General features: G+C 41.7%; 2 protein-coding genes and 1 pseudogene across 3 annotated transcripts in view; 1 reads left to right on the top strand and 2 right to left on the bottom strand.

Annotated features, from left to right (window-relative positions):
• KIF3C (kinesin family member 3C) overlaps positions 1–7,490 on the bottom strand; it is a 30,750-nt gene extending 23,260 nt beyond the window's left edge. For both annotated transcript variants that reach the window (XM_002913789.4, XM_011235076.3), the window contains exon 1: positions 5,916–7,490. In XM_002913789.4, the coding sequence (XP_002913835.1) occupies positions 5,916–7,457 (1,542 nt within the window). In that variant the 5' untranslated portion in view covers positions 7,458–7,490. The remainder of the gene's footprint in view (positions 1–5,915) is intronic.
• A 10,604-nt stretch (positions 7,491–18,094) lies between these two features.
• LOC109491007 lies at positions 18,095–18,459 on the bottom strand (annotated as a pseudogene).
• A 35,030-nt stretch (positions 18,460–53,489) lies between these two features.
• On the top strand, positions 53,490–133,390 carry RAB10 (RAB10, member RAS oncogene family). Its single transcript, XM_002913788.4, has 6 exons — positions 53,490–54,152; positions 105,389–105,449; positions 120,077–120,215; positions 125,646–125,735; positions 126,261–126,362; positions 130,850–133,390. Exons 1-6 carry the CDS (start codon positions 54,026–54,028, stop codon positions 130,931–130,933), a joined length of 603 nt encoding a protein of 200 aa, XP_002913834.1. The 5' UTR covers positions 53,490–54,025; the 3' UTR covers positions 130,934–133,390.
• Positions 133,391–144,179: the final 10,789 nt, after the last annotated feature.

The raw sequence follows: 144,179 nt of genomic DNA, 5'->3' as shown, positions 1-144,179 counted from the left end.
GAGAAACCCAACACTGGACCAAAAGGCCGGCAGAGCCTCCATGTAAGTTGAAGCCCCAAACCTCTGATGGAAATCTATTAGTTTTAAATGCTTCCTGGCAGTCAAATCTTTGCATTACGAAATGCCCCCAGCTCGTATAGTTCTGTTAAATGATCACACTGCCAGTGATGGGTATTTAACTGTCCTCTACAGCACTTTCTCTCCTATTGGGGCTTCTCCCCAGAAACGCAGCTGTTCACCCCTTTACCCACTCTCTCCCCCCTCCTCCCTGCCTTTATGACTCCACTTCTCTTTCCCGTCTTCCCCATCCCTTTCTATTTCTTCCCTGTTTTTCTCCCCATTCTCTTCTCTCTTCGTCTCATTGTCTTTCTCTAATTGGCCCTGAGAGAGAGCTGAAAATTATTTTTTATTATTGATTGAACTCATATATTAGAATCTAAACCCTCTGATCTTAATTTTCAAAAAGATAAACTGAGCATTTTATATTTTGCTCTAAGAAATAGTATTTTGGGGGTGCTTGGGTGGCTCAGTCGGTTAAGCATCTGCCTTCAGCTCAGGTCATGATACCGGGGTCCTGGGATCGAGCCCCGCACCTGCTCCCTGCTCTTCCCTCTCCTCTGCCTTCCCCCACTCGTGTTTTCTCTCTTTCTCCCTCAAATAAATAAATACAATAGTTTTTTTAAAATAGTATTTTTAACAACTAAGGACTTTTAGGAGAAGAGGGCTTTAAACACCATCTAGTTCAATGGCTTTGCTGATACATGAATCCCTGACACTCCATTTCTCCTTGAGCACTACCAGGATTTAGAGCCTGCTACCTCTAGAAGCGGCCCATTTCTAGGTGTCAAGGAGTTCTTTATATTGAGGTTAGTCTGCTCCTATAATTCCTATCCCCGGCTACTAAGACAATGTAGGATATAAAAACAGTGCTGTCAGCAGAAAGGCAGTGAGGTGCATATTACGGTCAAAAGATAGGGCTAGACCAGCTGGCTGTGAGGTTCTCCTACTGGGTGGGCAAGATGGAGGAGATATATGGCGTCCAGTCTCTGGTAGGTCTTGAATGCCAGTCTAAAATGTGGTGTGTTTGACTTTTCAAGGTGAAGCCAAGTGAAACTGTCCAGTAGGCAGTAATAAACAGCTGTGCTTACGTGCCAGGAAGTGTGCAGAGTGCTTTAACATTATCTCATTTAATCCTCTCAACAACACCAATGTCGGTACTGTTATTATTTCATTTTATAGATGAGGTAACTGAGGGCTTTGAGCTAGTAAGTCACTCCCTGCTCTCACAACCCAGGCCTGGCTGTGTCTGATGTGCATGATCTGAATAGAGCACTCTACCAAGTAAGGTCAGCAGAGACACCAGGATGGGAGACTCTGATCTGGAAGTCATTTACGAGACAGAGAGAGTGTCAAGGACAAAGGGCATGGGTCTCATTTGAGCTCTCTTCTACAGACGGCCCCCCAATCTCCACTGCTAGTCTCGTGCTTGTGCTTAGACTCCGCCGGTGCATTTCCAGCTGCCCATTGGATTTTGTCACCTCCGATTCCACGGCACAAGCTTCTGCCAATTTTCACCACCTTCCTAGCAACCAGCTCCCAAACTGATATTCCAAGTCTTGAAGGGTCAAAGAAGAGCACATTTTGTGTTAAACCAACCTGGGCTCAACTAGATTTGCCACATACAAACTACGAGGCCTTGGGCAAGTTACTTAACCTCTACGGGCCTCAGTTTTCTCAGCTATAAAATGGGAGGAGTAACAACACCGTTCTTGGAAGGTGTTTGTGTGGATTAAATCTGATCATTTGTACATAATATGTAGCCTAGTGCTTGGCACATAGCAAGTGTTAAGGAAACAGCATCACTTTCGTGATTACTGCTGTTTCTGGGGTTGAAACTCCCTCCTGGCATACCTTTTTATGGTTAATCCCAGTGCTGAGAGGTGGGGGGAAAAAGAGGGAGCCACAGAATGGACGGTAAACATTCAGTGCCGTTTGTATTCTCTGCGATGAGCTCATCCCTTCGGCTGTGGGGGCTGCTTCTGCAGGGTCTCTTTTCTACGCCCACCACAGACGGAGCTGGGCTCCAGCCAAGACCCGCCTGCTCTTCTCCCTCCAGACCTGCTTACGCGGGGATCAACAAGCAATGCCTCTTCCACTCTTCTCTCTAGAACCTGCATTTTGTGTCATCTACAGCCCTGACCTCCCCCAGCCACTCTTCTTTCCTTCTAAGCACCTAGGATCAAAGTTCACCTGGTCCAATCTCTCAGAAAATTGAGTTCAAAATTAAAGCAGTCATTAAAAAAAAAAAATCTTGCACAATGAAATGTGAGTAAAGTGGACCTTCTCCCAACCAATCCACACGCTTTCACCTGTCCTCACTGAGGTCTGTGCACTGTGCACGAACATTTGAGCCACAGCCTTAGTTGTGGGTCCGTGACTTTCCCCGCACCCCCTTCCTCCTAGGCCGAGCATGCTATCAAGCCCTGGGGGATACTACGTAAGGAAGGGTTGCTAATGATGAGTGAGAAACCGGGCACTGATCACAATCACAAGCCCTCACACATTTGCACACCCTCACATCCCCTGGGGCCCACAGTGAATATGGAAGGAGAGATGAAAGGAGACTCCAAGGAGACAGGCATGGTGTTTGTACACAGTGAGGGGAGAACAAAGGAAATGGGGAGCCTGGAGGTGGCAGGCAGGGGAAGCAGGCGAGCCAGACTGTAAGATGAGTCAGAGAGTGAATGAGGGCAGTAGGTCGTATCAGCTACGGCTTAGTTGCCCCCAGAGGGTGGTGTGAACTGGAAGAAGGGAATGGGGGGGAGGCGATTTGGGGAGCCGATGCCGAAACTCAGAAGTGGGAACCCGAGGAGTGTATCGCAGATGGGGAGCAAAAGCTCAGTTCCTTTCCAGGAGGGACCCAAGCTCCGGTCTTCTGAGTTCTCCTAGATCTTTCTTGCCTGGCTCTGCTTCCAGAGCTGTAGGGTTATGGCAAGGCAGCTGGGATTGGACAGGGTTGGGGAGAAAACAGTCAAGCTAACAACAAAGATGTCATCCCCCAGATCACTGGACCCCTGCTGAATTGACAGAGGCCACCCCGTGGCTGCTAATGCCCTCCATTTATTTGGTACTTTCAACTTATTTCAAATGCTCTCCCACCAATGATCTCATTTCATCTTGGGCACAAACCTGTGAAATAGGCAGGCCTGGGATTATCTCTAATGTGCTCCTCCCCTCTTTATTGATCCCTCAAAAGCCCTCAAATTGTTTCCTCTATCCTAGAAAGATCCAACACCGAACCAGGCAGTGCCTTGGGGGTACGAAGAGGTTGGGGTCCTCTGTCTGGGCTCCACTCTGAGCTGCTGTTGCTGTTTGTCCTGGGCTGGGTGTGACAAGAAGTCACAGGATACGGACTCATTCTCCTCCTGGAATTTCCCAGCCACCCCGCCCCCTTCACTAATGTCTGAAAGCCTGGCACATAATGACCATTTCACCCAGTCCCCAGGGAGATATGTCAGACTTCCCCTCATTAGGAGAATAGAAACCTGAGGCCTAGAGAGGCAAAGGCCTTTGCCCTGAGTCACACAGTGAGCAAATATGGAGGGATGGTGATGACTTGGGGAAGAGCATAGGTCTGGGAGCATGAGGAGACCTGGGTCCCGGTCCTGGACTCACCACTTCTCAGCCGGGAGCATGGAGATAGTCACCCAAGCTCCCCAGTCTTGGTTTTCCTAACTGTCAAATGGGAACAGGAATACCCATCTCTTGGGGTTGCTTGAGATGAGGATGTCAAAGTATTACATAAAAATGAATTATTCTGATTATCAAGTAGCACAAGTAACCTCAGGACTCTGGCATAATGGAAAGAGGTTGGATCAAGCATAAAGAGTCTGGGATCTCTTAACTCACCTGTGTGGCCCTGGGCAAGTCCAGGCCTCAGTTTCCCAAGGCCTCTGCCAGCTCAAAGAAGGAGGGTTCTGTGGACCATGTCTCTGGTGCAAGAATTCTGGCGCTGGCTGCCCTGACCTCTTGACTGTCCTATTAACTATGCTCCCCACTGCCTTAGATCCAAGAATTTTACTGAGGGAGCCAGGCAGTTGCCAACAATGGGAGATCCCATTGTTCCCAAAGGGAAGGATCCACTGGATCCTTCAGACTAACCCCTCTACCCATTTCCTCAGGGCTGAAATGTGCTTTTGTACTGTCTTAGCCTCCACTACCTCCCAGCTTTAAGGGGAATGAGGGTGGAGAAGGGAAGTAAGGGGGAAGGGGGAACCCTTGGTAATGAAACTAATGACAGATTGCCCATGTAAGATCTCCCAGTGGAAAGCACCAGATTGCCTGGATTCCTTTCCTCCTAGGGAGGGCTGAGTCTAACTACTCGGCTAACATCTTGCTTCTCCCCAGATGGCCCCTGAGCCATTCTTGGAGGAAGCACCTCAGCAGAACCCTTGCTGAGCTCAGGGAGGTGAATTAAATATTAACGATGCCAGGCTGGAGCCCCTGGTGCAGCAGCACATTCCCATAACACAGACAATGGCATACAGCTCATGTGCCTGGCTTCCCAGCAGCTGCCGCTCTCCCTCCCCGGGCTGGGTTCCCTGCTCTTCAGCTCGCAATCTTGAGAGGGCATAAAAAATAGCAATGTTTTGTTCTCTCCGGCAAGCAACCAGCTCCTGGTTCCCTGTGTCTTTCCTCCAGCCCTCAGCGTTAAGGAATCCAGGCACCTGGAAATGCCTGGAACATTGAGTTGTGGCATCTGCAGCAATGAAATTTAACAGGTCTGTGGCTGTACCTGGCAGGGGCCTCTGTAGCTTAGCCCCACCGTGGTCCTGGAGGCCCCCATCAGGAGGGGAACAGCTCAGGAAAGCCCGGGTAGCTCTCAGGGCAATGGGAACTTACGATCTTGCTGGGATGAGGCCTGGGTGTGGGGGCCAGTTTGTGTTTCAGGTTGGAAGAGCTTCAGAGATCACCCAGGCAACCTCAATTTTACAAAAAGGGAAACTGAGGCTTCAGGAAAGGAGGAGGCAACTTACACAAGGTCACTCGATGAGCGATAGAATAGTGAGGCCTAGACTCCAGTTCTCCTGGGTAGAGCCCAGTGCTCTCTCCTACCCTCTCGTGGTCTCTGAATCTCCTTCCTGATGCTACCAAGCACTGGGCCCTGCACTGCATGGGTCCCACGGACTGCCTTCGTGGGCAGCAGGATCCATTCCTAGTCCTGCCCTGCCATCCAAGTACCCAAAGAGCACAAGGTCCATGTGTTGCAGCTCAGCTCTGCCACTTGGTAGAATGGAACCTTGGCCATGTCACCTCTGAGCCTTAATTCCTCACCTATAACATGGAGATTTAAGAACCAGGACCCTGGATGGCTAAGGATCAAATGAGATCATGTCTGTAGGGGCATGGGGTAGATTGGCAAGTGCTATCCAAATGTCAGACGTTATTAAAATGGTGTGAGGTGTGCAGGTGCTGCAGAGGGAGGAGGTTCCAGGGGAGATGGCCATGCATGAGAACCCACACCCAAATGAGGCCACGACCTGCGTGGTCATCCCGTGGACCTGACTGATAAGGAAGGCCACCAGCAGAGACTGACGGGCGGTCGGTCAGACCAGCCCAGGCTCGTTGGCTTGAAAGATCACCTGCCTGCTTTGCTTCGTGTGTGTGTGTGTGTGTGTGTGTGTGTGTGTGTGTGTGTGTGGTTTGTCTGTCCTCCCACATGCTCCTGGGAGGCTCTGCCCGGCAGCCCAGAATTGCAGGAATTTGCCTGGCTGCTCCAGGGCAGTATTTGGCAGGAGGGCAAGTGTGTTTTGCTGAGCGAGGGCACCTCCAGATCAGAGACCCTCTAAGAAAAGCCCGCCAGCCCAGATCCCCCTGGGCACCTCTGGAGTACCCCGGCTGTCTGGGGCCCTTACCTTGTACTTGGCTGCGAGCAGCTCTGTGGCCTGCTGCTCCCGCCTTAGGTCTTCTAGCATCTTCTCCTTTTCCTCCAGCAGCTTCTGCTTCTCCTCGCTCACCAGGTTGCGGTCATCCTGGATGGCTGCCTTCTCCTCCTCCAGGCGCTCCTTCTGCTCCTGCAGGTAGTTCTCCATGTTCTTATCCAAGGCTGACTCCAGGATGGGCTGGGGCGGGCGGTGGTTGTTGTTGTTGTCATCCTCCTCTTCAGCCACCCAGGCCTCTATCACTGGCCCCTCAGGGTACCCAGCGGGCGCTGACACAGCCTTCTTCCTGCGGCTGCTCTTCCTCCGGAGCCGCTTTCCCAGCATCCCCTTCTTCTCCAGCTGGGCCTTCAGGCGGGCAATCTCCTCCTGGAATTCCCGCAGCAGCGTGTCCTTGGGGTCCTCGTTCACCCGGGGCTTGTTCTTGATGTTCTTGGCCCTGTTGGCAAAGCGCAGGGTGGAGAGGCTCTCGTCGTAGCTGTGAGAAGCTGGCCCCAGAGTGGCCACCATGATGGTCTTGGCGTTCCCCCCCAGAGAGTCTTGGAGCAGCCGGGTCAGCTTGGAGTCCCGGTAGGGGATGTGGGTGCTCCTGTTACCCGCCAGAGCAGCGATCACATTGCCCAGGGCAGAGAGCGAGAGGTTGATTTTGGAGGCTTCCTTCGGCCTCTCTCCACCACCACCACCACCTCCACCTCCACCACCGCCACTTCCCGTGGACTGTGTGACCGTCCCTCCAGCTGTGTTAGGGCCTGTCTTGTTCTGCCTCTCACTGCCAGCCAGGTCCACCAGGTTGAGCTTGCCCACACGGATGTGGTCCTGGCCATCTGAGCCCCGCTCGCTGCACTCTACAGTGATGACGAAGATGGCATGGGAGCGGGAGCTGACCTCATTCATGTGTGTGCTGCCCACGGCCCGGGTCTGGTTCCCCAGGTTCATCACATGCTCAATCTCCTTGACATTCTTGGTGACGAAGGAGGAGAGGTCCTTGATGTAGACGCCGGTCTCCGGGTTCTCCTTCAGTTCTAGCCTCTTGCCAGGCTCCTTGGAGAGCAGGTCCCTGATCTCCTCCTGGTAGATCTCCAGGTAGGAGGCCCGGACCAGGTACTGCTGGTTCTGGGAGCGAGAGATGTGGGTGAAGATATGCTCAAAGGCATTGGGGATGACCCCGCGCAGCTCGGGCTCCACCCAGGTCCCCTGCATGGTGTAGGTCTTGCCGGTGCCCGTCTGGCCGTAGGCAAACACCGTGCCATTGAAACCCTGAAGCACTGAGTCTACCAGGGGCCTCACGGTTTCGTCATATAAGTCCGCCTGCTTGGAGCTGGCATCATACACGGCATCAAAGGTGAAGGATTTGGGCAGCTCCCCTGGGGCAGCGCGGGGGTTCCGCAGGGTCACCTGGCCCAGTTTCACGTCCATGGTCAGGATCTGCTCGTGACCAGCAGCCTCCTCCTTCCGGCTGAGGGGGCGGCACCGGGCCACCACCTTCAGGGCCTCGCTGGCCTTGGTTTTACTGGCCATCTTGCCGCTCTGTCCTTCCTGCCCCCGGGGCCCCTCCGCAGCCTGGGCGGTCCTGCTATCCTCCCTAGGTCCGGATCAGCGGGGCCAGCCCAGCCCCCAGGCACCGCTCTTCAATCCGCATGCAGCCTCCTAGGGTGGGGATGCTGGGAGGTGGCCCCGCCGCTGCTGCAATCTGGGCCTCCACCGCTCTCCGGTCCTCGCTGCACCGGCCGGGCAGGGGAGAATTAGGCAGAATCCCCGGGCAGCCGCGGGAGCCGCGCCGGCCGAATGGCAGTGCCCGGAGCCCGCCCCATGCTGGGGCAGAGGGAGCGCTGCCGTAAACAGCTACGGCAACAATGAGATAAAGGAAGAGGAAAATGGGATGGGGGTGGGCGGCGAAGCTGTCTTCTCCTCCTCCTCTTCTAGGGATCCATGGCGGGGGCTGCTGGTCCTGGGCGGCCGGGGGTCCCGGCCCTCCCGAGGGCAGAGGCTCACCTGGAGTCCTCCCCCCGCGCTGGGGGATCATTCATTGCAGCCAGCGCGGCTGCTGCTGCCCCTGCCTCCACCTTCCCCGCCGCTGCCACCGGAGAATGAGAGAGAAAAACAGAAGGGGATGGGGCGGAGCAGCGGCGGCGAGAGTGATGTTGCCGCCGCGCTGCGGCCCCAGCTAAGCCGCCCGGCTGGGGTGGGGCAAGGGGCGGGGCCGCGGGGCGGGAGGCGCGAGCCCTGCGCGGCCAGTGCGCGGGGGACAGGGGTGCATCTCCCGCTCGCACCCCCGCAGACCCCTCCGGAATGACAGGCTCGGGTGCCGACCCAGGTCCCGCGCCCACCAGGCGGGTGCGGCGCAGCCACCGCCCGCCGTCACCCCACTGGGCCCGAGCATGCTGGGAATTGTAGTCCCGCCTTTGTTAACCCGGTTCTGGCAGGTTGCTGATGCCTTCTCCAGTCCGTGAGGCCCCTCCCTCCCTGGCACGCAACCTACGGGGGACCGCTGAGGTTGCAGCCTACCTGGGACGGGGGGGGGGGGTATCCATCCCCCACACTTGTTCCCTCCAAAGGCACCATCCTTCATCTCTCCACTGCTCCTGCCTTTCAGCCTGCAGACGTGTACATGTCACTCCTTCGCTTCAGAGTGTTGCTAGGCACCTTGGCTCCTGAATGTTTCTTGACTCTGCCCTTCCCTTTCCCTAGCCTGGTTCACTTCTGGCCTGCCTCTTGTCTCCTGGAACCACCTTCCAGCTGATTCTCTCCTTGCATCTTCTCTGCACATGAACCCAGGTCCCCTTGCCGCCTCCTCCTCTAGCCTTCCATATTGTATACAAGCCCCTCCAACTTCTGACCCCAGGCCTGATTTCGCAGCCTCGCCTCCAGGTACTCTCCCACAGAGAATCTACGTTCCAGACATTCATTCCTTCAAACAGTTACCCGGTGCCTGCTGAGACCCAGGCCCCATTCTAGGAGCTGGACCTTCTGGTCCACAAGGAGCTCACATTCTAAGAACCGTGTTTTGTTATCTTAACTGGCTGTGCTGTGTTGCATCCTTGCGCCTTTGCCCAGAGGGCGCTGTCACCCTTCTATACTTGGTGGCATGCCATTGGCGCAGTCCAGGCACTTCTCCTGGATGCCTTCCCTGATCAATTTCTATTCCGTAGCAGAGGCAAAATTTGCATAAAACAAAGCTTGGGTTTGACTTGCACTTCTGAACTCCATCCAATGGTGTGACTTTGGGAAATCGCTTACCTTGCTCTAGCCTCAATTTCCTCATCTGTTTAAAACAATTAGAGGGCACATGGGTGGCTCAGTCAGTTAAGGCTCCAACTCTTGATTTTGGCTCAGGTCATGACCTCAGGGTCTTTGGATCAAGCCCCCCCCCACCTCGGGGCTCAGCAGGGAGTCTGCTTGTCCCTCTCCCTCTGCTCCTCCCCTCCCTAAGTAAAACAAACAAACAAATAAATAAATAAATAAATAAAATCTTTTTAAAAAATAAAACAGTTGGAGAGGGGGAGATGAATAATACTCTATGTAGTGAAACAATGAAACAATGAATAAACTACTCTGCCAATGAGAAGACTTTTATTTTAAGATTTTATTTTTGAGTAATCTCTATACCCAACATAGGATTCAAACTCACTAGTGAAGATCAAAAGCCACATACCCCACCCATGGAGCCAGCCAGGTGCCCCTGAGAAGACTTTTTTTTTTTTTTAAGATTTTATTTTGTTTATTTGACACAGAGAGAGATTGCAAGAGCACAAGTAGGCAGAGCGTCAGGCTGAGGGAGAGGGAGAAGCAAGCTCCCCGCAGAGTAGCGAGCCCAATGTGGGGCTCGATTCTGGGACCCCAGGATCATGGCCTGAGCCAAAGGCAGACACTTCACTGACTGAGCCCCCCACGCGTCCCTGAGAAGACTTACTTTTAAGCAAGTACTTAATACAGACTTGTGGCCTGCTTGGTTTGCCTGACAGCTCTCGCTTTCTTGAGTATCCTCGATAGATCAGGTCCGGGTTTGGTATTTTTCTTCTAGGATACAAATCAGGTATAATTCCTCAAGTCCGAGGACTGAGCCACTGTCCTTGCCATGTTCTACTCTGCAGAGGGCAGTTGCATCTGCGGACTGAGCCCGAGTTGTCCTTCCTCTCTGAGATCCAGATTGAGGAGGTAGTGTTATCTGAAACCTCAAGGCTGCTCTCCACAGAGACACCAGAAGAATCTTTGCACAAAACATTTCCAATCATGTTATTCTCTAGAGGACCTATTCGTTTAGTTCTCTACTTCCTCCCCATCTTCAAATCCCCAGGACCTGAATGGCAGTTTGACCGGAAGTTTGAGGTTGAGCTGCTGGCTTGCCTTCTTGTGAAGTGTCCTGGATTTCCTCAACCCTCTCTTTGATCAAGCTCTACAGCTTGTGATTAGCTTGGCTTTTGGATCAATGACTGTGTGGGGTTTTGGCTTTGCAGGCTAACCTCTCTTGGCTCTGGCAACCTGACTTCTAGATGGACCAACCATTTGGCTCTTGGATTATTTTCTTGTTGCACTTGGCTTTGGTTTTTGGACTACCCTTTCTCTGCTTTTTCTAACTCACCTGACACTATGGCACTGCTGGATGACAGGGATTCTGGCCCCATTGTCCCCACTTGATCCCACCACCTGGCAATGTACTTGCCCCGATCCTCTTACATGGGAGGGACACTGGAATCCTGTTGCCCACAAGATGTGTGATCCTGCGTAAAGTAAAACCTCTCTGAATAGCTTATTTTCTCAGTGGGAAAAGTGAAGATAAGACTTCTGCCATTACTCACAGGGTTTAAATGATTATTAAGTGAGATAATGTAAAATTCCGAGAATGTAGAAGGCATTCAAGAAATCGTAGTTTTCCTTCCTTTTGTCCTTCGTATTCAAGGTTGTTCACATCTTGTGTTTCCCTTTTCATCATCTTTGTCAGCCATTCTTCCTTCCCTCTCCCTGCTCTACACTTAAGTCTCTGGACACTTGGGTTTGCTTGAAGTCCTCCAAACACACCATAATTTGGGGGCCTCCATATGACTTTGCTCATGCTGCATCTCTGCAATGTTCTCCTAACATTGTTTCTGCCCACACAGTCTCACCTCCTATTTGTTTTGCAACTCAATATAGCTTCTCCTACCACTGCTTAATAGAGATTCCTCTTGCCAAGGGTATCAGTAACCCCATGGTGCCATTCTAGAAGGCTCCTTTCAATAGGAGCCTTTGACATAACTCACTTCTTCCTTCTTCAGCAAACTCTCACTCACTTCCTGTGGTTTTCATGACCCTACACGTTTCTGGGTTTCCTCCTCCAGCTCTCATGTGTTCTGGTTGCTCAGTTTCAGTCTCCCTAACAAATTGACGTCATTCAACTCCAACATTAAATGGTGTTCATTAAGGTCCTAAGCCCTCTTTTTTTTCAATGTCACCCTATAATGATCACTATAGCTCATGACTTCAATTAATGTCTAAGTGATTTCTAAATTCATATTCCAGCCCAGACTTCTCTGAGCTCCAAATCTATATATCCAGTTCTCTAATGGCATAGCCACTTGGATGGCTCCCATGTGTTTGAAATTCTACTTGTTCACACTGAACTCATCATCCTCCCTTCCAAACTTTGTCCTCCAAGAATGGTTCCTAGCTCTGTAAACAGCTCTTCCACCCTCCATATATCTCTCCAAACACCAAATCCTATCAACTCAACTTTCTTAATATTTGTCAGATCTATCAACTTCTTCTCCACTTCCACAGCCAATATCATGACCCAAGCCACCATCTTGTCTGGCCTGGCGTCCCTCGATGGCCTCCAGTCCAGTTTCCCTAGGTATGCTCTTGCCTCTACTCATCCATTCTTTACAAAGTAATCTTTTAAAAACACATGTCTGAACTTCACTGCTCTTAAGTTAAAGTCCAAATCATGAATGTAGCCCCCAAAGACCTATACAGTCTGGTACCTGCCATATCTCCTGTCACATCTCATGGCACTCTTCACCTTGCTCCCTGGGCTCTAGTTACAATGGCCTTCTTTAGCTCCCTTCCAACTTCCTGCCACAGGGCCTTTACACAGGACCTGTTTCTGCTACATAGAATGTTTATCCTCACCAACTTTACCTAGACACCAGTCTTCATGCTTTAGTTCTCAGTTTGAATGTCAATTCCTAAGGGTGTATCTCTTGACTTTCCCACCAGTTAATATCCCTTTGTAATATGTTATTGTTCCCTGTACTTTCTCTCATAGCATAATTGTAATTAAATAATTATTTGACCACTTTTGTTGTTCTGTGAAGATATAACATGACTGTTTTATTCATTTTCTTTTTTCTTTTTTTCCAAGTAAACTCTATGCCCAACGTGGGGTTCAAACTCATGACCCTGAGACCAAGAGCTGCCTGCTCCATCAATTGAGCCAGTCAGGTTCCTCTGTTTTGTTCATCTTGTATCCACAATGACTAGTCCAGTTCCTTGCACACAGCACGTGCTCAGGGAATATTTTATAAATAAATGAAATAAATGAAAGCCCTGTATGAATATCAGCTCCTCTGGGAAGCCTACTTTGACTCCCCTAATTCTATCTATTCTAATTAATCTTTCCTTTCCTCATAATTCTATAGCTCCTTGTGTAATTAGCCTTATAGTACTCATCAGTCTGCCTTGTACTATGGTTACCTGAGTCTCTCCCCTCCCCCCCATAACGTGTGTCCCCTGAAGACAGGAGCTATCCTCTTTGTGTCTCCTTTCCCCCTACATAGCATGATACTATATTAACGTTAGGTAATCAAAATCAGTTGTTAAGCAAGTGAATGAATGAATGTTCCAAGACCTTCAGGGCAAGGAAATGGGGAGGCAAGATAAAGAAGCAATGATAAAAAAAAAAAAATCCTTACATCTATAGAATGATTTACAGTTAATAAAGTGTTATCACATGTATTTCTCACTTAGTCCCCACGTCACCCCAGGAGAGGGGCAAATATTAATATCCCATTAAGAGGAGGACTCCAAGCTTCAGTCTAAGTGACTAGGGAAGGACAGCCCGCCATCAGGTGGCACAGTCAGTCTTCAGACTCCAAACATTCAACCCTGGTGGTCTGTCTCCTATGCCACAAGGCGAGCTTCATGTGGACGTGGCAGGATGCTTGCTTCTCAGTACTGGTTTGAATAACAGTTTCATAGGAGCCCAGACCCATTACTGGCTTGATGAGAGAAAGAAACTCCCTTCCCTTTGTTTTCTGCGACAATGACAGTTCTTTCCAAGGGATTCCCATAAAAGCATCTTCCTTCAGTGTGGTCCCAGGAACCAGCCAGGGTGAGATTATACCAAGAAGACCTGTTAGCTCTTTAGTAATCCGGGGGCCTGCAAATTTTCAGACGCAAATTATTCAGCATTTGGGGTTAACCTGCAAAACCAACTTCTGCCAGCAGAGGGAGACATGACTATGTGACAATCACCGGCTGAGCTCCTAGTCTGGACTATCCATCGCTGTGAGATTATCTAACTGGAGACCCCCAGCTCTGTCCAAGTCTAGATTACCAGCAGCTCTTTTTTTCCCAACAGTTTATTTTCTCTTTTCTCTGCTATATTTTCTGGTAAATGGGAGATGAGTCAACTCCTCATCCCCTCCACTCAAAATACAGAAAAATCTGAAAATTAAAAAAAATCTGAATATTAGAAAACACTGTCTTAGTAGCTACCCTTTATTGGGCACCTAATAGGTGGATTACAGACGTTTTATCTAACTTTCACATTCATCCGGGTGGTTCCTGGCAGTCCTGGGACTTGAGCTGAATGTCTTGAACTCCAAAGTAGGTGGTGCTGTTTCTATCACTCAGCCCAGAGGCTCTGATTTCAGTCCGTCCCCTACCTGGACCAGCTCTACCTTCTTTCCACACCAATATCAAATCCTGCCTCCCCAGTAAACACTTTCCTGCCTTCTCCAGGCCTGGGCAGGGCAGTGGGGGAGGGGGTGTCGCTTTCTTTCCTTCCCTCCTATGGCCATTGGGACTATGTCTAATTAGCATTGGCTTCTTAATCGTGTTATCCATCCATTGATGAAAATATTTTGTCTCCCCAACGGATTTCTTCTACTTCTCCATACTTGACCTTCTTATTAGGAAAATGCTTTAAGAACATGTTTTGTTTTGTTTTTTTAAGATTTTATTTTTTATTTTTATTATTTTATTTTATTTAAAGATTTTATTTATTTATTTAGAGAGGGAGAGAGGGTGAGTGTGCAAGTGGGAGGGGGCAGAAGGAGAGGGAGAGAGAGATTCTCAGGTAGACTCCGTGTTGAGTGCAGAGCCAGACGTGGCGCTGCGTCTCACAACCCTGAGATCATGACCTGAACCAAAATCAAGAGTCAGTCACTTAACTGAATGAACCACTCAGGCGCCCCTGAAGATTTTATTTTTAAGTAATCTCTATACCCAACGTCAGGCCTGAACTTACAACCCCAAGATCAAGAAGATCTGACTGAGTCAGCCAGGTGCCCCAAGAACATGTTTTGAAGAGTTTTCACCATACCATATATAAAATTGTATGTCCTAATTTTTTAAAAAATATGCACATTATCAGGGCACCTGGGTAGTACAGTCAGTTAAGCGTCCGACTCTTGGTTTTGGCTCAGGTCGTGATCTCAGGGTTATGAGATCAAGCCCTGCATCGGCGGGCTCCACACTCAGCGGGGAGTCTGCTTGAGTTTCTCTCTCTTCCTCGGTCCCTCCCCTCTTCACTCTTCTCTCTCTTACTAAAATAAATCTTGAAATATATATTTATATATATTATCAACTCTTTTTCTGCTTACTGTCCATGCAATCCATCAACAAATCCTACGTCGGTTCTACCTATAAAACCTACCATTCCTGACTCCCACACACTGTGGGCTGCCACCATGGCCACCCTGATCCATACCACCTTCATCTCTTACCTGGACACTGCAGCTGCATTTTGACAGGAATCCCTGCCTCCACCCCCTACTTCCCCTTCTCCGTAGAACAGCCAGACTCTTCCTTCTACGCTATAAATCAAATCATACCACTTCCTGCTCTCAATCTTCCAATGGCCTCTCTGCACTCTCAGAATAAAATCCAGAGTCTCTTGGCTGGACACGTGGGCCTTCGTGATGGTTCCCTGGGTCCTTCTCCCGTTTCCTGTGTTCAGACTCTCCCCTTGGTGTGCTTTGAATTTGTAACACTGGCCTCCTTGTTCTTCAGTCCTGCCGAGCACATTCCAGTCACGGGGTCTGTGCACCTGCTCTTCCTTCTGCCGCGGGGTTTTCCTCCCGTGGCTTCACGTGGCCTCTTTCCTCCACTTCATTCACTTGCGTTTTCAAATCCATTAGAATGAGAGCACCATGACAGAATTCCAGTCTCTAGTCCAGTGCCTAGAAGTGTGCCTGATTCATCAGAAGCCCTCGGGAAACATTTGTTGAATAAATAAATGATGGGCCCCTGGGGGGTTCGGTCAGTTGGGCCTCCAACTCTTGGTTTTGGTTCAGGTCGTGATCTCGGGGTCATGGGATCGAGCCCCTGCTCAGCCGGGAGTCTGCTTGAGGATTCTCTCCCTCTGCCCCTCCCCTCGCTCGCTCACATGCACTTCTCTCTCTCTCTCAAATAAATAAATATTTAAATAAAGTAAATAAGGAAATGTAGTTATTAATGGCCTTTACAATCATCAGTTTGAACGGCAGCTTATCTTAATGTAAACTGGGTTTTATTGTGAAATACTAAGTTGATCCATCTGAAATCGACATTTTGTAGGTTAAAAATGGTTGATATTGGCAATTTCACATAGTTTGGTCGAAAAAACACACTCAGAAAGTTGCGTTGCATGAATATACCACTTAAAGAATTATTATTATTATTATTATTTTTAAAGATTTTATTTATTTATTCAACAGAGACAGAGACAGCCAGCGAGAGAGGGAACACACAGGGGGAGTGGGAGAGGAAGAAGCAGGCTCACAGCGGAGGAGCCTGATGTGGGGCTCGATCCCACAACGCCAGGATCACGCCCTGAGCCGAAGGCAGACGCTTAACCGCTATGCCACCCAGGCGCCCCTTTTTTTTTTTTAAGATTTTTTTCAATTTATTTATTTGACAGAGAGAGAGACAGCCAGCGAGAGAGGGAACACACGCAGGGGGAGCGGGAGAGGAAGAAGCAGGCTCATAGTGGAGGAGCCTGATGTGGGGCTCGATCCCACAACGCCGGGACCACGCCCTGAGCCGAAGGCCGACGCGTAACCGCTGTGCCACCCAGGCGCCCCGGGTAAAGAATTATTATAAAACAATAATTTCTCCCCCCAAAAAAACAACCCCCCCCAAAAACCCCCAACATTCCTGTACCAGCCACCCAGGCTAAACACAGAACATTACCAGCATCCCAGAAGTCCCCTGCAGGACCCTCTGAGTCACATTTCTCTCCTTCCTGTCTAAGGTAGCCACTCCTGATTTTATGATACTCATTTGTTTGCTTTTCTTTGTTCTTTTAGCATCTAAAGACATAGTTTTGTTTTGCCCCTTTTCTTGAAGTAAACTCTACACCCAGTGTGGAACTTGAACTCATGACCCAGAGATTGAGAATCACATGCTCTACCAACTGAGCCAGCCAGGTGCCCCAGTTTTGCCCATTTTTGAGGTTTATATAATTCATACAGTGTGTATTCTTTTGTACCTGGCTTTTTTCTTGTTTCTTTTATTTGATAGATCCATTCGTGTTGTGTCTGCTGTGTATAGTATTATTACTGTATAGTATTTCATTGTATGACTATACCACCTATCACCTACTCTTTTTTTTTAAGATTTATTTATTTATTTTAGAGCAAGAGAACGAGAGAGCATGAGAGGGGCGAGAGCGTAGGGGGAGAGGGAGAGAGAATCCTCAAGCACACTCCCCACTGAGAAAGGAGCCTGATGAGTAGGGCCGATCCCAGGACCCCGAGATCATGATCTGAGCCGAAGTTGAGAGCCAGATCCCGAACCGACTGAGCCACCCAGCACCCCCAAATTATCATCTACTCTTGATGGACATTTGGGTTGTTTCCAGTGTGGGGTTATTACAGGTTATGCTGCTATGAGCATTCTTGTTTGAGTCTCCTGTACACATTGAACCCATTCCTGTTTCACGTATCCTTAGGAGTGGAATTGCTGGGTCATAGAGCATGCAAGTTTCAACTTCAGTTGATGATGTCAAACTGTTTGCCAAACTGGGTGTAACATGTTGCACTGACAGCAGTCTATGAGTGTCCCAAGTGCTGCCCATCAGAACCAACACTTAATATGGGCATTCTTAGTTTTAGATTATGACTTTAATCTGGATTTCCCTAATGGCAAATAAAATTAAACGTCTTTTCATATGCCTGCTGACATTTCATATCTTCTTTTGTGAATTGCCCCTTCATATCTCTTGCTCATTTTTTAAAGTAATCTCTATGCCCAACGTGGGGCTTGAACTCACAACCCCGAGATCAAGAGTCTCATGCTCTTCCGACTAGCCAGCCAGGTGCCCCTCTTGCCCATTTTTCTGCTGAGTTACCTGTCTCGTTATTGTCTTATAGGAGTTCTTTCATATTTTGGCTTTGAACCTTCTGTTTCTTATATGTGTTGCAAACATCTTCTCTGAGGCTTGACATTTCATTCTTTCCATGGTGCCTTTTTACATCCAGGGTTCCTCAAATTGAATGCAGACATACTTCTCCATCTTTTTCTTTGATTAGCACTTTTCTTGTTTTGTTTTAAAACTCTTCCTCTACCTGTGGTCCCAAAGATATATTCCTATATAATTTTTTAAACTGTTGTGTTTTTTTTTACGCTAAAAAGTTTGACAATTTTATACAGAAACTGTCAGGTTTGAGTGTTTAATATTTAGCAGCATAACTGACCAAGGTCCAAGATATGAAGTTACCATGTTCAAGAAACTGGGAGAATCACCCTATAAACTCACTAGACAGTATGTGACAAGAAGAATGCACACTTCAGGGGCGCCTGGGTGGCTCAGTCGTGAAGCGTCTGCCTTCGGCTCAGGGCATGATCCCGGGGTCCTGGGATCAAGCCGCACATCGGGCTCCTCTGCTGGGAGCCTGCTTTTTCCTCTCCCACTCCCCTGCTTGTGTTCCCTCTCTCGCTGGCTCTCTCTCTCTGTCAAATAAATAAATAAAATCTTAAAAAAAAAGAAGAAGAATGCACACTTTATCGGGGAAAACCTGTCTACACATAGTAGTTGCTTCAAAAAGCCATTCGGTCTTCTCTTGGCTTGTAAAAATGGTATTCCAGATTTCCGTGTAAATTAGCAACCTTCAACTCTTTGTTGTGGCAGGTATCTTCTCGTCACCTGCCAGGTCTTCCATCCCAGCCTGTGTCACGAGGTCTGCAATGTTTTTCTCCAGGTCATCAATGGGACAACTCATGTCCTCAATTCTTCCCATGATCTGGTCAGACATAGTCTGACATTTATCTTGCATCTGTTGCAGGAGTGTCTGCATGACCCAGGTGAGATCCTGCGGGTGCTGGGGTCAGCCTCCGCCATCTGCCCCGTTTCCAGCTTGGCAGTGAAGTCTCAACTGTCATCTAGACTCTAAAAGCGTTATTGTTTTAGATGGCGACTTAACTTTATAATTTATTTCAGATCATAATTTATTTCAGACCATTCTCCCTATTGCTGCACATTTAGCGTGACCTTTTTGTTTTTTTCAAATACTACTTTAAATGTTGTGGGAACAACCTCATGCAAGCCCCCTGGGACTCAGGAAAAGGAAGCAAGGGTGAGGTGGGGGTGGGAGGCATTGCCCGCTAACCTTCTAGCCTTGCTCTGCTCCTGAGTTCCAGATGGTTCTCCTGATGCCTGTCAGCCATGTTTGCTATCATCACCGAAGTGGGGGGTGCCTATAGGGGAAAGTCAGGAGACCTGGGTTGAGACGAAACTCCAGCCACCCTGGCATTTGACCTTGACAGGAAAAGCACTCGACTCTCTTTGACTCGTGTGGAGATCAAGGCACAGAATCCGGCATCTGCAGACTGCCCAGTCTGGTGCCCTTTCCCCTGGTCCCCCACCACCAATCGGCAGTCAGACCAAGGTCTTGGCTGTTGTGTCCTGGAATGTTGCAGGGGCGGTTTCCTGGTGTGATTCACACACTGCAGGAATGTTTCAGTCTGACACAGACACTGACTTGGGGGAGGGGGACGCGATGTCCTCAGCCAGAAAGCTTCCTCGCTGCCTCCCCATGTCCCCGGGGGATCTCTGAACTTCTGAGCTCATAGCATTTCTCATCCTGGAGGGTCATCGTGTCCCGCCCCCCCTTGAAAGGGCGCTCACACCATCCTCTTTGCTGTTTCTCCTGCTGTGAGTCAGGGAGCATGCGTGTGTTTCTCTGCCTCTCCCCAGCCCCGCAGCTTGACACGGAATACACCCTCTAGCTGTGAGAGGGAGCCATCAAATGGTGCTTGGAGGAAGGATTCCGTGGTGGTCCAAAATGCACACCTCTGGCCTGAGTGCTGGCTGACTGCTGTCACAGAGGAGTGACAAAGAAGCTGGGACAAACTCCCATGGGCCAGGGCAAGTAGATTTTCAAAACCCAAGCCTGTGTCTCCGGTAAAGGCTCAGGTGTTCTCTGTGATATTTCCACCCAAAGGCCATGCTAACTGCCAAGGGGAAGTCAATCCCCTTAGAAGATCCTGTCTGTACCCTCTGAAGGTTTAGAATCAAAAGAGAACAACAGCTGTTATGAGCTGGGAGCGGAGTGGCCCCAGGAGCTGCGAGCAGGCTCTGAGCTGGAGTCAGGAAACCTGAGCTCCAGCCTGGCTCGGTCACCCGGTGCCCCGTGACACTGGGCCTCCTGGTGACTTCACCCCTGTAAGCCGGTGCCCAGATAGGCCCAGCAAGGGGCAGCCCTGCCCAGGCCCTGCACCGTGACCGAGTCAGAACAAGGAGCACTATGTATACAAAAGTACTTGGAACAGCTGAAAGTGTTGTAATGACATGAGGATTATTAGACAGAAGAGTGCTGACATCGGAAAGGGGTAGGCCACTGACACTTCTCGAGGTACTTTACTCAGTAGTAGGAACAATCCTTTATTTGTTCAGTACTTGAGAATTCACAAAGGGTTTCTAGGCTCTTTATCTCACCTGAGCCCCACAATAACCAGTGAAGCGGGGCAGGGATTATTCGCCCTGGCCACTGAGAAGGTGAAGAAAGGGAGGCTTAGAGACCATGATTTTCCCATGGTCCTACAGTCACAGAACCAGGACTAAAACCCCCTTTCTGTTGCTCTCTATGCTTCTTAGGATGGGCCCTATTATGGTGCTCCCTGTTTCAGTTGCTGCAACCCCATGGGGCAATTTCCCATAAGATGTATGAACACATCCTAGCAGGCCCCAGAACCCCTATATGACTGGAAGGGGTGGGGAGGTCAGGGAGAGAGTAAAGAAGGCTGTGGTTATCTCATGAGCAATGGGAAGTTACTAAAAGCAGGGGAAATACTGTGATCAGAGCTGCGTTTTGTTAAAAAACGCTTTCCTTCTCCACCTGTTCCTTCCTTAACTGCTCCTTTTCTCCTTCTCCCCTCTTCTTTCTCCTTCTCCTCTTTATTCTTCATTTACTTTGTATAATTCCCCAGTAGGAGAAAGAAAGGAAAATTCTGGGAACTTCCATCACCAAAACCCTTGGGTATTCAACCAGCTGGACCCCTAACTGACTGGCTCCTTGCATTTATAGGACACAGGGTCCCGCCCAGAGACTCTCCTCTCCAGGAGGGGAGCTTCATGCTCCGGGAGCCAGGCCAGGATTCGGCGAAGGAATACAATGTAGCAGGCATGTACAGGCTCGAACCAGGTCCCTGGGTCCCTCCCTGGCCTTCTGGAAAGAGGCATGCCACCAGAACTGCCTGAAGTGGCCCAGAACCTGAGATTGCGGCAGGGTGCTCTTCTCCCAGGGGGTGCCTCCCACTCAGGGTTACGCGCTCCCCAGGCCACCAGCAAATGGCCAGGTGGCTAATGTGTACATCTGTGGTGGCCCCTCCAGGATGTCTGAACCCTCTTCCTCCCCAGCTGCCTTAAGTTACAGGCCTAACTTCCTCTCCATTTGTCTGTGTCCCACAGAGACCACATGCCCCGCACGCAGCTGGGTTCCCCGTCAGAGGCTTTGGGGAGGATCCACACCAAGAAGGCAAGTGCGGATCGCCGCGCATGCGTGGATGCGTGCATGTGCGTGCGTGAGGAGCGTGTGGCGTCTTGGGAGGAAGAGGTTCACGCTGTCTCCACGGAGAACCTCTGCGTCATTCATCTTGCTCAACATCACGGCCCCACCCCAGGCAAGTAGTTGGCACCTAACGAATATTCTCTGAGTAAATGAATAAACGAACAGTGAATGAACTGGAGGGTGTCTAGGGTCTGGCTATGGCAGCCAGAAAGTTGGAGACCTCGCGAGCCCATCGCTAAGGAGTCCCAGCAGGAAGCAGGCTGCAAGGGAGTGGGGGCAGCTTTTAAGGAGTCTGGAGGCTGCAGGGCAGTGGGAGGGGGTGGGGGTGGCGGGCGGATGGGAAAGCAAGAATCCTGGAGAGAATGTCACTGGCTACAGACCCTCTCGCACCCTCATCTTCAGGTCTTCGCGTGCCCCTCCTTCCCAGACTGAAGCCAGTCTCTCTTTTCTCCTGCTTTCTTCGAATGCAGACCTTAGAGCTTGCCCACACCAGGACTGTTTGTCACCCAGTTGGTCACCTCTACACACTTTTAATAGCCTTTCCAGCTGGCACATCTGTTTGGCTGCTTTGATAGTAACCTTGGTTGCCTGTGGGGCTCCCAGGGCGCTCCAGCTTCTGCCAGGTGTGCCCTCCCTCCCAGAAAACAGAAGAAAGTGGTCTGTAGGGGCAGAGAAGGGCAGAGGGAAGAGCCTCTTCTTTTTTTGACGGTCCAGTTCCCCAGTTGAGCTGGACCGAGGAGGCTTCCATTCCTTCCAACCGAATGATACTATGGACAGCTTGGAAATTCCCACCTGAGTGGATTCCAAATGAAACCACCCTCCCACACCACCCTTTAACATCTCCAGCCAAGTCTTTCCCTCTCAGCTGCCCTGTCTCTGCCATCATGACCAGTATTTGGAGTTCATTTTTCTCATGCTCTCATTCACCGAGGAAGCGGCTCTGACCTTTCCATCCTCCTCCATCCCTATCCACCCCCCTTCTACTCCATACCTTCCTTACCCCAAGCCTTCCCCTCAGAACCAGCTTCCTTCCTGAGTGTCTGATGCCAGAGTGTCTCCCTTCCACCCCATTCTATATCCCAGTCCCACCACATTATTTATTTTCTTTTTCATTTAAAAAAATTATTGGGAGGGGGCCTGGGTGGCTCAGTCAGTCTGCTGACTTCAGCTCAGGTCATCATCTCAGGGTCCTGGGATCAAGTCCTGCAGCAGGCTCCCTGCTCAGTGCAGAGTCTGCTTCTCCCTCTCCCTCTGCCCCTTCCCCGACTCACGTGTGTGTGTGCGCACTCTCTCTCTCTCAAATGAATGAGTAAATAAATCTTTTTAGAAAGTATGCAGTATACCATGTATTCAGAAAAACTTATAAAACATATGTGCCTAATTTAGCAGGAATGTATGTGGGCTATAACCATCCCCCATGTTAGGAAACAGAACACTCTTTGTGCCATTATCTTCTTTAAATATCTCTTTTAAATTGTTCCAGAGCCTTCTGAGGCCTCCTACTCTTTGTCCAATTTCCCTAACATGTCTTTTAGCCAGGCCCCATCAGGCTGGCCCCATAGGGCCTAATAATTGTCTCCAACACTAATTGACTCTAAGCATTACACTTTGTCTAGGAGCATAGGATCAGAAACACGAAATCTATAACCTAGTTCTAGTTCCCTGTCATTTATTGACTGTCTGATTTTAAATATACTGCTAAGCTTTCTGAATCAGGACCCTTTATTATTTTTTTTTAAGATTTTATTTACTTATTTGAGAGAGAGCACTTGTGAGTGGGAGGAGGGGCAGAAGGCGAGGAAGAGAATTCCAGGCAGACTCCACGCACTTTGGAGCCCCAAAGCGGGCTGGATCTCCCAATCCTGAGATCATAACCTGAGCAGAAACCAAGAATTGGATGCTTAACCAACTAGCTACCCAGGGGCCCCTCGATCAGAACTCTTTCAATAGTGAGTAACAGAAACTAAATTCGAACTGGCTTAAATCAAGAAGGAAATGTAATGGCTCACTTTTCTGAAAAACCTGAGGATATTTATTCTCTTCTTCATTTGTTCTAGCAAAGGTTCTGGATGTGTCTCATTGGTCTGCTTGGGTCACGTGCCCATCCCTGAACTACTGTGGAAAGTGGTGGGCCAGCTCTGGCTGGAGTCTGAGAGTGGAGAAAGTGCTTTCCCAAGGAAAAGCGGGGTCCCTGTTGCAGAAGATGAGAGACAGCAAACAAGATCAACAGGTACTCTCCAGTTCTCACTTCCCTTGTGATGGGAATCTCTGTTCTGCCAAATGCTCAAAGCTACTGGGAAAATCAAAAATACATCAGGGCTATGAAAATTGTATGAAAACTTAAAAATTCAAGAGAAATGGGAATGATTTTGAAGGTGATGATTTCTTTGCCTTTCCCCCACACTCTTCCCCTGTTGAGAATGTCCTTTGCTTGGTTATCCAAAGCCTGCCCTCCCTTCCGCTCCCCCCCACCCCTACCTCCAGGGACAAGGGAACTTCTTTGGCACCTAGAACCTCGTGGGTGCCTGTGGAACCCCTCAACCCACGTCGTTTAATATTTAACTAGATATGGTCTTCGTTGTCTTGCTTATTTGTTTTTTAGGAATATTACAATTTGACAGTTCACACAAGGATCATCAACACTTACGGATGAACAGGAGACAATTCTGGGTCCCAGGATAGCTCCTCCTCTCTGCCTGGGATGCTTAACTCTTACTGTTGCCTAGCTGGTGTCTGCTCCTGGAGTTCATGATAATTTTAATTTTGGCTTAGAAGAGAAACAAAAAATCCTATCAGTTGCACTGTTGTTTAGGAGTTTCACGGGCCTTGTTCTTCTCTCTCCAGTTACTTAGTAGCCTCCTTGAGGGGAGAAACTGTGTCTTTGTTTTCTACTTCACCTCCTAAGACCAAGCCATGCTGAACACATTTTAAGTGTACTGTATATCTCTGTTAGTTGATTTAAAAGTTGATCTTGGGGGGTGCCTGGGTGGCACAGTCAGTTAAGCATCTGCCTTTGGCTTAGGTCATGATCCCAGAGTCCTGGGATTGACCCACCCCCCAAGTCGTGCTCCCTGCTCAGGGGGGAGCCTGCTTCTCCCTCTCCCTCCTGCTCCTACTCTTACTCCTGCACACTCTCTCTCTTCCAAATAAATGAGTAAAATCTTTAAAAAAAAAAAAAGTTGATCCTGTGGGCACCTGCCTGGTTCATTCAGTGGAGCATGGAACTCTTGATCTCTCAGTTGTGAGTTCAAGCCCCATGCTGGGTGTAGAGATTTCTTTAAAATATATTTAAAAAAACCTTTAAAACATAAAATAAAAGAATTTTTAAAAAGTTGATCTTGCGAAGAAGGAGAAAAGTAGGCAAGAAAAAAGCTAGGTTGGAAAGGTTTCTACTTACCTCATAGTTAGCTTTGTCTCAGGGCCTGAAAATCTCCCACTGACTTCTGGTCTCATGATATTTACTCTGGCCTCAGAATCCTGGTGTCACTCCGGGCCCTTTTCCTGGGTTCCATGTCCTGGCTTTTGTCTCCTCCTTGGGGATGTGCCATCTTAACACTTATTTCTCCAGAGTTACTCCCTTTGTAACCAGAGCCAAGAGAGACTCTCCTTCTGACATTCCTTGGGACTCTTCCAGCAGTCCCAGTTTCTACTTTATGGAATACACGTTGTTCAAGTAACTGGAAGGAAGGCAGAGCTCGAACATGAACCTCACCTTCTGAAAGACACCCTGCTTTCTCTGGTCCACAGTAGATAGTCCCTTCCTTCCAGCCCAATGGGGGGCCTACTTCGATCATCTAATGCCCTGAACAAGTGTACAAGACACACATATGTACAAAGTGTAAGAAGGGCTTAGGGACAAAGAATGTCAACCCAAAGAATCTCTTTCTTTTAGAGGGATACCTTTCATTCTGGCAGGCCATAGGGAAGATATGTGGGCACCCTGGGATTTTCCTTTCACTTTCTTGTGCTCCCAGAATCCACCCCCAGTGACTCAGTAACATAAACCTAAAGGTCAGGTAGGTGGGGCACAACTTCCCATCCAGGTTTACCCAGTTTTACCAGGCAGAGGAGTGTGCTGAGGCTGTAGGCAAGAGAGGAAGCCCAAAATAGAGGAAGGACAGGGCGTTGGTTCCTCGACTTGTTGAGACCAGAGTTGTGTAGCAAGACAAACTGGAGTGTGCTCAGCATTTCTCCTTCCTGATTGGGTTTCATCTTAGCCCCAGTTCAGTGGCAGCCCTGTTGGTTCAGGGGGCTGAGGGATCCAAGAGGAAGAAGTCTATACAATCCTTCATCTAGTAGCGGTGGGGGTGGGGTGACTTTTAAAGTAAGCCTCTGGCAAAATCCAAGCCGGTTATGTTGCCCCAACTCTGGATATATCTTCTTCTGCTTTTCTACCCTACCCATTTTGCCCTCCAGTTGTAACAAATTTCTTATCATTCCTGACCATGAAAGGCATGGCTGCTGTGTACAGATTCATGGGTTGTGCACTGCGCAATTCTTGGAGGTGCCATTTCCATAGACAAAGGAAAGAATCATGCCAATTTTACCAGGCAGCCCTGAGCCAGGTCCTTTTATGACTTCCTTCCCATATGTTACTTCCACTGCCAAGAATGGCCCTGTTGGCCTTTCCTCTCACCATATATTCACCTGGTGAATCATCTAACATAGCTTTCAAATTCTGCTCAAATAATGTTGATGAACACAAAAGTAATAATGGAATGCTTTGGGAAATGCTCACAGACATTGGGAAGAAACACCGTATATACAGGAGTCTCAAACTGGCACACCATACATTCATTCCGCTTGGTAGTTTTATTGTGCCCATGGGGTGTTCTGAAAGGCAATGTAAGTAAAATCCATCAAGATGGTTAAAATGAAAAAGACATAATAACAAGTGTTGGTGAGGATATGGAGCAACTAGAACGCACATACAATGCTAGTAGGAGTGTAAATTTGGGATAACTATTTGGGGGTATCTACTAACATGGAAGACCCTAGCCTATGGCTTAGCAGTTCTGGTAGAAGTACATACATATGTACACACACACACACACACACACACAAACGTGCAAACATGATCATAGCAGCACTATTCATAATAGGTCCAAACTAGAAATAACTCAAATGCCCACCAATGGGAGAATAGAGGAATAATGTGGTACATTCGTAAAATAGAATATTGCACAGCAATTAAAATGCATTAATTATTGCTTCACATAACAACATGGATGAATCTGACAAACATAATATTGAGCAAAAGAAGCCAGACATAAGAGAATATACATGCTACATGGTTCCATTTATATAAAAGAAGCACTGTGGTGCTAGAAAGGAGAATGAAGTTTACTCTGGGAGGACAGGCGATGATTGGAAAAGAACATGAATTTATTAACACAGGATAGTCACATGGATGGGTTTATTTTGTGAATTTATTGAGCTGGACACTTAGGATTTGGACACTTTTAGGTGTGGATGCTACACTTCAATAAAAAAAGATTGCTTCAAAAAGTTAAAGTAATGTCTACTTTTGACAATGATGAAGTCACAGAATCTAGATGTATCCTCTGCCTTAGTCAATTATAAGATTGAACAAAATATGTGAAGCAATGGTTTGAAGACATTGGACAACAGGCACCTCAGGACAGTGATCCTTGTGTAAAGGGAAACAAATGGGATGAGTCCTACTGGTGTCTCAGCTTGCTGCCTAGAGAGAGCTTCCAGGCTACTGCACAGAGAGAGAGAGAGAGAGAGAGAGAGAGAGAGAGAGAACTCTTGGAGAATCGCAGAGCAGTCTCCTTGAATTTTTGCTTGGGTACCAATCAGTACATTTGTGTGTAGAAATGGCCGCCACTGGGCCATTTCCTCCTGTAGAGGATGAGGAGATAGGAGAGCCAGCACAGCTATGCAAGGCTGGGAAGAGCTGGTGTTCCCACTGGCCGGAGCAGGAAGACCTCCCAGCACCTCGGGCAGAGAGTCCTCAGAAAAAAAATGACCCCAGTTGTGAATGCCAGATTAGTCCCATTCTAGGAGTTGTTCTGGACCCACATAACAAAGCTGAAAAGCAAGCCTTACAAGGATCAAACTGTTTCCAAGCAGCTTAATTGCATCCTATACTAAAGTCACCAAATATTTAAGAGTTTTTAAAAAGTCTAGTACCCAACAATATAAATTTCAAAGTATCTGGTATCTCATATGATTTCACATATATGGAATCTAAAAAAAGCAAAAACAAATGAACAAACAAAAACCCCCCAAAACCAGAAACAGGTCCTTAAATAGAGAGAACAAACTGGTGGTTGCCACAGGGGAGTGGGGTGGGAGGATGGGCAAAATGGGAAAAGGGGAGTGGGAGATACAGGCTTTTAGGTATGGGATGAATAAGTCACAGGGATGAAAGCTACAGCACAGGGAATATAGTCAATGGGATTGTACTAGTGTTGCGTGGTGACAGATGGTAGCTACACTTGTAGTGGGCATAGCATAACCTATAGTCTTGACCAATCACTATGCTGTTTAAAAAAAGTAGTTCTGGGGTCCCTGGGTGGCTCAGTTGGTTAAGCAGCTGCCTTCGGCTTGGGTCATGATCCTAAGGTCCTGGGATCAAGTCCCATACCAGGCTCCTTGCTCAGCAGGGAGCCTGCTTCTTCTCTGCCTGCTGCTCCCCCTGCTTGTGCGTGCTCTCTCTCTCTGACAAATAAATATATACAATATTTAAAAAAAATTTTTTTTTAAAGTAGTTCTTGGATGTTAACTAAACTTTTTCTTTTTTAAAAGATTTTATTTATTTGAGAGAGAGAATGTGCACCAGCTGGGGGGTGGAGAAGGGCAGAGGGAGAGGGAGAAGCAGACTCCCTGCTGAGCAGAGAGCCCGACATGGGGCTCTATCCCAGGACCCTGGGATCATGACCTGAGCCAAAGCAGACGCTTAACCAACTGGGCAAACCAGGTGCCCCATTAACTAAACTTGTAATTATTTCAAAACATACAGATGTATCAAATGATTGTGTTGTACGTTTAAACTTATACAATATTGTATGTTAATTGTATCTCAATAAAACTAGAAAAAACCCCACAAATATTTGGTATCTAATAAAAAATTACCTGTCATTCAAAGAAGCAGAAAAAAAAATCAATCGATAGAAACAGATTCAGAAATGACACGGCTAATAGTAGACAAGGGCACTGAAACAGCTATAACAAATATATCCCATATGTTCCAGAAGGTACAGGAAAGCGTAAGCATCAGGAGGAGTGAATAGAAGATACAAAAGAAATATCAAAATCCTAGAGATGAGAAATATAGTGAATGGAATGAATAGCAGATAAGACATTAAATAAGAAAACATTCTTGACTGTGAAAACATAGCAGCAGAAAATCCAAAATACAACACTGATGGGATAAAAGACTGATTTTCAAAATAAGTGGAACACCGGGGTACCTGCATGGCTCAGTTGGTCAAGATTCTGACTCTTTTTTTTTTTTTTTTAGTATTTTTAAAATTTATTTGACGGAGAGAGAGACAGCCAGCGAGAGAGGGAACACAAGCAGGGGGAATGGGAGAGGAAGAAGCAGGCTCCCAGCGGAGGAGCCCGATGTGGGGTTTGACCCCAGGACTCCGGATCACACCCTGAGCCGAAGGCAGACGCCCAAGGACTGAGCCACCCAGGCGCCCCTAAGCTTCCAACTCTTTTTTTTTTTTTTAAAGATTTTATTTATTTATTTGACAGAGATAGAGACAGCCAGCGAGAGAGGGAACACAAGCAGGGGGAGTAGGAGAGGAAGAAGCAGGCTCATAGCGGAGGAGCCTGATGTGGGGCTTGATCCCGTAACGCCGGGATCACGCCCTGAGCCGAAGGCAGACGCTTAACCGCTGTGCCACCCAGGCACCCCTAAGCTTCCAACTCTTGATATCAGCTCAGGTCTTGATCTCAAGGTCATGAGTTCAAGCCTCATTGGGCTCCATGCTGGGTGTGGAGCCTATTTAAAAATAAGATAAGGGGCGCCTGGGTGGCACAGGGGGCGGCACAGCGGTTAAGCGTCTGCCTTCGGCTAAGGGCGTGATCCTGGCATTATGGGATTGAGCCCCACATCAGGCTCTTCCGCTATGAGCCTGCTTCTTCCTCTCCCACTCCCCCTGCTTGTGTTCCCTCTCTCTCTGGNTCGCTGGCTGTCTCTATCTCTGTCAAATAAATAAATAAAATCTTTAAAAAAAATAAGATAAGACAAGACAAGACAAAATAAAATAAAATAAAATAAGCAGAACATCAGTGAGTGGCGGCAGCATTCAGCAGCCTTACATGCACGTAACTGGAATCCCAGAAAAAGGCAATGAGGTGAGGAGAGGACAGAAAACATATTGGAAGAAATAATGGCTGAAAATTGCTTAAATTTGGCAAAAACTATAAACCCACAAATTAGAAAAACTCAACAAACCCCACACAGAGAAAACGTGAAGAAAAACCGCATCAAGGCTCAGCATAGTCACATGGCTAAAACACAATGATCAAAAGAAAATGTTAAAAGCAGCCTGAAGGACAAACACAGCTTGTGCAAAGGAGCAAAGATAAGGATGGTAGCAGCTGTCTTGTTGGCCACGTGCAAGCTAGAAGATAATGGAGACACATCCCTAAAGGCACTGAAAGAAAAAACTGCCAACTCAGAACAGAAATAGCTTTCAATAATAAAGGTGAAATAAACTTTTTCAGAAATACAAAAGCTGAGACTCTGCTTCTGAATGGGATAAAGATTTTACCATGTGACTCTTCCCTACAGAAAACAGTGATCGCTCCTGGGCTTAATACGAAAAGGAACTACCTGAAGATGCTGGAGAGTGAGCAGAATCTGATCCACTCTCTCTCTACCTCTGACCCACCTCGCTGACTTGTGCATGGGGCAGACACAATGCAGGCTCAGCCAAAGGCAAACCGAACTATGCACCAGAGGGGAGCAGGGCAGGGGGGTCAGGACAGCAAAGGAGAGACTATCTGCTACGAAGTGGTGGTGAGGGGCCACAGTTATAGGGCAGCATGAGGGAGTATGGGGATGCATGGAATTTTCCCTTCTTTGGTAATCTTAGGAACTGTGCCTGGTTGTGGTTGGTCAGTTAGGGTCCATGGCTATTTTAAGGTGGGTCACTTAATGAGCCTGTTTGCAGTCAGCTGGGTGGTCGCTGTGGGCCCTTTTGCTTTGCTCAAGTTTCCAGTGCTCAAGCCTGTTGCCTAAAAGCAGCCTCTACACATATTTCTTTTTTCTTTTCTTTTTTTTTTTTAAAGATTTTATTTATTTATTTGACAGAGATAGAGACAGCCAGCGAGAGAGGGAACACAAGCAGGGGGAGTGGGAGAGGAAGAAGCAGGCTCATAGTGGAGGAGCCTGATGTGGGGCTCGATCCCATAACGCCAGGATCACGCCCTGAGCCGAAGGCAGACGCTTAACCGCTGTGCCACCCAGGCACCCCTCTACACATATTTCTGACTGATGCTTGAACACTCATGCATGGAACAGACAGAGAATGAAGAGGCTGCACAAGAAGTGGGATTTGCCATTCCAGCCTAGCCAAGGAAATTTCCTGCTAACACAAGGAAATAATACTCATTGGTGAAAAATAGCTGTATTAGTCAGGGTTCTCCAGGGAAACAGAGCCAGATCTGTGTGTCTGTGTGTGGACATGGGGAGAGAGGGAGAAAGAAATTGATTTTAAGGAAGTAGCTCTGCTGGCAAATTCCTTTTTGCTTAGGGGAGGTCAGTCTTTGTTCTAGTAAGACCTTCAACTGATTACACAAGGCCCACCCACATTGTAGAGGAAAACCTACTTTACTCAAAGTCCGCCGATTTTAATGTTAATCTTTTTTTTTTTTTAAAGATTTTACTTATTTATTTGACAGGGGGAGAGCACGCACAAGCAGGAGAAGTGGCAGGCAGGGGGAGAGGGAGAAGCAGGCTCCCCACTGAACAGGTAGACCAATGCGGGGCTTGATCCCAGGACCCTGGGATCATGACCTGAGCTGAAGGCAGATGCCCAAATGACGAAGCCACCCAGGCACCCCTCAGTGTTAATCTTATCCAAAAAAAAAAAAACACCTCCACAGAAACATCCAGAATAAGGTTTGAGCAAATATCTAAGCATAGTGACCCAGCCAGACTGGCACATAAAAGTGACCATCACAATAACTCTCTTTAGCATCTCCACAAAATCACATTCTTTAACACTAATAAAAATAGCAATCCAAAATTACTTGCAAATATAAGACCAAGAAAATAAAACATATTCTCTCCTTTTTTTTTTTTTTAAAGATTTTATTTATTTGACAGAGAGAGAGAGACTCTACAAGCAGGGGGAGCAGCAGGGAGAGGGAGAGGGAGAAGCAGGCTCCTCCGCAGAGCAGGGAGCCCGACACAGGACTCGATCCCAGGACCGTGGGACCACGACCCAAGCCGAAGGCAGTTACTTAACCAACTGAGCCACCCAGGTGCTGCAATAAAACATATTCTCAAGAGAAAAATCAAAATTGAAGCAAAATTGATAGAATTAAAAGGAGAAACGTACAATCCTGTAATCATAGTTGGAAGTTTAAACTCTCCTTTTTGACAATTGATAAAATGAGTAAAGACATAGAAAGCTCAAATAGTTCTGTGTTTGGTAAAACCGTCTTTATTTGTAGATGACCTCTCTGTGTGTGGGGAAAAAAAAAAACCCTTAAAAATTTACCAAAAAGAACTGACTACAATAAATAAAACTTACCAGTTAGACAGGGCACACAGTCAATATTTAAAAATTGATGGTATTTCTATACACCAGCAACAAATAACCAGAAAATCAAAATTTAAAAATCAACTCCACTCATAATACCATTTAAAAAGCTGACTTAGGAATACATCTTGAAAAAGATCTGTACACTGAAAACAACAAAACATTGTAAAGGGAAATTAAAGAAGAACTGGATAAACGGAATGTAATGTTATAGTTTGGAAGACTGGATCTTGTTGGGCACCTGTTGGCTCAGTCAGTGGAAAATGTGACTCTTGATCTTGGGGTCATGTGAATTCGAGCTCACATTGGATGCAGAGATGATAGTTAAATAAACTGAAAAAAAAAAAAAGACGACTTGGTATTGTTAAGATAGCAATCCTCCCAGGTTTGTTCTTTAGATTTAATGTGGTCCCAATCAAAATCTATATGGAAAGGCAAAGGGCTTAGAAGAGCTAAAATATATTGAAAAAGACAAATAAAGCTGGAGGACTTACACTGCCTGATCAAGACTTGCTATATAAAATAATAGGAAAACAGAGAGGGAGACAAACCATCAGAGACTCTTAACTATAGGGAACAAACTGAGGGCTGCTGGCGGGGAGGTGGGTAGGGGGATGGGGTAACTGGGTGATGGCCATTAAAGAGGGCATGTGATGTAGTGAGCACTGGGTGTTATATGCAACTGATGATTCACTAAATTTTATCCCTGAAACTAATAATATAGTATATGTTAACTAAATTGAATTTAAAGAAAAAATTGAAAAAAAAAGATTTACTATAAAGCTTCAGTAGTTGAGAGAGTGTGGTATCTCCCTAAGGATAAACATATAGACCAGGGGTCATCAAATTTTTTTCTTTAAAAGGCCAGATAGAAAATATTTTAGGTTTGCAGTCCATAAGGTCTCTGTAACAACTACCCAACTGCCATTGTGGCATGAAAGCAGCCACACACAACACAGAAATGCATAGTGTGGCTGTGTTACAATAAAACTTTATTTAAAAAAAACAGGAGTTGGCAGGATACAGATCAAAGGAACAGCACAGAGTCCAGAAATAAACTCCTATTCATCAAATCAATTGATTTTTTTTACGAAAGTGCCACTGTGAAAGGATATTCTTTCAAACAGATGGTGCTGTAGAGACAGGATATCTGTATGGAAAAAAAATGAACCTTGACACATACCTCATACCAGGTATAAGGCTGAACTCAAAATGGATCATAGACCTAAAACTGTTAACCTTCTAGAAGAACGTATGGAAGGAACATTTTGTGACATTTGATTAGGCAAAGAACATGATAACAAAACCACAAATTATAAAATAAAAATTTGGTAACAAATGACAAGAGACCCTGGCCTCGCATGGCTTTTTTTCAGGACTGTCTCTTTTCCTTTGCATAATTTTTGAAAATTTTTTATTTTTTAATTTATTTTTATTATTTATTTAGTTGTTTATTTTGAAGGGGGTGGAGAGACAGAGAAAGAATCTTAAGCAGACTCCGAGCCTAGTGTGGAGCCTAACGTGGGGCTCAGTCTCACAATCCTGAGATCATGATCTGAGCCCAAACCAAGAGTCAGACACTTAACGGGTTGAACCACCCAGGCACCCATAATTTTTTTTAAAATTTTTAAGTAATCTCTGCACCTGACGTGGAGCTGGAACTTATCACCATGAGATCAAGAGTCGTATGCTCTATTGACTGAGCCAGCCAGGTACCCCAGGACCTTCTCTTTTCAATTTTGCGATGTTGGGCCTCAGAGAAGGAATTACATTTTTTTTTTTTAAGAATTTATTTATTTGTCAGAGAGAGAGCACAAGCAGGGGGAGTGGTAGGCAGAGACAGAAGCAGACTCCCCGCTGAACAAGGAGCCCAATGTGGTATTTAATCCCAGGACCCTGGGATCATGACCTGAGCCAAAGGCAGATGTTTAACTGACTGAGCCACCCACACATCCCAAAGGAATTACATTTTTACGCTTTAATATCCAAAGGTTCATCTTTCCATTACATCTTGTTCTTTCTTTTTTTTTTTAACAGACCAATACATGTTGAACAACTACCTTCTGCCCTGTACTGGCTAGGTGCCAGCAATATTTCAGTGAACAAAGCAAATATATATATTTCTTACCTTTATCTATTACGTCTGGTTCTTAGACGCAACCTAAAGACAATTGCCTTCACCATATGCTTTCTCCTCCCTGCTTCCAAAGTTTTGCACCTCCAAACTAAGCTCAAATACGGGCTGACTGGGTGGCTCAGTTAGTTGAGTGTCTCACTCTTGATTTTGGCTCAGGTCAGATGATCTCAGGGTCTTGCAGTTGTGAGACTGAGCCCTGTATCAGGCTCCACGCTCAGTAGGGAATCTGTTTAGTAGGGAGTCTGCTCGAGATTCCCTCTCTTTCCCTCTCCCTCTGTCCCTCCTCCCTGTGCGCACTCTCTCTAAAAATTAATAAATACATCTTTAAAAACAAAACAAAACAGAAAATGAGGCTCAGATAGTGACAAGACCCTTAAGTCCATGCCACCAAAGTGTTATCAATGGTGGTTCTATGGGTGGCTTTAAGTGCCCTTCATTTTCTGTATTTTCTAAAGTTTCAACATTTGTTATTTTTGTAAAGAAAATAGAACTTAATTAGGAAAAAACCCTCCAAAACCTCAATTTAAAGATCCTCTCCTCAAGGAAACTTTTCCTGATCACACCACTCTCCAGTATGACTCTGGGATTTTCTTCTGTCCACATAGTCACCCTGCATTTCCGTCCCTCCTAGCCCTTAGGAGAAGCAGGGGAACCATTAATGTGTATCACTTTCCTTGGACTGTGAACTAGAAGGCGGGGACCATGTCTTACTCATTTCTGAATCTCCAGCCCCAAGCAAAATGCCTAGTGTTCAGTAAGAGCTCAGAAAGTGTCTGTGGGATGAACAAATGGATGCAGTTATCAAGTCATGGGTAGGAAACGAGACGGTGGCCCAGGGGCCAGAGCTATGGCAATGAAGAACGCCATGGGTCTTAAGCTTAGTTACTGAAACAGCTTCTCAGGGTCCAGGCCAGACCAGAGGGGAAATTTCATGCTGAGTCTTCTGAGATTGGGCTAAAACTTCCTAAGCCATCCTGGGGAAGATGAGAGGGGGAGGGTTGCAGAACCTGGGGTACAGCTGAGCCTGTTGGAAGGAATTCAATAAACATAGGTGTGGAGTATCACAGTTTGAAATTACCTATTGATTTGTTTGTTTTGTTATGTGTCACTCCTCATTAGCGGGTGCACTCCGTGAGGATAGGTCCTTATCTTGTATCACAAGGGCACACGTAGATGGCACTCAATAAATATTTGTTGAATTAATGTTAAATGAATAAACTCACTCTCCACCAGGCCCACGAGACAGAGCCCAGATGCAGCATTATTCATTCATCCTGTAAAACATAATTGACAATAGGGCTGAAGAAACCCCAGTCAGCACATTCCTTACTCTGTGGGAAGGCGTGCTGCGGAAGCCAAAAGTGGATCTGAGAGTTGCTTGGTAAATACAGAGTTGGACTAAGGGGACTTGGAAGATCTTAGGAGACTGTGTCACTGAGCTGGGGCACCCTGATGAGTCATGCTTTCCTACATGAGGACAGATGTTCCTTGCCAAACAGGATCCTGCCTTGCCCAACGCTGCCATCTCTTTCCTGTCACTGTGGGAGAAACACTGACAGTCTGCCCCCGTTCCCCTTTCTCAGTGTGCCTTATCAGCCTTAATGCTCTGGGTTTTTAGACTTTCCCTCAAATTACTGTGCCCAGGATTACACAGTGTCCCTTCCTGGTTACATTTCCCGCTGTGGCTTCCCCATGAGATTTCAGCTACAATTCATATATCCTGCTACAGATGAACAATCCTGGATCTCCGACCAAGACCATCTTCTATCTGAGTTGCAAAGTCACGCGTTGTCACTCTATTTCTGTCTTTAGAAAATGAAGGAATAATACCTTTTCCATACGTCCCACAGGCTATGGAGCAAAAGAAACTGAAGATGATGAATACGAGTGGTTCAGAGTTTGTGCTTCAACCCTCATAATGAAAGCTCCACACTCAATTTGCCACTAAGGAGCTACAATGACATTAAGTAAGCCATTTTGTCTGATACTTAGCCCAGCATCTTGTTCTTAATAAGCAGGAAATCTTGATATGGCTTTATGACCATAGAATGACCTGAGACACCTCCCCACCTTCCCAAGGAGCATGCTTGAGGAAAGACAGTCAGTTGCTTTTTTAGGCAACTAGTGTGCTTTTACTTTGTGGAGCGTGGTATATAAACTTGAGACCAGGAGCGCCTGGCTGGCTCCGTCAGAAGCGTCAGAGGAGCATGTGACTCTTGATCGCAGGGTTGTGAGTTTGAGCCCTGTGTTGGGTGTAGAGCTTATTAAGAATAAATATATAAATAAACAAACTTAAAAAAAAGAGAAACTTGATACCATAGCTAAATGGTTTGGGGAAAAAAAGGGAATTCCAGAAGTTATGTAGTAGGAGGATGGAGAGAAAAGACCTGGCAAAGGAGAAAACTTTTTTTTTTTTTTAAGATTTTATTTATTTATTTGACACAGAGAGAGAGAGAGAGCACAAGCAGAGGAGTGGCAGGCAGAGGAAGAGGGAGAAGCAGGCTCCCTGCCAACCAGGGAACTTGATGACATAGGGCTTGATCCCGAGACCCTGGGATCATGAACCAAGCTGAAGACAGATGTTTAACCAACTGAGCCACCCGGGTGCCCCCAGAGAAAACTTCTGAAGGAAGAACAGGTCTAACTGGTCAAATGGAGGGATCTAATTAAGTTTTGCTTTGTGGTATGTGATGTAATCCTCTTCTCCATCTTCCCATGATGTCTTCAGTAAAATCTCATTAGTCCTAAATACGTTGGAATTGGAATGTATTAGGGGGATGCAAACAGAGTGCTCAGTCTGGCTTTGACGTGGACGATGTGTACAGGGAGTGAGGGCAAAAGCCAATCATCTTCCAGTTATATAATCAATTTAAAAATGAAGAGATGATATGTAGTCTTATGGGGTCTTGCAGCCCTAATATTTTATGATTTGATATATGGAATAGACTGTTGCCAGGAAATTCCTCTTTTGCTTGTTTCTGAACTATAATCTTTTCAGATTTATTAACTGACTTTTTAAACTTCTTTTTAAAAATTAAAAAAAATTAATTATAGTTGACATATAATGTATAGTTTCAGGTGTGCAACATACTGATTTGAGAATTATATACATTATGATGTGTTCACCATGATGATGTACTTAGCACCTGTCACCACAGTTATTATAATATTATTGACTATATTCCCTATCCTATACTTTTCATCCCCATGACTTATTTGTTTTATAACTGGAAGTGCGTCTCTCTCTGTCTCTTTGTCTTTCTTTCCTTTATTTTTATTTATTTATTTTTAAAATATAAGCTTTACACTCAATCCAGGGCTTGAACTCACAACACCAAGATCAAGAGTTGAATGCTCGCTGACTGAATGAGCCAGGTGCCCCAGGAAGTATGTACCTCTTAATCCCCTTCACCTATTTTGCCTATCTCCCCACCTTGCCTCCAGGAAATTCTGATGCAGTAGGTTAGGGTGGGGCTTGGGGATTCCCACTTAAAAAAATTTCCCCAGATGATTGTGATATACACCAAATTTTGGACATCATTGTACACATACTTATCATATTCTCTGGCCAAATGTTTAATTGCCCACAGAGAATCACCCTTCTCCCAGTCCCTACCATGCAACATTGCTGACAGAAGCAACTAGGGTATGTTCAGAGAATGTAAATTCACATTAATATTTTCTGTAACATGCTTACAAAAATAATGTTGTATCGGTGGGGGAAAATACAACAAATGATGCTGGGACAACAAGATATCCACATGCGAGAAAAAAAAAAAGAATTTGGACCCCTACCTCACACCATATATATATAAAAAAGAATTTGGGGCGCCTGGGTGGTTCAGTCGTTAAGCGTCTGCCTTTGGCTCGGGGCGTGATCCCGGCATTCTGGGATCGAGCCCTGAGTCGGGCTACTCTGCTCGGAGCCTGCTTCTTCCTCTCCCACTCCCCCTGCTTGTGTTCCCTCTCTCGCTGACTGTGTCTTTCTCCATCAAATAAATAAATAAAATTAAAACAACAACAACAACAACACAACATTTTAGGGGCACCTGAGTGGCTCAGTCGGTTGAGCAACCGACTTTTGATCTCAGCTCAGGTCTTGATCGCAGGGTTGTGAGTTCAAGCCCTGTGTTGGGCTCCATGCCAGGTGTGGAGCCTACTTAAAAAAAAATAAAAAAACTTTAAAACACAACATTTTAGATGATATATTCTATTGCTCAACTAACAACACTCATAGTGTATTAGTCAGGACTTCTTTTGCAAGCAACAAAAATCCAGCTTAAACCAGTTTATAAAAAGAATACAATGCATTGGCTCACATAGTCAAAAACTACAGGGGTTGGTTGGCTTTAGGGAAAGCTAAGTCTAGTGGCTCAAATGATGTCATCCAAGAACCCCTTTCTTTCCATCTCTCAGCTCTGATATTCTCTATGTTGGTTTCATTCGTAGGCAGACTCTCCCCAAGTGGTAGCAAGTGGCCACCAATGTCTACAAGATTACAGCCTTCCAAGTTAGCAAGTTTTGCCTTTCCAACTAAAATTCATGTGTGCAGCCATGGAGTGTGATTGGCCCAGCTTCATGTTAGGAAACAAACTATGGTGAGTTATTGTTGATGCTATACATTTCAAAATTGGGTTGTTTAAAATAAATGACCTTTGGGTGCTTGGGGAAAAAAGACGGGTACTTGGAACCAACATTAATTGACATGGACAAATGGGTCAAAACTCTTAATTTAAGAAAATAATGCTTGGAATTTTGCATTTTGATGATCAGAAACAGCTGGCCCGTGTGGGAATCCATGGGAAGGTTGGTGTAAATGTCCAGTATTAAGACATGAGAGCAGTGCTTGGTCTCAGGCCTGAAACCTTTGCTATCAGTCTAATTTGAACAGGAAAGGCAAGATGAAGGCAATTCCAAGGCTAGGCGAAGGAAACCAATGTGTGCTGTGTACCTACTGAGTGCTTTACATATGCGACTTTGTTTGACATTCACAACAAACCTGCAAGGTAGGTATTTTATTCCTATTTTACTGATGACAAAAACTGAGGCTCAGAGAGGTTAGTTATTATCCTAGGGTCATACATGCCTAAGTGGCAGGGCCAGGATTCAGAGCAGGCTGGCCTGGAGGCCTGAGGGACAGAGCTGACATCAGGGAGAAAGCTAACTCTGGTGACCTAGCAGGGGGGCCAGTGTCTACATTGTCCAGTCGCCCAGTGCCAGGCTTAATGAGCGTCAACACCTGGGGAGTATGTCATATGAGCACTTCCTTTGGCTTTATGTCTAGACCAAAAAAAGGAGTGATGAGAGGACCCACAGAAGTTTCTCCACAGAAACACAGACCAAAAATATGGTCTACATATTTCCCCAGACCCAGACTCTTCTGGGTTTGAGCCTAGGAGTGGAATCCTCCTCTATAGCAGAGGAGCAGCGTCTCTCTCTCTCTCTCTCTCTCTCTAAAATAATCATATATATATTTATATATTATAAATTGATATATTTATAAATTGTATTTCATTTATTTTAATTAATTAAATTATCTAATAAATCATATATGAATTATATATTTATAAATTATATACATGATTTTTATACATAAATATTATATATATATATATATATATTTCTGCTTTTCTCCTAAAGCAAATCCTAGAGTCACCCAGAGAAGGAAGACTTCCTTTGCAGATAGTAGGAGATGCTGGCACGCAGTTCATTTTTTCTGTCCAAGGACAGATTCCAGGGCCCTATCCACATCTCCAACATTTGGGAGGGGGTCTTTTGGCTCCCTTCAGAGTTCAGGTTTCAGGCATGAGTTTGCTGTCCTGGATGACAAGAGAGGTGCAAAGGTGGGAACCCCAGGTGAGAGTAAGGGAGCAAGAGGAACCCACTGAGGAGGATGCTGGGACAGGGCAGGGCTGGGCTGGCCCAACCGGTTCAGTCCAGCCAGGAAAGGGCAAGTCAGATCTGGCTCAGCAGTGGGGGCTGGGCCGGGGGAGTGGCGCTGACTCAGGGCCTGGCAAGTCAGGTGACAGTCCAAGGACAGCTGTTGCCTGGGTGTTTTTAGAAGACTTTGGCTGCCAAAGCCTCATGGGCTGCTTCTGCATCTCCTCAGAAACAGGCAGAGGAAATGAGGACATCTTCTTTAATAAGCTCTAGGCATGGAGGATTAATATCTGGCCATACTCTGTTGATCCTTGCCAAAATTCACCTGGAAAACAGGAGCAGAAATAAGCCAAGAGGCCTCTGAATTCCCTTTGAATCCTTTGAAAAATCACTAAGTTTTTCCTCTTAGATCTTTTTAGTTACCTTGTCAAGAATCCAGTGTGGAGGTTAAGGGAGCGGGTGTTGAAGTCTGGAGGGTCTGGAATCAAGACCCAACTTTATCATTTATTATTTTTATAACTTTGATCAAGTTCCTTAATTTCAAAGAAAACAACACATAATTTTAATTATGGAAAATTTCGAATATGGAGAAATTAGACATAATAGTGTGATGAATTTCCGTATATCTATTATCCAGCTTGAACAATTACCAACCTGTGGACAATCTTGTTCCATCACACCTTGCTTTATCTCCCCTCCCTCCAATTATTTTGAAGGAGATACTGGGCATCATCTTTCCCATCCCTCTAAACTTCTTCAAACTCTTTTTTTTTTTTTTTTTAATTTTAAAGTAATCTCTACACCCAACATGGGTCTTGAACTTAAGGCCCCGAGATCAAGAGTGGCATACTCACACAGACTGAGCCAGCCAGGCACCCCAATTTCTTCAAACTCTTGTTTCCTCATCTGAAAATGGGGATTATACTAGTCCCTACCTTGAGGTATTAACATGAGATCACGCATATAAAGAGACAGCACAGTGTAGGAACTTAGTAAATGAAAACTTGTATTATTAAATAAAATAATAACAATAGGAAAAGTCTAGCTATCCTCCCATCTCTCTGCCGGCCCTCCTCTTTCCTCCTAGAGGCCCCTCCTTGTAGTATCTAGGGACTCTCTCGCCTCTCAGCACTAAGTCCAATGCTGACATTGCAACAGGGTTAGGATGACTGACCAGCTCTCCCGGCCTCAGGAGGGGCTGGGAGCACAGGGTGCCTGAGTCCTAGGGAGGGGGCTAGAGGGAGGCCATTGAGTCATGGGAAAGAGAGATCAAAGGTACAGCAGCCGTATGAGAGACTGGCAGACACAGGCCAAATGTGAGCAGAGGTGTGGCAGGTCCTCGCAGCAAGATCAGCAGAAAATGAGACAGGGAAAGTGAACATGGCAGGAACGTCAGGCAAAATTGGAGTCACTGTAGGAGTTCTTTTTTTTTTTTTTTTTAAGATTTTATTTATTTATTTGACAGAAAGAGATAGCCAGCTAGAGAGGGAACACAAGCAGGGAGAGTGGGAGAGGAAGAAGCAGGCTCCCAGCAGAGGAGCCCGATGCGGGGCTTGATCCCAGAATGCCGGGATCATGCCCTGAGCCGAAGGCAGACGCTTAACGACTGAGCCACCCAGGCGCCCCCACAGTAGGAGTTCTACCGGAAATAAGTGTGGTAGTCTGGGATCTTGGTTGCAACACAAACCGACTTTGGTAAATAGAAGCAGAAACTAAGTTTATTGAAGGGTTATTGGGAAGTTCTCAGAATTACTAAAGCTGGAGAACCAGGCCAAGGAATCAGGGCACAAGCAGGTTGCACATGCAGGGGTTGCGTGAGGCCATCACTGCCCCGTGCACACCAAAGAGATGCAGCCTGCAGTGCCAGGGTGGACAGCACTGGGCCTGGGATGCCGTCCGGCTCTGGGGCTCACAGGGGCGCTGGGAACCAAGTACTGCTGCTGCACCCCACTGCCTGTTCAGGACATGCCCCACTGTGCCTGCTGCTCTGTGTCCTCAGCCCCTGTACCAAAGCTTTAGGCTGGGGCTTCGGGCTGGCAGAGCCCAGCTCATGTCCCCACAGCCTAGATGTGTGTTTGGGGGAGGGGGCATGGGTGCTGGGGAAGGGAAATACAGTGGGAGGAGGGCTCTGCATCCCGGCAGCTTGCGGTGGAGGTTTGCTTGTCAAAGGAAGGGAGTTCAATGTTGGGCAGCCAAACACCTGACAAATGTCTGTTCCACAAGGAAGTGAGTGTGAATATGGGTGAGGGCTGGGGGACTGGCAGTAATGGGAACAAGGCAAAGAAATCCACGTAGGATTTCTACATGCTGTCACGGATGCCATTGCTCACAGCAGGGCAAAAGGTAGTGGAATGCTGGTTGTACAAGCTATGTGGCAAAGGCCTGGTTTCCTCTCAGAGTAGTTTGGACAGTCGAGATAGCTGCCCTCAGATATTATCTTGGCAGTGTCTAACTCAATTGGTATGTAGCGTGGAGGCTTTGGATACCCCATGCTTCCATCCTCTCTTGGGCTCCAGGAAGGAGGTGGGACAGCCTGGAAATAACTGGGTGCTTAGTCCAAAGCCCTGGAAGCAGGACTGGGTGAGGGCTGACAGGTGACAGCTGAGAGCTGAGCTCCCAGCTTCATGAGTGGACAATTCCATGAAGTCTGAGATTCCGTAATCAATCAATGTGATCAAAGAAATCTGTCACAAATTTTAAAATTTGAATAACTGTTATGTTATTTGGTAATTAGGCATAAAAACAAGCAGCAAGAATCTATTCTTTTTTCAAACCAAACCAAATTATTTAGGTTTTTTTTTTCCCTCACTTTGCTATCACTCACATCTATGAGGCGTATTAGTATTGATTTCATCTATCTCCAAATACAATTTTTTAAAAAATATTTTATTTATTTATTTGAGGGAGAGAGCACAAGTGCGCGAGCGCAAGCAGGGGGAAGAGCAGAGGGCAAAGCAGGTTCCCTGCTGAGCAGGGAGCCCTATGAGGGGTTAGATCCCGGGACCCTGGGATCATGACCTGAGCCAAAGGCAGACGCTTAACTGACAGAGCCACTCAGGTGCCCCTATGTCCAGGTACAACTGAATCCCTTCCTCACTTTTATTTTGTTTCGATCTAGGGGCGCCTGGGTGGCTCCGTCAGTTGGACGTCTGCTTTTGATTCAGATCATGATCCCAGGGTCCTGGGATCAAGCCCTGAGCAGGGAGCCCGCTTCTCCCTCTCCCTCTGCCTGCTGCTCCCCCTGCTTGTGCTCTCTCTCTCTGTCAAACGAATGGATAAAATCTTTTTTTTTTAAAAGATTTTATTTATTTATTTGACAGAGAGAGAGACAGCCAGAGAGAGAGAGGGATCACAAGCAGGGGGAGTGGGAGTGGAAGAAGCAGACTCCCAGTGGAGGAGCCTGATGTGGGGCTTGATCCCATAACGCCAGGATCACGCCCTGAGCCAAAGGCAGACGCTTAACGACTGAGCCACCCAGGTGCGCCTGAATGGATAAAATCTTTAAAAAAAATTTAGATCTGGTTCTCTATTTCCCTCTCCCTCTGCTTCCCCCTTTCTAAAAATAAAGGAGTAAAAATAAAAATAAAAATTTAGATCTGAGTACTGAGTACTCGGAGTACTGACTTAACCACCTTCCTCACTTTACACACTGCCTACTGACATTTTTAATCTGTGCAAGGTCCTTCTCATTTCATTTTATTTCACATTTTTCCCTTCTTCCCCTCATTGCTCTCCCTTTCCACAGGTTCCCTCTGTAATGTGTTTGATGTACAGTATTAAATATGTGTGAAACCTCATGCAATATAGTTTTGTATGTTTTTAATTTACAGGAATGGCATTGTACTATAAATCATTTTGTTTCCTTTGTTTCAGTTGCTGAACATGCAGCTTGTTACTAGCTTAATATTGCTACACAGCATTTTATAGCATGTGGGGTAGGCCCTGGACAGACCTGCTATTGGCCCAAAAGCACAATGAAGAATTTTCTTACATGGTAGATGATAGGCCTTTGAATGCTGGCCCAGCTTCTCACCAGGCCTAATCCTATAAAAACTTGGTCCCGACTCTGAACTCATTAAACCCATCTTTCTCCCTCTAAATGGCCTGCACTGATCATCAGAATTTGGGCATGTGAATGCGAGGAACTTGGAAGGCTTTGTTCTTTGCTTTACTTGGTTGCTAGTATATTAGCAAACTAAAGTGATAACAATGTAGCCTTGGGTCTGAGGTGTCATGTTAACCAGTTTTCTTTTCTTTTTTTTAAAGATTTTATTTATTTATTTATTTATTTGAGAGAGAGCGGGCTAAGCAAGTGAGCAGGAAGAGGAGCAGAGGGAGAAGTACAAACAGATCCGTGCTGAGCATGGAGCCCAACGGGCAGTTCGATCCCACGACACTGAGATCAGGACCTGAGTTGAAATCAAGAGTCAGATGCTTAACTGACTGGGCCACATAGGCACCCCAGTATATTAGCCAAATAACAAAAAAAAATTTTTATGTATTTGAGAGAGAGAGCACAAGCCAGGGGAGGGGCAGAAGGCGAGGGAGGAGCAGACTCCCCACTGACTCGATCCCAGGACCCTGGGATCATGACCTGAGTTGATGGCAGATGCTTAACCAATTGGGTTACCCACGTGCCTAACATTAGCCGATTTTCAACCACAAGCCAACCCTTTGTGATCTGGATTAACTTAATATGCATCCTCCACATTTTATTTACTCATTCCACTAGTAACAGATGCTTAGATTGATTCCATCTAGCTGCCACAAACAAAGCCATGATGAACCTATATGAAGATTTCTCAGGGACACACCCAGGAATGGTATTATTAGGTCATAGGCATGTACATTGTTTATTATATATTGCCTTATTGTTTTCCAGAATGGCTGGACCAGACTGCACTCCCACCAGCTATGCATGAGAGTTCTTGTCCCTCCACATCCTTGCCAACACTTGGTATTATCCATCTTTTTAGTTTTTGTCATTCTGATGGGCAGAAAATACTATCTTGTTTGAATTCCTCTGATTACAAGTGAATTTGAACATTTCTTCATACATTCTTCTTATACTCCTGTGAATTACCATTTCTTTCCTTTGTTTATTTCAAATTTGCATATATAAGAGGTAATTTTATTTATTTATTTATTTATTTTTTTTTTAAAATTTTATTTATTTATTCATTTGACAGAGATAGAGACAGCCAGCGAGAGAGGGAACACAAGCAGGGGGAGTGGGAGAGGAAGAAGCAGGCTCATAGCGGAAGAGCCTGATGTGGGGCTAGATCTCAGAACGCTGGGATCACGCCCTGAGCCGAAGGCAGACGCTTAACCGCTGTGCCACCCAGGTGCCCCAAGAGGTAATTTTTATTATAATTTATTGAATAGCTTTAGTAACTTAAAGAATGGTTACAAGGTTCACCTGGAAGGGAGATTCTTCTCAATCAAGTACCAAATCACCTCAGTCTTAGGGAGTGTCCCATTTGGCCCTGATTTCTATAACCTGACAGTGGTAGCCTGATTTGGGCATTTCCATAGATTTAGATCCTCAACTCAAATAATGTTCAGTTCTGAGTGCCACATTCCCCCTGGAGGGACGTATGCAAACCAAAATGATAGTGCTGATAGTTATCAGAGGGTCATCTTACTGAAGAGAGTTAGCTTGGTGCAGCTTAAAGGAAAACACCAATGGCTATCTTCAGATAGTTGAAGAGCTGCATGTGAATGTGAGGAAAAGTTCATTCTGTGTTGCTCCAGAGCACGCAGAACTAAAACAAATGGGTGATGTCCCAGGGAAGCACACTTAGACACAGTATGTGGAACGCTTTTCTGTCAGAAACACTCAGCACTGGGAGGCCTGGGTAGCACAGTCGTTAAGCGTCTGCCTTCGGCTCAGGGCGTGATCCTGGCATTCCGGAATCGAGTCCCACATCAGGCTCCTCCGCTGGGAGCCTGCTTCTTCCTCTCCCACTCCCCTGCTGTGTTCCCTCTCTCGCTGGCTGTCTATCTCTGTCACATAAATAAATAAAAAATTTAAAAAAAAAAAAAAAGAAACACTCAGCACTGGAGTCCGTCCTCTTGGCATCAGCAAACGCACTGGACCCATTCAGACACTGGACTGGCCACTGGTTGCTTAGGGCATTGCTGCATGGAGCAGGAAATCAGTTTAGATGCCTTCCAAGATTTCCTCTAATGCAGATGTGATTCAATCTCATTTACATGAGAGCCCCTATTACATGCAGGACACTGGTCTGGGTATTATAGAAGATGCAACAGTGGTTCCTTACATGGTTTACATCTTTCAGGGGGAAGAGAATCAATGTTTAAGAGAATCCTTCCACTGACTGCTAGTCCCACTGCCAGGTTCTTGACATGGATTATTTTAATCTTCACAATAGCTGGTTTTAGCAGCTGATAACCCCAATTTCCAGGTGAAGAAACTGAAGTTCAGGACGATTAGTAATTGTCAAAGATGACCCAGCTAAGTGAGATGGAACAGGGATTTAAGATCAGATCACTGTGACTCCATCATACCATGCCATGAGTCTATGAATTTGTAAGTCACAAGTGTAGCTTCAGATTTCTTGGCTTGGAAAAGGGTTAAAGCATTCCTGTCCCCTGGCTCTGCCTCTTGAAATTGCCTTTTCTCTCTTCCGACTTTTGGTGCTTCTATCAGTTTTTTGACCATCTCATGCAGGTCAAGTTGTCATACCCTGTTCTTTCCCCTCCTGTCTCTCTCTCAACTTATCTAAAGCCTTCTTTGCCCTTCAGAGCTCTGATTTTTGCTGCTATAAAAATTCTAGCTCCTGTGATGGACAAAGTGTGCCTTATAGCCCTGTTTTGCACTGATGCACTCAAGGGGTTACTCTGCATGTCTTCATGTTAAAAGAGAACCACTACGTTTGTTTATTTCTTGCTGCTTTCATTTTCTAAGTGGTCTGAATTGAGCAGTTATTACTTTAATACCTAGTTGAATAGCCAGTTATTTGAAAATCATCGTTTGCCTTGGGTGATTTTTTAGTTTTTCTTTAAACCTTAAAAAAAGGTTAACTTACATATTTTACATTTTTATATGTAAATATACAACCCCTAAACTGGTTAGGGTTCCCACTGGATCCACAATCACTTTAGAAGAGGCATAAAGTTGCAAAGATGGATTTAGGGGAAGTTCCTTCCCTTCTAGGATGTCCCCATGGATTAACAGAACACATTTCATGTCTCAAAATATGTGATTTGTTAAGATTTATGTCCCTCTAGGTTTGCTTTTTTCAACAAGTCAATGATCCTCAAATGGAAAAAGTTTTCTCAGTTCTGGTAGTGGTAATAACATTGCTGAGGCTTAACTGAAGGCCAAACACTGAGCCTCATTTAATCCTCACACAACCTTATGGTAGTTTCTATCTAATTATTAGTTTACAGATGAGAAAACAGATTTAGAGATGGTAAGTAACTCACCCAAGGTCTCTTTTGAACAAAGGGACAAATACAGAACCTTAGATTCAGCCAACTCAAGGTCCATTTTTTAAATCACTGTGCTGGACCAATTGTTTCAACATAGATGGGTAGGTTCACCTCCTGGNTTTATTTATTTGACAGAGATAGAGACAGCTAGCGAGAGAGGGAACACAAGCAGGGGGAGTGGGAGAGGAAGAAGCAGGCTCATAGCAGAGGAGCCCGATGTGGGGCTCGAACCCATAACATAACGCTGGGATCACGCCCTGAGCCGAAGGCAGACGCCCAACCGCTGTGCCACCCAGGCGCCCCTCAAGGTCCATTTTTTAAATCACTGTGCTGGACCAATTGTTTCAACATAGATGGGTAGGTTCACCTCCTGGAGTTGATGGTGGGTTTTTTTGTTGTTTTTGTTTTGTTTTTGTTTTTGTTTTGCTGGGGTGGAGGGAAGGGGGAATCTGCTGTCTTCAGCCATAAGATTTTCTTTCTTCCTTTCTCCCTCCTTCTTCATTCCTCCCTCCCTTTCTTCCTTCCTCCCGCCCTCTCTTTCTCACTTTTCTTTCTTTCTTTCTTTCTTTCTTTTTTTCTTTCTTTCTTTCTTTCTTTCTTTCTTTCTTTCCTTCCTTCTTTTTCTCCTTTCCTTCCTTCTTTTTCTCCTTTCCTTCTTGTCCCATTATTCCTTTTGATGATATCATTAAAACTTTGCAGCTGAAGTCAGTTCTGATTCTTGCTTCTCCCAATTTTAATCCTTCATTTCTCCCTTTTCTGACCTATTTCTGTTCTTAGTTCAATTTCTTTTAGCACCATATTTCTTCCATGATGGCTTATTGCTTTGATTATTTCTAAGTATTCTAACTTAACTTGTAATTTTTCTTTCTTTTTACTTATGGTGCAATTCTTCACCCTTACCTTTTATGAGTAATAGTAATAACTTATATTTACATAGTGTTTTATGCTATACAAAGTGCATTTACTTGCATTCTCTTATTTAATTTTTAAACAATCTCATGAAATACCACACCCTTTTGACATACGGGGAAAATAGGCATGAGGTTAAATGAATCCATTGTCACAAAGCTAGTCAGTAGTTGAGTTGTCCCTGAGTCTACATTATCTGACTCCAAGTTTAGTGCTCATTCCCCTGTCCACATGACAGTTGCCCTATTAGCCTTCATAGTATTTCTTGTTTACTGACATAAATTCTGTAACGGAGTTAGAGGAGTTCTTCACGAATTTGCTAAAATTAATAAAATCTGCTACAAAGGTATTATCTTTGCATTTACTTCTTCTGAGTTTTCAATTTTTTCCCCAACACGGGAAATTTCTCCAAATTAGTATTGTTTTCTAGGGGGAAAAATGAACCTCTGAGTTTCATTTTCTTTTTCCTTCAATAAACATGTTTTGACTTTTTGGTCTATTTAAGACTCTGTGCAAAGTGATGCATATAATAGTCACTTCTCTCAAGGAGAGTTTAATTGGAGAAAATAAAATATGTACATAAATACCTCTATAAAATGTGGAAAATGTATCATAAGAAATGTTTAAATAAAGAGCAATGGGAAGGAGACGTGGTTATTCACCAAAATACTAATAGTGGTTATCTCTGGGGGTAGATTTTATTTTAAATATTTTTATTTTTAAGCTATCTCCGTACCCAACGTGGGACTTGAATTTATAATCTTGAGATCAAGGGTTGCATGCTCTACTGACTGAGCCAGCCAAGCACCCAGACTTTTTTCTTTTTAAGTAAGCTCTGTGCCCCACATGGGGCTCAAACTCACACCCCTGAGATCAAGAGTCACATGTTCTATGAACTGAGCCAGCCAGGAGCCCCAGAGATAAAATTTTTAATGATTAATATTTTTTGTTTTGCTTCTCTACAGTTCTAAGTTTCTAAAAATAAATATGTATTACTTGTGAAATAAGAAAGGGGAAACAATTGATTTTTAAAAGTACTATGGGAGGGATGCCTTGGTGGCAGAGTGGGTTAAGCATCTGTCTTCAGCTCAGGTCACGATTCCAGGGTCCTGGGATGGAGTCCAGCTCCTTGCTCAGTAGGGAGCCTGCTTCTCCCTCTGCCTGCTGCTCCCCCTGATTGTGTTCTCTCCCTCCTTCTCCCTCTCTCTGGCAAATAAATAAAATAGAAAAAAGAATAAAAGTGCTATGGGAGGGGTGTCTGGGTGGCTCAGTCGTTAAGCATCTGCCTTTGGCTCAGGGCGTGATCCCAGAGTCCTGGGATCAGGCCCCGCATCAGGCTCCTCTGCTGGGAGCCTGCTTCTCCCTCTCCCACTCCCCCTGCCTCTGTTCCCTCTCTCGCTGGCTGTCTCTCTCTCTGTCAAATAAATAAATAAAATCTTAAAAAAAAAGAGTGCTATGGGAGTTCAAAAGAGAAACAAATTCCTCCCAGTAAGAGGGTTGGGGAAGAGGCTATGGGGAGTTCATTTAAGCTGAATGCTGAAGGGATATGGGGGGGTGAGGAGAGGATGCATTTCACATGAGGAAGACCACATTAAACTAAGCATGACATCAAGAAGATGCAGAGGAACTGCAGAAAAGATGACTAGTTCAGCTTGTCTGGAGACTAGTCTGTGGAAGCTAGGATAGGAAATAAAGCTCACTGGCTAGGGCCTGCCCTTAAGTGTCGGCTCAGGAGTCCGGTATTTCAGAACTGAGGTATCCCTGGAGAAGATTAGAACAAACACATCCAATGGGCTGGGGAAGGCTCATGGGGCAATCATTCTCTAACATGTGGTAGGATTAAGTCAAGATATGTAGGCAGGGCAGAATATTGGCAGGTGATGGTGATAAGAACAGCTGCAGCCTCTGGGCAATCAGCACTCAGCATCAGGGATGTCTAACAAAGACCTTCCTCCTGGATGTCCCTGCAGAAGATTGGAAGCATGAACACAGGAAATAGGCAGTATCGAATGGGCAAAATCCCTGAGATTGGAGTGGTAGTTTTGACAGCAAGGCGATGACATAGCAGTGGGACTGCCATTCAAGGGAAGAACTCCGATTTTCAAGGAGAACAGAGAGAGCAAGGGGTTGGGGGGAGAAACGAGAGGAAGAAATCAGGTATAGAGAATGGAAAATATATGCAGGAAGAGGAGTAAAGATGATCCTGAGTCAATATCTTTTGAAGCAGGGATTATTTTTAAAGTTTATGTATTTATGTATTTAAGTAATCTCTACATTCAACATGGAGCTCAAACTCAGGACTCCAAGATCAAGAGTCGCACGTTCCTCAGACTGAGCCAGCCAGGTGCCCTGAGGCAGGGATTTCTTGTAGCTTTAGAGGCAGTTCCTGAAAGTTGAAGCTAAAGACTGAAAACATGACTTTGGTCAGCTGTGTGTTCCCTAGAAAAATACAGAAATAATACCTTAACTAATAATACGAATATATAAATATACCTACTTTCTTTCTTGGCCTTGCAAATATTTGGACTAGAGTCTTTACAGAGCGATGTTTTAAAAGGCATAAATCCTAAGCTCGTACTAAATTGGCATTTTCTTTCACTAAGTTTTAGCATTTATCAAATATTACTTTGCAACACTAGATTTACCTTTTAGGCCTACATAGACCCCCATTTTATTCTTTTTTTCCCCTAGAGTCAGAGATCTTTCATGCCTTGATCATTCCAGGCACTTTCAGTGGTGGATACAGCTTGATGCTTATGTCTTATTCTGGCAAAACTTTCAATTAGCTTTATAGAAGCCAAACATTAAGTACTGGCTGAGCCTCCCAATTCCCACCTCCATGCAGTGTGATGTCCTGTAGAGGTTTTCTTCCCTTTTCCTTGCATATAGTGCTGGCTCTGCTACTCACGGTGTGACCTCTGCCAAGTCTCTAACCTCTTTAAGCCTTAGACTTATCTGTAAATTACGTGCAGGAGTTGAATTATGATTTAAAGATATGAAAGCTTGGGACACCTGGGTGGCACAGCTGGTTGGGCATCTGACTCTTGGTTTTGGGTCAGGTTGTGATCTCAGGGTTGTGGGATCGAGCCCCTTGTCGCACTGCACCCTGGTCTCAGCAGAGTCTGCTTGGGATTCTGCCCCTGCCCCCCTGCATGCTCTCTTTCTCTCCCTCAAATAAATAAATAAATCTTCAAAAAAGGATATGAAAACTCTAAAATTCTATGATCCTGACCCAATAATAAATAAAATTTCTTAATAAGTGTAATTAACTCCTAAGGTTTTAGAATATGGAGCTCATGGAGGAAAGGCTCTCATTGATGTAACTGCTCGAAACAACTGGGATAAAGCATAGTTTTTAAAATTTATTTTCCATATTTAGCTGCCCTAATTCCCAAAATTTATGTAGTGGAATTAATTAGGCTTTCTACATTTGAAAACCATAACATTTGAAAATGCTTTACAATACTGGGACTTGAGTTAATCAAACTTTTTTTTTTTTTGCTTTTTTAAAAAACATTTTATTTATTTATTTGAGATTGAGTGAGCAAGAGAGAGCACGAACAGGGGCAGGGGCAGAGGGAGAAGCAGATGTGGGGCTCCATCCCAGGACTGAGCTGAACTGAAGGCAGATGCTTAATGACTGAGCCACCCAGGTGCCCCGTAATCAAATTTATTTTGAACGGGAAAATCATGCTAACACTGAAGATTCCCTGAGGTGCTCAATGTAATGCCTCAATTGAGGACAAACCTGTGTAGCACTGACCATAGCTCATTTTGATTTGCATAGCTAGCTTTTATTAAAATTGTTGGTATTAAGACACCCCCAACTGGAGAAAAAAATGATCCATAGAGGATAAGGTTTAAGTGACAAAAGCAATCACAGGAACAAACCGAAGGGCGAGGCGTATTAGAGAAGACAAGTATTTTTTCAGTACAGAAGCTTTAGGGGTGGCTGGGAAGAAAGAATGCAAGCCAAGCCTTTTAAAAATGGGAGACTGAAATATGATGACCCTAACTGCCTCAAAGACCTATTTCAATCACATTTTAATACACAAACATTTTGGGGATGGTGGCAGGGTGTAAAAATGTAGTTTTTACTTCTCTCTCAATCCGTTTCCAGATGTCTCAGGGTTTTCTCCGGTATTAGGTTGAACCAGCCTATCAGGTTCAACGATGCAGCCATGACATGCTAGGTGTGCTTTTGCCGCGGTGAAACACACAGAATGGCAGGGCAGGAGGATGATTATTTAAACTACAGAAAAGAAGAGGAAGAGGAAAATATAAAGACTGATGGGGAGAGACAGAAGGAAGGGTGTAAGGCATATGAAAAGAAGGTGCAAGGAAGAGGCAGCGTAGGGCTGGGGCTGGCTTCACTCTCCTTCAATTTTGGACACCGGTACTTCGATTTTGGCGGCAGGGAGGGGCCCTGCTTTTTCTATATGGCTCTCTGGGCTCTCCCGTATTCCAAAAGGACCGCAAGGCCTGCAGTGAGTTCTCGCCCGCAGAGCACAGCACCGAAGCTTCCACTCTGCGGCGAGGTTCTCCCTGCGCTCAGGTGTTCCTCAGTCCTCTCCTCGCCCTGAAAGGCGGATTACATCATCCCAACCTGGGCAGCCCGGCCAGTTTTTCCATGTTAAATTCCTGCTCTCTGGAACGTCAACTCTCGCTCCTTAAGTAAACCAGGATGGAACTCTAATGTTTCTCCTGTCGCTATTAGCCACGAGAGAGGGCACTCCAGGATGCGTCTCATTTTAGCAAAGAGCCTATTAATGACCCAGGGCGCCACTTTTTTTCGCGTTTACGAGCTACAGCTACACAGGAACACACGGCCATCCAAGCCTGTCACTGCGCCAAGACCTTCAGCTCGACACACGCGACAAACACGACCGAGAGCATCCTCAACGCAGCCGAGAAGGCGACCCCGGGACGACAGGAAGGGTGTCAAGGGGCTACTCCAGCATGCCGCGCCTGCGCAGTCACCAGGCAGCTCCTCCCCGCGGGGCGTGCTCGTAACGCTGCGCACCCTATCAGACGGCCGCAGGGAGCGCGCCCGCGGCCTCGCCCTCTCTCGCCCCTCCTCTCTCTTTTCTCCTCGGGGCCTTAGACTAGGGCCCGGAGACCCGGAGCGCCACTCTCCGCCCCCGCGTGCCCCTACCCCCTCCGGTGCGCGTGCGCAGAGACGAGCCGCAGGGCGAGGGCGCGAGGGAAGGGCGGGCGTACGTCCTTGCGTGCGTCTCAGGCAGCGCGCACGCCTGCGTGAGAGGGCACGGGGAAAAGGTGGCTCTGGCCGGGGCGGCTCGGCTTCCTGTGGCTATGTAGCTGAGCTCGTCGGCTCGGGGTTCTCCTTCGCTGCCACCGCCGCGGCCTGGAGCGGAGTTTCTGTTCGGGAGAGAGACTGTCCTCACGTCCGTCGCGCTCCCTCGACGGCAGAGCTTGCTCGCTCGCCCGTGGGAGCGTCCCGGCCGAGCAGCCCTGAGGGGGGAGGGGAGGCCATTTTGTCCCGATCGACTCCCCGGAACCGGGCGGAGCGGCTGGGAGAGGCTGCGGAGCCGCGGTCGCCGCCCTCGGAGGCACCGGACGCCGCCACCGTCGGGGCTTCCTCGACGAGGCCGTTCGTAGGTCGCCGGCGCCCTCTCGAGTCCTCGTTTTTCCCACGCTTCCCCGGTACTCCGGCCTGAGAACGCCCAAGTGAGGAGTTGGCCGTAGTGAGAGGGACCTATCCCTTGGGGCCGCCGGCGGCGAGAGCCTGAGCCGCTCCTCCCAATGGCGAAGAAGACGTACGACCTGCTTTTCAAGCTGCTCCTGATCGGAGACTCGGGAGTAGGGAAGACCTGCGTCCTTTTTCGTTTTTCGGATGATGCCTTCAATACCACCTTTATTTCCACCATAGGTAAGACCTGTGGGAAGATGGTGTACGGTCTGGGTAGCTGCAAACCGTTTCTTTTACTCCAGACATCTTGCTTCCCGTAATAAACGCCTTTGTTTCAGTGATTCCGATTCCAGGCGATAGACCCAAGTTACTGTTTGAATCGACATCGAGCTTGCTGGGGCGGGGTCTTCCCATGCTTTCCATCCGGTCTTTTGCTTTCAAGTCTCCTACTCTCTTCGTTGCCTCTATTGCAAAATATGCAGCATTAACCACGTCCCAGAACGCTGTTTCTTTAAGCGACTGGACTGGTTTTTTCCATATTTGTGTGGCGTTACTAGATGTACGATACTTGTAAGGGGTTTATTTTAGTGGTTGGGATTGAAGCCGTATAGTAGTCATTTGGTAAAGGCCTGAATTTATACTTCAGGGCAAAGAGAAGATTCCATATGGTCATAACTTAGAGTAAACTTGAGGGTTTGTGTGAGGAATAATTAAAGCAAATTAGAGGGGAAAAGTGAGTTCCCCCGCGTTGACTAATCCGTTGATGTGTCAAACAATCGGAGGCTCTTCGTGCTTGGGGTGGGACTCAATGGCATGTTTGCCTCACAGTGCTTTTCCAGACATCAACAGAAGCAGTAATCTAAAAGAGATGATCAGTTTCTGTCCTCAGACCCGAAAGAATGAAGTTCTCCCTTGTATTTGACTTTACGCTACAATTTACAGGAAAACATTTGGCCAGTCCTAGCTCTAGAACTTCTCATGTACTTTCACCTCATGTTTCAGAATTACTTAGTGTGGAAGTAAGAACTAAAGATTGACCTTTTTAGTCGGTTTCCCGTTTTGGAAAAGAAAAGGGACGGCTCTAGGAAAGTCCCTTTGGACTCTGGTTAGAAAATTTAGTGGAATTAACACGACTTGTGTTAAACGAATTGTATGTGAAAACCGTCCTCCCCCCCCCCATAAATATCTTAAAGGACACATGGTTGCTCCTGTCGTTTGGAGCCCAGCACTCAGCACTGGGGGGGAATACAGTGAAACCCAATTATAAGTGTAACTAGTTTTATGTTTTAGACGATTTTAAAAAGCAGCTGCAGTCTTTCCTGAACTCTGAGAATTGTCAAAATTAAGCTGATTTCAATTTATAGCGTTACTGGAATGGTTGATTTGGATTTCTTACGACAGAATTTTTGTCAGCTACTTAATTCATTCTTACAAATTATGCTGAAACTAAATTGATCATTTAAAATAGATTTTAATTTTACTCTTCCTTTTTTGGGGGTGGATAGGAGTCATCGCAATAATTATTTCATATGTACGATACTATTTTGACCTGTCATAAATTTCATGAAATTTAGAACTTGTTCTCTGCTTGTGGATTAGCCCCTCCTACCACTAAGTTTGCTCTTAATATTCCACTTTTAGCTGTAGCTGGGTGGGTCAGGTGGTTAGATAGTTCAGCAAATATTTATTGAGCACCTAGTGTTAGGCACGGTTTTAGGTACTATAAGTGGTGAACAGAATAGACCCCTTGAGCAGTCTCCTGAGGACCGAGTGTGGGAAGTGCTACAATAGGGATGAGCGTAGGGAGGAGGGGTGACTAGCCTAAATCATGGGCAGTCTTGAGTAGGCATGCATGGAGATGATGTCTGAAATGAAGCCTGAAGGACATTGGACCAGAGGGAAGGGATAGGATCTAGAAATTCTGGAAAAGGGAGCACAGTATAAACCTGTAGTAAGATCAAGGATTTAATTTGTGTGGGCAACTTTAACCTGCCATTCTTTAACCTGCCATTGAGAAGGGTGGGGTGGAGAGCAGGAAGCTATGCATTAAGCCCCATCTATTCCAGTTTTTTTTGTAATGGGTACATACCCACAACTAGAACTTAATCCTGTAAGATAATGACACAATCTTGTGTAGTCCTTTTTTACAAAAAAGTTTTATTTATTTTTTTAGTAATCTTTACACCCATCATGGGGCTCGAACTCAGAACCCTGATTATCAAGAGTTTCACGCCCTTCCAGCTGAGCCAGCCAGGCATCCCTTGTGTAGTCTTTTTATTAGGGAAAATGTATGGTGTTTTTGGTTTGAGCCTGGTGTGTTGGAATCCTACTTCCACAGGCTGTGGGCTTTGGCAAGTTACTTAACCTTGTGTGTTTCAGTTTTTTCTTTAAATAGGACCTACTACATAGGGTAGTTGTGAGGATTTTATGGGTCAGTGAGAGTAAAGCGTCTAGCATGATACCAGGCACACTGTAGGAGCAGAGTGCGTATTAGCTAGATATAGAATGAGTATCCCTTTGGCTTTTGAAGTGCAGCAGAACAAGTTATTTTAGGGATTGAATGCCCTGTGCACAGTGGTCATTCAAATCCTTGTTAGGGCTCTGCTAAACAATTTCACATTAGACTCTGAAACTTTCATATTTTGTTATAAAAATATTTGATGTTTGGCATTTTGATATAGAAGGTAGGTTGAAGAGCATGAACTGAGAAATGAATAAATAACGTAAGTGTAAAATTCTGAGCATAGCTCCGACATGTATTGCATGTACTACTCTGTGTGCAGGTTTAGAAGTCTGTTGTCTTAAACCAGTGCTGTTTAAAACAAACATAATGTGAGCCACATGGATGATATTTTTTGGTATTAAAAAAGGTAAAAAAATATTTTTTGCACTAAAAAAAAGTGAAAGAAGGGGGTGTCTGGGTGGATCAGTCAGTTGAGATCTGACTCTTGATTTTGGCTCAGGTCTTGATCTTGGGGTTGTGGGATTGAGCCCTGCTTTTAACTCTGTGCTTAGTGGGGAGTCAGCTTGAGATCCTCTCCCTCTGCCCTCCCTCCCCCGTGTGTGCACAAGCTCTCTCTTTCTAAATAAATAAATCTTGGGGTGCCTGGGTCGCTCAGTCGTTTACGTGTTTAACTCTTGGTTTGGCTCAGGTTGGTTGTGAGATTGGGCTGTGTTGGGCTCTGGGCTCAGCATAAAATCTGCTTGAGATTCTGTGTTTTCCTCTGCCCCTCCCCCTGTGCTCTCGTGTTTGTGCACGCTCTCAAAATAAATAAAAAATTTTTAAAAAAGATTTTATTTATTTATTTTTGTGAGAGGGGGAGAGGAAGAAGCAGACTCCCTGCCGGGCAGGGAGCCTGATCTGGGGCTCAATCCCAGGACTCTGGGATCATGACCTGACCCAAAGGCAGATGCTTAGACGACTGAGCCACCCAGGCACCCAAAATAAATAAAATCCTTAAGAAAAAATAAATCCCTTTTTTTTTTTTTAAAGATTTTATTTATTTGAGGGAAATAGAGCACAAGCAGGGGGAGGGGCAGAGGGAGAGGAAGATGCGGACTCCTCACTGAGCAGGAAGCCTGATGTGGGGCTCGATCCCAGGACCCTGTGATCATGACCTGAGCAGAATGTAGACACCCAACCAACTGAGCCACCCAGGCACCCCAGAGAAAAGAAATCCTAAAGAAAAAGTAAAAGAAGAATTTATTTTTTATTTTTTAAAAGGATTTACTTATTTTAGAGAGAGCGTGTGCACGTGGGGAGGGTGAGGGGCAGAGGAAGAGAGGGAATCTCAAGCAGACTCCCCGCTGAGCTCAGGGCTCAATCCCACAGCCCTGAGATAATGCCCTGAGCTGAAATCAGGAGTCAGACACTTAATCGAATGAGCCACCTAAGTGCCCCAAAGAAGAATTAAATGATAAATTTTAACTCATTTCTATCCCAAATGTTATCATTTTATTATGTAATTAAAATTAAGAAAATGTTGACATATTTTATATATATTTTTTGCAATGTGTATGTTATACTTAAAGCTAATTTCAATTTAGATTGGGTACATTTCAAGTGCTTGACAGTCGCATGTGGCTGGTGGCTACCATATTGGACGGTACATATCTGCCTAGTCTGAACTAGCTAGTTGGCTAACGTGCAGATGACTAGAAATGACTTTGGATGTATACTACTTTTACTTTTTTAAAAAAATTAAAATTTTATCAGTAGACTAGTGTTTTTTTTCCTTTGGCTTTTTAAAAAACCTGGAGCATTCTCTAATTATGAATGATAATGAAATTTGAGTTGTTACTTGATTGTTAAAACCTCCTGAGATTTGAATAGGTAGTTACCTTGCTAGGTGAGTATTCAGAAATAAATACAAGTAAGTATTCAGAAGGGCCAAACTGTCAATATTAGGCAGGCCCTCATTTCAGGCAGAATCATTTTAGTTGTTCCTTGGTCATTGATTCTTGGAAGAAAGAATTTTTATAGGCTTATTGTGCTTATAGTATACTCAAAGACTACTGTATTTAAATTTTTCTGTGTACTTTTAATTTCCATACATTTATATCAAATTATGTATGATTTTTATGGTCAGATTTATTGCAGACAGAGCTGCAAAAATAAATTACTGATTTGTTTCACACTCAACATTCTCAGAGAGAATCCAAGGGCACTAGATACACAAGGCAGGGGTGGGTTGGTTTGTTTTTGTTTTGGTTTTTTTTGCTGATAGATGCTAAGCACACCTAGAAGAGTCTCTTCATTTAATAGGTGCTTGATAAATCATGAATGAAGGAAGAGATGCAGACAGACAAGTAGTACAAAGTCAGGATCCTCTAATATAGAATAGGGGCCAGTTTTATTTTAATATTTTCCTTTCTATCTCCTTTCTGAGCATTATATATGTGAAGTAGATTGGGATCTTTGCTTAAGAATATTAGCTATTTGGCTAATAGAGTAATTTTAGGGTAAAACTGGCCTTGGAAATTCAAAGATTGAGAAATATTTGTTAAAAGAGGGTTATTGGTTTTGGACGAGCAAATTTTGGTGGTTGATTTGGTTATAACCCTCTTGGCAGTATGAGGTCAGGAAAACATTATGCTTTAGTGATATAGTAATTACATGGACTTGCCCCAAGGCAGAAATTTTTAGTGTACTGTCTTACTGAATGTGCTACTTTTTGGTGGTGGTAATCCCTCACTCCACGTCTAGAATTACTACCTTTTCCATAGGGAATTTATTTCGTTGGGAAAGGAGCGTCTGGGCTCCATGCAAGAAGTTAAATTGGTGAAGACTCTTGCCCCTGGGAAAGGTATATGAATGCACCCTTTTGTTGTCTTTCTGAGTGTTTTTGCTAAGCTTTGGAAGAGTAGGTTGATTCCACTAGCCTTCATTTAAGTATTGGTGGATTAAATTGAACTGAGCCCATTTATATGGGGAGGCTGCTTTTTAGAGAAATGAAAAAAAACTCTGACATATTAAACCTGTCTGAGCTTTGCTGTTATTCTCAGCAGCTACGGGAATTCCAGAATGCCTAATCATTCATTTGAACATGCATTTTTAGGATGATCAAAAACTATCCAGACATTTTTCCCAAGGAAGATATACAAATGGCCAGTAAGCACATGAAAAGATGTTTAACATCACTAATCATTAGGGAAATGCCAGTCAAAACCACTATGAGATGTTACCATTCGGATGACTGACTTATCACAAATGAACTTTGTTACACAATTACCTGTTCAAGTTCTTTCACCCAGAAGTGGAATTGCTGGGTCATGTGGTAATTCTATTTTTAAGTTTTTGAGAAACTACCATATTTTCCACAGTTTTACATTCCCACTATTACTGCACCAGTGTTCCAATTTCTCCACATTCTCACCAACACTTACTATTTAGTGGCATTATTCATAATAGCCAAATGGTGGAAACAACCCAAATGTCCATGTGAATGGACGCACAAGATGCAGTATTGTATACATAGAGTGGAATATCACTCAGCCTTAAAAATGAATGAAATTCTGGTATATGCTACAACATGGCTGGACCTTGAAAACACTGTGCTAAATGAAACAAGCCAGGGGCGCCTAGGTGGCTCAGTCCTTACGCGTCTGCCTTCGGCTCAGCTTGTGATCCTGGGGTCTTGGGATCGAGCCCTGCATCAGGCTCCTACACTGGGAGCCTGCTTCTTCCTCACCCACGCCCCCTGCTTGTGTTCCCTCTCTCGCTGTCTGTCAAATAAATAGATAAATAAAATCTTTAAAAAAAAAAAAATGAAACAAGCCAGACCAAAAAAAAAAAAAAAGGACAAATACTGTGTGAAATCATTTATATGAGGTACCTAGAATAGGCAAATTCATAGAGAAAGTAAAATAGTGGTTACTGGGGACTGGGTAATGGGGAGATATTGCTTAATTTGTACAGATTTTCAGTTAATGGGGGAATTATTGCTTAATGGTACTGAGTTTCAGTTTGGGGAGATGGATATTGGTGATGATTGTATAACAATTAGAAAATAATACCACTGAATTCTATGCTTAAGTATGGTTAAAATGCACAAAAAGGCAAATTTTCACTGTATGATTGCATTTATGAGGTATCTAAAGTCAGATTCATAGAAACAAAGTAGAATGGTGAAAGGTAGAATGATAGTCCCCCAGGGAGTGGGGGAAGGGGGAAATAGGGAGTTGTCTAATGGGTATAGAGTTCCAGTTTTGTAAGATGAAAAAGTACTGGAGATCTGTTGCATAACAGTGTGAATATATTTAATGCACTTAAAACTTGTTAACATGGTGTCATGTATATTTTTACCATAGTTTAATAAGGTAAATTTTATGTTATGTATATTTTACTAAGAATCCAAAAAACAGAGCTACCCAACACTTCACCCAATTCCCTGTTAAGAGCATTTGATCACACCCAGTGTTCTGGGATCGAGCCCCACATTAGGCTCCTCTGCTGGGAGCCTGCTTCTTCCTCTCCCATTCCCCCTGCTTGTGTTCCCTCTCTCGCTGGCTGTCCCTGTCTAAAATAAAATCTTTAAAAAAAAAAAAAAAGAGCATTTGATCACAGATAGCCCCTCATTGTTCCATGTGATAACTACTGTTAACCAGTGGTCATTGAGTCAAGAGGACCTTTTATGGTATTTTACCACACTTTAGTGTCATTGGTCTGTACTTTCAGATACTGAAGACAGGTTTGTCTTTTTGTTGTGTGTTATCTATGTAGAACTTCTTGGAATGTTAGAATCATGAAATATTAATGCAGGAAAGAACCCTGCAATTAATTTTAAGAGTCAGGAAACACACTGGTGAGGTGAAGGAAGTTCCAACAGATTGTATGACTAATTAGTGAAAGAGTTTTGTTTTGTTTTGTTTTTTTGAAAGGTTTTATTTATTTTAAGAGAGAGGGCACGCATGCGCAAAGGTTGGGGGGAGGAGCAGAGGGAGAGGGGCAAGTAGGCTGACTGCTGAGTGTGGGGCCCAAGGCTGGGCTCTGTCTCACCACCCCACCGCAAGATCTTGACCTGAGCCAAAACCAAGAGTCAGACACTTGACTGAGCCACACAAGTGCCCTGAAAGAGTTTTGACTAGAATCTATATCCAGTTCTGTCTATGGCCATGTTTCTCATTCAGAGAATTTCATTGTTTTGTTTGGGAAAAAAAAAATGGATAATTCTTCCTACTCATAAATTTCTATTTGAAAAGTGGAGTTGCTGTGGTTTTCTGCTTTGTTTTTGTATTTGTTTTGGCAGGAGTGAGTAAGAGTAACAAGTAGCACCAAATATCAAAAAGTTGGTTCAGGTTACTTGTACTTTGCAAACCCAGAGCATAACAGAGCAGAGCTAATGGAAAATGTTAGGGATAATTACTTTCATTTCCAGAATCATGGTGTATAAGATGTGGCAAAGGAAATACCAATACTCCTGTTTGGTTTGTAAAAGAGAAGGAATGATTGGAGAAATACTGGTAATCTCTGTCAGGTTTTAACAGTACCAATTTCCCCAGTCAGTGCTGTGGTAGGAGCTGTGATTAATAGAGAAGTGTAAGGGCTGCTTGAGTGTCGATTTACAAATTAGAAACTGTTATTTAGCATAAAATATAAATTGTGTGATTAAAGAGATCTGCATGGGAAAATTGCTTATGGAGATGGTTCAGTCATAAATGAACAGTTTAAAGCTACAGAGCATGTTAGTAGAACATTTTCTGAACCAGAAAGACTGATAAAAGTCTTGTAAATTTACTTCCTCCAAATAGATGAATATTGTGGGCTAATAAAATACTTTTTTTTTTTTAAGATACTATTTTTGGGTAATCCCTACATCCAAATGCTTGAATTTACAATCCCAAGATCAAGAGTTGCATGCTCTACCTATTGAGCCAGCCAGGTGCCCCTGGAATAAAGTTTTAAAATTTGGGTTATAAGATAAAGAATTTGAAAAGATGGTTAGAATAAAATTTTGGTGTAGAAAACTCACCTGAAGGGAAATTTGAAATTAGAAAAAAATTTCTTCGAAAACAGTATTTTGGATTATAAGCAAAAGTGATTTATCCTTCTTTCCAGAGATGAAAAATAATTTGTTTTTTGAGGAAAACAGCAACTGGTGTTAGAACATTGAGTTTCCAGTATGACCCAGAAACAGAGCATCCAACGTTGTAAATCATTAGAAAATAGAAAAATCAGTATTCCGGAGACCCAAAAAGTACAACGTATCAAAATCAGAACAGGACAGTGTGGATTTGTTTCTTTCATATCAATAGCAATGCTTATGCAGACTTTTTTAAATTGAAATTTTTAAGGCAGTTGTAGATTCACATGTAGTTACAATACAGAGGGATCCCTTCTACACTTTACCCAGTTTCTCCCTATGAAAACATTTTTCGAAACTTTAGTATAATATCACAACCAGAATATTGACATCTGGCATGGTACACCAGTCTTATTTCTATTTCTCAGTTTTGTTTTCATTTGTGTGTGTGTGTGTGTATTAAATTTGCTACAGTTTTATCACTTGTGTAGGTTAATGTCACCATCACTGTCAAGATACTGAACGGTTCCAAGGTGCAGGGATCCTTAGTGTTCTTTTAACTATTCTCCTGCCCCCATTTATTTCCTCCAGGAATTTGTTTTTCATTTGTAAAGTTTTGTCATTTCATAAATGTTATATAAGTGGAATCATATAGGATGTAACCTTTGGGATTGGCTTTTATTGACTTAGCATAATTCTCTGGAGATTCATCCAAGTTATGTATATCAGTAGTTCTTTTTTATCGCATAGTATTCTGTGGTATGCATTCACCACAGTTTAACCATTCACCTGTTGAGGAACGTCACAGCTGATTCCAATTTTCGACTGTTATAAATAAAGCTGCTATGAATATTTTGTATAGGTTTTTATATGATCATAAGGTTTCATTTCTCTGGGATAAATGCCCAATAGTATAATTAGTAGGTCATATGGTAATTGCATGTTTAGTTTTATAAGAAACTACCAAACTGTTTCAGAGTGGCTGTACTATTTAACATTCCCACCAGCAGTGTGTGAGTGATCTAGTTTCTCTGCATCCTTACCAGCATTTGGTGGTGTTACTATTTTGTATTTTGCTATTCTGGTATGTGTGTAGTGATACTCTCATTGTGGTTTTAATTTGGATTTCCCTGCTGGCCAGAGGTGTTGAAAAATCTTTTTATGTCCTTATTTACCATCTATGTATCTTCTGATGAAATGTCTGTTCACGTCAGTTGCCCATTTTCTTGGATTGTTTGTTCTTACTGTTGAGTTTTTTTTTTTCTTTTTAAGATTTTATATTTTATTTATTTGACAGAGACAGCCAGCGAGAGAGGAAACACAAGCAGGGGGAGCGGGAGAGGAAGAAGCAGGCTCCCAGTGGAGGAGCCTGATGTGGGGCTCCATCCCAGAATGCTGGGATCACGCCCTGAGCCGAAGGCAGATGCTTAACGACTGTGCCACCCAGGCGCCCCTACTGTTGAGTTTTGAGAGTTCTTATAATATTTTAGATACTAGTCCTTTGTTGGATGTATGCTTTGCAAATATTTTCTCCTAGTCTTTAGCTTATGTCTTCTTCATGTGGATACTTATAGAGCACACAATTTTAATTTTGATGAGGTCTAATTTTTCTTTTTATGGATCATGCTTTTGATGTCTTAAGAACTTTGTTTAGCCCTAGATCCTGAAGATTTTCTTCCATTTTTAAAGAAGAGTTTATTTATTTGAGAGAGACGGGGTGAGTGCGTGCCTGAGCAGGGGGAGAGGCAGAGGAAGAAGCAGGCAGGGGAGCACCAGGCAGGGGAGAGGGAGAAGCAGGCTTTCTGCTGAGAAGGGAGCCTGATGTGGGGCTTGATCCCAGGTCTCTGGGATCATGACCTGAGCAGAAGGTAGATGTTTAACGACTGAGCCACCCAGGTGCCCTGAAAGGTATTTAAAATTAATTTTTATCAGTGATATATAATATTTGAAATAAAATACTGCTAAAATATTTGTAGTAACTGAGGCACCTGAGTGGCATAGCGGTTAAGCATCTGCCTTGAGCTCAGGTCATGATCCCAGGGTCCTAGAGCCGCATCCCTCTCCCTCTGCCCTTCCCCCACCCCACTCATGCACAGGTGCCTGTGTGCAAGAGCTCTCTTACTCTTTCTCTCTCTCAAATAAATAAAATCTTAAAAAAAATAATAATAAAAGATATATAGCAACGAAGAAAGGAATCTTTTGTCCCATCCCTCTCCATCCCCGGGTCCTGCTCTTGAGAAGCATCCTCTGGCTCTTCTGTTACCTACCTTTATTTTCTTTTTTTCATATGTATTTATTATTATTATCTATTAAGTAAGCTCTATGCCCACTGTGGGGCTTGGACTCCACGACCCCAGGATCAAGAGTCTCATACTCTACTGACTGAGTGAGCCAGCCAGGTGCCCCCTACATACCTCTTTTCAAATTATATGTCTATATAGCCATCTCTTGAGTCATTAATTTAATATTAAATGATAATTTTAACGTTTTATAATCTCATCCCACTCTTTCTCCTTTTTGTTAAATTGGTTTCTTGTGGTTCCATTAATATGCCCATGTAAATATTCCTTGTCAAGCCAAATAGTTAAGACTCCCCTCTCCTCTGAAGTTAGAAGTTCTCTTTGATTAATTTGCTTTTACCCATTGTCTTCTTACATTCTCCAACAACTTGTCAGAATGATTATCTGTACACTCAAATCATCAGACAGATAATCTTTTTTTTTTTTTTCCCCTTCCTGGACACACTTCTAGATTTTTTTCTCCTTCCTGCTTCAATAATGGATTGGTTATTAACTAGGCCTGTTGTACAGCTATTGCCTTGGGAATTCCCTTAGTCACCTCTTCTGTGTGATACTGATTTTGTTTGTTTGTTTGTTTTTGTTTACGGCCTTGGATCATTTCATGGTTTAGTAGCTTCTTGAAAAAAGGGTGCACGGCAAAGGAAATTTTTTGAGACTTTCCATTTTTGACGATGTCTTAATTCTTTTTCACTCAATGAAGGTTTGACAGGGATTGGGATTCTAGGTTGAAAAATAATTCTTCTTGATTTTGAAAGCATTAGTGTGTGGTTTTGTAGTTTCTGATATTGCTAGTAAGTCAAGTACCGCTCTGATACTTTATACATTATTTGTGGCCTAGTTTGTCTCTGGAAGTTTTTAGGTTTAAAAAAAGTTTTGAATTCCTGGTAATAAATTTCACAATGATATATCTTAGTGGGTGGGATCTTTTCTTAATGAACCCATTTTTCTAAATATTTGGTGGGTCTTTCTGGGTTTTTCTTGCATTTTTACCCCTTATAATTTTCTTCCTCCTTTTCTGTTTTTAATTGGTTTTTGGACTTCCTGGATTGATTGTGTAGTTTTCCGTTTTCCAGCTTTGTTCATTTGTTTTACTTTCTGGAAGATATCCTCGATTTTATCTTCTAACTTTTCTATTGAAGGCTTTATTTCATCTGTCATATTTTTAAATTTCTAGTAGTTTTTTCTTGTTTATTTCTTGAAATTTGTCTTTTAAAATGTTCTCTTTTCGTGAATACAGTATTTTTTTCCTGGAAGATAGTTTGTTTGACATTTTCTTCTATTTCTTGGTTGTTTTTTTTCCTTCAAGTTTTCTGTGCCCTTCCCCCACATTTGTTTTATTCTGCATTTTATTTTATTTTTATGTAATTAAAAAAAATATTTATTTATTTGAGAAGGAGAGTACAGACAGGGGGAGTGGCAGAGGGAGAGAGAGAAGCAGGCTCCCCACTGAGCAGGGAGCCTGATGTGGGGCTCCATTCCAGGACCCCCAGGATCATGACCTGAGCCGAAGGCAGACACTTAACCAACTGAGCCACCCAGATGCCCCTATTTTTTTTTTTTATCTTTTATTTATTTTTTTGTTTGCAGCAAATAAGGAGATCACAAGGTTTATTCTATATTTAGAGGCCTTTCTCAAATGATTGGTAATTTCAGGATATATGTTCATAATTAAGATGTTTGCAAGCTCTGTAAGCATGGGTGGGGCTTTTTAAACTCCCTGTTTTTAGTCTCCTCTCCACACTACATTGAGCCTCTTGTTCTTGAATTCGAAGTGTATCTATTTTATATTTTCTAGAGAATAAACCTTTAGATTGCTGCCTTAGCCTTGAGGAGTGGTAAAATCTGGCTAGGTGAGATGGAGGCTAGGTCTTGGGGTGTCCTTACGTAAACCTTTAGTCAGGCCTTCCCTTTCTGCCTGGTGCCTGATGCCTCCTGCTTTAAAACCTTTCCAGGGTTCTGAGACATGAATTGGCTTGCTCCTCTTTGGTGTCTTCAGTGGACCCTGAGGTCCTAAGATTATTTTGTCTTCTTGTATTATGATTAGAATTATGATGTCTATTTGTTTATTTATTTATTTAAATATTTCCTGTTTTCCGTACTGTTTTAGTGTGATTTTGGAGAGAATGGGTCAGAAAGATCTTTCTGTACTACCTTAACTGGAATTTGAAGTAATTAAAAAATTATTTATATATATATTTATTTATTTAAGGGATCTCTAGCCACCAATGTGGGGCTCAGACTCGTGACTCTGAAATCAAGAGTTGCATGCTCTTCCAACTGAGCCAGCGAGGCACCCCTGGAATTTGAAGTAATTTTCGACTCAAAATGATATTGACTCCACTTTTTTTTTTTTTTTTAAAGATTTTATTTATTTATTTGACAGAGAGACAGCAAGCGAGAGAGGGAACACAAGCAGGGGGAGTGGGAGAGGAAGAAGCAGGCTTCCAGCCAAGGAGCTTGATGCGGGGCTCGAACCCAGAACGCCGGGATCACACCCTGAGCCAAAGGCAGATGCTTAACGACCGCGCTACCCAGCCGCCCCTTGACTCCACTTTTTAACTCAGAACATCCAGTAGAGTTAGGGATAAATGATATTTTGCTATTGTTTTTTAAATATCCAGCCCATTCTCAAAATATTGAAGTTTTTGTTACTTAGGGTATAATCAGATGAATGTGGTAGAGAATCAGACTAGTTTGTTCAGAAAGTGTTATTTAAAGGAAACAGTTTTGGTTTAGATATATAATTCTTGGCTGATTTACTTGGGGGGAAAAGGAGTCTTCTGCTTTTGATGTGTACTATTTTATAAAATACTGAACAACAGATGATTCAGCAAATTCATAATCTGTCAGAAGATTGCAGTGTGTCCCATATATTTTAGCACTTGGCATAGAATGATAAAGTATCTCACTCTTGATTTTGCTGGTTTGAGACTGCTTAGTGAGCATTTATTCTTACAAAGTGTGAGTTTAAGTTATTCTACCTCTTTATATATTCTTAGTCTTATAAAAAATGCCTTTGCCTTCCTTAAATCAGAAATTAACAGAAAGGGGCGCCTGGGTGGCGCAGCGGTTAAGCGTCTGCCTTCGGCTCAGGGCGTGATCCCGGCGTTATGGGATCGAACCCCACATCGGGCTCTTCTGCTATGAGCCTGCTTCTTCCTCTCCCACTCCCCTGCTTGTGTTCCCTCTCTTGCTGGCTGTCTCTCTCTCTGTCAAATAAGTAAATAAAATCTTTAAAAAAAAAAAAAAGAAATTAACAGATAAATATGAATTTTTAAAAATCCTCTAGTATCTTTTTGCATATATTTGTTTGTGGGGATATATTCTCAGCATAGTAAATGGGCAGGAGTGTTATGGAAGGTAAATATAATATCAAAATATTTGCTCAAACATTAGCTCTCTGCCTAAGTGAGTAAATTTTAAAAACGTTTTTCTTTTAAAAAATTGAAAACCTGCAGAAAAGTTAAGATACTTACTACAGTGAATCCCCTTATATGCTTCCTCTAGATTTGCCAATGGCACGTATTTTGCTACATTTCCTTTTATGTCTCTTAAGAGAGTTTATTTTGTGTATGATGTGGTGTTTGATTCAGAATAGTTTAAAGATACATATTTCAGGGGCGCCTGGGTAGCTCAGTCGTTAGGCGTCTGCCTTCGGCTCAGGGCGTGCTCCTGGCGTTCTGGGATCGAGTCCCACATTGGGCTCCTTCGCTTGGAGCCTGCTTCTTCCTCTCCCACTCCCCTGCTGTGTTCCCTTTCTCACTTGCTGTCTCTCTGTCAAATAAATAAATAAAATTAAAAAAAAAAGATACATATTTCAAGGGGAGCATAGTCATTATTTATTTAAAAAATGTTCTTTTAAAGATTTTATTTATTTGACAGAGAGGGAGCGAGAATACAAGCAGGGAGCATGCTGCAGGCGGAGGGAGAGAGAGAAGCAGGCTCCCCACCAAGCAAGGAGCCTGTTGCGGGGCTCGATCCCAGGACCCTGGGATCATGCCCTGAGCTAAAGATAGACGTTTAACCGACTGAGCCACGCAGGCGCCCCCATAGTTATTTTTTAAAAAATAAACTAGGAGGGGTGCCTGGGTGGCTCAGTCATTAAGTGTCTGCCTTCAGTTCAGGGTATGATCCCAGGGTTCTGGGATCGAGCACTGCAGCGGGCTCCCTGCTCGGTGGGAAGCCTGCTTCTCCCTCTCCCACTCCCCTTGCTTGTGTTCCCCCTCTCTCTGTGTCTCTCTGTCCAATAAATAAATAAAATCTTAAAAAAAATAAATTAGGAAATTAGGCTATAAGCCTTTACAGTTACTGTTTATTAAAAAAAATTGAGATTTTACAAAATGTGTAGGGCATCTTGTGTGAGTACCAGGGACGTAGTGGTGAGTATTAAAGACTTGGTGACTGCTCTTGCAGAGTGGCAGCTCTACAGGGGAGGGAGTGGTTGAAAAGTACCAAAATACTACTACTTTCTTAGCACCTAAAGTTAGAATCTGATTCGCAATACCTTTGCTGTTTTTTTTTTCTCTTCTAAGACATTTTGTGTTGTGAGAAATATAAGCTTTATGCCTTTTAAGATACGTTATTTTTCTATTTTATTTTCTTATGTAATTACAGTTGCTCTACCTTAAGAATGATGTAGAGTTTTTTTAAGGTGGAGAATTTTAACGGCCAACTTAGTAACGCTACATTTATCTAAGGATTCCAACACTGCAGTACTTGATGTTTTCTTAGTGTCTTACTGACTTTGATTTTTTTTTTTAAAAGATATTATTTATTTATTTGACAGAGAGAGACAGCCAGTGAGAGAGGGAACACAAGCAGGGGGACTGGGAGAGGAAGAAGCAGGCTCCCAGTGGAGGAGCCCGATGTGGGGCTTGATCCCAGAACCCTGGGATCACACCCTGAGCCGAAGGCAGATGCTTAACAACTGTGCCACCCAGGCGCCCCTGACTTTGATTTTTAACCCCATTTTATTAAACCCAAAGCAGTTAAGAAGCTGCAGACTTTTGTTGCCATGCGGATAACATGTCTAGCCAGAAAAAAATGAGACCAAGTAGACATTTAGGGAGGAAACCTGAAAACTAAAATGAAGATTAAAGATTGTATTACTGTACCATACAGTTACAGATTTGTGAACTGATGATTATCAGCTAGAAGAAGTTCTTTGTCTTTAGTAGTTTCTCTCAAGGTAGAAAGTTTGGTATATTTTGCACATAAAAAGTGACTTAAGTTTTGGTACCTTACATGTAATCAGAGTTTAACTTTTTGTGGACTATTTTTTCTACAAGATGCTGAATAAATGATTTATCATAAAATAGTAAAACATTTCTTATATTCAAAAAGATTTTAAAAATGGGATCATCTCTAGAAGAGTGAGGCCTGAGGGTGCATATAATCCAAAGAGAAAATTTATGAGCCTGGCTAAGGTAAGCTTAAGATTGATTTACTACTTCTCAAGTTCTAGGATTTGTTGTAAGGTTATCCTTTGACATGCGAGTGAAGCAGTGTGAGGGTAAATATATGGATTTTTTGCGTATTGAATGATACGGTAAGAGAAATAATTTCTCTGTTTTAAATGGACTCAAAGGGTCTGCACAGATGTCTGAATGAGTGTCAGAGCAATAAATAGCATCTTAGTCAAACTAGCTTATACCTAACCTTTAAGATGGATTTCCAGGAGGTCAGCCATGGTCTTATCTTAATATGCCTCCCTCAAAAGTAGTGGACTTGTTGATCATAAGTCAGAGAGGATTTGATAGTTTGTATTTCTCTGTGCAATAAAATATTCTAATAAAAACACTAAATAGTAATATCTTATATAACACAGGTAACTATAAATTAAGCAATATGTGGACTGTACTTTTGAGGTTGTTTGTTTCTATTGGTTAATTTATACTTTTAAAGGAATAAAAATAAATTCAATATTAACCTGGTAAACTCTAGCGTAACTAAGTTTTACACTATAATATGACTTCCCCTCACTTTTTCTTGATCTTCTGAAAATTTTTCCTTATTAAGATGTTTTTATATTTAGGTATTACAACTTACAGGACTTTTTTTCTTTTTTCTTTTTTAACACAAGACACTTTAAACTTTCTTTAGCTCCCAACAAATATTTTCTTGAGCTGATTTCAACTTTTTTTTTTTAGGTTATGCTATGTAACAGGCATTGTTTATTGGGTTGTTGGTGACAAGGCAATATCTTTATATGAATGCTCTTACCCTTTGCTCTAGGTTGTGAACTTCCTGTTTAATGATGATTTTCAACTCCAGTAGTGATCTAGTTAGGCACAGTTTGCTCTTTCAGCATTTTCTTTGGTCTCAGGGAACATCTCCATCCTTGACATTCTGTCTACCCTTGGAATACTTTTGCTCCATAAAAATGTTCCTGCTGAAGGGATTCTTCTAACATTTTTTCCTGATCTCTTAATGAATTTTAGTAAATTACTGAGTTTAAAACTGCTCAGTTGAGTGAGAATTTTTTAGGGAACTGTATTCTCAAATACACCTTGTTTTATCATCTGTTAAGTGAATTTGTTGATTGATGGGAATGAGTGGCTACAAGAAAAGAATTGGAAGTCTTAAATGTTAATTTTAAAGAACACATCATAGCTAACAATTTCAAGAGTAAATACATTTTTTGTTAATTTGTCTTTGACTCTTTTACTGTAAAACATGTCTTCCTGAAAGCAGTGGTGTTGTGTGCTTGCTTGGTGTGGCATGATTGTATATTATTTTGTAGATTTTGACATACACCATGGAATAATATTATAGCTTGACTCATCTTTCTGGCTATTTGTCAGTTAAATTTTCTCATATAATTGCCATGAATCTGCTTCAGTGGATGATTTGCTTTTAGGCAGTGTTTGGCCTTCCCTTACCATTGTAAAATTTTGGACAGTCTGTGGTGGGTTGATTTCCTTTAAAGATGATAAAAAATGATCATTTTTTTTTTTTTTTTTGAAATGTGCAGTGTCTGTGAAGCCAGTGTTTCCAAAGTGTGGCTCCCTTAACAGCAGCACCAGCATCACCAGGAAACTTGCTGGAAATGCAAATTCTCATGTTCCACCTCTTGATGTTTTAAATCAGAAACTCCTTGGGTAGGGCTCAGCCATCTATCTGTGTTTTGATAGAGCCCTCCAGATGATTTTGATACAAGCTAAAGTTTGATAACCAAGATTGTGCAGTTGACCCTTAAACAACGTGGGGGTTAGGGGCTCCAACCTCCCTGTGCTGTGGAAAATCTGTGTGTAACTTGTGACTCCCCCAAAACTCAACTGCTAATAGCCTCCTGTTGACTAGAAGCCTTACCAGTAATATAAACAGTTGATTAACATGTAATTTTATATGTTACATACTATATTCTTACAATAAGGAAAGCTAGAGGAAATAAAATGTTATTGAGAAAATCATAAGGAAGAGAAAATACATTTGCAGCACTGTATTTATAAAAAAAAAAAAATGCATGTAAGTAGACCAGTGCAGTTCAAACCTGTGTTGTTCAGGGGTCAACTGTACTATTATATAAATACATCTTAGAAATAGTTGTATTTTCCCCCTTCTCCTGTAATGTATCTTACGTTACAGGACATCATTTCTCATCATTGTTAGTTTCTTCATTTTTTAAACTGTTGCATGGTGTTCCATTAGCTGTATCACAGTTAGTCAACGCGTCTGTCCTGCATTTATTGTCATCTTGGGTCTGGGGTGTCAGGTGTTTAGAAACATGTGGTGCCAACTGTGAAGGGGCTTTGTATGATCTGGCAGTGAACTTTTTTTTTTTTTTAAGATTTTATTTATTTATTTGACAGAGAGGGACAGCGAGAGAGGGAACACAAGCAAGGGGAGTGGGAGAGGGAGAAACAGGCTTCCCGCCAAGCAGGGAGTCCCATGCGGGGCTCGATCCCAGGGTCCTGGGATCATGACCTGAGCCGAAGGCAGACACTTAACGGCCGAGCCACCCAGGCACCCCTGGCAGTGAACTTATACTTCACCCTGTGGATGGGGTAGTGAGTGGCAGGGTTAAAGCCGTGTCACGTATGTATGTATGTATGTATTTATTTTTTTAATTTTTAAGTAATCTCTAAACTCAGCATGGGTCTCAAATCCACAACCCTGAGATCAAGAGTTGCACACTCCACTGANTGAGTTGGCCAGCCAGATGCCCCTTTTCCACATTTTTTTTTTTTTTTTTAAGAGAGAGAGGACTCAGTAGGGAGAGGGCAGGGGGAAAGGGAGAGGGAGCGAGAATCTTAAGCAGGCTCCATACCCAGCGCAGAGCCTGATGTGACCCTGAGATCATGATCTGAGCCACAATTAAGAGTTGGATGCTTAACCAAGTGAGCCACCTGGGTGCCCTGTGCCTCTTTCTTTCTTTCTTTCTTTCTTTCTTTCTTTCTTTCTTTCTTTCTTTCTTTCTTTCTTTTTCTTTCTTTCTTTCTTTCTTTCTTTCTTTCTTTCTCTTTCTTTCTTTCTTTCTTTCTTTCTTTCTTTCTTTCTTTCTTTTCCTTTCTTTTCCTTTCTTTTCCTTTCCTTTTCTTTCTTCTTCTTTTTTTTTAAGATTTATTTATTTGACAGAGACAGCCAGCGAGAGAGGGAACACAAGCAGGGGGAGTGGGAGAAGAAGAAGCAGGCTCCTAGCAGAGGAGCCTGAATGTGGGGCTCGATCCCAGAACGCTGGGATCATGCCCTGAGCCGAAGGCAGACGCTTAACGACTGCACCACCCAGGCGCCCCAGTGTGCCACATATTTCCGATGCTGCCACTGGTTGGGTGAATTGGTGTCATTAACAGAAAATATGTGAGAAAGAGCAGGTCAGAGGCATGATAAGTTTTTGAGTTGGGTTATGTGCCTGTAGGGTATCTAGTAGATGGTAGGTATTTGTATAGCATGTCTGGGAGGTAAGGAGTAGCATCTAGTCTGGAGAAAGAAAAGCAGTTTAAGTCATGGTGAAGTAAGAAGAGAAGACCTCCAAAAACTGCAAGGAATACCAACATTCAGGTGTAGACAGGATAGGAATCCAGCAAGGAAATGAAAAAGTAGTGGCTAGCGTGGTAAGGGAGGAACAGTGTAATGAAAAGAACATGGATTAATTAAATTAATATCTTTGTTGTCGCTGTTTAATTTCAGGCAGGTTTTAAAATCTTTTGGAATTTTTTTTAGACAGAGGCTAATAATGCGGACCTTGTAAACCTGATTGGATTAAATGGAATGATAAGCCCGCTATAGGGCTGGACCATTTTGTGACTTAAAAAGACTTTATTGAAAAATATCTTTTAGGGGCACCTGGGTGGCTCAGTTGGTTGAACGTTTGACTCTTGGTTTTGGCTCAGATCCTGAGATCAAGCCCTGCCTTGGGCTCTGTGCTCAGTTTAGAGTTGGCTTGAGATTCTCTTCTTCTCCCTCTGCCCCTACCCCGGCTTGTATGTGCACGCACACGCTCTCTCTCTCTCTCTCTCTCTCTCTCTCTCTCTGTAAAATAAATAAATAAAATTTAAAAAGAAGAAAAGTATCTTTTACATGAGTGATTTCTTTGGATACATAATCCGAGGATGGTTATAAAGACTAGATATAGTCTATAGACAATTTGATTTGCTATTCTTATTTTTAGTTGAAAGAGCTGATATTTAGCCAAAATCTTTTTTAGCATTTATCTCTTCTGTTGATAATTTTAAGCAGCCATGTTTCTTCTCCACATCAAACATCATACCTCTTTAAGTGGAACCCATTGAAACCTCAAAATCTCTAACTACCAACAGCTTACAGTTCTAGGAGCTTTCAGAAAAGGGGTGGAGTTGGAGTTTTTTCTGAATGCGACATTTTCTTTGGTTTAAATATTTTTATTCTGTGGTAAATTACTGTAGTCAGTGCCTTTACCCCTGGGTCAGGAAGGTGATTTCCAGTAATAGGTGCATTTGTTTTTATTTGAGTTATATTCATTTAAAATTTACTTCTAAAAAGTAATGCCTATTAATTTAAAAATACAGTATTAAAATGATAACATAGAAAGGGTAAGTACTGTGGTACCTCTCTTCCTTACTGCCTATCCTTGGCTCTGCATCCTCAATGTCTTTTTGGTGGCAGTACTTTGCAATACATTTGTGTATTAGGAAGTGACAACCCCTTGCCTCCCAAGAAATCCCACGGATTGGCTTAAACAATAAGAAGTTTGAAGCTGTGCCATTTCGAGGGTCCGTTTGCTAAGTGGCTTGGCAGTCTCGACAAGAGCCCCAGTTATTTTCCATCCTGACACTCACTCAGTAGTGTTTCCCTAGGTAGCTTTCCTCATCGTGTGGAGATAAGCTGCAGCAATTTTAGGCTCCAGACATACTGAGGCATAATATCATCCTGAAGGAGGAGGACCGTTTCTTTCTTGTGTCTCTCTTTTCCCTTCCAACTTTTTATTTTGAAAACTTTCAGACCTACTGAAAATTTGGAGGAATAGTACCACTCTTCATATATATACCCTTAATGGGGGTTTTCTAGTAACATTTTGCTGCCTTTGTGCACTCACCCATTTTGTGTTCGTATTTCTTTTATTTGCTAGGCCATTTGAAAATTTGAAAGTAAGCTGCAGATATGACACTTCATCCCCAAATACTCCAGTATATATCAGCTCAAAATAAGAATGTTCTCTTGTATAACTTAGGTACCTACAATATTATAATTATAGTTGAGAAATTTAGTATTAGTCAATTATATTATATGTTTTGTAGTCCTTATTTAAACTTCCTCAACTGCTTTGACTTTTTTGGAGGATGGTTGGCAGTGGAGGTGTCCAAAGTCCAGTTCAGGATATTGCATTAAATTTAGTTGTCCTGTCTCTTTACTTTCCTTAATTGAGAACAAAACAGATCATGACATTGACATTTTTGAATGAGTATAAATATTTTTTAATAGAACGCCCCACATTTTGGATTTGCTTCTTCATGATTAGATTCAAATTAAACATTTCGGCAGATACACTAGGTAATCTTTTTCAACTCATCACATCAGAAAGTGTGCATAATGTCATTTTGTCTATTATTGGTGATAATAAATTTGAGCCCTTGTGTAAGATATAATCTGCAAATTGCTAAGATATTTTTCCCATTTGTAATTAATAAGTAATAGGTGTGGTGATGCTTTGAGACTGTTTGAGTATTGTATTCTCTAATAACATTTTACCCAGTGGTTTGATCCATGAATGAATCAGCGATTACATTTGGGGTTTCAAAAAAATATTTATTTTTCTCTTATTTCTTTTTATCTTCTTTTAAGAGCATAAAAACTCTGACCAGAGTCCTTTGGCCAGCTTACTTTCACTTTTCATTAGCCAGAATTGCAGTAACATGGACAAAATTAAATGAGCATTTTCCTGACTTAAAAAAAAAAAACACCAAACTCTATACACAGCCATAATAGGGTTCCTTGATCTATTCTTTGCAGTCTTTTCTTTCTTTAAACAAATTCCAAAAAAAACTTAATAACGATTTGTAGTTTAAATAAAGTTAAACAGTACTGTATGAGACTCACTATGAAAAACAGAGGTTTCCTCTACCATTGTTTCCACTATGAGTCCTGTTTCCCTATCACAGCCCTTCCAACTCTTTGCTAATTCTCCTGTATGTACCATCGTATTTCTAAATAATATTACATTGGTGTTTATCAATTTTAGACATTATCTGTTGATTTCCTTTTGTGGAATATGAGAGTTTCAGCCCAGAATATTGGCTCCAGAATCCATGCTGCTGATTTGTCTTCTAAGAGGTGAATATTCTGTTTTAGAGATGCGGCTGGGTCTCTTATTTGCCATATATGTCTCCATAATAATAATAATAACAATAACAATAATTCCTCCTCTTCTTTTTTTTGAGAGAGAGAGAGTGGCGGGGGAGCAGAGGGAGAGAGAATCTCAAGTGAACTCTGCTGCTGATCACAGAGCCTGATGCAGGGCTCAGTCTCATGACCCCAAGATCATGACCTGAGCTGAAACATCAGATACTCAACCCACTGTGCCACCAAGGCGTCCCTAACTGATACTATCTTTAAGTGAAATAGTTAATGGTAGGTGACAGAGGTGGAGGAAGATGGGGATTCTCATTCCCTCTTATTTGTGAGTTCGTTTATATGAGGTCTCTATCAGTCTATATTAACCCTATTGGAAAGGTTTCCCTTTAGTGATAATGAGAATACAGATTTGGGTGGAGTATAAGTGTATGGCAAAAATGTTCTTATTAAACTAAAAAGTACTTTTAAAAGTACTTTAGAACAAAAAATACACTTGGAATGACTGTGGAATACACATTGCTCTAACTGCATACAAAAAGGCTACAATTAGGGTTGGGAAAGTGAGCAAAATGGGTTAAGGGAAGTGGGCGATAACAGGCTTCCAGTTATGTAATGATAAGTCATGGGAATAAAAGATGTACAAGATAGGGAACACAGGCAATGGTATTGTAGTAGTATTGTTTGGTGACAGATGGTAGCTCTACTTGCGGTAAGCATAGCATAAGTTATAGAGTTGTTGAATCTATGTTGTATACCTGAAACTGATGTCACATTGTATATCAGCTATACTCAAATAAAAAAATAAATAGAAGGAGGGGAGCGGGAAGGCTACAATAGTCTACCATTTGAAAGATAGCTTTATATATATATATATATATATATAAATATATGTATATATTTTAGATTTTTTTTTTTAAGATTTTATTATTTGACAGAGAGAGAGACAGCCAGCGAGAGAGGGAACACAGGCAGGGGGAGTGGGAGAGGAAGAAGCGGGCTCTCAGCAGATGAGCCTGATGTGGGGCTCCATCCCAGGACCCTGGGATCGCACCCTGAACCGAAGGCAGACGCTTAACGACTGAGCCACCCAGACGCCCCTATATTTTAGATTTTTAAAATTCATTTGAGAGAGAGAGAATGAGCGGTGGGGAGAAGCAGGGTGGGGGAGAGAGAGAGAGAGAAGCAGGCTCCCTGCTGAGCAGGAAACCTGATGTGGGGCTCAATCCCAGGATCCGAAGACCCTGAGATCATGACCTGAGCTGAAAAGGCAGACGCTTAACTGACTGAGCTACCCAGGTGCCTCAATTTAGATGTTAAAATTAGAAACACACACAGTGACTGAAGTATACAATTTGTGATCAAGCTGTTGTGCTAATTTCTACAGACATACACATTAATGACAGCATGTGATTTCTCTCTGTTACATGTCATCATTCATATTTTGGAATTGTTTGAGCTTTTAAAGAACTACTTTGTAATCCACCTGAGTGTCCTACAGTGGCATTGAATAATTTTTTGTAAATGAATCTTAGAAATTTTGGTTGCATTTATATACATACATATATATGTGTGTGTATATATATAAGGTAGGCTCCATGTCCAATGTGGGGCTTGAGCTCACCACCCTGAGATCAAGAGTCACATGCTCCAGTGAGCCAGCCAGGCACCCCTTGGTTGAACTGCTAGAAAGTTCAGGTATTGAAGTTTTTGGCAAATTGCAGTTATTGAAAATAAAACCTTGCACCCAGGTAAATGGCAAATGAAAGTGTCGACAATTTTCAGTATAGCAATCTTTAAATACAACTTAGGGAACTACAGAAAACTCTATTAAAAAATATAGCCATACTGAAAAAGAAAACCACATTCTTCAGAGGAATACGAGGGACATGACATTAGGTGCACCTAATAAAGGTATATAAATATGACACAAAGAATATTTCTTTTTTTGGAATGATCTAATTTTTGGAAATTATCTTTATAGTGCCAAATGTATTAGAATATTGAGCCAGCAAACAAGGTTCTAATCATCAATTTGCTTTGTGAGTTTGAGCAAGTCATCTAACCTCTGAGCCTTCTTTTTTTTTTTATTTGTATATTGGGCATGTTAGAGAAATAGGTGTTTAACTTAATTGTGTTAATCACTTAACTGTAGTTAACATATGGGCTGAGTCTTGCTGAGTCATTGTCTTAGACTGTGTGGGCAAGGCTTAGTTAAAGACAACTTAGCCAACTTTATGACATCTCATATCTGTTTTGTAGAAGTCAGAGGAAAGAAGTAGTTGTTCTATGTATGTTTTATTTATTTTCTTTAGTAAAAGCTTTTTGCAGAGCAGTTACTGATTTGTTCATGCAGATTTCCTCATTTAAGAGTGAGAATATGGTACACAGTAGCTACGGGACAGGACTGATAAACTTTCTTGTATTTTAGTGGCAGTTTGAATTTAAGAATTTTAAAATTTATGTTATGCCTCTGTAGTTTCATATATTTTAATTTTAAAAAAAAGATTTATTTTTAGAGAGAGAGATCATGAGAGGGAGGGGCAGAGGGAGAGGTAGAGAGAATCTCGAGCATACTCCATGCTGAGCGTGGGGCCCCCCGTGGGGCTCCATTTCTCAACTCTGAGATCACAACCTGGGTGGGAACCAAGATTTGGATGCTCAACCAACTGCACCAACCAGGAGCCCCTATTTTAATTTTTAAAACATTTTTAATTCATTATTATTATTATTATTTTTTGAGAGAGAGAGAGAGGGGAAGTCTTAAGCAGGCTTCATGCCCAATGCAGAGCCCGACATGGGGCTTGATCTCACGACCCTGAGATCATGACGTGGACCAAAATCAAGACTGAGCCATCCAGAGGACCCTGTAATTTCATATATTCTTAAAAAATCCGAGTGGTCCCAAAAATAATGCTGGATTGCAGTGTTCCTCGGGATTTATAGATTTATGTTTTTCCACAGTTTAGACTTTTTTTTTTTTAAGATTTTATTTTTTAAGGTTTTTATAAACTCGTCTGTTTACCTGGGTGGCTCATTCAGTTAAGCACCTGCCTTTGGCTCAGGTCATGTTCCCGGGCTCTTGCTCAGTGGGGATCGTCCTTCTCAGTGGGGAGCCTCCTTCTCCCTCTTCCTCTGCTCTCTCGTGCTCTCTCTCTCAAATAAATAAAAGATTTTATTTACTTATTTGAGAGAGAGAGAGAGAGCGAGCATGAGCATGGCAGAGGGAGGGGGAGAAGCAGGCTCCCCACTGAGCAAGGAGCCCAATGTAGGGCTCCATCCCAGGACCCTGGGATCATGACTTGAGCTGAAGGCAGACATTTAACAGACGGAGCCCCCCAGATGCCCCATAATTTAAACTTTTTGAGGCATATCTTGAAGATACTAATGTCTTAGATAGCAGAGCATTTAAAAAAGTTCCAACTGTTCAGGAAGTCTTGATGGTAGCAGTTTTGGTTTGGGGGCAGTGTAGTTCTGTGTGTGTCAGTCTTAGATTTATCTTTACTCTGCACTATATTGAGCTGTCATGGATGTACAGCTATAAGTATTCTACTTGAGCTCCTTGGTTTTAGGGATCAGGCTCCTTGGACTTGAAGTTAAGCATCCTTGGCTTTCTCATGGGAGTTTGTTTTCTTGGCGTCTTGTTTCTCTTTTTCTGGGTTTGGCTTTCTGGCTTTTCCACAAAGAGTAGAGGGCTTACTTTTGGCTCTCCTGGGAAGTTCAGAAATTAGATCTTGTTCAGAGGGATAGGCTGGAGAGCTCAATAGGAAATTATGGGAAAGAGTAGACTATATCAAAAAGTTGTGATTGGAGCAAAACAGACTCAAACTCACCTACACCACTTGCCACAGACAGTGCAGCTCAGTCTGCCTGTGAGGTACCTGCGATCGTGTTCTTGATGAAGTCATAGTGATCTGGGGCATCGATGATGGTAATGTAGTATTTCCTGAGATATGTCAATGGTGATTTTTTTTTAACCTGTTTTAAAACAGGTATGAAATTTTTTACAATCACTTAATAAAGTGACTACATCTTTTTGAATCTCAAGCATTTTTTTCCCCCTTCTTGGAGTTGATTTTTGTTTTCATAATACTTAATATAGTTTAGGGAAAATTTTAGAGTACTACTTTCCTTCTTATGAGCCTTGCAAAGTACTGTGAAGAGGGCAAAGTAGGTAATTATTATCATTTCACAGATGAGGAAGCAGAATTTAATCACCTGCCCTTCATAATATGTCAAATATATCAGAGTCTGGTCTTGAACATGGTGATGGGAAGCTTTGGGATTAGAAACAGTTGGGTTTGTTTTTTGACTCCACCTGAATTTCCTCGTCTGTTTAAAAAACCTCTTTCTAGATTGTTGGAAGGAGCAAATGAAATACATGATGGAAGCATGTAAACATGGTATGACATATAAATTCTCAACAAATGTTAGTGTTACCTCTGGGGTTTTCAAAATTTGGATCTCCACAGACCCCACCTGGGGATCTTTTATGACCAGAAAGTCAAAACTACTTCATATTTATTCTAAGCTGTTTCCCGTTTTTCACCATGTTGATGCTTAAACTGATTGTACAGAAGCAGTGGTGTGTAAAATTGCTGGTCTTACCATTAACCAAGACAGTGGCATCAAGCTGGACTAATTAGTCATTGTTTTCTTCACCACCATGGACTCAAAAAAAAACAAAGCTTAATTTCCTTGAGGAAGCAGAAATAATTTTTATTTTTACTAAAACTTGACCTGCAGAACCCATTTTTTTTCTGTGTGACAAAATGGGAAGTAACTGAAATACTTCTGCCTTATTCTGAAGCAGTGATGGTTGTCTCAAGGAAAAGCATCAGTGAAATTGTTCAAATTGGCTACCTTTTTCATGGAACACCATTTATCCTTGAAAGAGTAACTGGCACACTATGGTTATTCTACCTTGAGTATTTGGCAGACACTTTCTCAAATGAAATGATAGTATTTGTTACCGATGATAAAATTCATGCTTTTAAATAAAAATTAGAATTTTGTGGAGTTTTTAAAAAAATATATAATTATACCTATAATTTTTTAGATGGAATCAGTGGACCATTGCAGCAATTTTATTTTATATTTTTAAAGATTTTCTTTATTTTATTTGACAGAGAGAGGGAACAAGCAGGGGGAGCAGCAGAGAGAGAAAGAAGCAGTCTCCCTGCTGAGCAAGGAGCCTGATGCAGGGCTCAATCCCAGGACTCTGGGATCATGATCTGAGCCAAAGACAGATGCTTAACCGACCGAGCCACCCAGGCACCCCTGAAAATTAGAATTTTGGAAAACTTGTGTCTGCCTTCATGAGTTTGACAGTTTTCCAGTACTTAGAGATTCTTTTGATGAGGTCCACGGTGATGTTAACAAACATGATTTTTTTTTTCATATTGTATACTGAGATGTATCAAACATTTGGAAGAACTGTGTAGCTTAGTGAACCCGTATTTTCCAAATGACCAGTACATGATGTTATAAAATCATGCATGTTTAAAAAGAGCCGCTCAAAATATAAAAGTAACTGATGGATTTAATGTAGTTGAATATGAAAAATTCATTGATACGGTTTCAGATTCCACATTGCAACTAATCTTTGAGAAAGTACTGGTTGAGTTTTGTGTAACATCAAAGAAGAATATTTAGAATTATCTGGATATGCTCTTGAAGTGCACGTTCCTTTTTCAACTATATATCTGTATGCACCTAGACTTCATATACATCATAGTCTTCATATGTTTCATCCTAACAGCATATTTTAACAGATTGAATGCAGAAGCAGATTGAAAATCCATTTGCTGCTTATTAAGCTGGACATTAAAGTTACAAAACTATAAAATCATACTACTCTTCTCACCAAATTTACTTTCATTTTTAGAAAATAGTTATTTTCATAAAAATTTTATTTATGGGTTTATTTTTTTTTTTAAAGATTTTATTTATTTGCCAGAGAGAGAGAGCAAGAGAGCACAAGCAGGGGGAGCAGCAGGCAGAGGGAGAAGCAGGCTCCATGCTGAGCAAGGAGCCACGGAGCCCGACACAAGACCTGATTCCAGGACCCTGGAATCATAACCCGAGCCAAAGGCAGACGCTTAACTGACTGAGCCACCCGGGGTCCCTGGGTTTATTATTATCTTAAAACACATTAATAGTTAAAAGTTTTCTTAGTCTTAATTTCTAGTATAGTGAATATAAATGGACATAACCTACATAAACTAAAGTCTTTTGGGCTCCTCAGTAATCTTAGGAGCATAAAGGAGTCCTCAGAACAAAAAGTTTGAGAACTGGTGGTGTACCTCTTTCATTGCTTCTACAGTCCTTCCTAATTCTGTTTATAATCTAGTACAGGAAACTGACATAAAATGAAAAGTGAAATGATAAAATAACGTATGAAACAATAGTACTGAGAAAAGTTCCTTAAAAAGAGTCAATTCAATACAGTAAACAAATTTTCCTGGCAAATAATGGAAAACAAAAATATTGGGAACTTGAGAAATGAAATTAAAACTTATGAAAGCAAGTTTGTTTTATCTTGCATTTGACAGAATCGGTTTATAATTTTAATTCTTGGTTACTATTTAGCACTGAAAGAAAGAGTTTAGTGTTGGAAGGGTTGGCATACCTTTTCTGACAAAATTGTGTAGGTAAGATCTTTAATCTTACTTTTGACTTTTATATTGTGAACATAAAAGTTATTAAAAATATATTAAAAGTCTTACCGGTTTCCTTAAGGGACTCTTTTAGTCCTTTTCATATAATTTTAATTTTAAGCCCATTTGTGCTGTCATCCTTAACTATTTCTGTTCATCTGTTAACTCTCTATTCCTCATTTGTCAGTGATTTAACAGTTCTAGTCTAACATTTTTCACTGCATTCACAGTCTCTTTGTAGTTAAGTTTACATTGTGTTATTGGACCATCTGGTAAGAGACAGTCTAACAATGTTCATGTGACAGGTGAGGGGTAGATGCTAGTGTCTGTTTATTAGTATTTTTCTTTTTTTAAGATTTTATTTATTTGGGAGAGAGAAAGCGACAGAGAATGAACAGGGCGAGGACAGAGGGAGGAGACTCCCCGTTGAGCAAGGAGCCTAACGGCAGACGCTTAACCAACTGAGCCACCCAGGCACCCCTTTATTAGTATTTTAATATTGTTACCACTTTTACTTCTTTTTGCAAACTTGTGACTTGGGAGTATAGATAAGGAAGACTTCTGTAGGGGGGCTATGGAATCACTAAGTAGAAGCATTTAGTGCAACAGGTTGTGTAGATTGCAGGTGGGGTGTTTCAGGAACCATAGAGGGCAAATGAGGGTTCTCCTTTTAGGTTATCTGGAATTAATACTTTCTGTATCGCTAAAGCAATTGTTAATTTCTGTTTAATTTAGAAATAGAATTAATATTAAATGTTTGTAAGTAGAATGCATTGTTTTTAGAGTCTAGCACCCCTCAAATTGAAAAACAATTCTTTATTTGTTCTAGGTTTGCAGTGAAAGATAATGGGGATAACAGTTAATGGGAGGTTTTGTTTTGTTTTAAGATTTTATTTTTAAGTAATCTCTATACCCAACGTGGGGCTCAAACTTACAACCCAGAGATCAGAAGTTGCATGCTGTACTTACTGAGCCAGCCAGGCACCCCTAATGGGAGGTTTCTAACCAATGTGAGTTAGAAAATATGTTTAAACTTCTTAGATTTGTGCCTTCCATCATCATTTTGTAGCACAAAGAGTAGAAGAAAGAGCACTTGGTGAAAGTTATGGATGGGGAGATTGAGCATTGAGTGAGTGAATGAATCACTGGAATTTTAGTTTTTATTTTATTTTTTTAAAGATTTTACTTTATTTGAGAGAGTGAGAGTGAGCATGAGCAGGGGGAGGAGCAGAGGGAGAGGGAGAAGCAGACTCCCTGCTGACCCTGAGATCATGACCTAAGCCAAAGTCAGACACTTAACAGAGTGAGCCACCTGGATACCCCGAATCATTGGATTTTTAAAGGAGTTCCGGAGGCTAGAAACGAATACTTTCTTTGTTCTGTTCTATAGTAATCTTTTGGTAGTGTAGGTAGTAGATGGCTTGTATTGGAGACAGAAAACTACCTTTGTCAACAATAATTTTTTTTTAAATAGGCAAATGATTTCATCTCTTGGCTTCAGCTTCTGTTTATAATAAAAGTCATATGATCTAACACTTAGGCTAACTATGTGCCAGGAATTGTACTAAGTGGTTTATATGGATTGTATTTGTAGTTATCAGCACAGTTGAAGAGATGGTTTGTAGAGTCCTATGTGTGGGGAAATAGTAATGTACCAGCAGTAAGGCCTTTGGCAGAAAATGAAGCAACATTACTTTGAGACATTTGGAAGTAAAATGACTTAAATGATGTGCAAAATATACTACTTGGGGCTTTAGAAGGGAACGGTAAAGGGAAAGGCTGTGGTAGCATTGGTAGTGTTACAATGGGTCCTGAGGACTCCCTGCCCCTTCCTTTACATCTTTTCCACCTTTTTCTTTCTCATCTGGTATCTGTGGATAAAACCTAAGCTTGGATTATAAAGGAGGGGAGAACTCTTGCTTGCTCTGATTTCTTGCACGGGCATTCTATAAATTACAGTTGGTTTTTTGTTTTGTTTTTTTTTTTTTTTTAAGCTTAGAAAAAGTAGCATTCATGGTTAAGAGCCATGGACTTTGGAGTCAAACTGATGGAGTTAAAGTGCCAGTCCTGCCACTTAGTAGCCATGTACCTTTGGATAAATTACTTCTGTGCCTTTGATTTTCTTATCCCCAAAACCCTGAGTTAATGTTTGTAAAATGCTTAGAACATGTCTGGTACATAGTACGCACTATATACATGTTTGTTAAGTAAAACAAAAACAGTAACAAAAGCCAAGGACCTTGGAGAGGGATAAGAAGTTGGGGGAAAAGGAAGTGGTGTTCTTTTCTCATTTGTTGAGAGTAGAGACTGAGCTTAATTTGGAGCTCTTGAGGAGACCAGCCTGGTTCTAAATTTAGAGCAACTAGATACAACAGTATAAGAGTACAGGCTTCCTGGAGAGTTGAAGAAAATGCCAAGATGAAGTAATTGAAGGTTGGAATACTGGTAAGAAATTAGAGAATATCATGCTCAAATTTTGGTAGTGTATCTCCTTTTTGGTAGTATCTCCTTTTTTCCCCTTAACAAGCCAGTGTCCCCTAAATTCTTTAGTGTCAAAAGAACTGTCCTTCATTTTCCAGTAGGGAAAATGGTCCTCATTTCCTCCATTAAGTCATTTATTGCCTGATCCCATTTGAAAATCCTTCCCACCTACCTCCTTCCGCTTCTCTGTGGAATGGAATGGTTTTGTGCTTTGGCTGGCTGGTGTCCTAAATGGATCAGTGCAGATTTAACTTGTTTAAGCAGATGTCTTGTCTCTCTCATAAACAAGCTTGGGAAGAGGCTGTTTAAAAGGTTTTTTTTTGTTTTGTTTTGTTTTGTTTTTTAAGATTTATTAGAATGTGCATACACATGTGTGCGAGTATGGGCGAGGAGAGGGAGAGAAACTTAAACAGACTTCCCACTGAGCACAGAGCCTGACACAGGGTTCCATCTCTTTACCCTGAGATCACGGTGTTAGCCGAAACCAAGAGTTGGACGCCTAACCTTTTGTGCCGCCCAGGCACTCCAGTTTTTTTTTTTTTCTTTCTTTTTTTTTTTTTTAAGACCAAAAAAGAAAAGAAAATATTAAAACCTGAGCTGAAAGTAAGAAGGGAAGAGAGGAGGTAGGTAGTCAAGTAAATTAGCAGGAATTTAAAGTGGTAATGTTTTGGGGCGCCTGGGTGGCTCAGTCGTTAAGTGTCTGCCTTTGGCTCAGGGCGTGATCCCAGAGTCCTGGGATCGAGCCCCACATCGGGCTCCTCCGCTGGGAGCCTGCTTCTTCATCTCCCACGCCCCCTGCTTGTGTTCCCTCTCTCGCTGGCTGGCTGTCTGTCAAATAAATAAATAAAATCTTAATAATAATAAAAATAAAGTGGTAATGTTTTATTTAATACAGAATAAACAAATGCCATTGCGAAATATTATTCTGATGTGAAAGTATAATGGCCAGATGACAAGTTGTCATAATACTATGTGGAGACGAGCGTTATTCATTAATAAATTTGAAACAATTAAGTCCTAGATTCTGAAGATTTGGTGGCCTTTGGAGGTCATATATGAACTCATAATGATCCAGAAAAACTTTTAGTATGTGAAAAGTTTTAAATACCCACAGAAAAGGATTGAAGGTAGAAATGTAAGCAAAGGGTTAGGAGAAGATAAGTGAGCAAGTTCTGGGAAAGTTGAGAATAGTTACTAACCTAACAGTTATGCTGCTGCCTGGGATACAGTTTAGGCTGGATCAAGGAGATTTGTCAGAAGAGGAAGATGAGGGCAGGCCAAAAAGGGGATAGACAGTTTGACTTACTAGTGGCAAAGCATTACCCTGAAATTAAGTAGTTAGGGTAGTATTCAGGACCACCTTAAGAATAGCTTAATTAAAACTTGGTTATGTAGCCTCCTTCTAGGCTTTCTGCACATGATCTTAATTTAATCCTTACAACATCTTGGAGATGGAAAATAATTCCTACTGTAGGTGGGGAGGCAACAAGAAGAGGTCTAGAAAGGTTAAAGTTTTCACCCAGTGCAACATAGCTAGTTTGTAGCAGAGTCAGAAGACTGTGTTTATCTGCATACTCTTAATCATTATGCTACATACAACCTTTTTTAATTCACTGCCAACAACATACTTGTATTTGCTTGTTGAGGTGTAGTTTATAACCTAATATATCATAAAAATATGATTGGTGTAGCTTTGTGTAGGGATCAAGATAGATATTTGAGGCAGGGTTACTCTTGATGCTGTGGTACCTGTTTAAGCAAACTAGATACTGCCATGTTCTGGAGAACACCTTCTGGAAGGTGCCTCCAAAGTTTTGGGTAGTGGGAGTGACGGCAAAAGCAGCAAAATAGTGTTTCAATCACAGAATTTACTTGCTCAGTTATTTGATATGAAAAAGTCTCCCCTTCCTTTTTTAGAAAAGTGTCAAGGAGCATATAAAGAGCTTAGGGATAAAGGAAATGAAGGAAATTCATTAGGGACTTGAGGAATTACCTACACATGCCAAATTTAAAACTACTTTTGGAGATATATGACTCCAATGAAATAAATCTTACAGCTTATGTGAAACAAAGCACAAAACTCATTAATTTCTGCTCCGCTAATTTTGAATTCAAAATTATTAAGAGACAGTAAGTGTGGTTGTGTTTTACTTTTTCAGAGCTTTTGGTTTTTCAGAAATTTTTTGAGGTACAAGTGTAAATTGGTTATTTTTCATTTTTGCCAAATTGGATAGGTGGTAAATGGCAAAATGCCAGATAATACATAAAATGCTACATGGGTATTTTACAAATACAGGTATTAGGAGTGCCTGACTGGCTCGGTCAGTGGAGCATGTGATTCTTGATCTGTGGGTTCAAGCCCCACATTGGGTGTAGAGATTACTTAAAAATAAAATCTTTTAAAAATATACGCGCATGTGTGCATATATGTATATATATTTATTAAAGGAAATTTTAAATTTTCAAATAAAATGTAATTTATTCTAGCAGAGTGAATAAAGATAATACATCTTTTGTGCATAGACAAACATGTTAAAATTTCTGTTTTTGTGGTGTTGCTTCTCTTTTATTTTATGCTCTATTAAATGGTATTGTGGAATTTATTAGATTTTCCAGTTGTCTTTTCTTAACTACATTACTTCTGAGAATCTTAATGAATTATGGGAGCATCTCTAAAATTAGTGCATAACAAGTAAGACTTTCTTCATTCTGACTTAACATCTGTAGATTTGGCAGTTCTTGGGCTTTATTATATACTACTTTGTAATGTCAGCTGCTTTTGTTGGGTGAAGTTATTTTTTGTTAGAATGACTTTTGTTATTTGTAATATAATTTTAATGTAATATACAGGTACTTTAGAATAGCTACTTTGTGTTTTAAAAGTCTATAAATAGGGGCGCCTGGGTGGCTCAGTCGTTAAGCGTCTGCCTTCGGCTCAGGGCGTGATCCCCACGTTCTGGGATCGAGCCCCACATCAGGCTTCTCCATTGGGAGCCTGCTTCTTCCTCTCCCAATCCTCCTGCTTGTGTTCCCTCTCTCACGGGCTGTCTCTCTCTCTGTCAAATAAATAAATAAAATCTTAAAAAAAAAAGTCTGTAAATAGAATACAAGAACAATATACAGAAATTGAATGTATTTCTATACATTAGTAATGAAACATCTAAAAATGAAATTAAGACATTCATTCTATTTATACTAGCATCAAAAAGAATCATTTAGGAACAAATTTAACAAAAGTACAAGACTTATACACTGAAAGCTCTGTTGAAAGAGACTAAATAAGATCTAAATAAATGGAAAGATACCCATTGTTCATGGATCAGAAGACAATATTAAGGTGGCAGTACAATCCAGATTGGTCTACAGATTCAGTGCAATTCCTGTCAAAATACTAGCAAGCTTGGGGTGCCTGGGTAGCTCAGTCATTCAGTGTCTGCCTTTGGCTCAGGTCATGATCCCAAGGTCCTGGGATTGAGCCCTACATCAGTCTCCCTGCTCAGCAGGAAGCCTTCTTCTCCCTCTTCCACTCCCCCTGCTTGTGTTCCCTCTCTCGCTGTCTCACTCTCTGTCAAATAAATAAATAAAATATTAAAAAATATTAAATAAAATATTTTAAAAAAATACATATATACGTATATACATATATACACACACATATATATGTATATATAATATATGTATTAGCAAGCTTGTTTGCATAAGTTGACAGGTGGCTCCTAAGATTCATATAGAAATGCAGAGGATCCAGAATAGCCAAAATAATCTTGAAAACAAAGCACAATGTTGGGAGACACACTACCTGATTTCAAAACTGACAGCAAAGCTACGGTAATGAAGACCATGTGATTCTAACATAAATCAGTGGAATAGAATTGAGAGTCCAGAAATAAACCCTTACATTCTGGTCAATTGAGTTTTGATAAGTAAATATCAAGCACTCTTAAATGCTGTCCTTTCTCTTTACCTTTTCTGTTTTTACTTTTTCAACTTCCTTCCATTACTTAAATCAACAGGTATTTATTGCTGAATATATAGGACTAGGGTAATTCTGAGGCGATGTTTATTCACATCCGTCTGGCCTGACAGAGCTGGCTTGTGCTACTATAGGACTAGTAACCTGAGAGAACGCCAGTTTTTAACAGTAGTTAATGAAGAATGAATATGTATATGAAGTGTATATATTTATAATTCAGTATCAGTGTTGCTGTTGGTGGCTAGATCAGCATAGTAAAAAAATAATTTGCTTTTTAATAATTATAATAATAATTATATAACAAAAGAAAGCTAATTAGTGCAAAATCCTGATTACTTAGCTTTGTTTCCTCAGTCTGTAATATCAAACTGCCAGTATATCATCATGAAGATATGTGAGAAATACTGTCTGTCACACATGAAGAAACAATAATAGCTGTATTATTTCTGAACTTTAATTATACTTTTTTTTTAAGTGTCTTCTTTGGTCAAAAAAAAAAATCTTCCTTGGTTCAGATACTTTAATTGTAGCCTTAGCAAGTTTTCAGTGAATAAAAATTGTCTCTAAAGCTTCGAAAGAATGATAGTGCACTAATACTGTAAACCACAACCCTCTGTAACAATAGAAGGCTATGAACTCCCTGAAGTTATACTCCAAATTTTGTATATGTACAGTTTGGTGTAAGGGTATGGGCAAAGGAGCCATGATTTTTATTAGGTTCTCAGATGATTTGAAACATATTCCAAAAATGATCAAGGATTACTTAGTCTTTAAAAGACAATATAGCTGTTGAGAACTTCCATTTCTGGACATTACAGAGTAACAGGTACCAGAATAGCCTTCTGGCTATAAACTGCTAGAAAACCGGACAATACATATGAAACAACTGTTTTTAAATATTTGGTGACAGCTGGAGGCAGAACTGCAATCCTTGAGAGAAGGAAAACAAAGAAATTGAACCCAGCTATCACCCTGGCTTTCTGTCTGAAACTAGATTCCAGTGCAGGATCTAAGCAGGGCAACGCAGTCTTGTTGGGCCAAGGAGATAGAAATCAGAGTAGAGAGAGACTGGGGAGGCTGGAATTTGCAGGATTGTTTATTGTAGAAGATGGAGTTATTGGGGCTCCTGACTGGCTAAGTCAGAAGAGCATGAGACTCTTGATCTCAGGGTCATGAGTTCAAGCCCCACTTTGGGCATGGAGCCTACTTAAAAATTTTTCTTGTAAAAATAAAAAATAAAGAAGATGGGGTTATATAGACGGTGAGATCCAGAAAGGAGTCCCTTTGAATCTTTGCCTGGTACTAAGATGTGTGGGATTCCATGGGCTGGGCGGAAAACAACTGTTAGGGCAAGAACTACCAGATAGCTGGTAGAAGGATTGAGACTTAAAATGGCTCGGGAGACATTCTAGTTCTGACCACCCTGAATAGAGAGATCTCACTGACCATCAGGCCATTTGGGGGAGACCCCAGAAATGGTACTCATTAGGAGTAGGGCTAAAGTAATTCTGAAGAAAAGGTTGCTTTTGATAACACCTTAAAACTGTGCTGAAGTGGGCGTCTGGGTGGCTCAGTCGGTTAAGCATCTTCCTTCGGCTCAGGTCACAATTGAGTCCTGCATCAGACTTCTTGCTCAGCTGTGAGTCTACTTCTCCCTCTGCCCCTTGCCCTGCACTTGTGTGTGCAAAACTGTGCTCAAAAACAGATCTCCGATGGATTAAGCTGATTCTCAACTAATTTAGCTGCCTGTCTGAACAAAACTCAACATTTAAAAAATCTATACAAGGGTATTTCGGTGGCTCAGTCCTTTAAGTTTCTGCCTTTGGCTCAGGTCATGATCCCAGGGTCCTGGGATTGAGTCGCACATGGGGCTCCCCACTCAGTGGGGGCCCGCTTCTCCTTCTGCCTTCCACTCCCACTGCTTGTGCTCGCTCGCACTCTGACAAATAAATAAAATCTTAAAAAAAAAATAAAAAATCTCTACATTAACAAAATATATAAGATGCTCAACGTCTAATCTGAAATTATTAGACATATGAAGAAATAAGAAAATGTAATCCTTAACCAGGAAAAAAATCAGTTGATGGAAACAGACCCAGAAATGACAGAGATGATAGATTTAGAAGACAGAGATATGTTGAAGCTAAAGGAAAACATGAACATGAAAGAAATGTAGGATGTAAAAAAGACCCTTTGGAACTTCTAGAACTGAAAAATACAGTATCTGAAATGAAAAATCCAGTCGATGGGGCTTAAAAGCAGATTAGATACACAGAAGAAAAGATCAGTGGTACGGGAAAAGAAACTGTCCAAAATGAAGCACAAGGGAAAAAAGGCTGGGGGATAAAAAAAAGAGAGCCTTAGTGATGTGTGGGACATTATCAGATAGTCTAATACATTTGCATTTGGAGTTCAGGGGAGGGGCTGCAGTTGCAGAAGTATTTGAAGAAATAATAGCTGAAAAATTTCCAGATATGATGAAAGCTATAATCCCTTAGATTTAATGAACCCAGATAGGATAAACAAACAGTCACACTGAGGCACATCCTAATCCAGTTGCTGAAAACCAGTTAGAAATCTTAAGGGAAGCTAGAGGAAAGAAAGACTGCGTTATATATACAGAGGGCAACAGCTGTTGACTTTTCAGGAAAAATAAGCCAGCAAATGAGCCTAACTTTATTACAATTGAATGACCACACTGAAGAGGAGGAAGAGGATAGTCAAAATAACTTTAGAAAACAGTATTTTGTGGGGCACCTGGGTGGCTTAGTTGGTTGTGTCCAACTCTCGATTTCGGCTTAGGTCATAATCTCAGGATCGTGAGGTCGAGCTCTTGGTTGGGCTCTGCGCTCAGTGTGGATCCTGCTTAAGATTTTCTTTCTCCCCCTCTTCCTCTGCCACTCCTCCCTCTCCCTCTGCCCCCTCCCCCGCTCTCTCTCTCTCAAAACCAAAAACCACAGTATTTTGACTAAAGATTATAAGGCTAAAGATAAAAAAGAACTATATGCAAGTATTCTGTTAGTAGATCTACCCTTTCTCATAAGGGTATGGGTTGGTAGGTCTGAAACTGCTTTATGTATAAACTACTTTATGTATATACTGGGATTGAATATATAAGTAAATATATTTTAGATAGTGACAGCCAGGTATCTAATTGTTAAATGAAGAGGTTACAAGTAAGGAAAGGAGAAAGACTAGAATGAACTTTCTGGTGTTGAATTGGAGGTTTCAGAGGTATCAATATTAACTCATGGTTTTATATATATATTATACTTACAGATAGATAGTTACAGAAATGTAGATGTATGTGTATGCATGGGTTAATTTTACATAAATGTATTTCCTCTTTCTATCCTTTGGGAGTACCTAGAAGCAGTGACATCCCAGTAGCAATGAGCATACCTTGTGCTCAGATCTTGGAGTCTACAATTCTTCAGTAAGAGGAACCAGGGCTCTTTGAACAAAGAGTTTCGGGATGGGGGCAATAGAGGATGATCCTGGGACATCTTAGTGCCAGAAAACAAAGAAGTGCTAGAAAAGGATGGGACATGTCAAAAGAACATAGGAGCCAACCTGAAAGAGCTTCTGATAACCAAAGCAGGAATCAAATAATTATAGCATTGCATTATAAGCAGAATAGAATATCTATGAGTCCATATTGGCAATAATAAATAATTGAATTCCAGGTACTAAGTGTAAAGCAACGATTGAAACATACAATTACCATTAGGCAAATTTTATAGTAACAGTTGTCACAGGAACAAATTGATGAAGGAAGGTAAAATCAGTGGGTGAAGGTATGATGAGATGCATGATATTTGCATAGTCTTAAAGTATTTTCTCCAAAAAACTTATTAGTTACGAAGGGAAAAATAGTGAATTTACAGTGGAGAGAAGCTGTAGATACCACCATAACCAAGTTATCAAGGTTAATACCACAGCAATAAGACATTTGCAATGTATACTCCCTGATAATGAGCTAAGAAAGGCAAAACATTATTTATCCTGTGGTATTCTTAACAAAAAATGTGAAGCTTTGCTCCAATTATGAGAAGGTCTCAGACCCAAATGGAGGGAAATTCTACAAAAAACCTGACTAGTATTCTTCAAAATTATCAAGGTCATGCAAGACAAGAACATACTGATAACTGTTACAGATTGCGGGAGCCTTGTCAACTAAATGCAGTGTGGGAATTAGATTGGATCCTGAAACAGACAAAGACATTAGTGAAAAAAACTGATAGATTAGGTCTATAGTTAATAGCATTGTACCAGTGTTACTTTCTTGTTTTTCATAAATGGTTATGTAAGTGTTAACATTAGGAGAAGCTGAATGAAAGGTATATATGGACTCTGTTTTTGCAACTTTTCTTTAAAATCACTTCATAATAAAAAATATTTCTTGGGGCGCCTGGGTGGCACAGCGGTTAAGCGTCTGCCTTCGGCTCACGGCGTGATCCCGGCGTTATGGGATCGAACCCCACATCGGGCTCTTCTGCTATGAGTCTGCTTCTTCCTCTCCCATTCCCCCTGCTTGTGTTCCCTCTCTCGCTGGCTGTCTCTATCTCTGTCAAATAAATAAATAAAATCTTAAAAAAAAATATTTCTTAAATCTACATTTCTACCAAAAGAGGTATGGGGAGGGGGGAGGCAGGGCAAGCCAGAATACAATGGAGTAACACTTTTAAAGTTCTGAAGGGAGGGGCACCTGGTTGGCTCAGTCAGTAGGGCATGCAACTATTGAGCTCAGGGTTGTAAGTTTGAGCCTCACATTGGGTGTAGAGATTATTTAAAAATAAAATTTTAAAAAACAAAAAGTTCAAAGGCAGAAAACTATCAAGTTAGAATTTAATCCTAACAAAAATACCTTTCAAAAATGAAGGTAAAAGAAGGATGTTTTCCAGACAAAAGCTGAGAGAATTTCTTGCTTAACAGTCTTGCACTATTAAAAATGTAAAGGTAGTTTTTCAGGCTGAAGAAAGTCATTCTAGATGGAACTCAGATATACACAGAGGAGTGAAGAGGATAAGAAATGGTGCATGTGGGGAAATGTAAAATACCTTTTTCTCAGATTTAAATTTATTTCAAAGATAATTGACAAGTAAAATTCAGAAGTACAAGTAGAAGTGAAAAAAATAATGGCCCGATAATGGGAGGCAGAAAGTGGGAGTTTACTGCTGTAAGGTTCTTATATTAATATGAGAAATGGTATAATGCTGTTTGAAGGTGAATTGTGCTAAGTTAAAAAAGTATATTATAAACTCTAGTGCAACCACTAAAAATATATTAAGAATATCTAATAAGCTACTAATTATTAAAAAAGCTCAAGTGGCTATTTTAATGTTAAAGTAGATTTCAGCGCAGGGGATATACTTCCAGGAATAAAGATGATTTTTTTGTAATGATAGAGGTGTCAGTTTATCATTTTTATATCCCTAATAACAGGGTTTCAAAATACTTGAAACCAAAATCATCAGAATTGGAAGGAGAAATAGAAATCTACAGTTATATAGTTGTATATTCAACATTTCTCTGTAGTGATTGATAGAGTAAATAGACCTATATTAGAGAAATAGAATCTTAAGTTTTTCTGAAAGAAACTTTAAGGCCCAGATGGCTTCACTGGTGAGTTTATCAAATGTTTAAGGAAGAAAATTCTATTTTAGTAGCTGGCGGAGGAGGACACACTTTTCAAATCATTTATTGGACCAGCCTTATCCTAGATACTAAAACCAAAGCTATCTCTAATGAACATTGACATGTCCTTCATGAACATGTACGTAAGAATCCTTATCTAAATAATTGCAAAGCAATTCTGGGAACTTATAAAAAGAATAATACATTGTGACCAAGTAGGCCTTATTTCCAGAATCCGATGTTGATTTCACATTCAAAATCAATTTTAATTAGCTGACTTAATGGGATAAAGAAGAAAAATCATGATCATCTTAATAGGTACAGGAAAAGCATTTGACAAAAAACGCAACCTTATTTGCATCATAATACCTCAGCATACTAGGACCAGAATGCCATTTCCTCAACCTAAATGATATACAGTTAACATGATACTTTAATGGTGAAGCTTTCAGTCTAAGCTTTCTCTTAAGGATCAGGTACAAAACAACATTTTATTAGAGGGCCTAGCTGGTAACAGTAAGGCAAGAGAAAGAAAGAAATCAGAGGTTGGAAAGGAAGATGATAAAAAAGTACCATTTTGTAGACTACCTGATTATGATTACGTTCCTAGAAAACCCTAAGTACCACTCCCGTCCCCCCAAAAAGAGCAGCTAGAATTAAGAAGTGACTGTAGTAAAGTTGCAGGATACAGGTTCATATACAAAAATAAGTTGTATTCTGTATTTAGCAACAAACAATTGGAAAATGAAACTTTTAAAAGTATTATTTATTAATAGCATCCTAAAAATGAAATAGGAATAAATTTAACAAAGTATTGTGTAAGACCTGGGCACTGAGAACTGCAAAGTACTGTTGAGAGAACTTAAAGAACTTTACCCTGTTCATGGGTTAGAAGGCTTATATCACTGTATTCAAACCCCTGTTTCTTTCTTTTTTTTTTTTTTTAAAGATTTTATTTATTTATTCGACAGAGATAGCGACAGCCAGCGAGAGAGGGAACACAAGCAGGGGGAGTGGGAGAGGAAGAAGCAGGCTCATAGTGGAAGAGCCTGATGTGGGGCTCGATCCCATAACGCCAGGATCACGCCCTAAGCCGAAGGCAGACGCTTAACCGCTGTGCCACCCAGGTGCCCCCAAACCCGTTTCTTGAACACACCAAGCATATTTTTACTTCAGATCCTTTGCTTTTAGTATTTCCTCTGCCTTAGATATTCACATGGCTTTGTTTCCAGACGTCCTTGAGGTCTTTGCTCAAAGGTCTTTCAGTAAAGCATTTCCTGATTCTCTTGTATGAAATAGCTCTCTCCCCATGCCTGTTTATAGCATTTGTGATTACTAACATTAAAAATTTTATTTTACTGTGGTGCCTGGTTGGTGCAGTCAGTTAAGCATCCGGCTCTTGGTTTCAGCTCAGGTTGTGATCTCTCAGGATTGTGAGATCGAGCCCTGAGTCACGCTCTGTGCTCAGTGAAGAGTCTGCTTTAGACTCCCCACCCCCCACCTTGTGAGTGTGCATGTGCTCTCTCTCTCTCTCAAATTAAATAAAATCTTTAAAAAGATTTAAAGATTTAATTTGAGAGAGAGAGAGAGCACAAATAGGGGGTGGGCAGGGGCCGAGGGAGAGGGGGAAGCAGACTCCCCACTAAGCAGGGATCCTGACCCAGGGATCCTGACCCGAGCCAAAGGCAGACACTTAACCAGCTGAGCCACCTAGGCGCCCCACAAATAAATAAATATTAAAACAGTTTTTAAAAATTTTATTCTCTACTCTCTCTGGAGTATAAATTCCCTGTCAGTAATTTTTTAATTCCAGGAACTTTATCTCATGCATTTCAAAAATCAAAATCAATGAAGTTACATAGCATGCAACAAAATAAAAAGTAGATAATTTAATTGGACTTCATCAAAATTAAAAGCTTTTGTAGCATCAGTGGAAATTAAAGTGAAAAGAGCCTACATGGTGTAGGAAATATTTGCAAATCATATATCGGATAAGGGTCTGGTACTCAAAATGTAAGAAGAATCCTGTAGCTCAACAACAAAAACTTGATTAAAAAATGGGCGAAGGACTTGAATACACATTTCTTCAAAGAAGATATGCAGATGGCTAGCAAACAGATGAATTGATGCTCAACATCGCTAGTCCTTTGGGAAATGCAAATCAAACCCACAGTGAGGTACTACTTCTACCCAGTCACTATGATGACTTAAAATTTAAAAGGGAAAATAATAAACATTGGCAAGGGTGTAGAAAATTGGACCTCGGCAAGTTGCTAGTGGGAATGTAAAATGGTGTCGCTGATGTGGAAAACAGTGGTTCCTCAAGCAGTTAAACATAAAATTACGTTTAATTTGATCATATGACCCAGCAGTTGTATTCATTGTATTCTCCAAAAAATTGAAAAACACGTGCTCACATAAAATACATGTATGTGTGTGTTCATAGCAGTGCTATTCACAAAAGCCGAAAGTTGGAAACATCCCAAATTTTCGTCAAGAAAGAAGTGGATGGGGCGCCTGGGTGGCTTAGTTGGTTGGGTGGCTGCCTTCAGCTCAGATCATGATCCCAGGCGTGGGATCAAGTCCCACTTGGGACTCCTTGTTCAACAGGGAGTCTGCTTCTCCCTCTGCCCCTCCTCCCAACTCCTGCTTGTGCTTGCTCTCGTAAATCTTAAAGAAATGGATAAACAAAGTATGGTGAATATACATATAAGGGAATTTTCATTCATAAAAGAATGAAGTACTGTTAAATGCTACAATGTGGATAGACCTTGAAAACATTATGCTAAGTGAAAGAAGCTAGAGACAGAAGGTCACATGTTGTGTGCTTCTGTTTGTATAAAATACCCAGAATAGGTAAATTGATAGAGACAGAATGCAGACATGTTTCCAGGGAGTCATGGGAGGGGATAATAGGAAAGCAACTGCTTCGTGGGTATGGAATTTCCTTTTGAGGTGATGAAAATATTTTGGAATTAGATAGAGGTGCTGGTAGCACAACATTGTGAATGTACTGAATTGTTCATTTTAAAATGGTGCATCTTTTATGAATTTTACCTCAGTAGAAAATAGGTAAATAAAAAATGGAGTTTGGGGGCACCTGGGTGGGTGGCTTGGTTGGCTGAGCATCCAAATCTTGATTTTAGCCCAGGTCATGATCTCTGTGTTGGTGAGATTGAGCCTCGCTTTGGGCTCTGCGCTGGATTTGGAGCCTGCTTAATTAAGATTCTCTCTCTCTCTCCTCCCCTCCCCCTGCATGTCCATGTGTTCTGTATCTCAAAAATAATAAAAATAAATTTAGAAAATGGAGTTATGGAACTTAATGTAGGTTAAGAGCTTGTATGGTCTGAAAAAACACATGGAACTGATTTCTGGTTCTGCCACCTGTTCTCTGACCTTGGATAAATTAAAGTTTCCTCTTCTGGAAAGGGGAACCCTGTTGCACTATTGGTGGGAATGCAAACTGGCACAGCCATTCTGGAGAACAGTATAGAGGTTTCTCAAAACATTAAAAATAAGGGCACCTGTGTGGCTCAGTTGTTAAGTGTCTGCCTTCGGCTCGGGGCGTGATCCCAGAGTCCTGGGATCGAGCCCCGTGTTGGGCTCCCTGCTCCACTGGCAGCCTGCTTCTTCCTCTCCCACTCCCCCTGCTTGTGTTCCCTCTCCGGCTGGCTATCTCTCCCTCTGTCAAATACATAAATAAAATCTTTAAAAAAACCAAAAACATTAAAAATAGAACTATACTTCGATCCAGCAATTGCACTACTAGGTATTTACCCAAAAGATACAAAAATACAGATTTGAAGGGTTACCTGCACCCCAGTGTTTATAGCAGCAATGACGTGGATAGAGCTAAAGTGTATTATGCTAAGTGAAATAAGTCAGAAAAGACAAATACCGTATGATCTCATTCGTGTGGAATTTAAGAAAGAAAACAGATGAACGTATGGGAAGGGGGTGAAGAAAAATAGGAGAGAGGGAAACAAACCGTAAGAGACTCTTAATGATACAGAACAAACTGAGGGTTGATGGAGGGAGGTAGGCGGGAGGTAGGCCAGCTGGGTGATGGGTATTAAAGAGGGCACTTCTGATAATCACTGGGTGTTGTACATAAGTGATGAATCACTGAATTCTACTCCTGAAACCAATATTGCACTGTATGTTAACTAACTAAAATTTGAATTAAAAAAAATAAAATTTCCTCTTCTATAAGTAGGCATATTAGTACTTTTGCAGAGGATATTTTTGGATATTAAATGAGATCGTATACGTGAAATGCTTAGAACACTAAGTAGTTACCCAGTAAATATTATTAGTGTTAACTGCTTTTTTTTCCTTCTGATACTGGTTCTTATTTAATTTTTCATTTGTAGAATGGAGATAAAAGTATGGGTTAAGATTGTTCTGAGGATTTAATGCATTAATCCACTTAAAGGGCTTATAACAATGCCAGGCACATTGTAAATTCTCAAAGCGTTTAGTAAGTTATTACTATTATATTGAAAGAATCTTTACAGGAAACTTTTGCATTCTACATTTTCACATCTGCATCTAGATAAAGAAACTAATGTCTGTATTGAAAAGTGGTCTTTTCAAAATTTGTGCTATTATGACAGAGCTAGAGTTAGGATTAGAATCATATTTCTTAAATTCCAGACAAAGCTACATTCAAAGGAATCTAGGTGTAGGATTCTTATTTCCTTTCCTGATGTGGTGAAAATACTTTATTTTCACTTGTTAAAAATCAGAGATATTGTTTACCTATGAGTTGTTAAACTTTGGGTGTCTGGAGTTTATTTCTGCCTGCGTTAAATGCTATGTATTGGTGTGTCATCAGAAGCTGAACGGGTATTTATAGTGGCTAGAAGTTGCAGTTACTTCTCTTGCCACTTGATGGTGCTTCTGCAATATCATAGAGGCAGATACTTTGGCTGGTATTATTTTTTACTTTCCTGAGCAGCTGAAAATTGGTAAAAGTTAGATTGCTGAAAATTGCTAAAAGTTAGATTGCAGTAAATTGAAATATTCGTGTGAGCTGAGTCCCAGGAATCCGTAAAAAATACAGATTTCCTTTAGAGTGTTTTTACATAAGCAAAACCTAAAAGAGAATCACTGGTTGGATCAAACTCTGATTGCTGTAGTCTGTGGTAATTTAGGAAATGATAGTGTTGGAGGAGAATCTGATTATTTCTCCAGGCAGAATCTTAAAGGGTGATAGATTTTCCTAGCTTCTCTTGGCAGTTGAGCTATTGATTTTGCTCTAATTCCTAAATTTTTTTTTTAAAAGATTTTATTTATTTACCTGACAGAGATAGAGACAGCCAGCGAGAGAGGGAACACAAGCAGGGGGAGTTGGAGAGGAAGAAGCAGGCTCATAGCATAGGAGCCTGATGGCGGGCTCAATCCCATAACGCCGGGATCACGCCCTGAGCCGAAGGCAGACGCTTAACCGCTGTGCCACCCAGGCGCCCCCTAATTCCTAAATTTTATCAAAAGCTTTTCTACTGTATCTTGGTATAAGTTTTTCCCATGCTTAGGTGTGTGCGTTTTGGGGAATGTAGAAAGTATATGCTGGAGGGGCAAAGGTATTTACTGGGAAAAAGTACACAGCTGCAAAAGTTGTGTTTGAAGGTGACTACAGGGGGAAGACTGGAGGGAATGAGACTGCAGGGGTGGCTTAGGGCCAGGCTAAAATATGATGATCAAGTTGAAGTGTTAAAGCAGTGGAGAGAACATATTTATAAACACACCTCCTTCTTTGTTAACCCAATTTTTATTTCTGTTAATGAAATAGACCAGAATTTTAGAAGTCACATAGTATTTCAAGGCCTGGGACAGCAGCAACAACAAATCTTTGCCCTGTGCCTACCTGTGTGTTTCCCTTTCCAAACACTTTCTGGCCTTTTTCTCTATTCTTCAACATCATATTCCTTAGTCATAGCTTTTAACTGAAAACAAAATGAACCCCAAAAACTTAACTTCAGGGTGCCTGGGTGGCTCAGTCGATTAAGCGTCCGCCTTCGGTTCAGGTCATGATCCCAGGGTCCCGGGATCAAGTCCTGCATTAGGCTCCCGGGAGGCTCCCTGCTCAGCGGGGTGTCTGCTGCTCCCCCCTGCTTGTACTCTGCCAAATAAATAAATAAATGAATAAAATCTTAAAAAAAACTTCAGAAATTCTCTCTGCTGTTATGGGAAATGAGAATCGATTGCTCTGATAACACCGGACACTCCTGGTGCCTTTTTCTTCATCTCAAATAGTCATAACAATGTTTTTATTAGCTATTAAACCAAGTAGTGTACTCTAATCACATTTCCTTTCTTGGATGACTTTCTGTTTTTATTGTAATTTACAGTTCCTTCATTGTTACATTCACTTAGATTTCAAGACACTATCCATACTTAATCCCAAACTCTGCAACAGAATTGCCTCTGAATTTTTCTTTTCTTTTTTTTTTTTTTTAAGATTTTGTTTATTTATTCATGAGAGAGAGAGAGGCAAAGGCAGAGGCAGAGGGAGAAGTAGGCTCCCCACAGAGCAAGGAGCCTGATGTGGGACTTGATCCTGGGACCCTGGGATCACGACCTGAGCCGAAGGCAGATGCTTAACCAACTGAGGCACCCAAGCACCCCTGTATTTCTGTTTTTCATACAAATTACATTAATACCATTTCTTCCCCTCCCTCTCTGAGTAGGCATACTTCTTGGAACTTTCCTCTCATTTTTTTTCTGTCCTTTTCTGTCCTCATTCGCTTCTGAACTGGTTGCTCTCTAGGCCAGTTTGAGCTGCCATTTACCTCACTGTTGGCTGGATTTCTTCTTATTTTTGGCAACGCAATCTCCTGGTAGTTGTCTTAGAAAAGATGCATGGGAACTAACTATTTTGAGATCTTTCATGTGTGGAAATGCATTTATTTTACTTTCATTTGATTTGGGGCTGGATATGGGTTGAAAATTCTTTTGTGGGGTGCCTGGGTGACTCAGTCCTGGGATTGAGCCCCCACATCGGGCTCTCTGCTCAGTGCGGAGCCTGCTTCTCCCTCTCCCTCTGCTGCTCCCCCTGCTTGTGCTCTCCTGCTTTATCTCTGTCAAATAAATAAATAAATAAAAATCTTAAAAAAAAATACTTTTGTTTGTTTTGTTTTTTTAAAGTAAGCTCTGTACTCCATGTGAGTCTTAGACTCATGTCTGTGAGATCGAGTCTCATGATACTGGCTGAGCCAGCCAGGTGCGTCAGGTTGAAAATATTTTTTTAAAGACATTATCTTATTGGGGCACCTGGGTGGCTCAGTCAGTTAAGTGTCTGCCTTCCGCTCCTGGGATCCGGCCCTGCGTCAGCCCTGTGTCTCCCTCTGCCACTTTCCCGGCTTGTACTCTCTCGTGCTCTCTCTGTCAAATAAAATCTTTAAAAAAACATTATCTTATTGTATTCTAGTGTTGCTGTTGAAAAATACAAGCTCAGAGTTGTCACTTTTGATTTTTAATATGGCCCATTTTGTTTCTTCAAGCTTTTATAATATTATCTTTATTCCTGGTGTCTTGAAATTTCATGGCGCTACTACTTGGTATAGACCTTATTTTATTCGTTATGCTGGGCATTTGGTGAGTCCATCTAAAATAGATTCCTTTAGTTCTGTGAAGTTTTTTTGCACAATTTTTTTAAAGTTCTAATTTAGGGGTGCCTGGGTGGCTCAGTCATTAAGCGTCTGCCTTAGGCTCAGGTCATGATCCCAGGGTTCTGGGATCAAGCCCCATGTCGGGCTCCCTGCTCATTGGGGAGACTGCTTCTCCCTCTCCCGCTTTCCCTGCTTGTGTTCTCTCTCTTGCTGTCTCTCGCCATCAAATAAATAAAATCTTTAATAAAGTTCTAATTTATTTATTTATTTATTTTTAAAGATTTTTCTTAATTTCTTTATTCGACAGAGATAGAGACAGCCAGTGAGAGAGGGAACACAAGCAGGGGGAGTGGGAGAGGAAGAAGCAGGCTCATAGAGGAAGAGCCTGATGTGGGGCTCGATCCCATAACGCCGGGATCACGCCCTGAGCCGAAGGCAGATGCTCAACCGCTGTGCCACCCAGGCACCCCAAGGGTAGGGATTATTAACAGACAATGGATATAGGGTGAGGGACATGGGGTAATGTTGGCACTTAGGAAAGGATAGTGAGGAGAGGGAGCCATAATGGATGGAAAAGAGGTATTCCAAGTTGGGAGAATAATTATATGCAAAGCCCTTGAGGTGGGAATCTTCCTGACCTGTGTGTGGGACAACAAGGAGGCTGATACACTTAGCTAGATCAGAGAAAGATGCAGAGAATTATGAGGACAGGATAGAAAATGGGGGAAGTGGGCAGAATGCATAGGGCCTTATGAACCCTTTTTAAGGACTTCTGCTTTAGTCTTTGCGAAAGATGGGATTTGCAGATAGACAATAAATGGTCATCTCAGGTTTGGAGTTCAAGAGAGAGGTCTGGGCTGTGATACAAATTTGAGAGTTGCGATATAAGTTTGAGTGTGTGTGGAATTTAAAGCCATGAAATTAGTGAAAATCACCAAGGGAATGAGTGAAGATAGAAAAGTTCACTCCAATTTTTAGAAAAGTTCAGAGAGGTAAGGAAAAACCGTAATAAAGATTGAGGTATAAATGGCCGAGGTAGATAAGGAGAGTTTTTGTGCAGAAAAGAATGAAGAACTGCTTTAACCACTGCTGACTAGTTTTGAGGATAGAAAACATTGATCAAGAGAGAAACTCAAGGAGGTAGGTGGCTTAAAACAGCCTAAAATCTTAATTTTCCAGTTGTACCTAGTTTCTATCTCACAAGATATGGAGGTTTCAGACTGTGTCCTAATTTCACCTCTCTTCAGGAAGTTTTCTGAAATAGTAATGGTTGTCAGGTTTGTCATTAAGATTAATTAACAAATTGTATGCCTAATTGGAATTGTTAGTCTTGTTCAGAGTTGGTCTTGACAACTAGGTCACTGTAGGACGATTTTCTCAGTAATTCATAGAGAAACAAAAATATGGGCTGTAGATAAAGCCTGAGGTTTATGAATGCCAGGCACATGGCCCTCTTTTTCTTTTGATTTGGGTATGGGAAACTCAACTCAAGTTGAAGATTTTGGTTGGTTAGGGAGCAGACAAGTCTGGGAGATCTACAATACTTTCTCTTCAGGTATTTTGAAATTCTGTGTTATTAGATGATTAAACATTTAGTATTTTTATGCCTTCTTAATGAATTCACACTTTTATCATTATGAAATGACCCTCTTGGGTGTCTGGGTGGCTCAGTCAGTTAAGTGCCCGCCTTTGGCTCAGGTCATGATTCCAGGGTCCTGGGATTGAGTCCAATGTCGGGCTTCCTGCTGAGCAGGGAGTCTGCTTCTCCCTCTCCTCCTCCCTCGCTGCAAGTACGCATGTGTACTCTCTCTCTCACAAATAAAATCTTAAAAAAAGAAAAGAAACAGGTGACCCTCTTTATCCCTGGTAGTAGTCTTTTACTTTGCAGCTAGTAAAGGCTGTATTTTTTTTCCTACTAGGAAACATAGTTTTATTCTTTTGCATTAAAATACTAGACATTTTAGGGGTGCCTAGCCAGCTCAGTTGGTAGAGCATGAGACTCTTAATTTTGGGGTCATGAGTTCAAGCCCCATGTTGGGTGTGGAGCCTACCCAAAAAGGAAATTTTAGATACTTTAAAGTTTACCTTTTCATTTCCCAATTGTAAAAACTCTTTCTGTAGAGCTGTTTCTTCTGCCATGTTGGATCTTCTATTACTCAAGATTAAAATTGGATAATTTGCTCAGAATTTGCATACTTAGTATCAAGAGCAAAACACACATTTTAAAAGTGTGTTTTTAGGGTGCCTGGGTGGCTCAGTCGTTAAGCATCTGCCTTCAGCTCAGGTCATGATCCAAGGGTCCTGGGATCAAGCCCTGCGTGGGCCTCCCTGCTTAGTGGGGAGCCTGCTTCTCCCTCTCCCACTCCCCCTGCATATGTTCTTTCTCTCGCTGTCTCTCTCTCTCTGTCAAATAAATAAATTAAATTAAAATTAAAATGTGTTTTTATTTTTACTCCAGTTAATTTTAGGAGAGCTAAGTTCAGAGCCATAGATACAATTTACCTTTTTTTTTTTCTGTGTTGTAGGAATAGACTTTAAGATCAAAACAGTTGAATTGCAAGGGAAGAAGATCAAGCTACAGATATGGTAAGTGATGCTGATTTACCTACTTTATATAGTAGATTGCCAAGTTCTGAAGGTTTGGCAGTGAAATCCTTCCTTGTCACCTGTTTAGATTCTATGAGACTTTCCTTTGTAAAGCCAGCAGTCAGGTCACCTTCTTTCAGTGAAGTAAAAAAATTATGGACATGGAGCACCTGAAAGCTCACTTGGTAGAACATGTGACTCTTGGTCTCGGGGTTGGGAGTTCGAGTGCCATGTTGGATGGAGAGATTACTTTAAAAATAAATAAATAATTATTGACATGGACTTTATTTATTTGCAGTCCATGAGATCTGGCTGAGTGTTTTACCTTTTCCACTTACTCTATGAACTTGAACAAGTTACATAACACTGTGAGGCTGTTATATCTTCATTTGTAAAATAGAGATAATACCACTTACCTCAAAAGATTGTTCTAAAGATTATGTGAAGTAATCTGTGTAGAGCCTTTAGCACCATACTTTGCTCACACACACTCAATATAAAAATTAGTTCATTGCTTTGAGAGTTTTAAGCTAAAATATTTGTTTCCTTTAATGTGTTCATGACTTTTTATAGGCATTATTTTTATTAGTTTATATAGCATTTGACCCATAGAAGTAAAATGAAATTCTTTAAATTTGTATTCAAGTATGAATCATAGACTTTAAAATTAGAATAGAGTATTTTATAGTAAATATTAAGTGTTTTATATATATATTGACCTATTAAATACTCAGAAGAACCCTGCGAGATTCGTTATTCCCTTTTATTAACAGCCTTGTTGAGATACAACTAAAGTGTACAGTTTGGTGAGTTTTGACATATATATAAATCTGTGAAACCATCACCGCAGTCAAGATAATGAACATAATCCACCCTTGAAGCCTCTTTGTAATCTGTCCTTCTTCCTATTTCTTGTCCCCAAGCAACCATTCTTCTGCTTTCTGTCACTGTAGACTAGTTTCCATTTTCTAGTACTGTATATAAATACAGTCATATAGTGTCTTCTTTTCTTTCGTCTTTTCTGGGGGGCCGGGTGGGGAGGCTTTGGGCTGGCTTCTTTCAGTGTAATTATTTTGAAAATTATCACTGATTTTTATGTGTATCAGTAAGTTCGTTACTTTTTATTGCTGAGTAGTTAAGATACATCACAACTTGGTTATTCACATAAAGCTGCTATAAATCTCTGTGTAGGTGTATATTTTCCTTTCTCTGGATTATCCCTGTTTTATAGATAATGAAATGGATGCATTTTGAAATAACTAAGATCTTCAGCATGTAAATGGCAGAGCAGGGATGCATTACATGCTCAGACTGTAGAGGTGAGAGTAACACTATTACTATACTGCTTCCTATAAATAGTGCAGTTTGACAGTTGATTTTGCTGCTCTTTCCAGTCCTGTCATTTTTTTCATTACCAGTCGGTAATTGTGCTAAATTTGAATTCATTGTTATCTCGGGTTTCACTGTAAAAGGACCTGTCATAAAGTGGTTATGAGAATGAGTGGTACATGTAAAGCACTAAGAGCCATGTGTGATACGTAATTAATGTTTAATAAAACATAGCTATTATTATTTGGCGATCTCCCATTAAGAGGCTAGAACCCTAAGAATGATAACATCTTATTTTACGGTATGAGTGGAGGCAGAAGTTAGCAAAGGAGACTGCAGAGGAGAGAGTTAGAGAATTAGGAGAGAACACTGTCCCAGAATCCAAAGACAGTTTCAAAAAATTATTCCCTTCGAAAGAGAGCTGCTATTAATATTAATAATAATATTTATATTACTATTTTAGAGTGCACGTGAGCATGGGGTTTGGAGAGAGGCAGGGGGAGAGAGAATTTTTTGTTTTTAAGATTTTATTTATTTACTTGAGAGAGAGCACAAGCAGGGAGGAGGGTCAGAGGGAGAGGGAGAAGCAGACTCCCCACTGAGCAGGGCGCCTGACACAGGGCTTGATCTGCAGAACCCCAGGATCACGACCTTAGCCAAAGGCAGATGTTTAACTGTCTGAGCCACCCAGGAGCTCCAAGAGAGAGAATCTTAAGCAGACTCCATGCCCAGTGCGGAGCCCAACACGGGGCTCAATCTCACAACCCTGAGATTAGGACCTGAGCTGAAATTAAGAGTTGGGCGTTTAACTGACTGAACCACCCAGGTGCCAAACGGAGCTAATAATTAGAAGAGTAGGATATGTTTAACCAGAATGTCATTACCTGACCATGTACTTAGAGGTATAATCTTTATAACGTCTTTAAAGTTAAATACAAATTTAAATAAAATGTAGACATTTTAAAGTATTTCCTAAATTTAAAGATTCCTTTTGAAGCACAGTCCACTTGGTGATCATTGATTTTTTCCTTACTTTAACTGGGAAGTAACTCAGCAAATGAACTGTGCCTTATACTCTGTTTCATTATAATTAAAGCTAATCTCAAGGGAATGGATGTCAATTACTTATTCTGAATTTCAACCAACTCTCCTCCCTGACCTTTTTTAGCCCCATGCCTTTATCCCAGCATTGGCCCTATGGGCTCTGCCACACTGATTGGCTTTCCTCTCAACTGCATCCCCTCTGTGCACATTTTAAACCAATAATGTTCAAGCCTTTTTCATGGTAAGAGATACGTTTTACATTGTGATTCTGACTCAGTTTACATGTACATTTACATGTGAGTGTATACAGCAAAAACAAAAGCGCAAAAAACTATGTTTTAAGATATATTTTTCTTTATATAATACATAAAACCTTTTCCCTACTAAATTTGTCCTATTCGTCCTCCTTCTACACTGACTTCCACAAACTCCCCCCCCCTTTTTTTTTTAAGAGAGAGGGAGAGAGAAAATCTTAAGCAGGCTCCATGCCCGGTGTGTGAGCCTCACCTGGGGCTTGATCTCACAACCCTGAGATCACGACCTGAGCCAGAATCAAGAGTCAGACACTTAACCCACTGAGCCACCCAGGCACCCCACAAACTTTCCCTTCTGTTCCTTGTCCTGTGGCTTTAAGTATTTTTTCTCCCTCTCATTTTAGTTTCTGTAGCTTCTAGAGGTAAATAGTAACAACTAACACTTGTTTTTGAAAAAGAGAGCCTTTCCAGAAGATGTTCTTTTGCAACAGTAAGTCCTCCAGTGTGGCCTTTAAGATTAATCTAGAAAAGATTTCTACTGTACCTATAAATCTCAAGTATAGCACAGAAATGGTAACATTTCTAATTTAGAATTTGAGTTTTAGACATTATTAATATAACCTCTTTTGGGTAAAAACACGTGAGAAGGAAAATTTCATTTAGTCTATATTTTCATATATAAGACTGCTTTTAATTTGAAATATCCATTTCTTATAAAGATTAGGAATGAGTGGTGAAAATTTGCAGTTGATAGTTTTTAAGAGGTTAGCATTGTGCTAGCTGATTTTCTTTCTTTGCTTTTGAAAGTTTGCATGCTAACAGTCCAGGGAGAAGGAGACCATGCATCTCCAACTTGAGATCTGGAATATGCCGCCATAATTGAAGAAGGCTTTTAGCATGAAAAACCCATTACTCATAATTCAAAACGCTATCCTTACTCAACTTTAAATGTTTTTCTTCCAGGTGCTACTAAAAAATCATAGTGATTTTTTCTTTTAAATCTGTCTCTAGTTTGAATGAATATATTCAGATTCTTGTTTCAGCATGAAAAATTCCGTTCTATGATTGAATATTGATTTGAGAAACTTTTCTTCAGTCTGTGCTAAAGATTCGTGTTATTTTTCTTTACTTGAATGATCTTCACTTCTTGTCTTTTTTCCAAGGGTCTTATAGGCTATCTGTTGCATAGGGGTGGATATGGGTCTCACCCTGGCCAAGGCATGTGTGTAGGCCTAAAATTAGCCTGTTTGGCTGTTAGAGAAGCAGCTGTGGCTTTTTAAATCCTAGATCTCTAGAAGTTTCCATTTCAGGATCTGTCTACATTTTCCATAGTGTTGCAGGTCCTACCAGGAAAAAAACCATAGTGAGTTACTTCCAGTTTGCCTTTTCTTGTTTTGTTTTTAAGGGCGGGTGATCAGAAATGTTTGTTACTGTTGGCATCTGTATTTTGTACCAGCAGCAAAATTTTTTTTTTTAGAGATTTTATTTATTAATTTGAGAGAGAGAGCATGAGCAAGAGAGCACAAGCAGGGGAGAAGCAGATTCCCCACTGAGCAGGGAGCCTGACGTGGGGCTCGATCCCAGGACCCTGGGATCATGACTTGAGCCAAAGGCAGCCACTTAACCAGCTGTGCTACCCAGGCACCCAGCCAGCAGCAAATTTAACATCAGCACAGTCAACCAGAAATCAGTAGTGTCACATTGTAGAGGAATTAACCATTTACGTAAGGTGCCAGATTCTTGGGGAGTCATCTTTGATTCTTCCCAGTCCCCTAATCCCAACATCCTCTTTGGTAAGGCCTGTTGATTCAGTCTTCTATGTCTAGAATCCATATACAATTGGCCGTCTCCTTTGTTACCCCAGTCCAAGCCACCAGTACTGCTTCTTTGAGCCACTGCAGTAGGCAGGTTCTTAATATCCTAACAGGTCCTTATTTCCCTTTGTGCCTTCTTCCTTTTTGCCTTTTTCCACATAACAGCCAGAGTAATCTTTTTTCAAATATAAATCAAGTATAGATGTCATTCCTTCACCGTTCATAGCCTTTTGAATTCCATTGCATTTCAAATGAAAGTCCAAATTCCAAATCCAAATTCCTTACCACAGTTAACAGAATGGCCTCAACCTCATTTTGTGGTCTCTTGTGCAGCTGATCTTTCAATTTCGTGAACATGGCAAGCTCTTTTCCAATTTGGGACCTTTGTACATGCTCTATAGGCCTCCCTCAAACACTCCCACCCCCCTCACCCCCAACTGTGGCTAGACTGAACATTCTGAAGTACCACTTCATTCCAGAAGCTTCCCATTTCATCAGAAATGAAATTTGAAAATGTCAGGTTGTGGCTACTACCCCTCTGACCTCATCTCTCACCAGTTTTGCTCCAGTCGGTGTGGCCATTTTCTCTCCCTTGAGCATGCCAAGCATGTTCCCATCTCAGGGCCTTTGTACTTCAACTGTTATTCCACTTGGAATGCTTTTCATCAGATCTTTGTCCTGCTGCCTTCTCATTTGGATCTTAGTTCCACATTATCCTCTGAGGGAGGCCTTGCATGATTTCAAGCTAAAGCAGCCCAGTCCTTCAGGCACTGTCACATTTATCCTAGTTGATCTTTATCATAGTATTTTTTAGTATCTAAAGTTATCATATTTTTGGGGCGCCTGAGTGGCTCAGTCGGTTGAGCATCCAGCTCTTGATTTCTGTTCAGGTCATGATCTCAGGGTTGTGGGATTGAGCCCCACATGCTCTTTCTCTCTATCTCTATTAAATAAATACATTTAAAAAGCATAAAATTACCATATTTTTAAAAAATGTCTATTCCTCCCCTTTTTAGGCTGGGGATCCTATCTGTCTGATATGTGGTTATTATAATGACCACATAGAACAGAACCTGGCAAATACAGATGCCCAGTAAATATTTGTTGACTAAATGACCTTGTTTGGTGATTCTGTTCATACTTCTCACTCACCATAAGTGTCAGGGACCTCCCTCCTCATCCTATCTAAATTGTCTTCCTTTCCCCTTAACCCCGTTCTTCGTCACTCCATCCTGTTTACCTTGTTAGCATTGATCACAGTTTGGGATCATATATTTGTTTATTTGCTCGTTCCTTTCGCCACTGGAATATAAGCTCTGCGAGAGCAGGTTTCAGACTTTTTTTTTTTTTTAAATGAAGATAAGCATAGTTAAAACTAATGGTATTTTGAAGTAGAGAAATTGCATATCTCTGAGGAAATCCAGGTCTTGTTAAAACTCAGTGTAGGACCCCTGGCTGGCTCAGTCGGGTGGAGTGTGTGACTCTTGATCTCCAGGTTATAAGTTTAGGCCCCACGTTGGGTGTAGAGATTACTTAAAAATAAAATCTTAAAAACACACACGCACACACACACAAAACACCCCAGTGCAAAATTTGACATCCTAATTTATAAAGTAAGAAAAAATGTCATTATCTTATCAAAAACACAGAGTTAGAAAATTTGGGGTCTCTGCTTTGCAGAGCACATTGATGTGCTGTCAGTGCCCAGACTAAAAATAGCTGTCATAATAGCAGCCAGAGCACACAGCTTCCTTGACCCTGCATGTGGGACTAACAAGTAAGGAAATGAGCTATTTTAGTTCCTAGGAACATATCACTCCTTTTATAATATATCAGTGGGAAAAAAATAGGATTTCACAACATTCTCTTAGCTGTGTGTCTATTATTTTATGTAAGGAAAGTTCTGTTGCCACTGGGTTGTAATTTCAGAAACCTTAAACGTAGGCTGAGAAGAAAAAAATTACAAGAAAGGAAAACCGAGTTGAGTGATATTGAAACAGGCTTAAAATCTGTATTATGGTACATAGAAATATATTGTGAGTACATAAAGTGTTTAATTGCTCTTCAGATACTTAATACCTGGTTTTGCCTATTGGGGTCAACCTGCTCTTTTTAATCTTGGGTGTGTATGTGCATGCAAACCTAAAAATAATTTGAGCAATGAATAAGCAGCTGTGGCTATTTTTAGCCCTGGGCAAAGGATCATCAATTAGCTTAGAGATATTGAGCAAGAACTCTGTTTCTGGTTCATAATAAATGGTTGATTGCCTTAACAATTGGTAGGGGCTGATATAAGTATCTAGGCAGGACTCAGGAAAAGAGTAATTTGAGATCAAGGACTCAAGGAGCCAGATCATCTTGTGGGGTGGATACAGTCATGCTGGAAGGTTTAAATGTATGACCTGTGTAAATGAAAATGGGATGTGGAAAGCATTTAAAAAACTTAGCAGGAAAACCATATAAAAAGAAGGAAGGTAGCTGGGTGTAAGAGATTTTGGAAGATGCAGGAGACTAAAAGAACAGATGGAGTAGAATGTCATGGATCAAAACAGAAACTTAACTCTGAATCTAGTGATTACCTTCGTTTCAGAGGGGCCATTAATATTTCAGTATCTTTTATATTAACATTTCATTTCTAATCAGTATTATAAAACCTCCTAAGTGCTGTCGATTTAAATTTAAGTGGTTTCTTTTGCAGTGTATTCTTTGTTAGTAGAGAATTTAGTCATAGATTTGACACTGATACAGGTATATAATTTGCTAATTTTGTAATGTGAATGAATGGGGAAGAGGAACGCATGCATATCCTAGTTAGACGGTGTTGGGAGTCATCGTTCATAGTGAAATGCTGTGGAAGATCTCTTTAAATTATTATTACTAATGACAAAAAATGAAGTAAAAGTTTTCTGTCTCCCACATATAGCCAGTAGGCACTTCTGGAAGCCCGGCTGCTATACACTCTTTGTCTTCAGTAAGTACATTCCCATCCTGGGTTTTAGCTAGGAAACTTTAACCCCTTTCTAAGGGTATGGAATTATTAGTTGATTTATACTTTTTACCAATTTAGAAAAGAACTAAACTATTTCTACCGTGATGAGACAGAATTTTTGTTGTTCTTTCATGAAATCATAAGTTACACGTGATTACAGATACTTTGTGACTAGATAAGATTAATAAAAGATAAAACAATTCAGAATTGAGGAAAATGGAAGATGTAAATACACTATCTCTGAAGAACAACTTATTTGCTATGCTTAATTTGTAAAACTTACCTAGAAATTTCTTTAGGGGCGAAGGTATAAAAAGGACTGAGAAGGAGGGCTACCAACAATAGATTACATTACTCTTTTCAGAATTAATGTAAAGAATGTGGGAGAAAACATCATAACAAATACAGTATACATTTTCATAAAGCTCCTTCTTGTGATTTTTAATTAATATAATAAAGGTAATGATGATAAAAATTGTGGTCTAAGAATGTAAATAAATATACAGATAGAAATATGTATGTGTGCCTGTGTATGTAGCATTTACTGATCTAACTCGATTTAAGTCAGATACAACTTGGGAGAACTGATAGCATGTGTCTTAGATGGTTTTTCTTAAATGACAGCTCTGTTGGCAGTTTGTTGGTATTACATTACCGCCTGACTCTGCTTCTCCATACACACCCATTTCCAACACAGTAAATAGAATGATTCTTTTTAAACTCAGGTTAAGTTACTTCTTTTTGTAAAACCCTTCAATAGACTTCTCAGAGGAAAAGCTGAAGTCCTGTTGACCTCCTTATTGTTCCTCAACCATGGGTCAGGACCATTGTACTTGCTCTTACCTCTTCTTGGAACATTGTTACCCCCAGGTACTTCCTTATTCCCTTTACCTTCTCATTGAAGCCTTCCCTCACCACCCTGTTTAAAATTTTACTTGTTGCACCGTCCCCGACATCAGCCCCTAGTCTCTCTACTTTTTGTATTCTTGGTACTTTTCACCCTCTGAAGATGTACAGTTCTAGAAATTATGATTTATTTGGTTGTCTACCCCCAGTAGCATATAAAAACTTCATTAAGGCAGAAGTTTTTTCCTGTTTACAGTTCAATAAATAGTTGCAGAATGAATACATGGGATTTTACATTATCTTAAAGGGCAGATCCATATACTTTGATATGAGATGGGCAAGTGACAGGGCTGAAATTCTCTTACAAAAGTTGAAAAATCCAGCTAGGTCATCTTTAACTTGGCTAAATAAAAATCATTTTATTTTACATTTATTCAGAAATAGGCTTCAGGCAAAGCCAGGGATTTCCTTCTGAACCAGCTTTGAGTACAGCTTAACCACAGACAGGTACTAACTTGAACATTTGCAGAGATGGTTTTGACCTAGGACATCTTGAAAACACAAATTTTGAATCTCAAAATGACACTATTGCATCTTTGCATATTCTTATACTACAGATTGGGCTCATTTCTACCACACACAAATAAATTACAGAATTTTACTTTAGTTATTTCTTCTGGCTGTGAATGAAAAAACAAAGATTCAGAGAGGTTACGTACCTTCAAGTTCACCCACCTGGAAGGGTTGGAATCTGAGGATAAACTTGGATCTGACTCCAAACCCGAGTTCTGTGTGTGTACACACACACAGTATTTGAGTTGATGGATAGAGGGCAGATGGATCTGACTCCAAACCCGAGTTCTGTGTGTGTACACACACACAGTATTTGAGTTGATGGATAGAGGGCAGATATGTATGAACATGGTAATTGTACAACAGGATTGACTGTAAGGAATATTCATGTATTGGTAGTTCTGTTATATCTCTGGCTACATATATTTTTAGGCATATAAACATTTTTAAAATATGTTTTTAAGGATCATGCACCTTCATATGTAAAATAATACAGAATCTGCAAGATAATCTTCTGAAATACCGACTCATTAACATTTGAATTCCTATTCGCCAGGTAGATAGCATGGATTCTGTAATGAACATGACCGACAGATCTCTGATGGAACGTTTTAGAGGACATGGGAGACAAACAGTAAATAAATCTGTAATAAGTGTTACACAGAGAAGTTAAATAGGGATATGGAATGGAGAGAGATTGGATGACTATTTAAATTGCGTGGTCAGAGAAGGCTTCATTGTTAACGTGATGTTTAAAATGTGAACATGAGGAGCCAGTCATGTACAGGCAGGCTGTGGGAACAGCTAGTGCAGAGGCTGTCAAGTGGAAACAAGCTTGTGAATTTGGGGACATTAAAAACAACAGCAGCAGCAACAACAAAAACGTGACTCTAGTTGTCAAGGAAAGGAGTCCCTCAGAATTTGGGGGGTGGAGAAAAGAACAAGTCCTGTAGTACTTGTAAACCTTAAGGATTTTGGAAGTGGTTCTGGTTATAATGAATTGGAAATTTTGTTTTGTTTTTTAAGCCTAGTAATCTTTTCTGTTTTGTGATGGCTTTATTGAGATGAGACATAATTCATATACCGTAATTCACCTATTTGAAGTATAAAATTAGCTTTTTAGTGTATTTACAAGGTATATATTCACCATCGTCACGATTTTAGAACATGTTTATATTCCCAAAAAGAAACTCCATACTCTTTTTTTTTTTTTGAAACTGTACTCTTCAGCAGCCACTCCCCATCCTGACCAAACCCCTAAGCCAGGGCAGCCACTAATATACTTTATGCGTGTGTAGATTTTCCTATTCTGGACATTTCATATAAGTGGAATCCTACATTATTTGATCCTTTGTGTCTGATTTCTTTCATGTAATGTTATCAAGGCTCACCCATGCTGTAGCAGATGCCAGTACTTCATTCTGTCTTACGGCCGAGTAATATTCCATTATATGACTATACCACATTTTATTTATCCATTCATCAGTGAGTTGATGGGCATTTAGGTTGTTTCAACTTTTTGGCTATTATGAATAATGTTGTTATGAATATTCATGTATGAGTCTTTGTGAGGGCATATGTTTTCATTTCTCTTGATTGTATACCATGAAGTAGAATTGCAGGATCATATGGTAGCTGTATGTTTAACATTTTGAGGAACTGTGAGACTATTTTCCACAGTGGCAGCATCAGTTTACATTTATACCACAATGTATGAAGGTTCCAATTTCTCTACATCCTTTATTTCCTTTTTTGATTATCGCCATCTTAGGGTGTATGAAGTGGTTTTGATTTACAGTTCCCTAATGACTAATGATGTTGAGCATCCTCCTCAGATTTTCTTCTAAGAGTTTTATAGTTTTAATGTCAGGTCTTAGATCTGTTTCAAATTAATTTTCATATATGGTATAAGGTAGGGGTCCAACTTCATTCTTTTGCATGGAGATAACCAGTTGTTGTAGCACCATTTGTTGAAAAACCTATTCTTTCCTCACTGAAGCTATTGGAAGTTTAAGCAGAAAATGGTATAATCAGACACATATTTAAAGATCACTCTGGCTACTATGTAGAGAATGTTAGTTCCTGTATCTCTGAATGTTAGAATGCCAGCAAAAGTTACTGAGAATGAGCAGTCAGTGCCATCAACTAAGAGCAGAAACATGTGGTGTCAGAAAAGCCATGAGAATAAAATGTTTCAAGAAGAGAAGGTGGTCAATTTTATGGTATCCTGATGAATGATTAAAATATATAAAAAGGAACTAAATCCTGGGGCACCCAGGTAGCTCAGTCGTTAAGCGTCTGCCTTCGGCTCAGGTCATGATCCCAGCATTCTGGGATCGAGCCCCGCATTGGGCTCCCTGCTCAGTGGGAAGCCTGCTTCTCCCTCTCCCACTCCCCCTGCTTGTGTTCCCTCTCTCGCTGCCTCTCTCTCCATCAAAGAAATAAAATTTTAATTAAAAAAAAAAAGAGGAACTAAATCCTGGATTTAGCTATCAGAGGTTTTTGGAGACCTTTTGAAGAAGAGCAGTCTTGGTAGAATAGTAGTAGCAGTAGTCCTATTAGAATTGGTTGAGAAATGAATTTGGGAAGACAGAAATTAGAGATCTCTTTTAAAAAGTTTGCTGGGGAGATTTTTTTTGTAGACATAGACAAGCTGGTTTTAAAATTTATATGGAGGGGGCGCCTGGGTGGCACAGTGGTTAAGCGTCTGCCTTTGGCTCAGGGCGTGATCCCGGCGTTATGGGATCGAGCCCCACATCAGGCTCCTCTGCTATGAGCCTGCTTCTTCCTCTCCTACTCCCCCTGCTTGTGTTCCCTCTCTCGCTGGCTGTCTCTATCTCTGTCAAATAAATAAATAAAATCTTTAAAAAAAAAAAAAATAAAATAAAATAAAATTTATATGGAGGGTTGCCTGGGTGGCCCAGTCGCTTAGGCATCTGACTCAATCTCAGCTCAGGTCTTGATCTGAGGGTTGTGAGTTCAAGCCCCCCCATTGGGTCCCACATTGGGCTCCTCACTGGGCATGGATTCTAGTTAAAAAACAACAACAACTTATATGCAAAGTCTAGGTTAGCTAAAACAACTCTGACAAAAATAAGCGAGAGGAATGTATCTGGGTTTAAGACTTTATTTAGCTACAGTAATCAAGACAGTATGGTATGGGGGGAGGCATAGACACATAGGTCATTGGAACAGAAAGAAAAACTCAGACTGGGTCATGGTTGATTGATTTTTGTCAAAGGTACAAAAGCAATTCAACAAAGAAAGGCTATTTCCTCAACATTTTCAACAAATGGTGCTAGAGTAGTTGGACATCCATATGTAAAAATATGAACCTCTACTTAAAATTCACACCCTGTACAAAAATTAACTCAAAATGTACCATTATTTTTAAAATATTTTATTTATTTATTTGACAGAGAAAGCCCAAGCAGGGGGAGCAGCAAGCAGAGGAGAGGGAGAAGCAGGCTTCCCGCTGAGCAGGAAGCCTGATGTGGGGCTGGATTCCAGGACCTCGAGATAATGACCTGAGCCGAAGGCAGATGCTTAACTGGCTGAGCCACCCAAGCCACCCCTGTATCGTCAATTTAAATATAAAATGTAAAACCAAAAACTTTTAGAAGAAAACATAGAAAATCTTTGGGACCTAAGACTAGGTGAAGAGTTCTTAGCTCTAACGCTAAAATCATGATCCATAAAAGATTCTTAAAAAAATCATTAAATTGGGGGCGCCTGGGTGGCACAGCAGTTAAGTGTCTGCCTTCGGCTCAGGGCGTGATCCCGGCGTTCTGGGATCGAGCCCCACATCAGGCTCCTCTGCTATGAGCCTGCTTCTTCCTCTCCCACTCCCCCTGCTTGTGTTCCCTCTCTCGCTGGCTGTCTCTATCTCTGTCAAATAAATAAATAAAATCTTTAAAAAAAAATCATTAAATTGGATTTCAATATTTAAAACTTTCACTCTACAAAAGACCTTGTCAAGAGAATTAAAAACTAGGTACAGAACTCTCAACACGTAGCAGTGTTTAAAAAAAAAAAAAAAGACAACAAACAATCCAGTTAGAAAATGGACAGAAGACAAGAACAGCCATTTTACCAGAGAGGATATATGGATGGCAAATAATTACATGAAAAATGCTCACCATCATTAACCATAGAGAAATACAAATTTAAATGACGATGAGGTATCATTACATGCCTTATTTATTAGATTAAAATAAAAAATAGTGACAACACCAAATGCTGATGGATGCAAAGAAACCGGATCTGTTACATTGCTACTTGGAGTGTAAGTGGTACAGCCACTCTAGAAAAGTTTCGTAGTTTCTTATAAATGTAAACATATCATATGGCTCAGCAGTAACATTCCTGGGTATTCATCCCGAAGAAATGAAAACTTATGTACACACAGGAACTTGTACATAAGTATTCATAGCAACTTTATTTGTAATGGCCAAAAACTGGAAACAACCCAATGTCCTTCCATGGGTGAGTAGTTAAAAGTGGTATGTCCATACAATGGAATACTATTCAGCAATAAAATGGAACAGACTAGTATACGTGCAGCAACTTTGATGAATCTCAAGGAGATCATGGTGAAAAATGTGAAAACGATCATTTCAAAAGGTTGTATATAGCATGATTCCATTTATATAGCATTCTGGAAATGACAGAATCATAGATAGAGACAACAGTTCATTGGCCGGAGTGTAGGGACTAAAGGAGATGGAGGAGTGATGCAACATTTTTCTATCGTGTTTGTGGTGGTGATTACACAAATCTGTACATCTGAAAAAATTGTAGAGAACTACATACATGCGTGCATGTGCACCCACACACACATATGAGTGTATGTTTTTTAAAAAAGTGAACTTTAAGGTCTTTTGATCGTACCAATGTAAATTTCCTGGTTTTGCTTTTGTACTGTGGTGTAATATGTTACCATTGGAGGAGAGCTGGGTGAGGATACACAAGACTTCTTTGTACTATTTTTGTAACTTCCTGTGAGGCTATAATTATTTTAAACGTTAAAAAAGAAAGTTTGCTGGGGGAGGGGAACAGAAAATGTGATGTTAGTTGGAGGGATGTAGGGTTGAGAGTGTTTTTTTGTTTTAATTTTGCTTTTTTAGAAAGGGGGATACTAAAACATGTATGTATGCTGATGAGAATGATCCATAAAAGGAAGATATTGGTGATGCAAACAAGGGGGTAATTACAGGAGCAAAATACATATCTTCGATCTTTGTCATGAAGGAATTGAAAAATATTATTTGTGTATTTCCATCTTGTCACTTAAAAATGAGGTCATCTTTACAACATTTTGTAAATGATCCTATAGATAAATGTGGCTGTACTACGGTTTAATCCTTTAATGTTCTAAACATTCCACATGCTTTTGTGTTACGTTATGGAACTAGATGACTGAATAAAATGGAATTTCAAGAGTTTTTATCATACTTGCTGGTGTTCATTTTAAAATAATTTCCAAGAGTTTTACGTGTCATTTTTCTACGGTTTTCCCTTCAGGTTTTCATCCACTGTAGGTAGGTCATGAATTTCCTTTGACTAAAAATAGTTGCATATATGTGTATATATGTTCTTATGAATAAACCATAGTTATTTGCCATTTAAGAATTAAATGAGTGGTGGTACTGTTTTGCTTTGTAGCGTATAGTGGATTTAATGTTGATCTTACCAAACCATTCTACTGTTTTGCCCTTCCTTTATCTAGAATGTCGTAATATCAAAATGCTCAACACAAATTATTTTTGTTTATTTCAGGGATACGGCAGGCCAGGAACGATTTCACACCATCACAACCTCCTACTACAGAGGAGCAATGGGTATCATGCTAGTATACGACATCACCAATGGTAAAAGTTTTGAAAACATCAGCAAATGGCTTAGAAACATAGATGAGGTAAGACCTAGACATTGTGTAACTCTTTAATAAAGACACATTTTTGTGTTTACTTAAGAATAAACAATTCTAAATGATGTTTAGGATATAATGTACTATCATTATTATTGAGTTATTTCTACTTCTTAAAGGTTAATGTTATATTTTGCTTACCTTTCTCTTAAATTTTTGGGTAAGCCTATCTAGAGCCGCATCCAAGGGAATTACTAACTTATGCAAAAACTTTATACAGCCATCTTATAGCGTGGCCCCATATAGAATCTACCAGTGGTTTTATACACCTCTCTCTATCTAAATGAATTCTTTCTCCGCGAATTTTTGTTGAAATGATGAATTACTACATTTTTCAGTAGTAATTTAAAACTAACAGAAATGCCATATCACTTCTAGACATTTTGAAAGATAAAGTAGTAATGTGTTAAAAACCTAACCAAGAAAATAATGTCATTTCATTGCATGTGAAGATATCAATTTTTAAAAGGTAAAATATGTGTCAAAGCTGGTCCATTTCTGTTCTGCACTATAGGTAGCTTCTTGTTGAAATTATTTTTCATGTCTTATTGCAGCCTTTTGGGCCTTAAATTTCCTTAAGACTAACTCCTTAAAGCACTTTCAGCAAGAAGACCAAGTGTTAAGCCAGCATTAGATGCAAGATAATGATATCTCAGTGGTAGCAGTCCTGACAGCTCATTACTAACTTTTCCATCCCTGCAATAAATCTTCAAAGAGAAGCCTGTTAGTATTTAATAATGAGTTAACAATACAAAGATTTTTGAAACAAGAAAGGCTCCATTTTGAATTATTTTAACCTTTGTTTTATGATTCAGACAAGTAGCATGTGTAGTAGAAATAATTGGTAAAGAGACTGTGCATTGTTGTTTCAACAACAGCAGTTTTCCGTATTCGGTGACATGAACTGGGTGTCCTACAGTTCAGTCCTATTCTGATGCTAACTGCCCAGCCTTAGTGTCGGACTCCCCAAGTTTATGGACTGCCCTTCCTTCAGATGTTAAGTCCTGGGTCCCCTTGGCTACCCACAGTTCTGTCTGACTTGGCTACAAATTTGGGGGTTCCCCAGGACCCACTTTCGGGTTCAGTAATTGGCTAGGATGACTCCTAAAACTCAGGAAAGTGTTTTATTTACATTTATAATTTTATTATAAAGGAAACAGTGCAGGAATAGCTAAATGGAAGAGATGTACAGGCAAGGTATGGGGTTTGGGGAACACAGAGCTTCCGTGCTATCTCTGGACATGTCACCCTCTGGGCATTTTGATGTGTTCACCAACCTGGAAGAAGTCCCCTCACTTCATTGTTTCAGAGTATTGATTCAAGTTAAATCATGCCTCTGGTGATTAAACTTAATCTCTAGCCCCCTTCACCTCATGGGAGGTAGGGGAGTGGCTGCAAGTTCCAAGTCTTTTTTATTTTTATTTTTTATTTGAGAGGGGAAGAGAGAGAGAGCACGAGCAGGGAGCCTGATACGGGGCTTGATCCCAGGACCCGGAGATCATGACCTGAGCTAAAGGCAGACCCTTAATGGACTGAGCCACCCAAGTGACCCTTGAAAGTTCCAGTTCTTTATTAATCACGTGTTTGGTTCCTCTGGTGACCAGCTTCCATTGTGAAGGTCTGTTGGCCACCCACCCCTCTGCCCCAGTTCTTCATTAGCATAAACTTAGGTAGGCAGAAAAGGCCCTGTTAGGAACAACAAAAGACCCTCTGTCACTCAGGAAATTAGGAGTACTGTGCTAAGGGCACCAAGGCCAAATATGTCTTTAATTTGTATTACAGCCTTACACACTTTGTAGGCCGGATGGCTTCGGTTTCCCAACATGAGAATTAAGATACATAAAACTCAGTCATTAAAAAGAAAATCTGTTTTTCTGACATATAAGAGATTGGTGTTGCCTGATTTTCACTTTGTTGTAGAAATTAAAGCTTTAACTAAATGAAAAAAAGCTGAATTGATCCAGCAGCATTTAAAAAAGGATTATATATCATGATCAAGAGGAATTTACCTAGGAATGCAAGGGTGGTTCAGTATAAGAAATCAATCAGTGTAATACACCATCTTTTCGTGTTTTTTTTTTTTTTTAAGATTTTATTTATTTGAGAGAGAGGGAGAGAGAGAGAACGAGCAGTGGGGAGGGGGAGAGGGAGAAGCAGATTCCTTGATGAGTAGAAAGCCCGACCAGGGGCTCGATCCCAGGACCCTGAGATCACAACCGAAGCCAAGGCAGACACTTAACCCGGGTGCCTTGTGTAATGCACCATCTTGATAAAAGACAAAAGCCATATGATCATACCAATAGACACAGAAAAAATTTTTGACAAAATTCAACACCCTTTTGTGATAAAAACACTCAACAAACTAGAAATAGGAAATCCGTAGCCTAGTAAAGGACATCTGTGAAAATCCCACAGCTAACAGCATACCTGCCCCTACGATCAAGAAAATGAGAAGTGTGCCACTACTGTTCAGAATTGTAGTGGAGGTTCTAAGAGGGCAATTAGGCAAAGAAAAGGGGGAAACCCAGACTGGGAGGGAAAACTGTATTTGTAAATAATGAGATTTTATATGTAGAAAATCCTAAGGAGGGGTGCCTGGATGGCTCAGTTGGTTAAGCATGTGGCTACGGCTCAGGTCATGATCACGGGTCCTGGGCTCAAGCCCCACACTGGGCTTCCTGCTCCACAGGGAGCCTGCTTTCCCCTGCCCCCTCCACCTCTCTCCCTGCTTGTGTACCACCACCCCCAATAAATTTTTTTTTAAATGATTTTATTTATTTGATAGGGTGCCTGGGTGGCTCAATAGCTTAAGCATCTGCCTTTGGCTCAAGTCATGATCCCAGAGTCCTGGGATCAAGCCCCACATTGGGCTCCCTGCTTGGTGGGGAGTCTGCTTCTTCCTCTCACTGCCTGCTGCTCCCCCTGCTTGTGCTCTCTCTGTCAAATAAATAAACAAAATCTTTATTTTTTTTTAAGATTTTTATTTACAGAGAGAGCATAAGCAGGGGGAATGGCAGGCAGAGGGAGAGGGAGAAGCAGACTCCCCACTGAGCAAGGGGCCCGATGTGGAGCTCGATCCCAGGACCCTAGGATCATGACCTGAGCCAAAGGCAGATGCTTAACCATCTGAGCCACCCAGGCACCCTGTCAAATAAATAAAAATCTTTAAAAAAGAAAGAAAGAAAATCCTAAGAAACATACACCAAAAAATAAAACTGTTAGAACTGATGAACAAGTTCAGTAAGCTTGGAGGACACAAGATCAGTATACAAAAATCAGTTGTATTTCTATACACTAGCAGTGAATAATCCAAAAATGAAATTAAGAATATAATTCCAGGGGCGCCTGGGTGGCACAGCGGTTAAGCGTCTGCCTTCGGCTCAGGGCATGATCCTGGCGTTATGGGATCGAGCCCCACACCAGGCTCCTCTGCTATGAGCCTGCTCTTCCTCTCCCACTCCCCCTGCTTGTGTTCCCTCTCTGCTGGCTGTCTCTATCTCTGTCAAATAAATAAATAAAAATCTTAAAAAAAAAAAAAAAGAATACAATTCCATTTACAGTAGCATCAAAAAGAAGAAAAATGAGTTATGAAAATCTTAACCAAAGACGTACAAAACTTACATATTGATAGCCATAAAATGTTGGAAAGAAATAAAGATCCATGTAATTGGAAAGACACCCCATGTTTATGAATTGGAAGATTTCATATTGTTAAGATGGCAGCACTAGCCCAAGTGATCTTCAGATTCAGTGTAATCCTATCAAAATCCCAGCTGCTGTCTTGGGGGTGGGGCTGGCAGAAATTGACAAGCTGATCTTAAAATTCATATGGAGGTTCAGGCACAGGACCAGAATAGCCAAACAGGCTTTTTTATGAGGAATGACATTGAGGCTGAGATCTGAAGAAATGAGTTAAAGTTACCCAGAAGAGGATAGGGCTAGTGGAAAGAAAGTGATTGATTCAAATTTAAGACAAATCAAATCTCAAATTACTTTTGTTATTTAGCAGACTTAGCTACCTTGGCTCTGGAGACATTCAGGGAAAGGAGTGTTGGGCCAAAGATAGATGATTTGCAAATACTTTCCTTACTCCAAGGGTTGGTTGTCTTTTCACTCTGATAGGGACCTTTGACACATAAAAGTTTTTAATTTTGATGAAGTGTAATTTGCCTATTTTTTCTTTTGTTTCCTGTACTTTTGGTGTCATATCCAAGACACCATTGCCAAATCCAATGTCATAAAATTTTTCTCCTGTATTTTCTTTCTAAGTTTTACAATTTTAGGTCTTAACCTTTAGGCCTTTGATCCACTTTGAGTTTATTTTTGTATATGGTAAGTTAAGGGTCCAGCTTCATTCTTTCACATATTGATACCTGCTATGCCCAGCACCATTTTTTTTAATTTGGTTTTCTTAATTTTCTTTTTTTTTTTTTAAGATTTTATTTTATTTATTTGACAGAGAGACAGCCAGCCAGAGAGAGAGGGAACACAAGCAGGGGGAGTGGGAGAGGAAGAAGCAGGCTCCTAGTGGAGGAGCCTGATGTGGGGCTCGATCCCAGAGCCCCAGGATCACGCCCTGAGCTGAAGACAGATGCTTAATGACTGCACTACCCAGGTGCCCCCCAGCACCATTTTTTGAAAAGACTGTTCTTTCCCCCATAGAATGGGCTTGGCACTCTGTTGAGAGTCATTTGATCATGCATGCAAGGGATTATTTCTTGGCTCTGTATCCTGTTTATTCATGTATATATCTTTATGCCAGTAGCACACTATTTTGATTATTGTAGGTTTGTAGTGAGTTTTGAAATCAGGAAGTAAGTATGAATCTTCCAACTTTGTACTTCTTTTTCAAGATTATTTTGGCTGTTCAGGGTCCCTCAAGATTACATACGAATTTTAGGGGTAGATTTTTCTATTTGTGCAAATGGTGTTGTTAGGATTTCAGTGGAGCAAATATTTGTTTTTAAGTGGTTTTTCTGCATGGGATCTTCTTGTACCCTACCAGTGTAGCTTTTTGAGATATTAAGAGCTCTGTAGAATTTTTAAGTAAGGCTTCTGCAGGGCAGTACTCATTATCTAAAATCATGATCCAACTTGCATTATGTTATACATAAGAGATTTCAGTTTCAGGTCTTTTGCCTGTATCTTCAGTTTTGGTGAGAATATATCTGGAAACTAGACAGCCTCCAGTTGGGGTAAAATAGTATTTGACAGCGGTATGTTTTAGGAATTCTTTTTCTTCCTCTAAGTAATTTATGATTTTGTGTAGGCTTTTAGCATGGGGTGATTTCAGGGTGCTTGCTTTAAAACTTCAGTTATAAAAATGACAATGAAAATTAAGAAAAATAAAGTCATTTTTAGAGAATATTAAGCTGTAAGTCATGGTAGTGTGTACATTAAATCTTCATTCCATTGTAGCATGCCAATGAAGATGTGGAAAGAATGTTACTAGGAAACAAATGTGATATGGATGATAAAAGAGTTGTACCTAAAGGAAAAGGAGAACAGGTAAAAAGCTCTGAATGAAATTAATATGCTGCTCTTTGTGAAGTTGGTATTGCATTTGCTTGTTGGTAATGATAGTGGAGTGTGCTGAGCTATTCACATTGTTTTATAAATGCTGTGGGGAAACGTGGTTTATCATTTGAGTGAATTTTTTCAGTGCATATCTAATAGGTATGGGAGAATCAAACCTTCGGCAGTAGTATTTTTAGCTGTATTTAAACTACAAAGAGGGAAAAATAGAAATTAGTGATCCTCAGTTTTTTAACTTAAGACTTTAAGTAAGTACCTCACTTAGAGTATTTGAAGTAAACTCCTGAAGTGAGGAGAGGATTCTTTTATTATTTTTCTTTCTTTATTTATTTTTGAAAGAACTTGATCATTTGAATCGTGACCCGTTGAAATACTTTGCTTTATATAACCTAGTAGGGACTGCTGCCTTTAGAATAATACTATTTCCTCCAGAATGCTGAAGTCAACAGTTGGGACCCTGTGCTTGAATTTTATGATGACATTTTGCTTCTATTTTAGATTGCAAGGGAGCATGGTATTAGATTTTTTGAGACTAGTGCAAAAGCAAATATAAACATCGAAAAGGCTTTCCTCACATTAGCTGAAGATATCCTTCGAAAGGTAAGATCCTATTTTTTACTTCCCAAGGTGCCCAGTGTCACAGTTCTTTGAAGTCCTGGATTAACATACAGAAAATTAGGTTTGCGTTGTATTGTTCCTAAGTGTTTCCCTGTCACCAGTATCTAGCCATCTAAAGTGAAGTAGGAACTGGGGGAAGCGGTGAGCCATTAGAAATCTGTAGCTTCTGGTCAGCGGTGACACTGTTCTGAGCTCCCACACTCTCAGGTCCCCAGTTTCATGCTCCTTCTTTCAGCTTTTTGTCTGGTCTGCTGTCTTGTGGCTCTTCTGTTTACTTTTGGACTCACTTCTCTTACACATTCTTTGCATTTCCATAGATAATTTCTTAAAATTTAAGATAATAGTTACTGCTACAGAATCGCTTTCTTCTCTCTATATAGTCACTTCTCAGATGTGCCAGTAAAGAGCATGTATATATTATATTGTGAATAAATACAATAAATCCATCCCTGTATTTCATTTAGCCAGTCATTTCAATCTGTGATATTTTACAAATCGCTGAAATATGATCCCAGGGAATTCATTTCACTTCAGGGTTAGTTTTCTGGGTTTAATTTGTGAATCCCCATACTTACCAATATGAGAAACTTGTAGCAAAATTGGGAATATGACTAGATATAATATGCAGATGTGGTTATGAATCCTGAGTTGTCTGTTCAATCTCTGGTACATTTAAATGCATATAAAAACAGAAAACATCTGACACAACTCCTAAAGGAGAAGCAGGCACTGTATAGGAGAAAATTTAATTGCTTCTGGTAACCATTCTATTTTTATAATTGAAATAACAGTATTTTTTCAAAAACCAATCCCCAAATTAAAAAATACATATATCTATAAAACAAGCTGTAATAGAGATGGTATCTCAAATGTAAATCTAGTGAAATTTCAGAGAAATCAAACAACTTAATTTTTTATAGTGAAATGTAGTTATCCATTAACTATAATTGTGTGTTCAAACCAGAAAAAAAGTCATCAGTTACATTGCTATTCACAGTGACTATAAAATAAAACTTGTGCCCTTCCATATCTGCCAGCATCCTGGTATCAATAATACATTGAGTAATAAGAAGCAAGTTAGGATAGAATACGTGTAGTACGATCTTATTTTTAAAAATTCTGTATGATACCAAACACACATGCATATGCATGTGCACACACGTTTGGTTATGTTTAGCAAATAAAGATCTGGAAGGATTTATACCAAACTCTTAAAATAGTGAGTATTCCAAGTGGGTTATGGTTGTAAGGGAGGGAGACATAGAACAGAAATTACTCAGTGACTCTTAGGTTTATATAGTTTTGTTTAGAAAATTTAACGTATCTTTTTAAAGTTATAAAAACAACTTAAAATTTTTAAAATATCCTTTCACAGTATGTAAAGGTAAAACCCCTTGGAATTCCTTGAAGAATTTTTATATTTTTATATACATTTTTATATTTGAAAGTATTCCTATGAGAAATAAAAATAGAAGAGTAGAAAAGTAAAGTACTAGATGGACAAGGAAAATTGTTCATATTATTAATTAAATGAAGGGAATAACAGGAATAGAAAAATGCTCTTTTAGGGGTGCCTGGGTGGCGCAGTCGTTAAGCGTCTGCCTTCGGCTCAGGGCGTGATCCCGGCGTTCTGGGATCGAGCCCTGAGCCCCGCGTCAGGCTCCTCTGCTGAGAGCCTGCTTCTTCCTCTCCCACTCCCCCTGCTTGTGTTCCCTCTCTCCTTGGCTGTCTCTCTGTCAATTAAATAAATAAAAATCTTAAAAAAAAAAAAAAAGAAAGAAAGAAAGAAAGAAAGTAAAATGCTCTTTTAATTGTGGAGTTCTTTGTATCTCAGAGTTGGGTAGGTCACAGTGAAAAATTATTCCAGAATTGACCATAACACTTGTTGAAATACTCTTGTCTCTTGTGTTCTTTCTCTGTCTGGATTTTTTGGTTTTCTCCATTGTTTTTGATTTTTTTTTTGTTCATACTGTATCCCTTGATTTTCTCACTAATCTTGGCATTAAAACATACATATATATGCTTATATGGTCTTATAATCTGTGTCCCAGTGTGATATGAATGTATACACCGATAAAGATCTTCCCCATGTAGGTACGCCCCAATGTGAGGTCCCATTTTTTTCTCATACACACACATATGCTTCTTGATGTGGTAAAGTTAGGAGTCAAAACATCAAATATAAACTTGCTTTACATGGGAGTGTGAGAAATACAGGAGTGGTTCCTGACTAGCAGCTTTCTGTGCCGTGATTTCTCTCCTGAGTTTGTAAAAGAAAAATTAACTTTAGAATGAAAGCAATTTAAAACATTTTTAACTTAATTATTTGAATAGGTAATTCATTCTCATGGTGCAAACATTTAAAATAGAGTGAGTGCAGATGCAGAGAAGTTTCCCACCACATTCCCCCAACTCCTTATTCCCCCCGACAGGTAACCAGTGTAATTAACCTCTTAATTATTAATATATGAGTAAATATGAATATATATTTTTTTATGTATAATTCTTTATATATACCTTTTTTTAAACAGGTAAGGCAACCTACTGTACTCTGTTTGGCACTTAAAATAAGTAAAATAATTCTACTTTTTAAATAAATGGTACTACTTTGAGTGAATATGTCATACAGGTTTTCTCAATGAGGGACATGCAGGTGATTCTCAGCCTTATGATCTCATAAATTGTATTGCAGTGAATAATCTTATATTTAACTCATTTTGCAAGCATATGATTATGTGCAAGTATATGAAGGACAGATGCCTGGAAGTGGCCAAAGAGCACATAGGTACATTTTTATAATTCTGTTACATGTTGCCTCGTGCTGGCATGAGGTTGTACCCATTTACACTCCCACTGACAGTGGATGAGAATGTCTGTTTCTTCACACTCTGGCCACATAATGGATTATAAGACTTTAAGATCTTTCCCAACCTGACAGGTTAAAAAAAAAAAAAGATTTAATCTGCAGTGCTCTTATGAGTTTGGTGAGCATTTTTAAAGACAGTTTTAAGACTCGCTTTTTTATTTCCTTTTCTGTAAACTTGTTTTATTCCTTTGCTCACTTTTTCAGTTAATACTTTTGGCTTTAACAGAGTTAAAATGACTCTTCTGTCATTTTTCTCAAGATCTGCAATAGGAATAAAGTTGGTTGTTCAGGAAAACTCACAAAGATTTTTTTAAAGCAAAACTTTATCTTTAACATACAATGAGGAGAAGAATCCCCTAAGGCAGTGAGAGTAGGTAGGTGAGCTCAAAGTGCAAGTCAGAATTTCACCTCCATATGAGTTAAGTAGGGCTTCTCTTGGGCTACATGACTTTTTAAAATATTTTAAGTTTTCCCCCCTGGGTTACCTTAACTTTATCTTGTTTCCATGAGAGAATACATTCCCAGTTACATCCTGGCTTTTAAAATTTCATTCATGATGACCTACTGTTAATAAAACAGCCTGGATAAATTTCACAGACTGATACTGAATAAAGGGAATCATACATAAAAGAATACATAAAACATGGTTCCACGTATTTGAAGGTCAAGAACGGAAAAAAAAAAACCTCTGGTGACAGAAATGAGAGTACCGACTGATTACCTTTAGGAGGGTAGTACTGGCTGGAAAGGGACACAGGGGAGCCTTCAGGGGGTATTCTGTTCTGTGTTTTGATCTGATAGCTTCACTTTATATACTAAAAATCCATCAAGCACAATTAAGATTTTTATACTTTACTATATGTGTGCGGTTTCTTAAAAAAAAAAAAAAGTCCTTTCATACATACCATATAGGCTATCCATTGAAAATAGTATATTCTTTTGATTTTAAAAGTAATATTTAGATTATTGGGGAGATAAAGGATTATTCATAGAAGGAAATAAAATCATTCATAAACCCACCACGTAAGGTTTTTCTCTTTTAACATTTGGTATCTCTCCTTTTGATTTTTTTTCTGTGTCCATTTTTAACGTAAATTATACAACTTTGCATTCTGCCCTGCCCTTTCTCTTCCACTTAGTGTTAGCATATCATTGTTGAGCTTGCCTTTTTAAAGCTGTGGTGTAGAGCGTTACAAACTTCCGTCTCAAAAGGCAAGTGACTAGACAGAAAGGGCTGTTTTACTTCTCTGAGGTTAGACTTGACGCAACATTGGTTTTATACAGATGCTTGATAATGCTTTTTAAGTACTAGATACTCGGGTCAGGGCTAAGAGATAGCAAACCTCTGTGGAAACGAGAGTAGAAAAGATATTGGAAGCTTTATTAAAGGGATGCCTCGAGGCGTCTAGACATTTCACAGCTTGGAGTAAGCAGGCAAAATGTAGATCAAAAACAAAGCTGCCAGGTTTTTGCATGGGAGAGGGGACCTGTCTCGTGTGACTGGAGTTATATTTTGTTACCTTTATGAGAATATTTCTGTTGAATCTTGATTTCTCCATAACAATGTTTTTCATGGGTTACTTTCCTTGTGTGTTTGTTCCAGACCCCTGTAAAAGAGCCCAACAGTGAAAATGTAGATATCAGCAGTGGAGGCGGCGTGACAGGCTGGAAGAGCAAATGTTGCTGAGCGTTCTCCTGTTCCGTCAGTTGCCATCCACCACCCTGTTTTCTCCTCTTGCTGCAAAATAAACCACTCTGTCCATTTTTAACTCTAAACAGATATTTTTCTTCCTCATCTTAACTATCCAATCCACCTGTTTTATTTGTCTTTCATCCGTGACTGCTTGCTGACTTTATAATTTTATTCAAACAAGAAAATGTATAGAAAAATCATGTCTGTGACTTCATTTTTAAATGTACTTGCTCAGCTCACTACTGCATTTCAGTTGTATTATAGTCCAGTTCTTCTTATCAACATTAAAACCTATAGCAATCATTTCAACTCTATTCTGCAAATTGTATAAGAATAAAAGTTAGAATTAACAATTTTATTTTGTACAACAGTGGAATTTTCTGTCATGGATAATGTGCTTGAGTCCCTATAATCTATAGACATGTGATAGCAAAAGAAACAAAAGCCAGGAAAACACTCATTTTCGCCTTGAATATGTAAATGGGATTAATTTTGTCCTGTGCCTTATGTGGAAAGGAACTTCTTTGGTTTTTCCTTTTGTTTGTTAGTTTGTTTTGGTGGAAGCATGTGCAGGAGACATACATATCATCCAAACATAAACCATTAAAATGTTTGTGGTTTGCTTGGCTGTAATTTTCAAAGTAGTTAATTGAGGACAAAGGGTAATGCAGAAATGATAGCTTTGGTTTGCTGAGTCTTATTTTAAGTGGCCTTGATATTTAAAACTATCCCTGCCACCAGTTCTTCTCTTTGGCCACTTTTTCCTTGTGTCTGTCTTCCTGCATGCTGCTTTATTTGCTTCTCCCTCCCCCACCACCAATGGTATGAGTTATTTAAAAATGAAAGGGGCAAACTAGTAGGTTTTTCAAGTTTAACATAAAGGACTGATTTAACTTGCTAAGTAAACTGAAAGATAAATTCTAACTGCCTACTACTATTAAATGTCTTCCCCTCATTTTCTCTCTCTCCCCGAAAACTTCTGCCCCAGATTCCTCCATTCGCTCTTTTACTTCATGCTCCTCTTCTCCTTCCCTCCCTGTTCCCTTTCTATCCACTGAGTTTATGAAATGGAAGAGTTAATTGCATGCACTAGTGTTTGGAGGGTGTTGTGGTTTGTCTTTCTAATTAGGTGTATAGCCTATTCACTTTCCTAGAATAAATCTCGTAACCGAAATTTGAGTAGTCTCCATTCTGGCAACTCCTCTAGCAGTTTGGTAGCCCAGTAAAGGTTTGGTTGTTTCTATTTTTGTTTTTGTTTTAAATGGTGGGAAGGAGGAGTGAAATTTATTAACATGTTTGCCAAATATACTGAGATTTGGCCTTTGAAGAACACTTTTTCAGTGTTAAGTTGTCTTTACCTTAAGATTAGAAATACTTAGAATATTATTAATTTTAAGTCCCGTCTTTACATCCCTTTGGAAAATATGTATTACCATGGATTTGGGAAAAGGACAACAAAAGGCTTTTCATGTACAGATAAGATCTCCAGCTATCTCTAACCCTGTCCTTTTTTCACTTCATTTTTCTAGTTTTGCTTCATTGCTTATCATCAGGATAGGGTAAGTTAAGTTTGCTACGCTGCTAGCATCCTAAGATGATACCTTTGTTGAAATAATTGTGAATAGCATGATTCATTTCTAGCAGAGGCTGAGTTTAGGACAGCAGCTTCCATTGAAAAGTCTCTCTGTGTCGTGGATAGCATTTTAATGCCCTCTTGGCTCACGTCAACAGCATTGGGACGTATCTGCTGTAAACATCCATGAATTTTTCAGATAGTGTCCTAAAAACAATTTTATATGCCTCACTGGTTGTTCTTAGGTTTTTCCTTTACTTGACTTTATCATTGTTTACTAGTAAAAGCAGCATTGCCAAATAATCCCTAATTTTCCACTAAAAATAATAATGAAATGATGTTAAGCTTCTCGAAAAGTTATAGGTTAAACCTACTATTGTTAGATTAATTTTAATGTATGTGTTGCTTTCCTTCATCTGGAATGTGGCAGTAGCTTTTTTTATTTTTAACCCTCTTTAATCCTTATTCAATTCAGTGACTTAAGGTTTGAGAGCTAAACACTGGGATTTTTGGGTAAAAGACTGACAGTTTTGTTTGCATAATTATAATCGGCATTGTACATAGAAAGGATATGGCTACCTTTTGTTAAATCTGCACTTTCTAAATATCAAAAAAAGGGAAATGGAGTATAAATCAATTTTTGTATAACCTGTTTGAAACATGAGTTTTATTTGCTTAATATTAGGGCTTTGCCCCTTTTTCTGTAAGTCTCTTGGGATCCTGTGTAGAAGCTGTTCTCATTAAACACCCAACAGTTAAGTCCATTCTCTGGTACTAGCTACAAATTCGGTTTCATATTCTACTTAACAATTTAAATAAACTGAAATATTTCTAGATGGTCTACTTCTGTTCATATAAAAACAAAACTTGATTTCCAACTGTGTGGCTTGGTTTTCATTTATTTATGGAGTTGAAGATGGAGGATTACTTCGGAAGACGATGCAAAATAGTAAACTGAGTATTAGAGGAAATAGAAGGGAAATAACTTTCTCAGCCTAGGGAAAACAGTAATTTCAAGAACTATCTTTGGTAAGAAACTACTGTAAAAAATGGAAATGTAAGCAGATTCATCCCGGTGTCAAAAGAGACACCACAGTCAGTCACTTCCCAGCCAACAACACTAGAATGTGCCAAAGGCCGACTGTAGCTAACACAGCTGATGAACCCGGGGCACCAAGGTAGGCTCCCAGGGTGAACGCTTGTTTTAGCAGTGACCATCCTCTTCTCTGAAAAAAGTATTTCCGACTTTTTTTGTGAGTCATAAACGACAGCTTTTTTTTCTTTCTTTCTTTAAGCTTTTATTTATTTAAGAGAGAGCGAAAGAGCATGAGTGAGGAGGAGAGGGAGAAGCCCAATGTGGGACTCGATTCCAGGACTGTGGGATCAAGACCTGAGCCAAAGGCAGACACCCGACTGAGCTACCCAGGCACCCCAACAGCTTTGTTTTATATAAAGAAAAGCTTACTCCCATATTAGGGCATTGTTAGTCAATAGATAGAAATATTTGTTGACAAGATTATCTCTGCGGGAAGGGTAATGTGTAGAAGTTTTCTCATCCTGCAGTGTTGATAGGAATCACCTGGAGTGTTTTTAATGCTTCCCCACTCACTCCAGCTTTTTCTTTTTTGTGTGTCTAGGGTGAGGCCCACGATTCTCCTTCTGAGACTGGTATAGGAAAATAAAACATGGTCTCTGCCCTTAAATTTGAGATCTAGTTTATTAAGATTGTATTTATTCGTCAGAGAGAGAAAGCGTGCACAAGCAGGGGGAGCAGCAGGGAGAGGGAGAAGCAAGCCTCCTGAGCAGGGAGCCCAACGCAGGACTCGATCCCAGGACCCTGGGGTCATGACCCAAGCCGAAGGCAGATGCCTAACCTACTGAGCCATCCAGGCACCCCTGTGATCTAGTTTAGAAAGCAAAAGCAGTCATTAGCTAAGTGTATGTAGGAGCCAATAAGGGGTGCCTGGCTGGCTCAGTCAGTAGAACATACAACTTTAGATCTCAGGGTCATGAGTTTAAGCCCTGCATGGGGTGTAGAGCTTACTCAAAAAAAAGCCAACTAGATGTGATTCAGATTTTAAGTACCATATTAATAGTTAAGAGAAAGATCAGTTGATGGGAATAGTTGGGGTGGCTTTTTGAGGGAATAGGGACACAAACTGGTTCTTAGGTAAGTAGATTGGCTAAGGCTAAGGGAGGTTAAGAAGGGACCAGAGGTGAATTCGAAACAGGCTTTGCTTATGTGAGAAACCAGAAATCCAGCTGGACAATGACAGGCAATGGGGATCCTGGTGAGCCCTCAAGAGTGGTAGGAGCAGTGTGTGTGTGAGGAAAACAAGTCTAGATGTGCTGGAAGAGGAAGACGCTGGGAGGTTCTGGAGATGGATCACATAGGAAGTGAGTAGGTTGAGATTTGAATTAGGATCAGGCTAAAATGATGGCAGAGGGCAGGGCAGGGTTTAAGTTCAAATATGTGAAAGGGAAAGAATATTTTTTACCTACCAGGGAGCCTACTAGTAACTTGTGACAGTGTTACAGGGTTATGTCCCCAACGACCTGGTGAGATGGTATCCAAAATACCATTTATTTTGTAAATAAACGGTCTCAGATTAAGTACTTTGCCTAAAGTTGCATGGCCCATTAGTGCTGGAGTTGGATTTTGAAAACAAGCCTGACGCCAGTGCTCATTGTTTTCACATTCACCTTATCACAGTTTCTCAGGATAAGGTCTTACAGTTTGGTTATAATGATTTTAATGGGGGTAATACGGGCTCTGTGCCAGAGCTAACAGAAAGAATGCTAGAGTGTAGTCTTACCTAGTTAATGTAACCATTGAGCCTAACCTTGGCCCCTTCTAACAGAGTGATGCCCTTGAAAGTACTTAGCCCAGTTAACTAATGTTTTTAGTTTAAACCCATATTCCACCCCCTACCGCCCTGCCCATTTTGTTTCCTCCTACTCCAACCGTCTTTTGGCTGAAAGTAAACAATGAGGCAGTCGCTTTCCACGTTTCTCTTACTTGGCTTTCTATGGCTAGTTTGAGGGGCGCCTGTGCTGGTCATTAATCACTGCTGCGAGTAATGGTGAAAAAACTCAGTACAGGAGAGGGGAAGGAGGCAGTTGGATATAAAGTATAACTTGTGGGACAAGATTAAGAGTCCTGTAGGGGAATTGAGGGCTTCAAGCTCTTCTGGGACACTGAATTTAGGCCTGAGGTTTCCAGCCCCGAGATAGAGGTGTACTCCTGTTGCATCTTAGTTAAAGAGAATGGTTGCTAAGAAAAAATCTCTAGCACTAAATTCAGAAATTTCTACCATTAAGGCTTATTGGCCTTCAAAGGGAAAATGTCTCCAATGTGAGTTCATAAAATGCGTAAATTTGCTTGTCACTTTGCTCTCTCATTTTTGTGAATTTCTGTAAAAGTACGTTGAAAATCCGTGGTGGCATTTCTGCAGGGACCTGAAGTAATGAAGTGTAGACTTGTAGCTTTCTGGTGATTTGCTATCGACAGTTTATTTGCTGCTTCAAGAACCTTTCTTTTCATTTGATTCTGAAATGATCACAGCTCGTCCTTGGACTGGAGCTAGAGTCAGTCCGAGATTGAGCTCCCCCGTATGTGCTTGAGGTTAGGGTTTTAGTGGTAAGTGGAAGAGGTCCATTTACTTTAGACCAGATGTGCGGGGGTCCGAGTGGATATCACTTTGAAAATGATGGGACTCAGAGGAGAGAGAGGCTGTTTGCTTGGGCCCCTTCTGAAGTGCTTGGAGTCTATTAGCCTCCTAAGTGTGACCTCGGCAATGACAGACGCTGTGGGCCTGGCAGGGTTTGAAGGCGGGTGCCGCGGTGGACTACCTGTGAGAGGAAGGCGCTCACTTTCCCAGGCCGGCTCTGGGATGAGCCAACCGCGTCTAAGGTCCCTCTAGGCTGTGCCCTTCTCCGTGGCGCCTCCCCCATCCCTGCGGCCGCAAGGACACCCAAGCATGGCCGAGGCACGCATCCCCTCCCTCTTAATCAACACAGGCCACGTATGTGTTACCTCGGAAAGAAATGTTTGGAGAGAATTATGTGAAGAATAAATTCCGAGGATAGGAATCACTTTTCCAGTTTCAGTTCTAGGTCACTCATATGGGAGGTGACATTACTATTCTTGTTTCTGATCACCCAGCTTTGAGACCTCAACCGCTATGACTCTTCGCCTCGTGGTCACCTAGTATTGTTCAGTGTTCCTCCATTGTTACCTGTCTTCCCCTTGACATTCCCACCCCCTCATTTTGATACTTGGTCCTCTCTTGTAGACCACGACATTACTTTCCTAACTTGTCACCTAAGTGAGTTGACCTGGTCCAACAGTTGAGGACCTTTCCCCAGGTCCCAATCCATGTTACAGCCTTAACTGTCACCCAGAGTGCTACACAGATTGACTTAGCCATTTGTAGGCCTCAAAACAGGTCAGGCAACAAATCACCTCTACCATCCCTTGGCCTAATCCCCCCTCTGTGCAGTTCTTAGCTGCAAATGGTAAAAAACCAACTTTGCTTTACTTAAACAGTGGAGGACATTTCTTAAAAGGATGTTAAAGTTGCATTTTTTAAAAAGATTTTTTTTGAGAGAGAGTGCACACGAGCAGGGGGGGAGAGTGGAAGGAGAAGAGGGTGAAGGAGAGAAAGAATCTCAAGCAGATTCCCCTATGAGGGTAGGACCCATTGCGGGGCTCAATCTCACGACACTGAGATCATGACCTGAGCCGAAATCAAGAGTCAGACACATAACCAACTGAGCCACCCAGGCGCCCCTAAAGTTGCATTTTCATTCGAAGGTGGTGGCAGTGGCCTGATGTTCCATTTTCCACAAATCCCTCCCTACGAACACAGCAAGTAGATTAGGAAGAGTGTATACAGCAAACAGTTGATAAGGTACCCCCACAAACTCCCAAACACAAGCAGGTTGGGGCAAACTTATGACGGACACAGGAGCTGCATAATAGCGTCCGTGAAGAAGAAAGCACAGGGAGGACATGGGGTACCTGGTGGATCGAAGAACCCCAAACTAACCAGCAAGTGCTTGAAAACACCGCAAGCCAATGTTAGAGCAGTGGCTGACACGCAAAGGGGTTTGCCCATTGCAACAGCAAGCCAGTGCAGGTGTCTACTAGAAACTCGGAAGACCACAACAGTCTGGGCCCTAAGAAGTTCCTTTGTCCCACTAAAAGCAACCAGAGCTTCGTGAAGAAATGGCAGAGTCCATGTTTGCCACATCTGACAGTTCTGAAAATCTAAGGATGTTAGAATAGGGCTTGGGAGCCAACTCGAAGAGGCCCACTCTAGCCAGAGAGAGGACTCTTCGAACACATCAAATATTTATAAATCTGTGGATCCGTAATGATGGGATCTGCACGTGTAGGCACACCCAGCCCTAGTGGGTCACTATCGGAAGCTGCTTGGGAAACAGCGCTCTTCCCCACCACACCTTCCCTGGCAAATAAAAGAACCAAGAACTTACCTTGACTTCCGTCTACAGGCTGTACCACCGGGTGACTGAACAGTAAAGGCCAGAATCAGCCACTGGGGCATAAAAATGATTTTCAACTGAAGGGTTCTGAATTTCTGAAATCCCGTATCTGCTTAAAAGCATAGCTTCCCCAAAGCTCTCACCTGTCACTAAGGAGCAACTCTAAGCTCTTGGAGAGATTTACATCGTCACAGGACTGTTTGACCTCCTGGCCTCCTAAGGGTCCATTTGTCTTTCCAAAAAGTCATGTAAGTGCCCTTTCTCCCCCTCCTGTGTAAGAAGTCATTTGTTCTCTAAGAAGTGCTTCTCTGCCCTTCCCTACCCACTATTAAGGTGGCGTATAAGCCCCGAATTAGAAGAGACCCATTCTTCTGTGAACGCACAGAGACATAGTGGATACAAATCTGCTTTTCTCTTACTAATCTGTCTTGTCGATTTAATTTGAAAGCTTCCAAACACTACACCTAGGAGGACAGAGAAAGTTTTTCTTCTCAATAAATAGTAAATAAGATGATGTATGTCTGTAGAGAAGTATTCCACCAGAGGAAGAAAGAAGAAATGATAGAATATCGCTGTTTTGTAACTGCTAATGAATTAATGGATCTAGGAATGATCAATGGCTAACATCACAAAGGAAGATCCAACAAAATAGAGGCAGCCAAACACCTACGTACCTCTGACCACTAACACAGTACTTCCTATGATCAGGCCATGCCAAAAAAATCTCAAACATCAGTCAGATCAAAGTTTTGGTCTAGATCCAATTAGCAATTTATAGGAAATCTGAGGACAGAGGAACATAATGAACTACATCAAATCAACAAAATCCAGACTGGTAAATTTTACAGGACAGCTGACCCAGTCTCTTCAACAATTAAATTTCAATGGAGGGAGAGTGAGAGTTTATAAATAGATCAAAGACTGAAAGAGAAAAAAAGGCAAAACTCAACTATAGTGTATTTAGGGAACTATAGAGGTAATATAAAGAAAAATAAAGAAATGATTACTCTAAAAGTCAGGATAGTTATGTTCTTAGCAGAGAGGGAGAAGTTATAAATGGTAGGGGGCTGGGGCTCCTGGGTGGCTCAGTTGGTTAAGCGTCCAACTCTTGGTTTCTGCTCAGGCGATGATCTCAGGGTCATGGGATTGGGCCCTGCGTCTGGCTCCGGGCTCAGAGGAGTCTGCTTCAAGTTTCTGTCTCTCTGGACCCCTGGGTGGTTCAGTCGGTTAAGCATCTGCCTTTGGCTCTGGTCATGATCTCAGGGTCCTGGGATCTAGTACCACGTTGGGGCTCCTTGCGCAGCAGGGAGCCTGCTTCTCCATCTGCCTGCTGGAAGTTCCCCCTGCCTGTGCTCTCTCTGACAAGTAAAATCTTAAAAAAAAAAAAAAAAAGATTCGTTTCTCCCTCTCTCTCTGCCCTTCCCCCCCACATAAATAAATAAATCTTTTAAAAAATGGTAGGGGGCACATGGAGGGTTTTAGGGATAGCAAAATCTGGCATGGATGTTTACAGGGGTGTTTGCCTTATAACAACTCATTAATCTACACATTTGTGTTATGGGATTTTAAAGGGTGTATTATATTTAATCATGAAGGACTCTGTGTGGGTTTAATGTTATACTGGGCAGCTCACACTCTCCTGGACCATAGGACCAGTTTCAGAGGCCGTCTGGCCAAGACCACCGCTCAAAATCAGGCTTAGCAGAATCGGTGCGCTGAGGCCTGACGCCTGCGGCTCACCGCGCGCCCCAGGAATGGCCGCCTCCGCCTCCGAGAACAGTATAGCCGCCACCGATGCCGAAATCCTTGCTAAGGTCGGTACTGTGCAGCCTCCACTTCTTTCAGGAGCTTTCGCTAACAAGTCTGAGATGGTTAAGTTGGCTGGTGAAGCCCAAAGCGCATGCTCGTGCCCCAGGTGCTAGGGAAGTGGGGGAAAGAGAGTCTTGCCGCAGCTTTCCTAGTGTGGGGTGGGCTCTGACTCTAGGTGGGGGGTTCAGGTGCGGGGCAGAGTCACGCATGTCCCCGACGTCACCGTGTGTTAGATCACCTGGGAAGCGCTTTTAAAAATACCAACGCCAAGGTTGCACGCAGCCCAATTAACACAGTATCTCTCAGCTGAGACTGGAGTGTGAGTGGTTTTTTTGTTCATGAACCGGTGCCAACACCCTGGCTGCTCGATGGGATGAGCCACACTGGAATCACCTGGAAGCTTGTTAGAAGCGCGGACTCTCAGCACACGCGCACAGCCCTACCGAATTAGAATCTACCTTTAAACCAAAGCCCTAGTGCGAGGCTGATTGCGCATATTCCAATTTGAGAAGGGTTGACCTCGACTGTTCTTCCAAGGCCAGCCCCAATCCCCCCCCCCCACCGCCATGGGCAGGGACGGGATCCCCGCTTGGAGCACTTTCGACCTACGTGTCCGTTGGGATTTTTTGCAGACTTCCTTGGTTGCAGTTAATTTTCTTCTGTTGGCTCATTTCCTTACCAGGTTGTAATCTCTGGAGGGCAGGGACCCTGCCTTGTCCCCTTTGTCTTCACAGCGTTTAGCGCACTGCTGCCCACGCGGCAAGAGTTCAGGACCTGGGGTAAGTGACCCAGTGGCTTCTCTTCTGTTTCTTTCACCCCACCTCATTCAGCAGGGGCTGCACTGGCCTCCTGGTGCCCCCTGCCACCTTCATGCCCTAACATTTGTATTACAATTTGAAGGCAACTTTGAATATGACTTTAAAAGAATTTTAAAATTCAAGCGTAGGGCAAATTCCGACCTACCCCCTCCAGATACGGGCCAGATTGGTTGACTCCTGTGGCTCTCCATTCCCTGTCTATAGAAGCAGGCGGACTAGAAAGCACGAGGAGCCTCAGTCCATCATAAATAATCCTGTGATGCTGGTTCCCCTCTGCTGGATTAACCAAGATTGAGTACTTCAACTCTTGTGGGTTGGCCGGAAGTAGGGAGAAACTATAAATTAAATATAGAGTCACTGAGCCACCTTGTGGCCATTGCTGAGAACTGCATGTCTTCATTGTGTCACAAGAAACTTCCCTAGAGCCCGGCGCTCTGAGATCCTATCCTGTAGGAGTTTTGGTGAACATGGGCACACAAAATTAAATGGGAGATAGTCTTCCAGTTACAGAATGATAAGTCACGGAAATAAAAGGCACAGCGTAGGGAATATAGTCAAAGACGCTGTCATAGCGTTGCACGGTGACAGACGGCAACTACACCCCTGTGGTGAGCATAGCATAACGTATAGACTTACCGAATCACCATGTTGTACATCTGAAACTGATGTAACATTTTGTGTCAACTCTACTAAAAAAAAAAAATAGAAGGCAAACAATCTGTGATGATTAAAAGGATTATTTCGCAAATATTGAACTTAAGTCTTCTAAAAATGGGAGATGGGCAACAGCTAGAGCTGAATGTCCTAGAACAGAAGTTACCACCTCACTGTTTTCCGAGAGGAATGCCGATAAAAAGTGCGCAGATTTGCCCTGGATCCCAGAGTTCCAGGATTTAGGAGCGCCGGGTACCACTGAGATGTCAGGCATGGGGCCACAGATGAACGTGGGAGCGGCAGGAAGTCTCTGCAGGAAGTAACGGGAGCCCGGCGTCCCTGACCATCCCTCGCAGCCGGGAGTTGCTGCCGCCCCTCCTGAAGGTTTATGATCTGCAGAAGTGGAACGACAGAAGCTCTAGACCGAGGGCACCCGGCGCACGGAGGGAAAGGTGGGGAAGAGGCCCAGGATCAAAAACAGCGGGTTCAGTGAACAGCTGCGCCTTAAACGATGGGCTCCTCCCATTCTTTCCTGCTGGCCCCCCTCCCCTGCCCCGGTTTTGGGAGCCAGACACAGGTGCCTAGGCAGAAGGTTTGGAAGGTCTCTGGAAAACCTGGCTCAAGAGAAAAGACCGACAAATAGGAGGTACACCAACTGAAAGTCAGCTCCCTGCGGATTGTGCTGTGCTTAAGGTTTCTAGCCACCAAGTCAGATGAACATCCATGAACTTTCCAATCTACCTAAAACACCCATGAAATCATTCAAACATATAAAAAGCATAGACAATAAAAATCCACAGACCTGTTATCCAGACTGAACAGAGATTTGCATTCAGATATTCAGTTCTTCGTGGTGACGCAAAAGAGAATAAAACAAGAAACAAAGAAACAAAAAAAGGAAATAAAAACACTGCAAAAACCAAAGAGAAACCTCAAACACACTTTAATGAATATTCTTGGATATGACATGATCTTGAATCTATAAGCAAGAATAAGATGCTGGGGTACCCGGCCGGCTCAGTTGGTAGAGCGTGCAACTCTTGATCTCAAGGTTGTAAGTTCAATCCCAGCATTGGGTGTAGAGGATACTTAAATAAAATGGGGGAGGGGGTGCCTGGGTGGTTCAGTCAGTTAAGCATCTGCCTTCGGCTCAGGTCATGATGCCAGGGTCCTGGGAGGTCCTGAGATCGAGCCCCATGTTGGGCTCCCTGCTCAGTGGGGAGTCTGCTTCTCCCTCTGCCCCCTCCCCTGGCTCGCTCTCTCAAATAAATAAATAAAATCTTTTTTAAAAAAGAATTTTTAAAAAAGAATAGGATGCTATTAAAAAACAATGAAATGGAATTCATTAGAATAAGAACAGTCAACAGATTCAATAGAAGAATTAGAAGGTGAAAATGAGGGAAATCTTCCAGAAAGTAAAATGCACAAACCAGCAAAAAGAGAAATAGGGAGAGAGGGAGAGGGACATGGAAAAAGAGGAGGAATGATACAGAATTCAGAGGGCCAATCCAAAGGCCAAAATCTGATTCACTGGAGGTCCAGAAAAAGAAAAAGAGGAAAACAGAAGGAAGGTGATTATCAGGAGAGAGAAAACAAGAAAACTGCCCAGAACTGAGGATATTAGTCTCCGGATCAGAAGGGCCTAGCCCAAAAGAATGAAAAATCACTGCACCAAGGAATGTCATCATGGCATTTCAGAACCCCGAGGATAAAAGAAAAGATTAAGAGAAAAAAAGAAAAAGCATCAGGGGTGGGGGGGGGCAGAAATAGGTCACCTACAAAGAACTGAGAACCTGAATGATAGAAATTTTCCTAAAGTAAGGCAGAGACTTAGGAAACAACAGGGAATAGCGCCCAAATTCTGGTCCAGTTTATGCAGAACTCCCTGAAAGAGCTGTGTATACTGGTCTCCAGCCCTTCTAGAGCATTCCTTTGGGGCATCATCCCCTTCACCCCCATCAGGAGTCCTCTTGAGAAGATGAGTGGCCACTAATTCTTGAGACATTGACTCGATCTCTCCCCTTACTGAAACACCTCCTTCTCGGCGTCCAGGACACCCCCTGCCCCCTCCCTCCTCCTCCTCGGTCTTGCTGGTGTCCTCTTCATCTTCCTGACCTCTAAGTGTCAGAGTGGCTCAGAACTCAGTGCTCAGAGCGCTTGTCTTCATCTGCACTCATGGCCCCAGGGAAGGTCCTGCAAGCACCTGGCTTTGGACACCGCATGTGCCTGTAGACTCCCAGCGTAGCATCTCCACACCCCAGACTCGCCCAGCTGCCTGCTCAGCCACTCCCCTTCCCAGGGGTAACTGTCCTAAGACACACCGATTCCCTTGACCCTTCCCATAGCCCTCCCGCCTGAGAAAACAGGCAGCACCCTCCTCTTGGGGGCTCTAAGCATTCGTGAGTCCTTCTTTCTCTCCTACCTCACAGCAATCTGTCAGTAAATCCCATCGGTTTTACCTCCAAAATATCCGCAGACCCACCACACCTCACCATGACAGCTCTGTCTCGTGCCCCGGCCCGTCATTTCCAGCAAGTAAGGATGGGAAAGCCCCAACAGTCTGCTTCCTCCCTTGCTGGGTGGGCTCTTCTCCATCCAGCAGACAGAACGACCTCTGAGAACATCTAGATCGGGTCATGGTTCTTCCAAAAACACTCCAGAGGCTTCCCACCTCACTCAGAAGTCCTGAAAATGTCACCCATTGCCCCCCCTTCCCATTCTGACCCCTAAAAAACCACGCTCTGCCTTAGGACTTTTGCATTCACTGTTTCTTCTGTTTGAAATACGCATCCTCCATATATCAGAACCACTCACACTGCCACTTCCTTCTGGTCTCTGCCCAGATGTCCCCTTATCATCCAGGCCCTCCCTGGCCGCT

The sequence above is a fragment of the Ailuropoda melanoleuca genome, chromosome 4 (genome assembly GCF_002007445.2).
Source record: "Ailuropoda melanoleuca isolate Jingjing chromosome 4, ASM200744v2, whole genome shotgun sequence".
Taxonomy (NCBI): domain Eukaryota; kingdom Metazoa; phylum Chordata; class Mammalia; order Carnivora; family Ursidae; genus Ailuropoda; species Ailuropoda melanoleuca.
This window is presented reverse-complemented; position numbering and strand designations above follow the sequence as displayed.

Bases quoted from the DNA above. Each gene is read 5' to 3' on its own strand.
- RAB10 (XM_002913788.4), top strand. From the start codon at position 54,026: ATGGCGAAGAAGACGTACGACCTGCTTTTCAAGCTGCTCCTGATCGGA. The intron at 54,153-105,388 runs GTAAGACCTGTG...TCTGTGTTGTAG, and splicing joins CACCTTTATTTCCACCATAG to GAATAGACTTTAAGATCAAA. The intron at 126,363-130,849 runs GTAAGATCCTAT...TGTTTGTTCCAG, and splicing joins CTGAAGATATCCTTCGAAAG to ACCCCTGTAAAAGAGCCCAA.